The following is a 140,500-nucleotide window of genomic DNA, read 5'->3' on the forward strand; positions in this document are numbered from 1 at the left end:
TTGACGTCCGTCCCTCTCTGAGCTGGTTTCCTTATCTGTAAATCAGGCTGATGACTCCCCCAGTGGACCTGAGAGAGCCCAGCCATGGTCACGATGATCACTGAGGACATGAAGCAGCCGCGGAGGACCAGAGCCTGGGTTCTGGGCTCCAGTCCCACGATGGCCCCTCAGGCCCTGTGTGATCTCGGACAAGCAGCGCTACCTCTCGGGGCTGCCTTCCTTACCAGACTGTTCACGCGACAGAATGAGGACGCATGGGGCCTGCAGGCACCCGACCGCGGGGACAGACCGGGGGCATGACAAACACTCCACCACCGGCCGGGGTCAGACGATCTTCCTTTAATACAAAGTCGATATATCTACATACGCAGAGGTGGGAAAACCACCCGGCTGCTTCCGTTTGAATAAACAGTGTTGAAAGCAACGGCAGATCCGCTCTTGTACAAAGAGAAAAACTCACTTGCTCAGGGGTGGGGGGTGGGGAACCCATCCTTCTGCTTCTGCCCCATAGTCCCAGGGGGAAAGGGTCCCCGATCCAGGCAGAACATGGCCTCTCTCTCCCGGAAGAAGCGGGACCCCCCCCCCCCCATTTTGTTCAGTCTTCCTCCTCAGGGGCAGGAGACGGGGGAGGGGGTTCAGGCGGCAGGGGTGGGGGTCACTGCCCTCTCCTCGGTGGCAGCACCCACCCCGGTGGGTTTCTGAACCTGACGCTGGTGGGCCGAAGCCCCCTACTCCCCCCACCCCCCCCATCAGACCGGTCTTTGATATGTTTCAGAATTAAAAAAGAAAAAAAGAAGAAAAATGCAAAAAAAAAAAAAAAAAAAGGAAAAAAGGAAAAAAAGGAAGAAACCAGGAGCACAAGGGCCCCCTGTCCTTGAGCGAGGCACTCCTTCCCGAGGGCAGCGCCTATGGGAGGAGGAAGCCAGGTGCCCCGGGGGCGGGTCTTGGGGGGGTCCCCCTCCCCCACACCTACGAATGGGGTCATCACACAAAAACGTTCTCTACGGTGAAAAAATAGACTAGTCTGTGAATGGAACAGGAATAAGCAAAGTTCTTTTTAAATCTGTTGACTGGCGAGTCTTTTTTTTTCCTTTTTCTGTTTGTTTCTTCTTAAAAAAAAAAAATGAAAAAAAAATACACTATTTAAAAAAAGAAATGTCACTGGATACGGTTACACAGAGTCTGAAAAGAAAGCTGAATTTTGCACCCCCCCGGCCCGGCGGCGCCCCCAGGCTGCAGGGCAGGAGGGCCCCCCCGGCAGACCAGGGCTCCAGCGCACGGCCCCACCCGCCTCTGGGTCAGGGGAGAGCCCCTGCTTGCTCCCTGCCCCCCACCCCCCCAGGAATCTCTCGTTCGGAATCGGAAGGAAATGAGGAATGTGCCAAGTATCGGAAGGCGGCGGCCGGTGCCGGGGGGCTGCTGGGCACCGCGCGGGGGGCTGGGGCGCCACGGCACTCCTGGACCGCGCAGACACGTGGCCGCTGCTTCCTCCCGCCCTGGCCGCCGGGGGTCCAGGCCTCGGGGGCCCACCCGGCGGGGGCGGAGGCATCCAGGCCGTTGGAGTCTGGCCGGCGGCGGCCATGGCTTTAGGTTGCATAGTGGTCAAAGCTCCCGAGGTACTCCAGCGCCGCCTGGTAACAGAACTGGTACTCGTCCTGCAGGGGGAGGCGAGGGCGGGCTCGGTCAGGCCCCCAGCTGCGGCCCCCCCATTGCCCTTGGGAGTCAGCCTCCTGCGGGACAGTGTCCCACGGGGCTGGGCTCTGACCCTAGAAGGGCCTCCTTCTACCTGCCTGGAGCCCCTCCCCCTGCAGCAGGGTGCTCGGGGCTGGGGGTCCGACGCTGGGGGCTTCCGGAACTCCGGCCCGTCTGGGGTTCCCAGCTGAGCCCTGAACCTGCTGTGACTTTGGAACCGGGGCGGACACTTCTCTGCCCACTCTGCGGGCTGCGTCTCGGGTCTGGATTTCAGTCTACGCTTGTGTTATAAGGTCGGACTCCTCCCCTGCGGGCGCCCCCGGCTGTCGAGGAACTTGTGCCCACGACAATCCAGAGTGAAGACTGACTGCGCGCACCCATCTCATGGAAGAGGACACGAGGCGGGCGGAGGGGCGCTGGCCGCAGAGGCCCTGCCCGCGGTGCTCACCTCCGTCTGCACCATGGCCGGCCTCTGGGTCCGCAGCATCTTCACGGTCTGGAAGATGTCCACGACGCCCTCATACCGCATGCGCTCCAGCACGATGCTGAGCGTGATGAACACGCCGGTCCTGCCCACGCCGGCACTGGTGGGGGCGAGCACAGCCGTTCAGGGCCGGGTGCCCCCGCGGGCCCACACGCCGCTGCCCGATTCCTGGGGCCCGGAGAGAGCCCCAACCCGCGAGCCCGGGCGAGGCTCGAGGCGGCGCTTGCTGGGCCTCAGTTTCCCCGGTGGGGCGCACACGGGACGGCTCACCTGCAGTGGACGGAGATGGGACCGTCCTGGCCGAACTGTTCCTTGGTCTTGTGCACTTGGCCGATGAAGTCAATGAAGCCCTCCCCCGACTTTGGCACGCCCTGCTCCGGCCAGTCTGTGAACTGGAACTGCCGGACCGTCCGGGACTGGCCGTCCTGGAATGAGGTCAGCGACCGTGTGGCTGGCTTCCCGCCGGGCGGGCCTCCCACGCCCCATCCCGCCGCCTGCGCTGGGGGCTCGCTGTCCGACAGCATCTAAGGATGCCGACGCAGCGCTCCTCGCCATCCGCGACCCCCCGACGATGTCCTCTCCTATGTCACCGCCCGCCAATCCACAGCTCCGGTGCCATCCGCCCGGCCAAAATGGCATCCAAGGCCACCGTTGGCTGCCGCCCCCTGGTGCACCCGACACCTGCCTCCCCCAGTCCCGGCCGCCGCCTCCGTGCTCCACGGGGCATCTCCCCCGTTCGCCACCCAGCACTGCGCCACTGTCCGCCCAACACTCCCTCGCGTCTGTCCCTTAAAAAGCACCACCCGGCACCATCACCCCACCTCTCGCCACCCAGGGCTGGTAACTCCTCATCCGTGGCCTCCACCCCCCCGCCCCCCCCCCCCCCCCCGCTTCCCTGCACTTTCTCTGCCCGCCCCTCCCCCCAACTCTCCAGCAGGGCCAGCCAACACCGTCCCTCTCCGCTGGCCTCCAGCCACGGTGACCCAATGGCCCTTTTCCCGCAGGTCACCATCTGCGGGCGCCATCTTCCGCGGACCTCCTCCGCCTCTCCCTCGCCATCTGCGCTCCCGATCACGTGCTCTCCCCCAAAAGGTGCCGTCCAGCGAGACCCGACCCTGACGGCCTCCGTTCCCACCTTCCTCGGTCTTGTACCGTCAGTGGCAGAGGTGGCGTTGGTCAGCCAGCGTCCATCATTCTTTGCGACCCAACGTCGTTTTCCACGGTTTCCTCCACCCCCGCGGGACCAAGGCTTGCCCTTCTCCCAGCTTCTCTCCCTACCGCGTGGCTGAGAACAGCTCCGCCTCGGTCCACTGAGGGGACCCCGTTCTGGGACCTGCGCTCACTCTCCAACCCACCTGCCTCCCACCCAATCCTGTCCGAGCTTGTCTCCCTCCGCCACGTCCCCAGCCCCACCCGCGGGTTCTCCAGCCCCACGTCCCACCGATCCCACGGCACCGGCTCGCACCACCCAAGTGCCATGGGCCGACCACACCGGCCGCTCACTGGGCTTTACCACCCACTGGCAAGGTCGGGACCGACCCGCACCATCATCCCCCCCCCCCAAACGCGGAGGAATCCCCCGTCTCCCCACAGGGCTCCCTGCCTCTGCCAGTCTCTACCGGTCTCTACGGGCCGCCGGCAAGCCCCGCTTCCCCACGGCATTCTTACCCACCAACTCCCCCACCCGGCGCAGTGCTGAGACCCAGCCCCGCCGGTCATGACCCTCTTCCGGTCTGGGGCTCCCCGGCCCACCGCCCTGCACCGTCACGTCTCTCCCACCACGCTGGGAGCACTGCCACGCCGTCCTCCAAGGGGAGCAGCCCGCTCTCGCCCCCCTACACCATACCCTTGGGCCCTGCTCCCTGGTGAGTGGTGCTGCGCATGCTCTGAGGGAGACAATGTGGGGTCGGCACCGCAACTCGGCGCTCTCTCCTACCTGTTTGGTGCTGGGACCGACTGGTCTTCTCAGTAGCCCAACCCCCAGGGCCTGGTTCTACCCCCGGGCCTTTGCTTCTACCCTCAACTAGGGAAGCTCCCTCCAGACCTGTGCAGCAGACGGGATTCCAGCGTCTGCCAGCTATTCCTCCCCACACTCACCCGGGCATCCGTGACCTTGAACTCCCGCAGGATATACTGAGGCATGTTGTATTCAGCCATCGGGTCCACTACGAAGTACTGATAGCGGGCGGAGCGCTCGGCTGGCCAGTACTGGTGACATTTTTCCTGTGGAGGGGACGGCAGCTGTGGTCAGCCCGGCCTGAGGCCCGCCCCCAGTCCGTGGTCACCTCCCTCCCCACTCCGGTCTGTGGCTCACCCGGTCCCCCCTGCACTCCCTGTCCGTGGCTCACCCCTGGCCCCCGCCCCGCCTGCGGCTCATCCCCGCCCCCATCCGTGGCTCACCCGGCCCATCTCTCGCAGCTTGGTCAGCATCACCACGATGGTAGAGTTGTTCTCCCACAGCATGCGCCAGAAGTCTTCCGTGGTTTCTGCCAGCGGCCCCTGCGTCGCAATGTAGGCCTTCTGCTGCCTGCGGTGTGGGGCGTGTGAGACCAGGGCCAGCGGAGAGATGCAGGCCCAGGCGGGGGGGACCGGCCTGATGCCCATGCCAGCGGGTCCCACCTGCCACGCCCCTGCCTCCCCAGGAGCTGCCGGCCAGCGCCCCTCCCCCACCCCACCTCCCCAAGCCTCCCCATAACCCTGTTTTGCACCTGGGAAGCCCTCAGCCTCAGGGTAAGTTCTAGTGCCACACAGAGGCAGCAGGACGCCTGCTAACCTCTCCTGCCCCCCCCTCCACCCCCTGGAGGACCAGCCAACTCCTTCCAGGAGTCTGAATGTGCTAGGATTTCGGTCACCCTGCAGCCTCTGTGCCCGCAGGACCTTCTCCAACACCGTCCCTTAGCCAGGAATTCTCAACCTTGGCACCGACATTCAGGATCATTCTCTGGGATGGGCACTGTGGGGTGCTGAGTAGCGCCCCGGCCTACCCCCGCCCCCCCTCCTGTTATGACTAACAAAATGTCACCAGACACAGCCCCATTTCCCTTGGGTGGCAGAACTGCCCAGACCGAGAACCACCGCTGAACAAAGGACACACAGAACCACATCACAGACAGCGGCCATCCCTTAAATACACAGCTCCAGGCTTCCTCCCCCTCAGCCGCGACCCCGCGGAGGCCAGCAGGGTGTCCAGCTCCGTCTCCCACGTGGAGCTGGAGACCCCTGGGCGGAGGGGGCAGAGCGCAGGCACCTGTAGCCGTCGATGAAGCTGGCGTTGATGTAGTCGGAGCCCTCCACCCCGCGGATGGGCTGCAGACAGACCCGCGTGCTCTCGTAGGGCATGATGTTCACCAGGCGGTTCTTGAACTTGTTACAAGGCAGATTGGCACTGATGAAGCGAGACGTGTGGGCTTTGGAGTTGGCCAGGCGCTGTGGGGACGGCGGAGGGCAGGGGTCACCAGCAGCACGCTGGGGCTGCGTGTTTTCCCAGCAGCAGCGCTAGGGTGGAGTGTGGGGCGGGGACGAGACAGCCCCGCCCCTGCCGAGGCCCCGCCCCGCCCCGCCCCTCTCACCTTGAACTCGAGCTCCATGCCGGTGACGTGCTCGCCGGGCTCCACCTGCGCCAGCTTCTGGATGTAGGCGTAGAGGCTGCGGGCCGGCACCTCCGTGTTGCCGCAGCCCACGGCCTCCAGCAGGGCCTCGTGGATGAAGCTGTACTGGTCCTCCGTCTGCACCATGTAGTTGCGCTGCGAGCGCATGAGCGTCACGTGGCCGTACACGTCCACCGTCTTCTCGGGCTTGATCCGCTCCAGCATGGCGTCGATGACGATGAAGCAGCCGGTGCGGCCCACGCCGGCACTGCGGGGACGGGCACGGCGGTCAGGGCCCCCGCGGGAGGCCCCGGGGCGGGAGCGGGGGGCGGCCAGCGGTACCTGCAGTGCACGACCACGGGGCCCGCGTCCGGCGGGTTACAGGTCTTCACCCTCCGCAGGAAAGCCAGGAACGGCGTCGGGTACTCGGGCACCCCGTGGTCGGGCCATGCCGTGAACTGGAACTGACGGACCTCCCGTTTCTCGCTGGAGCCGTTCTGGGGGGGCCACAGGGACACCGCGGTCACAGCAGCCCTCCATGTGCGGACAGAGGACGCCAAATTCACACCCGGGGGGCCCAGGTGCCTCATGTACTGGTGGGGGGGAGGACCCCACCGATGTGTCCCAGCATAGCCAACATCATGCCCGACTTTCTCCCCAAATCCACCCCCATCTCAGCTGGGGGTGGCTCCATCCCACCAGGGGTTCTGGCCAGAACCCAGGAGTCCCCCTTGACTCACTGGCCCTCCCACATCCAACTGGCTAGGCCTCCCTCTGTCCCAAACCCGCCTGCTTCTCACCCACTCCGTGGCGCCCTTCCTGGTCCAGACCCCTCTGCCCTGGACCCCCTCCTCTAGCTCTTGCCCGAACAGTCCGCCCTCCCCCACAGTGGCCACCAGGGGGGCGCCGGTGAGCACCTGAAGTCACATTTGCCCCACCCCCGCAACATCCACCTGAGAACCCCACCCTGAGTTAACCCATCCACCTGAGGGTTAAAGCCCAAGTCCTCACAGAGACCCTCCCCTCCTCCTCTCTCCCCCTCATACATTCTGCTACAACCATAACACAGGCTGCCTCATTGTTTCTCCATCATGCCAGGCATGGTCCTGCCCCAGGACCTTTGTACAGGCTGAGCCTCTGCCAGAATATTCTTTCCCCGGATCTCATGGCTCCTTTCCTCATCATCTCCAGGTCCCCTGACACAGACTTTTTTTCCCCCTTTCTACATATAAGATTTGTCATTTTACATGTTACTGTCAATGCCTTGTCAACCAGACTAAGCTCTAAAAGGGCAAGACATTTTGTCTGTCTTGGTCTTTGCTGTGTCTTGGTGCCCAAATCAGGGCCTGACGCACAGTGAGTGCTTACTGTTGACAGAGGACCTGGCTGGAGTCTGGGGAACATTGTGGTGTCAGCTGTCCTCTCTGCCCCATAATAACAATGAAAAAATGTCCTCCAGATAGCAAACAGCCTCACAGTTGAGAACCAGTGAAGTAGAAGACACATGGAACCATGTAACTGACAGGAACCATCAGTTAAATGCATGTCTAAAGTTCCCTCTGCCCCAGGCCTGACTGCCTAGGCTAGCAGGGACTCTCTAGCTTTGTCTCCTACCCACCATGGGCCTTGGCTCGGTGAGGCCAGAGGGCAAGCAGGGAGGGAAGGCCTGGGGACATAACTGATGGCAAGGGGACGACAGGCTCACTGCTATGTTGGGTTCTGCTGGTTTTGTCCTCCTACTGTGGCTTGGCACAGCAAGTCCCTCCTCTGAGTCTCACCTTCCCCATCTACGCGACAGGCTTCGAAAGAATGTGGTCAGCCAGGCCCCACACGCTTGCTTTTCTCTGTCTGATGGGAGCTCCCAGGACAGAAGCTGGAGCCTTCTGACTATCTCTTCCCCACCTCCATCACCCCCTCCCAGGCACCAGGCCTAGCCTGGGCTCTACCTTGTGCAAAGAGAATGTCCGGACACAGAATGTGGCCAGCTCGATGGTGTCCAGCAGCGTGACCTGGATGAAACCGTAGGTCTCTGTGCCCCTGTTGGGCCAGTACTGATCGCATTTGATCTGCAGAAGGCGAGAGAATGGAGGTGAGCGCGGGCTCGCACTGGCCGGGGGGCGCTGGCCGGGGGCACTGGGGCTGCAGGGTCCGGGCCCCACCCGTGATTTCTCCTCTAGCCGTGTCATCATGACGATGGTCGCTGAACGCTGTTCCCACACCATACGCCAGAAGTCGCCGAAGGTCTCCGGCAGCGGCCCCTGCGTGGCGATGTACGCGTTCTGCCGCCGGTAGCCGTCCACGTAGTTGGCGTTGATGTAATCGCTGCCCACGATGCCTACAGCCGGGGCAGAAGCCAGAGATCAGAGGGGGGTCCTGCGGTCTCCTACACGGATTCCGTCTGGCCTACCACCTCCTGGGAGCCCTCCTGGACCGCCCCAAGCTGTCCCCCAAGGAACCGTGCAGCCCAAATGTGGAGGTTTCTCCACCTCCACCCTACTGTCCTGGGGGCCAGACTGTTCTCTGGGGGGGGGGACTGTCCTGTGCACGGCAGGGTCTGAGCCGCCTCTCAGACCTTTAGATGCCACTAGCTTCCTCTCCCCCGGAACGTGAACACAGAAATGTCCTCGGACCTTCCAAACGTTCCCTGGGCACTGAGAACCGCTGATGCAGAGGGACAGATGGAAACAGCTTACGGACAGCAGCCATCAGTTAAATACATTCCAAAAACTCCCAGGAGCTTCTGGCTGGAGTTGGACCAGGCCTGCGGCCAGCATCAGGCCTCAGTTTCCCTAATCTGTGCCCGTGTTCGTCCACGTGGCCACGTGGAGGCCCAGTGTCCGCGTGCTGTCCCTGACACGGGCAAGGGCGGGAGGGGGCCCGGGCTGCTACCTTCGATGGGCTGGAGGATGACGCGGGAATGGTCGTACGCGATGACGTTGGCGTAGCGGTTCTTGGGCTTGTTCACTTCCAGGTTGGAATGCTCCCACGTGAACTGCTGGCCGGGGTCGATGGACTGCAGGGGAAGGTGAGTGGGGGAGGCATCAGGGTGCGGCACTAGGGGGCCGGGTGGGGGCGGGAGGCGGGGGCGCCGGCTCACCTCGTACTCCTGGGAGAGTTTGAGGCTGTCGTTGGCCTTGAGGCGCTCCGTGTGCTCGGCCATGTCTGCGATGGGGATCGGGGGGTGGCTGAGCATGCCTGCAAGGGGGGAAAGCAGACCCCGCGGTGCGGGCCGGTCACGAGGCGGCCAGCCTCAGGGTCGGGGGGCGGGGACACTCTACAGTGTGAGTCTGTGATGGACGCGCTGTGGTTAGAGCGAGTGGCGGGGGAGGGAAGGGTTCAGGATGGCCCACGCTGGGGCCGGGAGCCCAGGCCTGCGGGGCTGTCTGCCTGCGGTTGGGGCGTTCAAGGAGCAGCTCCCAGCTGAGCCCGACAACCCAGCTGCAGATGTAGGGGAAGGGTCGCCCCAGAAGATTCCAAGCTCCTTGTGCCTCGTGGCAAGAACCGGGCAAGTGACAGAGAAATGGAGAAGCAGACGCAGCTGGCTGGGCCTCTGGAAACCTCACTCCCCAGGGCACGGGCTGGAGATGGACACCCCTGTCTGCCTCTCTGGGATCAGAATGACTGTGAGGTCTGCTGCCAGGGAGCGCTAAGGCACTGGGGAGGGGAGACGGTGTGCACTGGGCAGGGGGTCCCCATCTCTCTGTGTGCCTGCATGGGGCAGGTGCAGGGAGCCCCTGACCTCTGAGGGCTCCTTTCCCCGTCTGGTGCATGGGACGGTAGGGGGATGGGCTTGGCTCATTCTCCCCAGTGTCTGGGTCTGCAAAACTGGCCTCCGCTCCTGGGGTCTGGCGGGCTGAGCTACGTGCTGGCCCAGAGGTACAACCCAGCCAGGCCGGCTGGTAAACACCAGAATCCCCAGCCCCCCCCCCCCCCCCGGGTGCTCTCCAAAAGCCCTTCGCTGAGGAGTAAAGCTGGGGTCCTGCCGCACACCCCCACCTACACGCAGTCACGACCAGCGACCTAAGGGCCCAACAGACCAGACCCCCGACTCCCTGGAGAAGCCAGTGCAGGACAGGTGGACAGAGATCAGGAGGCGGGAGGGAGAACCAAAGATGGAAACAAACAGGGAGTGTGGGGGTGGGGCGCGAAAGGAAGCCGAGAACAGAGAGACACAGGAACTAACTTTCAAAGTGAAACCCCGGATCCCTGAGGGGGCTGCTGAGGCCCGAATCTGCAGAAACAGCAAACAATAAATAAATGAAAACACACGGGGCCCCCGCCTCCCCCATCCCCCACTGGAGGCACGCACAATGGCCGGGCCACAGACAAAGGGCAGAGCGACTTCAACAGGGGACGCACGCTGCCCGGCGCCGCCCCCCTCCCCGGCACCCAGGACCTGCGGGAGCTGCTGGGAGTCACTCCGACCAGACTGCAGCCAGTCCTGGTTCTCAGCCGGGACTTCGGAAAGATCCCAAAGCTCTCGGCCTTTTATCAACATGTCTGCCCCCAACCCCCCTGACCAACCTGGCCTTAGGTCCCCTGCTGGGGTCAGCTGAGGAGATTTCAGATAAGGTGCAGGATGGTGAGGGTGAAACTTGGGGGCGGGGGAAGGGCCTATGGGCCCATGCCATGAGCTTTAAGAAGGACAGCAACTATCAGTTAAATATGGGTGTTAAAAATCCTCACTTGGATGGAAATAGAACTGACATGACCTAGTCCAGAGACAGAAGAGAGAAAGGAGTACATGAGGGGTGCCACATGGGACCTTTTGTGATCCCTTATGGCAGACTGCAGCCATCAGTTACACTTGATCTTAGGCAGAAGGCAGAGAAGCGACAGTAGCCATCAATTAAATATAAGTGATCAAAATCCTCCTTTGAATAACAACAGAACTGATGTGAGACAGTTTAACAGCAGAAAAGAGAAAGGAGTATATTAAGAACAGCATGTGAGGTCATGCATGAGCCCTTGAGGAGGACTGCAGCCATCAGTAACACAAATGTTTAAAATCTCTGGTTTGAAACAGTTATGAGACAGAAAATAGACAGGAAGCTCAGAGACAAGAAGTAGAGACTGGGTGCAGGGGGAGGGACAGATGTAACCATGCTGTGACCTCATAAGGAGAACAGCAGCCATCAGTTAAATGGAAATCTCCTTATTTGGTTAGAAGCAGTTGGCATGAGCCCGTTAAGAGGAAAAGGATGAGAATGTGTGGGGATCACAGTACAGAGGATGATCAAGGACAAGACCCTGGTTCATTCAGTTCTCCCTCCAGGCAGGGCAGGTGACCTGAGCAGACCCGTGTGACTCCACAGGGAACTGTGGAGAGCCAGGAGAGCATGAGCATCTGTGGACGAGAGACGTGCAGGGCACACGGGAGGCACAATCTCTGTACCTCGCCAGGGGGACATCCCACAGGAGCGTGGACAAAGGCCAAGGAAAAACCCAAACGCCCACCCGAGTGTCCCTAAGACCAGAATTGGGAGCCAGAAGCAAAGCTCTTTCCGTCAGAAGAAAGGACAGTTCTTGAGCCCATTTAGTTTTTGAGGGGTCCTTTCTGCTCCCAGAGACAACCCCAACCACCAGTGGAACGCAGCTTTGCAAAAGCCACACTTGGTCATGACCGGACCCCGTCCCTGAAACCCCCAAGCCCGGATCCACTCAGGATCTGGGAAGCGGGCATCTCGCTGCGCCAAACCGCTCGGCCGGGGGCCGAAGGGGCTCCGCGGAAGGGGCTCTGCCGAGGGGTTCACTCCGTCGTCTGTCACGCTACCTCCCCCCGGCAGTGTGGATCCTGGCACCTAGCCCACGCACGTACCTGGCGTCTGGAAGTTAATGCGTCTCATTTCCACAGGGTCCTTGGGGTGGTGGGGGGCCAGGTCGGCGTTGTTCAGGAGGCATTTGGTGCGGGGCTCTGAGTCCTTGCGTTTACTTTGTGGGAGCAAGCAGAAGACTCCCTGAACACCGACCGGCACATGCCCCCAAACGCACGCGAATTCGCGGGAACGTCCGGTACCAGGAGCGTGCGACCCGGCCGGCGGGCAGGGGGCCGCGTACATGCACAGCTGGGGTCCCCAGGACAGCACGTGGACGCGCCTGCAGCCTGCCGGCACCCCCCCTCGCCTCACGGACACAGCACCACCCAGATCCCCCTCCTTGGTCTCTTGCCCAAGGCCTCCCAAGGACGGGGCTCGGTCCTTACCTGTCGGGCTTGCTGCTCCCGAAAGCAGACACGGATTGGAAGGAGGGAAAAGAAGACAGGTGAGGGCTACCAAGCACCTGTTCTGTGATGGTGGGCGGCTTTCCTAACCTCCCAGAGCCTTGGGCTCCTCTGGAACACGGGGTGCATCCTTCCTGCTTGGGGCCCCACCATGACAAGGGACGGCTCAGCCTTCCCTTTCTAAGGCGAGACACGTCCCGCGAGGCCTGGCAGGAATCAAGTCACTGGCCTGGTCTGAACCCAGGCTGTGTGACTTTGATCCAGTGCCTTAACCTCTCTGAGCCAGGGTTTTCTAGCCGTATGGCGGAGGACCTCTGTGATCACTCCGTGTGACTGGCCTTCCCCAGACCTTGCAGATTCTCCTTCCTCTTGCAGGGAGCCCTCCCTCCTGTCCAGTGGGGGAATGCAAAAGGGCTCACTTCTTGTAGAGCAGGATGGCAATGACGATGCAGATGATGAAGACCACGGCTAGCACGGGCCCGATCACCCAGATGAGCCCCTCCTCGCCGTCCACGATGGGCTGCGGGTCCGGGTTATCCAGCTGGAAGGGATCTGAGAAGGGGCTGGCCGCAAACGTCTGTGGGACCAGGGCGGGAGGGGCCTCCATCAGGGTCTGTCTTACCTGGTGGTCAGAGTGGTCTTCTTCCAACAAACCTACGTCCCTCCCCGACTCCAAACCCTCCTCCGATGCTTCCTAAGAACCCTGACCCCTGGCCTGGCCCTTTGCCAATCTCTGCTCTCCCCATCGCCTCCCTCGGCCTCAGCCACTCCGAAGTCCTTCTCATTGCTCGTGCCCCTCCAGACCTCCCTCCAACGTGTGCAAATCCTGACGACATCTTGTCTTGGTGGAACTCCTACACAGCCACCGGAGGCCTAGGTCCCAAGTCCCTTCCTCTAAAAAGCCTTCCCCTTGGAGTACCCCCAACCTCAAGTCCTTCCCTCCGCCCAGCCCTGGTTATGGGAAGCCGGAAGGGCCTGTGTCTAGGTCTGAGGTCGGGGCCCTGGGGGCTGAGGCCACGTCGGGGCCTGTGCACTCGGGGGCCGGGGCTGGAGTGGGCAGACACCGTCTGCGACTCACAGGCTCGCTCTTCTGCAGCACGGCAAGCACAAAGAGGACGTATCGGTGGCCGGGCTCCAAGCCCCTGTTGTCGAAGCCGCCGTACTGCTTCTGGTCCCCAGGGTGGAATGTGGGCGGCAGCATCGAGAAACGGGCAGCAATGTAGGGGCGCGTCGCGTCCAGCTGGCGCGAGTGCCTCAGGCTGCGCCTCTGCAGCCGCGCGATGTCCTGGATGAGCTGTGGGAACAGGGGCGTGGGGTGCTCAGAGGCCGGCCAGCAGCAACAGGGCTTCCAGAGGTCAGGACAGGCCTGGGCCTGGCAGGTCCGAGCCCCACCTCACCTCCTCCAGATCCATGTCTTCTGGGCTCCCCAGAGGGGTCAGGAACTGGCCACCACGAGACTTGCGCAGCGGCACCATCACAATGAAGTAGTTCCTGTAAGGAGACGAAGGGTCGGGGGCCAAGTCCGATGAATGCCTTCTGGCGGTGGGGGGCGGGGGGTGGGGAGTCCCTGCACTCCGAATCTTCCCTTCTGCTTCTATGCCCCTAGAACCCCAGCCACACAGGACTATATAGTTCCTCATTCAAGCCTCCAGGGTTTTGAGTATGTGGTTCCTTCTGCTTCAGGGAGTCTACCCCAATTCTAGCTCTTGAACTCCTACACATCCTTCAAAGCCCCAGCTTCCATACCCACATCTTCTCATAATCCTTAATTCTTCTCTGCTCCCCAGGCAGAGTCCTCGTCTCTCCACTGGGGACTCTCAACCCTGGTGTCTCTAACACACCATGGGTCTGAAAGTGTCTGCTTCGCAGTTCTGTCTCCCCACCAATCTGGGAAACCAGAAGCCGAAGGTCAGGCACACAGAACTATCAGGAATGATGGAGGAGAAGACATAGGCCACATGTAGCGACAGTGCTCATGAAATGCCTCTGGGCAACCACACGGGCTGGGGCTGACATGACCCACGTGTCAGGGCAGGTGGCTCGGCCCAGTCACAAAGCTGGCTAATGAGGGGGTGAGGAATCCTTGGGGGTAGTGGGCAGTTGTGATCATACTGGACAGGCACGGGGCTCTGGCCGTCGGGCAGGTACACCATGATGAAGCCATCGGAGTCGGGCTTGGGGGCCACGCTGGGCTTGGCACTGAGCAGGTTAAAGGCGGTCCAGGCCGTGACGGTCTGCTGAAGGCCACCCAGGCTGCTGCCACGGTTGGTCAACACAAAGTTGTAGAAGGTGTTGGGCTTGAGGTGCGTGATGAGCTTTTTGGTGGTGCGGCCGTCCACGTCCAGTGTGAGCCCATTGTACTGGATCTGTGGGCCAGGGCCGGCTCAGTGCGGGGGGGTCTGTGCTGAGCCCCCGGCCCTGACTGAGCCTTGATCCCAGGCTCCGCCTCAACCCCACAGATCTGTGATCCCCAAAGGAGCCCCAGCCCCGGTTCTAAGCCCAGTGTTGACTAAAACGTAATTCCAGAATAAGCCTCAACCCTAGGCTAACTCATGACCCTAAGCAGATCCTCAATCCCGGCTGAGTCCCAACTCTAACTGAGCCCTAATCACAGACTGAGTCCCAACCCGGACTGAGCTCTGACCTCAGACTGAGCCTGGATCCTAGGCTATATCGCCTGCAAGGCAGATCCTCAATCCCAGTTGAGCCCGCACCCGACTGCCAACCAACCTCGAATGAGCCCCAATCCTTATTCAGCCCTAATCGCAAACTGAGCCCTGACCCAAACTGAGCCTCAATCCCAGGTTAAGTCTTGACCACAGACTGAGTCTCAGTCTCAGCTGAGCCCTGATCCCACTCAGCCCTGAGTCCAGCTGAATCCCAACCCTGGTCAAGTCCCAGCCCTTAACCTGGCCCGCCTGCTCCCGGGGCTGGGGGCGGTGGGTGGTCTGCACCTTGTAGGGTGTGGGTGAGTTGTAGTTGTCGGGAAACTCCCAGCTGAGCAGAACGGACGTCTTCATGATCATCTTCACCTTGAAGTTCTTGGGTGAGACTGTGCCGGGCAGCGGCCGAGTGGGAGAGAGAAGAGAGGCCCCGTGAGTGCGGGCGGGAGGGCGGGGTGGGCCGGTGGGGTGGGGTGGGGGGGCGGCCCAGGCGCTCCCTGTCATCCGCTGTGCCTGTGCCCACAGCCTTACTGCCTGGCCCTGCCTGGCCCTGTCCCAAGTCCCTGCCGGGGAGGGGGGAGACGGCGCTGCTGCAGAGAGAAGACGGAGCAGGAGGGGGAGAGGGAGGGTGCGGGGGGAGGGGGTCGGTGGGGGCGGCGGTGCCACCTAGGCACGTCCCACCTTTGCCAACGCCGGAGCCTCGGGGTCCGGACTCGCCTCGAGTGTCCACAAGGAAGCAGAAAAGTGATCACTTACCTGGGTGGGGGAGAGGGAGGGGGCTGGGGTGGGGGTGGGCACGAGGCCCGGTCCGGCTCTGGTGCGGGGATCGCCGCGCGCCTACCTTGGTCCCGCAGGAACGTCCGGTAGCGGACGGGGGGGCTGTAGGGGCCGGGGCCCTGGCGCGTGTGGGCCCGCACTTGGAGGTCATACGCCGTGTCGGGCTTGAGGCCCCGCAGCGTGAGCACGTTCTCGGCGCCCGGCTCGGCCGCGGCCGGCAGCTCAGTCTCTCGGGCGGGGCCCAGGGCTCCGGCCTCCCGCACGGCCACCGTGTACTTGATTATGGTCCCGCTGCGCTCGGCGGGCACGGGCGGCAGCCAGCGGAGCAAGACAGTGCCCGTGGAGGCGTTCCCAGCTGCCTCGAGGATCTGTGGGTGGCCGCGGGGAGTGTCCTCGGGGATGCTCAGGACCTCGGCCGCCTCCTCGCCCAGGCCTCCTCGGCTCCGGGCCGCCAGCCGAAACACATATGTGGCCCCCTTATGCACACCCAACGCCGTATAGTGGTCCTCAGTGGGTGGGAACTCCAGCGTGGCCAGGGGCGAGTCCTCACGGCCGAACTGCAGGCGGTAGCCCAGCACCTGGTCCTCGGCGGTGCCGGCTGGGGGCTCCCAGTGTGCCAGCAGGCTGCCCTCGGGGGTCTGCTGCACCGACAGGGTGGGGCGGCCCAGCACTGCAGGGACGGGGAGACAGGGGGCATGTCAGGGCCATGTGGCCCGTCAGAGTCAGGAAGTCTAGAAGTCATGAAGCAAGGGGCAGGGCTGCAAGTTTTAAAAGGGGTCTCAGGGAGGCCCCACTCTGTTCCAGGCAAGGGAACGGCCTATGCAAAGGCCCTGCGGTGGCACTGAGCTGGGTTAAGTGGAAAGAACAGTGAGGCGGCCGGGGGCTCAGAACCCAACGAAGGAAAACGTCTCCAGATGCCAGAGCAGGCCCGCGTATGTTTACCTCTTCTCGTTCAAAAGTCACTCAGCTCCTGCCTCACTGATGTGCCCCCTGCCTCCCGCCAGCATATGATTAAATACTCATGGGACACAGGAACGTTTCAAAACCTTGCCCTTGCCCCATGGTTCTCACGGTCTCGGTAATAATCAATGTGCCAAGGTTCTCGTAAGTCTGGCAGGAGAGAAGGTCTACAAATAAAACCAGTCTTCTCCTCCTGCAGGACTTATCAGGACCTTTCAGACAGAACATGCAGTGGGTCTGCTTGACAAACACAGCTGTAATGCAAGATCCCTGACAGAAGACGAACAATCAGGGGAGGCTTCTTGAAGGAGGTAATGCGTATGCTGGATACCGCAGGATAGAGACTAGGCAGATGGAGGGAACAGCATGGACACGGACCGGCGGCGGCATGGGGAGGGGCTGTGTCCAGCTGGCCAGCAATGTCGGGCTCTGTGGGCTGAGGGAGGGGCCCTGGCGAAGGGGTGGGTGCAGGATGTGAGGTGGAGGGCCTGGAGCCTAGCATTCCTGAAACACAACAAACTGTTGCCTACGCCACACCTTGGCCTGGGCTGTGCCATCTGCCCACAACCTCCTCCCCTTACATTTTCACGGCAACCTCACCTTCTCCTCCTCAACGTTGGCTGGAGGAAAAAAAATAGTCCCTTGGGAGTGATGGTAGGGGCCTGGTGGGGCCAGAAAGGGAAACTGAGGCAGTGCCGCTAAGAGAAGAGGTTTCACGGTGCAGTGTGGGTGATGGCACACGACCTCCGCACAACCTACCCAGGGTGATCAGAGTTGTGATGAGGGAAGGCGGGGGCGAGGGGGGGCACCAGGATGCCCACAGGGAGCACTGGACCGAGACTGTGGGCAGGGGGCAGGCCGGGGAAGGGTCTCCAGGCGGAAGGAACAGCCCTGGTGAAGCCGGAATGGGACAGCGGCCTGGCTGTGGTTCCCACCCGGCTGCAGCTAAGCAGGCGGGGAAGCCAGTGAGGAGGAGAAGGTGGGGCTGGCCGGCCTCCTGAGTTGCCCCCGTGTCTCTGCTCTCACTGGCTCGCTGCCCAGTGCTCTCTCCCTGCGTGAGCTCAAGAACACCATGGGGTGCTCTAGGGGGCAACAGGGCCATGGTGGGGGTTGGAGGGCTCTCTCACCTGCTCCCTTGGTCACAACCACCTTGGGTTTGCTGCGAGCACCGTCGCCTTTCATGGTGTAGGCGGCTACGGTGATGGAGTAGGCGGTCTCTGGCTGCAGGTTTGTGATGACCATCTCCTGCGGGCAGGGGTGGCGGTCAGCCGCGCCACCGGGCTTGAGACCGGCCCTGCCCACCCCCCTTTCCGGGCTGGGGTCAAGCAAGGCGGATGTGGGGCCTAGTCTGCGGGTGGAGGCGTGCATCCGAGCTCATGCACAGACCCCAACACACAGCACGTCCATGCGAAATTGGGCACACGCAGCCTGATACCCCAACATCTTCCACCGGGACCAGCGCTCTCCCCACCGCCTTTGCCCCCAGGCTGTCCTCCCTGCACCAGCCACAAGAGGGCGCCTATGAGCACCACAGTCATGACCTGCCCTCCTAAGCCCATAGCCCTCCAGGGCTCCCACCTCCCATAGGGGTAAAAGCCCAAATCCTTCACTGCCTGTCCCGGCCTCCTCCCACTCCCCCCCACTCCCCCCCACTCCCCCCCAGTCCCCCTGCTCCAGCCACTGGGCGTCCTCACTCCTCCGGGATGCCAGGCTTGCGCCCACCCTAGGGCCTTTGCCTGGGCTGTGCCCGCTGCCTCCACGACACCCACTCGTGCGCTGGAGAGGCACCATCAGGCCACGAGAGCCAATTGTTACATTCTCAGGAATTTTGTAAGCCCGAATTAAACACAGCCATTATCAGAAAGTAACTTATGTACACGTACATAAGAACAAAAGTAGTGAATACTCAAAACCCACCCTCTCCTTGTCTTACTACATTTCGCTACCATCAAGGCCCTCGGGGTGATTCTGTCTCGTGTCTGCAGCAGGAAGCTACAGGTGATAAGCTACAGATCGGGACTGCCCACCCCCCAAGCCCAGAGAGTGCCATCAGTAAATCTTTGCAACCCCTCTAGACCCTGCCCCAACCGGAGCCATCACTAGACACAGACAGTTGACCTTGGACAACGTGGGGATAGGAGTGCTGACCCCCGTGCAGCATAAAATCTGCATGGCACTTCTGACTGCCCCCCGACCCCCACCCCCTGAATTCAGCTACTATTACCTTCCTGTTGCGCAGAAGCCTTATAGATAAATGTAACTGACGAAAACATCATTTGCGCATTATACGTATCAGATACCGTATTCTTACGCTAAAGCAGCTAAAGGACAAAGAGGAGGTCACACTGTACTGTGTTTCTCAAAAACAAACTGGCCGGTAAGTGGACCTCCGCAGCTCAAACCCGTTGTGTCCAAGGGCCAAGTGTATTTGTGTCTTGTTGCAGTGGGCCGTCCTCTCCCACACTGGACTGGGACCCCCAGGAGGGCGGGCTCAGGTCTGTCCTGGTCACTGCTCGGGAAATTATGGCTTGTCCTGCAAACGTTCGAGCTGCCGCCTGACCTTGCACACATACCCTCACAGTCATACGTGTGTCCACGTCCCCACGCATGCACACCCACAAACACGGTCCAGCATGCCTGGGTGTAGGGGGCGGGTGGCCCCAGGTCAGGTGCATGTGGAGGGGGACAGGGATGGATGAAGAGAGGGTCTCCCGCCCCTGGGCCTCACATTCATCCCTCCCAGGGTCTTGGTGGATGGGAGGGGCTGAGGTGGAGGCCTTGGAGGGGACTCACCCCTCCTTGGAGGGGACTCACCCCTCGGCCGGCCTAGGGGTAGGGAAGAGGCAAAGCCTCTGGGCGTGGCGGGGGGGCGGCTGGTGTCAATTTAACATGAGACCTGGGGCTTTCAGAAGACTGTGTCCTGCGGGCCTCTCCCCTCCCCACCCTGCCGGGGCCCACTGACCCTCTCACCACCCAAGGGCCGCAATGAAGCAGATGCTTTGGCCAGATAGAGAAACCCGGAGGTCAGAGAAGGCTGAGCCAGGTGACAAAAGAGTCTGGCTGGGTTGGAAACTGGCCCCCACTTTGGATCTGCCAGCCCTAGGTCCAGCAGGGGAGGCGGTGGGCTGCAGGGGTGAGGCAGGGCTGCAGAAAAAGCTTGAGCAAAGGTGTGGCGGTGAAAAACCACGGCAGGAGCAAGGCTGGGCGCTGTGCAGGAGGGGCACTGTGTGAGTCCGGTGGGTCTAGGGGCCATCCAGGTAAGAGGGCTAACGTATACCCTGAGTCCAGGACCCCAGTAGGGCTCCTAGGGCCATCTGCCTGATTGAAAATTGAGGCTACACACTCCACATTACCAGTAGGCATCTGGGGCCCAGGGGAGAAGATCCTCTTACAAAAGACGTGCAAGGGGAGTGTGTGGGGGGGTGGGGTGTCACATCACTGCACGGCCCGCGGGAGAACACTGCAATGGCTGGGCAGGGGTGCTACTTACATATTCGGCTGTGTCGTCCGTCTCCCACTGAGCGTGGGAGGAGGCGGCAGGGGAGAGAGGAGGAGGTGAGCAGGTGGCCAAAGAGAGAGAAGCAGGGAGAAGGCAGGAGCGCAGGGTCTGGGGGCCGCCCCGCCCACCCAGGCCCCGCCCACCCGAGCCCCGCCCCAGAGCCCCGCCCACCTGGGCATCAGCCAGCATGATGTCCTTGATGCGCGGTGGCCCGCGGGCCTCGGCGCCCTCCATGCGTACGTAGTGGACCTGGTAGCCGCGGATCTGGCCGTGCTGCCGGCCGGGCGCGGGCGAGCGCCACAGCACGCGGATGGCCGTGGCGTTGAGCGCCTCCGCCTCCACCTTCCGCGGCGGCGCGCTGGGCACTGGCGGGGGCAGGGGAGGGGCGGGCAGGGCCGTTACTGGGGCGCCTGGCCCTGCCCTGGGGCAGCACTGCTGCCGGATGCCAGGGTGCCAAGTGGCTGCTGGTTAACTTGGTCTGAGCGCTCACCACCAGCTGGGAGGGCATCCCTCCTTCACGGCTCCCACAGCCCGGAGGTGGGGTGGGGAGGGGGCCCAATGGTGTGCCCCACTTACAGATGGGCCACTGAGGTCCCCCAGAGCCTAAGACATCTGCCCAGGGCCACATGACAGAGTGAGCCCTGCACGCCCCGTTCCTCGGTCGTTACCCACCTGCCTCCATCCTAACAGCGTCCCTTCTGGGCAGGGGCTCTTACTCCAATTTTATAGATGGGGAAACTGGGACCCATAAGTCCGGCCCTTGACCGCAGCGTTAGTAAGAAGCAAAGGCCGGGCTGGAACCCAGGCTGTCCAGCTGCAGGCTCCCATGCACCCCAGTACGCAGCCAGCCCCAAGGATCACGGTCCTTCCTATCCAGCCACACCCCGTGGTGTGGCAGAAACAACCAACCCGTCCATCTCTTCCCCCGCTCTTCCCACCTAATGGCACGGCTGCCGACCGGACCTTTCTGGCCATGGCTCGGAAGCCCGGCCGGGTTCCCAACACCAAGGACCTGCAGCTTTATTGGAGAAGCTGCCTGCTTGCACTTCTCCCCACGCCTCAGCTTCTACCAGTGGACCCCAGACCGGAGCCTCCTCTCACTTTGCAGTCAAAACGTTCTGGCTGGAAAGTCAGCCACGGCACTCGAGAGCCTCACACTGCAGAAAACCGGCCATTGCTAGAAATCAGGCTCTGTGCCCCAGAAACTGTAACCATCCGCACCCTAGAAGCTGTTAACCAGCCTACCTACTTGCCAGATAGGACGGCTCGGACCGAGGACGCTCCAGATCCCGGCTTATCCCAGGAGTCTAAAAGCTAGGTTTCTGGGGTTACGGACGCTAAGTCTGTCGCAAGTGCTGCTGGCCGTTCCCCACACTGTTTCTGTAACTTTCCACCATCGGACCAAAAAAAACAATACAGGTCTGTCCGCTTAACCTCCCAGGCACAAGGCTCGGGAGGAAATACCACCCGGAGGGTCTAGAACGGAGCGTTCCAGGATCAAGGAGCCTAGATGCCGTGGGGAGGCTGCTTGCTTCTGGTCTCGCCCTCAAGACTGTGCCTTCTACCTTTGGACCACCAGCCAGCCCCGTTCTGCAGAGCCCGAAGGTGCCGAGGCGCGGGACGGGCTGGGGCCTGCGGGGGTCCCCGGCCGGTGCTTACCGTCCTCGTCGGTGCGGATGACCACGGGCGAGCTCTCGGGCCCTGGTCCCACCTCTGTGTGAGCGACAGTCGTGATGCGGTACTCGGTCCACTTGTCCAGCGCCTCCAGCAGGATCTGAGTGGTGGTCGGGGGGATGCCGTTCACCTCCTTGGGCTGTGGATCCTCGGAGCCCAGCGGTCGGTAGTGGACGCTATAGCTCACCAGGGCCCCGTTGTGCGTTTCCGGCGGCGGTGGGCGCCAACTTACCAAAATGGCCGTGGAGCGCGTGCTGACACATTTAACGTCTTGAGGGGGGGCGGACGGTTCTATTGGAGGGGGGGGGGAGAACGTGGGGGCGGGGAGGGGAGGCGGGATGGGCGGGGAGGGGGCGGGGAAACAAAAGATGGGAAAGAGAAAATAAAACAGAAGATGATAACAAACAAAACAGAACCAAACCAAAGGGAAGTCGAACCCAAAAGAAGCGGGTGTCAACCAAAGGTGAGATGGACAGGTGGGCATGGGGGCCGGGAGGGCTGGCCAAGAACACGGGCTCGGCGCCAGGGGCTGCACCTGCCCGGCACGCAGGGGAGTCCTGGGGAACAGCAGGAACATCCCCCTTCAGGAGAGCTATCGTGGGCTCGGCACGGTGCTAGGGGCGTCACGGACTAACGGAAGAAGCATCCGTTTGCTGAACCCCTACTATGTATGTGCCAAGCACCACGCCAGGTAATTACATGAAAAGCCCCATCTATCAGGCACCTACTGTGTGCTAGGCATGGCACTGAGCTTTATAGGATAACAGTAAATGCATTTATTTGCTGAACACCTACTGTGTGCCAGGGGAGTAGGGCTGCCAGGGTAAAAGCAGCAAAAGTCCCATTTATTGGGCACCTACTGTGTGTCAGACACAGTGTCAGAGCTTTACAGGTTGACAGCAAAAGCATCTGTGTACTCAACACCTGTTCTCTCAGGGGTCCTGGAGGCTACCCCGTGGCTTACTTCAGCTAGGACCACCCTCTCAGGCTCACCTGGGAGAAAAAATAATGTCCACGTCTTGAGCACCTACTGTGTGCCAAGGTCTTTACAGATCATTGTTCTTCCAGCACCACACCATGGCCATCACAGATTAATGGCCAAGTCTTATTTATTGAGGACCTACTATGGGCTGGGCATCGCTAGCCCTTCGAAGAGAAAAACACCAGTTGCCATTTACACAGAACCTTTCCACACTAGGCACTTTATCAGCGAACAGCAGTAGTCCCCACGGAATGAGGACCTACTACGTGCCAGGCCTTACTGAAAAAAGCCCCTACGTAATAAACACCTACCATGTGCTAGGCCCTGTGCTAAGGGCCTTGTAGCACATTAATAGTCCCCACTTCTTAAGCACCTACTGTGTGCCGAGGACTGTGCTAAGGGCCTTCTATGTAAACGGTAACAGTTTTCACTTCTTGGGCACCTACTATTTGCACACGCAGGGCCAAAGGCTTTGCAGATGACAACATCATGTTCTGAGCAAAACCTGTGTATATGAAACCACGCTAGGCCCCCTCAGACGGACAACGGCTCTTATCTGAGCACCTACTATGTGCCTAAAGCCAGGCCAACCTCCTTCAAGAAAGCACCACCTACAGAGCACTTACTGTATACCAGCTGTTCTATCAAGGGCTTCACAGAACAGCCGCAGCCCCCGTGTTCCGGGCACCAGGAAGCTTCTTATAAACAACTGATGGCTTCCGTTCATCGTGTGCCAATTACGTGCTCAGAATTAAAAGAGCATTTATGAAGCACCTACTGTGTGCCAGGCAGTGTGCTAAGTGCTTTGTTAAATAGCAGCGATAGCTCACACACATAAAGCACCTACTGTGTGTATTCGGGGCTTTATGAAAATAACATTAAGCCCCCATCTGCTCCGCACCTACTAGGAGACTGTATTAAAGCCATTCACCCTGTGCACACCCCATAACCTAGCCCTTTACACTCAGCATGTGTCCCCTCATGGTACGTCATTTAATTCTTAAGATGCATAAATGGCCAGAACTATCACCCCTCCAGCCTCACTCCACATTACCCGCGGGGAAATCAATTTCAAAGCCCAGCTGCCTGGTCTTCTATGATCATTGCTTGTAGACCTACTGGTCTACTGGTCTACTGTGTACCAAACCCCACCTACCCTGGGTGCTTTTTGCACATCACCTTCCACTTCACAGAGGAAGAAAACGGAGACCAGAAACAGCAAAGCTGCCTTGCCAAGGGCATGGGACTAGAGCCAGGATTTGAACCCAAGCTCAGCTGTTGTCCAGAGGCCGTCTTGATTTGAGAATGGGGACTTAGACCTCAGCCTCGGTCCAGCTGAGAACGGCTGGAGCCATGTGACTTCAACTGCCCGTGGCTCCTGAATTTTTCTTGCCTGCAGGGAGGCCCAGGGAGGCCACTGGCTTTGCTTCAAGGCAAGCCACACAGAACACATGTGGCCTATGTCACACATAGTGCCTATGTCAAGGCAGACAGAACCCCTACTACCATGGCAGCCCATTTGTTCAGTGAGCACATGTCTAGAGAGTACTTGTACGTGCATACTGCCTGCCAGGGCCACCAGAGGAGAAACAGAGGGTCCTATTCTATCAGAGACCTCAGACTACCAGACACCTCAGAGGCCTCTCCAATGGCTTACTTCAACTAGAATGACCCTCCGGCCTCACTTAAAGTGAAATGCCGACATCCCCTCCTCTGATACCAGACAAGTGGGGCCCTCTCTCCCATTTCTTGACCAGCCACCCCAACCAAAAGTGCCTGGGGGAATCAGGCAGGAGTGGGAAAACCAACCAAAGAATGTGCCGGAAGGAATGGATTCGCTGAGAAAGGGGGAGAAAAAATAAAATCAAAACCATAATAAAATAAGAAACAACGGTGATGGTGATGATGATGAGAAAAACCATAATAAAAGAAAGAAAGACGCCTTCCAGAAAACTCCCAGTCTGGTTACCTACCTTCCACTCTTCAACTGCTAACTTAAAAGACTTTCTTACGAGGGAGGGAGTGGCTGAGTGTTGAGCTATAAGGCCAGACCGAGCTCTGGGTGGGTCTCTGGACGCAAGCGGGCCCAAGCCCTGCTCCGGCCCCCAGCGTGGGTACGCTGCAGTTCCAGACTGGCGCCGACGAGGCGGGAAGGTGAGACGGTGTGGGGAGACCCACGGCTGAGTGGTCTGGCCTCCACCTACCCTTGAGTTCAGCCTAAGAAGCCCGCCGTCCCCAGGGGGATACGCCTGGCCCTGAGTCTTGCTGCCAGTTCTCTCGGGCCCCACCCGTCCTGGGATGAGAAGTGGGGAGTACCTTCTCCCCCACTCCCTGTCCTGGGCCGCCCCGGAGGTTCACGTGGCTGGGCCAAAGCCGCTTTCTTGACGACCGTGGAGGCCGCCTCCTTCACAATCCGGCCCAACCTGCATGACATCTTGGGGAGGTGGGGGAGGGTGACAGACCCACGGACAGGCACTGGGGGCCCACCCTGCCAGCTTCCCCACTTCTGGGCAGGCGTGGCTCTTGGCCATGGTGTAGAAAGCTTGCGGAGTGTGGGGGGGGCGTCTTGATTTGGGCTCTGGAGTCCGTGTGGCCTAGAGCTACTAGGGCACAGGCTGGTGGTGGGGGGCACGCAGGGTGAGCCGTTTTTGTGAACCTGCTTGAGACCAGCGTGTACTCACCTTCGCGGCACTTGTGCCCATCTCTCTCACGTGGCCGCCCGAGCCACAGGACACCCTCACTGATCGCCTCACGCACAAACACGCCCAGACGCCGGGGAGCTGCAGAGCGCTCCGCTTGGCACAGGGGAGTAGGGAGGAGGGAAGGGGACTGGGGGTGGCAGAGGTGCTGTGTCTCCGAGGCCCCTGATCCCAGCGGCTCAGACCCCCAGGCCCAAGCTGCCGTCACTCGCAACTGACCCGTGCCCCCCCGTGTGCACACACCGGGGGGGGGGGGGAATGTGAAGGTCTGAACACCAAGGCTGCTTCCGGAACAAGGCCTGCGCTGTGACTGACTGAGAAGGGGGAGGGGAGGCGGGGAGGGCCACGGCAGTGGAGGCCACACTGGGCTAGGCTGAGCGCAGAAGAGGGGCAGAGGGAGGAGGGGAGGCAGGGAGACAGCGGGGTCAGCGGCCTGCCTCGGCCCTGAGCGCAGAGCAGGCAAGCAGGGCAGCGTCGGGGGCCACCATGCGGCCCGGAGCCAGCTGCCGGCTGCAGTGTTCTGGCCAAAAGGTGACTTATCTGTGACAGGGAGGCAGGGTTGGCACAGCAAAGAGCTCCAGGGACTCGAGAGCCTGTCCTGGGACCTGCACCCCCTCCCCTCCTGCTCCTGCGCCTGGCAATGGCGGACCAGGGGGCCAAGCCACCTGGGGAGGCGGCGGGTCTCTGTACACCCATGAGGTCTGGGAATGACCGCGTGTGAGCTGGGACAGCCCCGAGGAGCCCTCCCGAGGCCTAGGAGTGGGCACAGCGTGGCTGTTCCATGAGCCCCAGATATAGGGCAGTAGGGGGGTGGGGGCGGGGAGGAGAGAGAAGGTGCCGTCCACACCTGGCCCCGACGTAGGGGGCGCACCTCGGCCCCCCCAGGGCTCTACGCCCTGGGAGCCCGGGTGGGGGGAGGCGGGGCCTGCGGGAACCCCCAGCGCAGCGTGGGCGGGCACGTCGGAGGCCGGGCGCCCCCCACCCGCGGCGGCGCGGCCAGGGTCAGGGTGCGCCGGGGCCCCCCCGCAGGGAAGGGCGGGGTCCGCGAGACACCTACTGGACTGCAGTGTGCGCTGCCGCACCACCGAGGTGAAGGCGCCCAGGCCCTGCACAGAGCGGGCCGCCAGGCGGAAGGCGTACTCCGTGTTGGGCTTGAGGTCGTCCACCACGAAGGCCGTGGCCGGGTCGAAGGTCCTCCCCACCTGGGGGCGGGGCGGGGCGATGGAGACAGGCAGAGGCAGAGACAGACCCACGGACAGAGACAGACAGATGGTGAAAGAGACACAACAAGAGCAGGAGAGACAAACGGAGACACGGAGACAGAGACAGCGAGAAAGGGCCGGAGACACGGGACGGATGGAGAGATGCGCAGTCCGCCGCAGGCCGGGCAGGGGGAAGAGAGACATCCGGGCACCGAGTCAGCAAGTCCGGAGGGCTGCCGCCCGGCCCCCTCCAGCCCTGCCCCCCCCCCACCCGCACCCCTGTACCGTGTTCTCCCCCAGCCCCCGGCCCCGTACCTCTCTGCCGTGGTCGCCCTCCCGGAACAGGAGCTCGTACTTAATGATGCTCTCCTGCCGCGGGGGGCTCCACGAGAGCCCGATGCTCGTCTCCGACTTGGCCTCGGCCCTGAAGTTCATGGGCTGGCCTGGTACTGTGGGGGAGGGGAGAGGAGGAGAAATGGGGATTGCCGCGGAGAGGTCCCCTCCTGGGGCGCCCAACGTGCCAGGGGTCCCCAGAGCCCCAGGAAGCTCAGCAACTGCCGTGAAGGCGAGGCTGCTCGTTCCCGAATGTTCTCCACTGTGCTTCTCTTCTTTGCCCCGGGGACCCACCGCAACTCCCCCATGCTCTCTGCTTCCCCCAAACTGAACGACAGAGAGACTGCAGGGGTGATGTCTCAAAACACGGAGTCCCCGTCCTGCGTGTCCTCTAGCAGCACAATTCTGACCCTTTCGCCCTTTATTTTGAGCAGCTGCTGAGCCTTCTCGGCTTTGAGGTTCTGAAGCCTGAGCCGGACCAGAAAAGAAGGGAAACCCACAAAGAGCCGGGGCCCCACGCACCTAAATGCCCAACCCTCCAACCCTGCCCCTCGACCTGATCAGCCAGGTGGCCAGCCCACTGCCTTTGGGCGGACACCCTTTCCCTTTATAATTTCAAAGCAGGTGGCATCCGTCTCTCGGATGGGAACAGAGTAGGGTCTCTCAACCTCAGACACAGCCGCCAGGACCCGTCTGCACGTCCCACCGTAGCCCTGTGGCCTTGCCAAATCCAGTTTCCCAAGAGAAGACAGAAATGGGAGACTTTGGGACAACTTCCTGCGTCCGAAACGCTAGCAGGAAAGTATTTCAAAGCATCCATGCAGGATGAAAAACCCACCTTGGGGCCTGTAGGCAAGATGAGCCCGCTGGAGGCTCGGAGGTACCTGACTGTCCGCCCCCGCCCCGCCCCTGCCCCGCCCCCTCCTCTCTGTTTCCACCACCGGATTCCTGCTGTCCGCCCCTGCCACGGGCACCTCACCTCCCTGCTGTGTCTTGACCTGGATGGGGTCCGAGAGGGGCCCGTCACCCACAGAGGTAAAGGCCAGCACGCGCACGGTGTACGTCTCGTCCTCCAGCAGGCTGCCCACGGTGGTCAGCAGGCTGTCGTCCACGTTGTGTTTCTGCCAGTTGCCTACGGGGTGCTCGGGCTCCATGGTGTAGTAGATGCGATAACCCCGGATCAGGCCATTGGGCTCCACGGGCTCTTCCCACTGGATGATCATGGTGGTGGCACTGAGCATGCGGGCCTGCACGTTCCGGGGGGCGCTCGCTGGGGCCTGTTCGCCTGTGCGGGTGACCACCGACTCACTGGGGGGCCCCTGGCCGATGGAGTTGACAGCGGACACCCAGATCTCGTACTCCGAGTTGGGGCTCAGGCCACCAATGCTGTAACGCGTCGTGGTGATGTCCTCCTTGATCTGGTAGGGCCCGTCTTGGCTCTTGGATTTATATTCGATGACGTAGTAGGACACCGGGTCTGGGTTGCCGGAGTCCCATGTGATGGTGATGCTGGTGGCTGTGTTCTCGGTCACCACGGGAGTCCCCGGGGCCTTGGGGAGAGCTGCGGGTGGGAAGCACGGTCACACGTCAGGGACGCGGGCTGCAGACCCCGAAGGCCGGGTGACTTTCAGCCAAACAACCAACCTCGCTGCACCTTGACTTCCTCGGCAGTGACCACAGGCCTCATGACCTGCCCATCCGATCTCCCATAGCGGGGTTTGGTGAACTCTGGCCCGAGGACAGGGCTTGGCAAACTCTGCCACAAAGGGCCCCACAGTAACTATTTTCAGCTTTGTAGACCAGGGAGTCTTTTGTTGAGACTATTCAGCTCTGCCCCTGTGGCCCCAAAGCTGCCATAGACAAGACACAGGTGAATGGGTGTGACTGTGTGCCAATAAAACTTTATTTATAAAAACAAGTGAAGGGCCAGATGCAGTCTGCAGGCTATCTGTTTGCTGCCCCTGTTCTAAAGCTAGAAGAATATTTGGGTCACCTCCCTCTGAATTTCACCATGAACCCGAGACACCAGGAGAACCTACAGACCTCCAGCCCAGCCCCACCTCTCTGAGTCAGCACAGTCCATTTCCTTCCCTTAGAAGCATTCTCCATCTTCTCTGGCTTGTTCCTACTCAACTCTAGATCTTTCTCTGACCAACTTTCCTGGGAGCTGAGACCTTTACTCTAGGGGTCTGAACAGTGCCACGGGATCCCCGTCACAAGCCCAGGGAGGCTCCATCACATCTGCCTGGCTACGTGGCCGTCTCCCACACTGGACTCTACGCTCAGCAGAACGAGACCGTGCCTCGCTCCAAAGGGCTGGGCCCAGAAAAACACCCAACCAACAAATATCTGTTCACGAGACAACGGTCCCCTCCACAGCCACGAATGACCACGCGGGAACTCAGAGCTTTCCCACCTGTTCCGCCCAACCCCACGGGCCCCACTTACATTTCACTGTGATCTGAGCCACGGCCTCAATGACGCCCAGGCTGGACATGGCCACGCACGTGTAGTTGGCGGAGTCCTTGACGTCCGTGAGCTCCAGCACGTTCCGACCCACGGGCATGTCGTCCTCGGGTGTCAGGTCTTCGGCCCCCTGCATCCACTTGACGTACGGCATGGGTGAGCCCACGGCCACGCAGGTGATGTTCACGTTGCCACCTGGCATGATCTCGTGGCTCATGGGCAAGATGGAGAATCGTGGAGCCACGCGACGGACTGGGGGTGGGCGGCGGCGGGGAGGGGGGAGGGGTGTAGGGGGGGGTCGGGGAGACAGGATGCAGAGAGGACAAAGAAAGAGAACAGGAAGGAAGAAAGAAAGAAAGGAAGGAAAGAAAGAACAAAAGGAAAAAAAAAGTGGAAAACAATTTAAATATAAACAGGGCTGTTTCCTTCCCCCCAGCTGAAATTTTTTTTCTTCCAAATGAAAAGGAAACAAAAAAACCAAATTAAAAAATCAAATTCCAACACAAAGAAACCAAAACTTCAAAGGAAGGTACTTCACAAACAATATATAGAGAGATATATCGATATATAATAAAAAGAGACATGAAGCATTATTTCATAGCAACAGGGTTTCAGAGACCAGAGTGGCTGGTCACAGCACAGTTACGAACACAAAAATTTATCAGCTGTTTCTCATCTTTGCTGACAGACGTGGCCTCGGGGAGCAGCCCCTCCGCCCGCTCTCCCAAGTGGGGAGCTTCGGAAGATTCTGGCTGCCAGTGTCTGGGGTGGGGGGCGCTGGGGGGGGGGTGCTCTGGGGAAGCTGGACGGGGAGCATCCCGGAATCCGACGGCGCCGGGAGGCAGAGGGGGCCGGGACCTCGGCCCCCCAACCTTGTCCCCTCTGGGGACTCAGGGGGCCCTGCCCACTTCCCGGGGGCCCTCGAGGAAAAGATGAGAAACTCTAATGAAATTTTTGTGGTTTTGGGGTTTAGAAACCCTTCTAAAAGCTTCTGTCGGATCTGACAAGTTTCCATTGATAGATGCAGCTCTCAGAATCACAAACAGCATGCAAGAGTGGTTGGTTGAGAAAGAGAGCGAGGCAGAAGGAGGGAGAGAGAGAGAGAGAGAGAGAGGGAGGGAGAGAGAGAGAGGTAATGCAAGGGAAGAGGCCTGGGTTTCAGGAGCCTTCAGTGCGCCCTCGTGGGAGCCAGAGAAGAGAGAGGAGCCACAGGAGAGACAGAACAGGAAGACAGGCCCAGAGAGAGGAGGGAGCAGAGACAGAGGAGGAGGGAGGAGGGGCCCACTTCAGTGCTGCATATTAATTCTAGCGGATGTGACCCAATGTGACACATCACATTGTCACATCACAGCCCTGGCAGAATCATAAATAGGATATCAATTAATAATAACAATAATAATAATAATAATAATAAAACGAGGGAATGAGCTTGAACGTTGAGAAAACAGGGACATGTTCTGTGCGTTTCTCAGCGGGGAAGCGGGTGCAGCCTTCTGTCCCAATCTCGCAGACCGTGAAGGCGGCAGGAGGCATTTCGGGGGCTCCCTTTTCGGAAGCTGGATGGGTTTCGGGGTCGGGGGAAGGGGCGGACGCTAACGGCACCTGAACTCCCACAAGGCACGGCTGCCCACTGATGTTTAACTGCAGCAGGAGGGAATTGGGGGGACCTAGTAGATCCTTTGAGCCCGAAAGAGGGTGTCCCTGGCTAAAACCTTGGGGGCCATGAGAAGTCACGTGGGTGGGTCCCCAGCTTTGGGCGGGTCGGGGAGTCTTGTCTCGAACTACAGAGATGAGACTGGAGATTGAACAAGGCTCAAGAGGGCCACAAAATGGCTTGTGGCACCCTGACCTGCCTCGGATTCCACACGGTATGGGTTGGGGGGGGCGTGGCTGTCGGGGGTCTGGCTTGCCTTACAGAGTGGGGGCTCCAGGGGTCAAAGAGAAGCAGCCTGGCTCCTGAGCTAGAAATCCCAACCCCTGCTCCCTGAATCCGGATGGCTGGAGGCAAAGAGGAGGGGGCAGGACCGTGGGGGTTGGGGGGCGCAGGGCAAAGCAGCGGCAGCCCTTCGGAAAAGGAAGCCCCACGAAAAGTCCAGTGTCACGTTGGAGACGGGATGGAGGAAGTGGAAGGTATCGCTGAAGGGGAGGAGTGGGGGTGCGGGGTGGGGGAGACAGAGGGGCCATGCAGACAGACTGGGGGTGAGGGGCAGGGCACCGGGATGGGGGGCGGCTCTCTGGCAGGGCTGGGTGGAGGGTGGGGGGAGTTGGGGGAGAATGGGGTCTGGCCAGCCAGCGGACACGGTCCAGGCCAGCCGCCGGCATCCACAGCGAGGCAGGAGTGGGATGCCCGACGCTGCGTTGTCATGGAAACAGAACACGATGGGGATGAGCGTGGGGGAGCTAATTAATCAAGGACAGAAAACGGCATCGACGTCCAAAACAAAACCAGGAGGAACAAATGAAAAAACAAAGTGGAAAAAAAGAGGAAAAATCCGAAAAAAAAAAAAACAAACCCCAACCAAACAAAAACCCCCTCTGTAACTCAACACCCAAAAGCAAAAAAAGGGGAAAAAAACCAAAAAAACAAAAACAAAAAAAAACGAAAAAAACCAAAACAAAACAAGAAGACATGGAATGTGTGGGGCTGAAAATCGGGGTCTGAAAGGGAGGAGGGCTGTGACTTCCCCAGGGAGGTGCCCCCCCGCCCACGGCAGAACACAGGGTCCAGCCTCCTTGCCCAGCACTCCAGAACCCAGGCTGCGGGTTCGAGGTGGCCATGGAGGGGAGATCCTCAAAGAAGAACCTTCGGGACAAACCAGCCCAGTCCTCGTCTCAGACAAGCTGAGCACACAGCCCGGCAATTCTTCCCAACCTCAGAGTCTCACAGAAAACCTCTCCAGGCAGAGGTGGGTGAGCTGATGTAGTTGAATAAGCCCGATGGGCCTTGGGGAGGTCCTTCGGGTGCCTCGATTTCTTCATCTGTGAAATGGAGCTAACTGGAGACATGCTCAGAAGGCCATTAAGTCAACTGAGGAAAAGCCCAGCACACAGAAGGTACTCAGCCTGGGCATGGGGCCAGCAACATTTCCTTCTGGCCTTCCAGGGTTGGGCAGAGAGGGAAGATCAGCTAGATTCTCTACCTTAAGGGAGTCTGGGATGAATTCGTTAAAAAGGAAGCAGAATTCCTGTAGACTCCCCATGTCTCTTTATCCCTTCCGACGTGGTGTGGCAGGAATCTCTAGTGCCCATTTCGTGGATGAGGCAGGGGAGGCTCAGAGAAGTGATAGAGCCGGCTGGCAGACACCAAGAAACTGGTGGGGCCAGAGCTCAAAGCCAGGACTGCCCGGTCCCTGAGTCTTCTCTCGCCATGGCAAGTAGCAAGAATTATAGCCAAGTGTCTCTTCTTGGCACCTGGCTCTTGCAAATTCATGTGTCTTTACCTTCTGGGGACAGCAAAGAGTGCAAAAGTACCCCATCATCTATATATAACTATCAACTGAATAATAACCAGGGACCACCAGTTGAATACTATCCAGCGGTCATTACAACAAATGTCCAGAAGCCATTAGTAAGATACTCAGACAGAAAGGGATTATTGGAATATCAAAAAGAGTAAGGGCTAGCTTTAGGATTTGAAGGTTAACGATGAGCCAAATTTATCCCCGTGTAATAAGGCTCAACATCTTGGCCCACAGATCCCAGTCACATCTGAACTTATCTTAAAATATCTGGAATATACCTCTAGCTTTTTTCAGAAGCAGGGACAAGCATCTATCTTGAACACATAAAAGACCTGAGGTATAGGATTGCTAATTCTAAGTCTACTAAATGTGGAAGGGCATTTATCAACAACCGTCATTTTAGTGCTCACAATCCTGAACATGGCCAGCAGCCACCAGTTAAATGGATCTGTCAATAGGATGTAAAAGCTGACAAACTCTGCCTACGGCTTTCTCATTCACCTTATTTGCTTTGAAGGGTAGACTGTAGGAGGAGGGCTGGTTTGCCACAAGTTTGGGGGGATCACGTCCATCGGCACTAGGTGGCTCAGAACCCCCTTGGGGGTTGTATTAAGCCTCCGGGCAACCTTCCAGGCAGCAAGGGTGGGTGGCTGACCGCTGTGTTCTGCCCAGTTTGGTGCTGACACCCACCCACGACATCTTTCCACCCCTGGCTGCAAGCTTGAGGTGCGGGTTAGAAAGTAAGGTGGGCACAGAGCCCACAGGACGGAGTGGCCCCACGGGACCCCCGCCCCCAATTACCGACCTGAATGGAGGGTCCAGGCAGGTTATAAGGGGACCACACCAGCCTTGGTCCTCAGCACGCTCCAGCTGGCTCTCGTTTCCAGCTCTTCTCGTCACCGAGTAGCCGGGGGTCCCAGCGGGGAGGACCCGCATGGGTGAGGGGGTCAGGAGGGTGGGCGGTGGGGGGGTGGCAGGTTGGGGGGGGGCGGGTCGCTTCAAACCCCGATTCACATGGAAAAACAACTCAAAAACCGTCAAAGCAACCGGGAGACGACCCCTCCCCCAGGCAGGAAGAGGCAGAAACTCAAAAACCAAAGGGGGTGGGGTTCGGGGGAGACAGGTTGGGGAGGGTGAGGGAAAACTCAAAAGTGAGGTGGTCTGGTGGAAGCACTAGGTAGGGAACCCGACAGTGTCAGACATCTCAACGATTCGGCAAGCCGCAGCTCCAGGGAGGGAGGGGGAGCTCTGCCTGGCATTTTGGGGTGAGGGGAGTTGCGGGTACCCCTCCAAACCCCAAAATGAGGATGCGGGTTGGGGGGGGGGAGATGCCAAGAAGTTCCGCAGCCCCCACAGGCTCACCGAAGCTTAGATTACACCGGTCCTGGGAAGGGAGGGGGTCCGGGCCTGATTCCGAAGCCCGGTTCTCAGCCCCTCTGTCGAACCCCAGCCTGTGGCCCGGGGGGCGGGGCGGGGGGGCGAGTACAGCCCCATGGCCTGCCTTGGGCATCTTCCTGCTCCTGCCCCCTTTCCGCCATCCTGCCGCCTCCTCCCTCCCACGGCCAGCTCCCTCCGCCGTCAAGATAGCGTGCAAGGCCTGGAGGGACCTGGCTGGAGCCGGGCCCACGGGCTGACCAGCAGCCTCGGCAAGCTGTTCGCATTTTTAGCTGGACGTTTTGCTACCACTGTCGACACTGATTTTATTTTCCTTTTTTTTGGTACCCTCTCCCTTGCCCCACTTTTTTGGGGGGGAGGGTTCTAGCAGAAGAATGGGATTGACATCTCGCCAATTGAATGACTTTCTCACGCCCCCCTCCCCTTCACTGCGGCCGCCAGAGACGTGGGGCTTTCCAAATGACAAGGTGTAATCTAATGTTCCCCTCACTCCCCCCCAGAACACAGGAAAGAGCAATGCAAAGGGTGTGAGGCAGGCAGCAGGCGAGAGGGTCTAGAGCTCAGTGTTCCTGCAGAACGCCCCCTCCCGGCCGCCCCACCCTGGAGCCCCCTCTCCCCTTGGGATGACGGCGGGATGAGGAGAAGGGCTGGGTCCTATCAGGGTCCTGTCCGGGGTCTTGGGGGCGGGCAGGGGGAGGCGCGGCCAGGCGTGATCAGCAGGAACTGGGGAGCTCACCAACATACCCCAGTGCAAGCCTTTCTGGAGCTACGGGAGGCGGGGGGGGGGGGGGGGGGGCGTGGCCGGAAGTCAGGAAAACACCTAGAGGTCCTACCCACCCGTCTGCCATGGCTCCGGGGCCAGAGGTTTAATTTTCAAAACCACCTGTCCTGGGGTGTCTGGGTGGCTCAGTTGTTAAGCGTCTGCTTTCGGCTCAGGTCATGATCCCAAGGTGCTGGGATCGAGGCCCCACATCGGGCTCCCTGCTCAGCGGGGAGCCTGTTTCTCCCTGTCCCTCTGCCTGCTGCTCTGCCTACTTGTGCTCTCTCTCTCTCTCTCTCTCTCTCTGTCAAATAAATAAATAAATAAAATCTTAAAAAAAAAAAAAAGGACGGGTCACAGAGAGAGCTCCGGGGACTACCCGGAAATTGGGGCAGGCTAAACCCACTGGGCATTCAGTCTGGTTCCTGGGCTCAGAAGTCAAGACCTGTCACTGAAATGTCCCAGCCCCACCTGACCTCCTCCCAAATCCTAAAGGTATCCTGAGTCCCTGGAAGGCGGACCGCTCTTCCCCATGCCCCCAGCTCGCTGCAAGTTCTCCAGGCCGGCTCTCACGCCGTCAGGCTCACCAGTTAACTGGGTCCCGTGCGCCATGGTTCAACGACGCTACGTCGCTAGACCAAGGGGTAAAGACACCACCTTTGGCCACTAAAGTGAGATCCTAAAGCTTTACAATGTTGAAGAGACAAACAAGAAAATTAACAGCCAGGGAGAATGAAAGTGCACCCCCTTCCCACCTTGTCAAAAGCCTGAGCTGCATCTTCCCCAGGGGAGTTCTGGAAGTAGAATGAAAAATGGGGCTCGGTTTGGACATCGTGGTGGGCCTTTGCATCACAGAGATCCGTTTCCAGAGGGGAAGGGCCCCATCTGAACATCCTGCCCCTGGAACCAGCCAGCAGGATCAGCAGAAGTGAAGCTGGGTGACGGGGAGTTAGAGTTCAGCTGGGGGCAGGGACTCCCGGCAGCCCCCACTGCGGCTCAGGCTGCCCTAGCAACTATGCAAACGCTTGTAGCTTTCAGGGCGGAACAGGGCAGGTGGCCCCCCTCTTCCGGCAGGGCTGGTGCTTCTTAACAAGGTAGCTCAGCACCTGAACTGGGCCTGGTTTTTTTTTTTTCTTTTTTTTTTGGCCTCTTGGACTCTCTGGCCACCGAACTCTCTGGCAGAGTGACAGGGGGCTCTTGGATGGCCACTGATCTCACAGAAATTGGGTTGGAACCAGGAGAAAATGAAGTCACAGTATGGGTTCAGAAAAAAGCACCAGCAAAAAATGAGATCTGAGCACATGAATTCGCTTCGGCCCTACAATTCTTTTCAGAGCGGTTTGCCGTAGCCGTCTTACTCCAACAGCGGATCTGCAAGGTACAGCATGGGCCAGATGAAGTCCCCAAAGGAGGGAAGGGACTGCTTGACCTCTTCCCCTCTCTGCTCTCCAATAATCCCAGCAGCGATCTGTTAGGCGTCGTGCACTACACAGGGCACTTGAGCGTTAATTAGCTCAACAGAATCCTCCCAACTCCCCTATGAGCTAGTGCAGGGATGACCCTTCTTGAGCAGATGAGAAAACGGGACCCCGAGGTATCTGGTGTCTAGCCCAAGGTCACACGGTCCAGGGAGGGGCAGAGGCGGGGTCTGAATCCAGGCGGGCCAGAGCCCAAGACCCTCGGTAAGCTCTCAGCTCTAATTCTCTGGGACCAAGCTTTGCCGGAGGGGCTCAGAGACCCTCTCCTCTATTTTTTGGAGCTCTTCTGTGGGCTGGCCTGGCAGCTCTCATCCTGGGTTCAAAAGGAGACAGGAGAAATCAATCTCTTCTTACTGCATCTAAGTCCTCTTGCCCTGGACTCCCCAGTAAGTGGGAGAGATTAGGGAAGGAAGGTGAACAACAAGAGGGTCCCGGGAAACGGTGGCCCCAGTAGCCTGGCCTCGTCTCTCAACTCTCACCTATGTTGGTTAGTCAGCTGAGGGGTCAGGGGCTAGAAGTTTAAATTTTTTTTCTTTTTTTAATTTGGGGTTGGAGTGGTTATGCTCGAGGGCTCGCCTTTCTTCAGGGAGGGAGAAGATGGGAGTCAGCATCTCCGAATCTCCAAAGGTTTGCAGGACAGAGATGCTCTGGTAGGGGTGAGGAAGGGAGGGTGGAGACAGAGAGAGACAGAGAGAGGGAGAGAAAGAGAGAGTGAAAGCGAGGGAGAGGCAGGCAGTTGGAGAGCTGGGGAGGCAGAGAGAGAAGGGGGAGAGGCTAGGTCCAAAGTTCCCCTGGGTTTTCTCCAGAATTCCACAGTTCTGATGCTCGGGTACTCAGAAAGTGACCGCGCTGTGTTGCTGGACAAGACTCCCGTGATTGGGGCCGAAGCCCGTGAGGAGGTGGAGGGAGCGGCCAACGTCGCCTGCGAGGCGAAGGCATAGCACTGACGGCGGGATAACAGCCTGTGCCTTTCTCCCGAAGTTGGTCATGCTACATTTCCTGACAGATGGTTCTGGGTTTGTGCCCACGCCAGCTGCCATCTTGAGTGCGGCCGATGAGCCAAGCATGCATTGTTATGAGAGGATGACCCAATGTCAGGCAGCCACTTCCCATGTCTGGACTGCCGCTCTGGTGAACAGGGACTCGAAACGCTGGTTGCCCACTTAGCTGCGCTTCAAAGGCCTGTTTTCTGGGTCGTTTGGGAGAGAGGGAGGCAATCTCAAGCCGAGGCGGAAAGGCGGGAACGTGTCTGCTTCAGCCCCCTTCCAACATGGCTACCCTGGGAGGCTGAGGTGTCGGCTCTGGGGCAAAGGGGCCTGGCCAGCGAGGCCGGGCAAATGGGGCTGCTCTCCCCACACACCCCACCATCTGTCTACGTCACCTGCCTTGTGCCCTTGAGCCCAGGCGGTCACTTTCTGCCCCAGCATCCCAGCTGTGGGACCCCTACCGCCCCCCCCCCCCGGATGGTAGCTGGGACAGGAACACTGGCTTTTAAGTCACAATGCGTTTGGAGAACAACCACAGAACAGCTCAGCCCAAGGAACGGAAACCAAATAGCACGTAAACACGAGACAGAACCAAAGACGAAACGCTCTGGGGGAGAAGGGGACCAGGGTGAACGGGGATGGGAGGGGGAAAAAAAACGAACGGATCGGTTTTTCCCCCCCAAAAACAAAACAAAACAAAACAAAAAACCAAAAAGAATCGTAATAATAATTAAATGAAAGAAAGAAATACGAAGGAAACCAAAGGAGAAAAACGGAACAGGAGACGAGAAAACACTCCAACAGAAGGCGCTGGGAATTCACCAAACCAAACCGACAAGAGTGGCATGCAGAGAAATTGTTACATTCTCCCGGCATGCATCAGGCCCAAGTTACCATGACGACGAGGAGTGCAAAAAACTTAGCAACAACATTACCAACGGATGCATAGAGGCGACCACAATGCAAGCATCGCATGTGTGCGGCCGGCCCTAGGCCGGGCTGGGCGCGGCTGAAATTTTCGTGTCTTTCTGGGTTTTTGCTCTCGCTTGGCGGTTTTTTGTTTTGTTTTGTTTTGTTTTGTCCGCTTCGTGCTTACTACTCGTATTCCGTCATTTACTGACTTGTTAGCTCTCTGGCTCTTGTTTTCCGTGTGCGTGTCGGCGTGCGTGCGCGCGTGTGCGTGTCTGTGTGCGTGTCGTGTGTGTGCGTGTCACTTTCAGAATGTAAAAATGTGGGTAAAGAAAGTAAAAAAGAAAAAAACACACCAACCTTCTCGAAGCTCTGAGGGAGGTTATGGGGGTTGGATGCAGAACACAATGACATGGGGAGAAGAGAAAAAATAGGGGAGATACAGAGAGTAAAAAGAGGACTTCCCAAGGCTAAAAGCTGCAATAGTTTGTAGTTTTTTCTTTAAACCAAAAAAAAAAATTAAAATTAAAAAATAAAAAAGAACAGCAATGACCTTTTTTTTCTTTTCTTGACATATTACATTCGTCTTCCACGATTTTTTTTTTTTTTTTTAAAATTCATTTCTGGAGCGTCTGAGACCCAGGCAAAGATTGGGAGGCTGGACCCCCCAAAAGATCAGGGGCTCATGCTGGGGGACCCCACCTCCAGGGGAATGAGGACATGGGGGGTCCCCCTCCCTTGCTGCACCCTCGCTAGAGGCCTCCCCCCCACCCCATGCCTGCTGTCCACGCGCTCTCCTCGAACCCTGCCAGACTTACACACCCCCATCCCAGGTGTTTGCAGAGAAATAAGCAGGTTAGACGAAGACCAGTCAGCGGGAGCCGTGGACGCGCTAAAACTCACCAGCGGTGCCACAGCAGTGGGTCGGTGTCTGCCCCCTGCCCACCCCTGCGCCCACACCCCCGTCCCCTCCCCGCCACGAGGCCTCCTCCTCAGAGACAGATGGGGACCAAGCGGGGAGAGTCTGTAGTGGGGGATGGGGAGGAGCTTCCCGCCTCCCAGCTGGAGAATGGCGGGGGGCTTGGTGCCTCGTGTGGGGGAAACTGAGGCCCGGAGACGTGTGGGTGCGGTCAAGGACACAGGGCCCATCAGGGCAGTCCCGGGGCTCGAAGGGGGGCCCTGTTTCCTGGCAGCAGAAGCTGTTTCTGCCACGGATCTGATCAGAAACAGCCACGGGGAGGCGGGAGAGGGAGGAAAGCAAAGGGAGGAGGAGGAGGCAGGTCACAGTTTCTGGAAGACCCGAAGAGAACCAACACAGGGCTAAGAGGGGTTGACCCAGGCCTCTGGGGACAAGGGGAGGCTCCCCCCGCCTCCGGCGCCTCTGAAGGGACACCAAGGGTCTGAGAAGGAAGTCCGTGTAGACGCTCCCCAGGGCCGCCTTGGGGGATGGGGGTGGGGCGCTAGGACAAGGACCCGGTCTCCCGGGCATGACGAGAGCGACCAGCCTCGCTGGCGTGCCGTGCCGGCTGCGGCCTGACGGGGTGCCGAGCCCCAGGCCCGCGTGCCTGCCGTGGCCCCGGCCTCGCTCGGGCCGACACGAGTCCTTTCCTGAGGGCGACCAGGAGACAAAGAGCACCGGGCTCTGGGACAGCCGAAGGTGCAGGGGCCGGCGAGGGGCGGCCTCAGAGACCCCCCCCCCAGCTCCCGGATTGAGGGCGCTGGGGGGGGGGGTGAAGCGGGGAGCTACGAGAGGCCACGGAGTCTGGAGAAGCAAAGCAAGCACACAGCAAAGGGGGGGCACGGCACGACACACCACAGAAGCCGACTCGGATGGGCGGGCGGGGGCGGGGTGGGGCGGAGGCCTGCAGGCTCCCCCAGCCCTGTGGGCCCCAGACTGACCCCCTTGGCCCTGCCCCGTTCCCTCCTGCCTCCCCGCCAAGTCCTACAGCCCCTGGGGTGTCCGTCCCAGGCACGGGGGTGGTGGGGGTAAGCAGCCCCCATTGTAGAGGTCAAGAAACTGAGGCCCAGAGACGGACGCCGCCTCACCCAAGGTCCTGCTGGGACCAGGGGGTGGGGGGGGGCCCTCCTGCTCGGGTCTGCAGGGAACAGGGGAGCCCGGAGGCTGTGAGCCCAAGGAGGGAGGGGGGAACGGGACAGGACGGGTCCCTGCCTTCGACCTGGACACGGCGTTCCCTACCTCGTACGTAGAGGTTGGCGGGGGAGGAGTAGCGCACGCCGGCGCTGTTGGTCGCCACGCACTCATATTTGCCTTGGTCCGTCTCCTCGCTGCTCTCGATCTGCAGGGCCCCTGGGGGGAGAGGGGAGAAAGCCTGGCCAGTCAGGGAGGGCCTGGGCCGGGCAGGCTGTCCCAGAGCCCCGCGCCACCTGTCTCTTGTTCAGTCTGGGCCAGAGAGAGGCAGATGAAAGAGATGAGTCAGCCTGGAACCCCCGGCTGGGCTGCGGGTCCCCTGGCTCGTCTCCCCACCGCCCCACACTCCAAGCCTCGCCCAGCACCAGCCTAAACGCACTGCAGTGTCCCGCCAAGCCCTCCGTGCTCACTGGGAAACCAGGCGGAGCGCCCGGCTGGTGTTTTAGAAATGACCGCCAGGTTTAACTGCGGAGCTGGCGAGGCACGTGGGCCCTCCAGGCAAAGGGGACTGAGTCGGCCTTCATAAGCCTCAGCAGTCATCCGCGAGACCCTGGGGCCTCGGGGTGGCCCCAAGAGACGTGCAAGTTCAGGAAGCTGGGGGTTGTCCCCCTGGTTTCAGCCGGTGCCCATGTGTAAATGAACACGGCCTGGGCTCCTCGAGTGCTTGTGCAATGACAGATCTCAAAGCCGGCAGCGCCCATAAAGAGATGAGGTTGCCTTTCTTTAAGCCTAACTGAAACGTCAGGACTGGGCTCCCTCTCACGTTAGCTAAGGTGAAGGATGTTGAGATGACACACATCAGGTGTGTTTGAAATCAAAAACTTGGACTAAAGCCTCCTGCCCCTGAAACAGATTGAAGAGGAACTTAAATTTCCCCCTGGATTCCCCCAATGTCATCTAAGCAAGTCCGAATCCACCCACCTGCGCTAGAACCACAGGCCTGGATTCAGGATCCTGGTGCTGAGGAGTAATCAAATGAACTTCCTCGAGAGTGTTTGCGACTACGGTCCTACACCCAGGGCCATGGCACTCCCGGGTTAATGGGGGAGACTCTGCGAGTGTTTGAAACCAGCGATCTGAATGAAAACCTCGAATACCCAACAAGCCAGGATCAAAGAATCCGATGGTCGTGAGCAAATAAAACTTTAAAGAAGAAGCCAATTGCCTCAAGTACCCTTAAAGTCACGGGCCCCAATCAAAGGTCTTAATGCCTCTGAGTATATGAAATTAGGGCTGATTTCCCCTCTCTCTGTTTGAAACCACAGGCCCAGATCAAATAGGTTCCTTCCCACGAACACAGAAAAAGGAACGACCCTTCTCCAGACTGTGTGAAGGCACGGGCCTTGAGCAAACATCGCCGTGCCCATGAGTCAATGAGAAGGAAGCTAACATTTCCCCAGGGATTTCGGAGACCACACGTCTGGAACAAATACTCATTTTCACAAGTAAATGAAGCGTACTGAACCTCCTTAAGGATATTTAAAATCACAGACCTCAGAAAAGACTCGAACACCCACGAGTAAGTAAATATGAGGCCAATGCTTCCGCAAGTATGTTTGAAATCAAAGGCCTGGGTCACGGTTCTCGTTTTCATAACCAAGGAAAACGGAATCTGAATCCCAGGTATCAGAGTTCCCGGCACCAGGAGTCCGAAAATCCAGTCCAGGCTCCCAAGAAGTCCCCCTTCCCAGCTGTTCGTGGCCGTCCCACGGCAATGACGTGGACCCACAAACGAGGGTCCTGGATCAGGTTCTTCGGGGACTATGAGGCAGGCTCCTCCCCCACTCCCCCACGCTTCTTCCTTTCCCTCCACCTCAAGGCTCTGAGGAGCAGCAGGCAGCCATTACTGTGACGGCCCAGAGAGGGCCGGGAGCCTGCTCTAGGTCACACAGCATTCCATGGCAAAGCCAGGACTAGACACGGACTCTTCCCTAGGGCTCCCACCCAGGCCTACTCCAGTCTATTTTTCAGCACAGGTGGGGTTGGCCTTTGAGACTGCCTGTCTCTGCTCCATCGGGCTGGACCCTCAGATCTGCAGCATGGGAAGACTGAGGCTGGAGAGAAACAAGTCTGTGCACAGAGCAGCAATCAGCGTCTGGCCCCCAGAGCTCTGGGGGGACATGGGACGTACAGCCCCTCCCCTGAGGCCAGGTGGCCGGCAGGGCAGCCATGGTCACACTCGGCCCTTCGGCCACACACAGCGACAGAGACACAGAACTGGACAGACACTGGGCAGGGTGGCAAGGGGGAACTACGTGGTGCAGCCCCCCGTGGAGCCTGGGGGGGGGGCCGGGGGGGGCAGCGAGAGAGAACGTGTGTGGGCAGGAGGGTGAGGAGAGAGCCTCTTACCTCGGATCGGAGTGCTTTCTGTAAGGGAAGCAGAGAGAGTCAGGTGAATTTCAGAAGGCAGTCCTGGGGGGCCGGGGGGCCCCAGGAAGGCCAGGCTGGGCCTCAAGCCAGGCCTGTCCACTCTGCCCCCAGGGGTGGGGGCCTGAGCCAGCCCTGAGGGCTTGTCAGTCAGGAAGACTTCCCCCAGGAGGCGGCAGTCTCCTGGGGAAGGAGGGACTGAGTCCAGAAGGCCGTCTAGGCTGGACTTAGGGCTGTCCCTACGGCCCAGGGAGGTCTATGGCCTGGTCCGGCCCAGCCGGCTGCCTTCCTTCTGGGCTGAGCGAAGGAGGTCGCGGACCTCCCTTTCTTCTTTCCTTCTTGGAAGGGACAGGGAGCCAGGGAGGTCTCGGGAGTCTTGTTAGAGACGTGGGGGGAGAGGGGTTAGTGCCCCAGGGCTGGGCATTCATAAAGCAGAGGGAAGGCGTTACAGAGGGACAGGGGAGAGCAGCGAGAGGGGAGCAAGGGCGGGGGCGGGGGCCTCCCGTCTCCGGAACCTCCAAAAGGAAAAGAGGAAAAGACAGTCTGCAGGTGAACCTGGGCACTGGGGCCGGGCACACCTCCAGACACACAAAGAAGGCGGTCCTGGCTTGGAGATCGTACGCCCAGCTCACCATCCTGGGAGAGATCCGGCCCCTCTCTCTCTGCTGATGGACAGCGGAGAACCCCGCCCACAACAAGTGGAGCGCAGGGACCCAGAGGCCAGGGCAGAGCCGGAGAGAACACAGCTCCTTCCGCCCGGGGCAGGCAAACTGACGGGCGAACGGGTGCCCGGAGGGGCCAGCAAACTGTCACGCTGTGAGTCAGAGGCAGGGGTGGGCTGTGAGCCCAGCTCTCCGGCCTCCCATACTTCTCTATTACCTCTTCGGGAATCTGCAACCCAACAACCCAACGAGACCCCTTTCTCCTCTTTACTTGGGAGGAAATGGGAATTTGCCTAAGGTGGCAAAGACTAGGTGGGGCAGGAATCCAGAGGCCACAGAACAGGACCTCCCAAGATGGCCAAACAGCCCAAGGCCACCATACTGAGAGGAGAGGATATACCTCTGGGGTATTAAAAGTGGTTCTGCTGCTTAACCTGCGGAAGAGAAGGAACTTTCATGGGACTAGAGCAGTCACTCTCACTCTAGTAAGAATTAGCCCAGCATTCAGTCTCAGGGCATCAGGCTGGATGTAGACAAAAGAGGAAGTGCCCCATGCCAGCCCAGCTGGGAAGTCCTCTCTCCCCCTCAGACCCAGCTCCCAAACTTCTGTAAGTTCCCCATTTTCCAGCAGTGTCAAGGCTGGGGGATTGTTAGGTGCAAAACTTCACTAGCCCGAGGATTCCACTCATTTTTCCTTAGTCCCCATTCTGGGGTCTGACTGGCCTCTTGTGGCCTTGTGTTTTTTCCTCTTTTCCCTTTGGTCTCTTCTCTCTGCAGCCCCCTGGTGCCTGACGGGGGAAGGCCACGGGTGGCTGGTGGGGGAGGGGGTCGTTAGTAAACATGCCACGTGGAGTGGGTCACCGTTACTGTCACAGTGGCTGTTAGTCTGGGGGGAGGGGGCGGGGGAGGAAGGGAAGAAAGAGGGGAACGTTAGTTGTTGACGTGGCGAACAAATGAGACTTACCAAAGGTTTCTGAACGTTTACAACAGAGGGACAAGAAAAGAGAACAGGATCGTTAACGGGCGTTGTGCAAAAGCCTGTATCCTCACCGGGACGGGGGCAGGGAGGGGAGGGGAGGGTAATCATCAGATGTTTTATGATCAATAAAGCAGCGGACGTTCGTTGAGCACCTAGTCTGTGCCAGGCATCTGGTCACCAGCCCCAGCGAGGAGGCGCATCTCAAGGCCGCGAGACCCAGAGAAAGAGACCTGCTCTAGGACACAGCGGATGCTGGCTCAGGAGCTGGGCCCCGGGGTCCGTGCTCTTCCCTCTACTGGGGGCCCTGAGGGCAGAAGCCAGCAGCGAAACAACCGGATCCTCAGGCTGCCATCAGCCCGCAGCTGAACCCCTCAAGCTGCAAGTATCCTCAAACAGATGGGAGGGGGGAAGGCTGTCTACCCCCACCCCCCCGCACCCAGGGCAAGGCCCAGGTCTCTCCAGGGAAGAAACCCTACGCTTAACATCTTCCCCTTCTCAGAGCTTGGGGAGAATCAGAAAGCAGAGGACGGGCAGATGGACCCTCGGCGGATGCTGATGGGACCCGGCAATAAACGGGGGTGCGAAGAACCACCGGGAGGCCTTCAGGCAGGGCTGGCTCCAGGGCAAGGGGTTGTCCTCAGAGGAAGGGTGGGGAGGAGAAAGCAAAGTGGTATACCCCAACATGTGTAATCACAGCGGACGGAAACACCCAGGAGGGCATGCGGGCACATCCCTATCACGTGTCTGCACACGTGGGGACGGGGGGCATGGCTGGGAGGGACAGTAACGTGGGTGCGAGTGCAGGAGGGAGAAGGCGAACCCACAGGCAGGTGGCAGGGCCTGCATGGGCCTCCCGCGGGAAGGTCAGGCTGCCGGCACCGGGAGCCCAGACACAGACACGTGGACTCGTCACGAGGTAGTGCGACAACTGACACCACAATACACACACAGCACCCGCCCCCCGACGGACGGACTCACAGAAGGGGCACGCGGGCATTACACTGAGACACAACCATGAAAGCACCCATCCCAAAGGTGACCAAGGCCTTGTGCTCTTCCGACCCGACCGGGACCTGGACATACAAGCTGGACTGCCTCCCTGTGCCCGACAGTCTCAGAGACACTCTCGCCCTGCAGCTCTCTATGGCTCCCCGCTACCTTACCTAAGGCCTCCCGCCACCTCTGGAGATTCTCACTGCAAATTCTCTCTTGCCTTTGCCTTAGACATCTCTCCTCTCCCCTGGCCTGTCAGGGCCCCACCACATCCTCACTGGACAGGCCCACGGCTCAGGAGAGAAGACACTCTCCCTCTGCAACCCTCCATGCCTCCCCACTATCTTGCCTGTCTGTGTCCCATCACATACCCAGTGGTTAGGCTCCCTCGCCACTCCCCACGGCGCCCCTCGCCTCTGCCTGTCTGGACCACACCGTGTCCCCACTGCTGGGGCTTTCCATCACTTGGAACATCTGTGCCTCCTTAGGACTGTGCTGCTTGGGGACTGAAGACACACTGCCCCTGTGGTGTCTGTAGCTCCCTATCACTGTGCACACTGGGGTCGGTTATCACCCTACTCGGGCACGGACACACTCCCCTCCTATTATCTGCTGTAGCTCCCCATTCCCCCTGCCTGTCCATGCTCCATTATATCCCTGCTGGCTCAGCTCTGAAGACAATCTCCCCACCCTAACCCCCTCCTCGTGGCTACACGTCTCCTCTGCCTTTCTGTCTCCCCTTAGGCCGCCGCCCTCCCGCTCCGCCCCCGAGGCCGCACCCTCCCAGCCCCCTGCGCTCACCTGATCGCAGCTGCTTTATGCGCCCGTTGCTGGCACTGGGGTCCACAGGCAGGAAGTCCTTGAACCAGGTGATCTCGGGGTCGGGGTTGCCGCTGGCGGCACAGAGCATGGTAGCCGTGCGCGTCCGCTCCACCACCTTCAGCTGGGGGCCCATGTCGATGTTGGGGAATCCAGGGGGCAGTTGGTCCTCTGAGGGTGGAGACGGGGGAAGAACAGGGCAGGGGGCCGGTTGCCACGTGGCCGACACTGCCAGGGGGCAGGGGACCCAAGTTCAGCCCCTGCCTCGATGGGGCAGCTTCTGTAGCCGCTTGCCACGTGGGGGATGGGTCCCCTGGGAGGGAGTGCCAGGGGCAATGGGGGAGGGGGGCAGGGGACAGAGTGCACAGGGCCAGTCTGCAGCTTCTGGCTCGGGGCCACTCCGCCACCAAGGGGATGACTGGAGAGGTCTGGGGTGCGGGGGATTCTGAAGGTCACACTTGGGGTGGGGCCCTAGAATGTCACTCCACACCCCATAATGTCCAGGACACCCCCCTACCCAAGAGTGATCCAGCCCGTGTCAGCAGTGACACAGGAAAGACTTGCCCAGCAGAGAAGATGCTGGGTCCTTTAGAGCATCCAGAGCTCGTTTTAAAAACATAAACTCAGGCGCCGGGGAGGGGGGCGGGGCCAAGTCAGTGAAGAGTCCACCTCCCGATATCGGCTCAAGTCATGATCTCAGGGCTGTGGGATCAAGCCCCTTGTGGGGCGTCTGCTTGAGATTCTCGCTCTCCCGCGCCCACTGCCCCTCACCCCATTTTAAAAAAACAAGAAGCAAATACAGACATCCGTAAACGGAAGCCCACTACGCTTGCGTCGTATGCCTTTCCGGTACGGTCCTCACCTCCTGGGGGGACCCAGATCCTGGCCCACACTGCCCCACCAGCCTCGGCGGCCCCGTTCCGAGCCACCTTCACACTCTCTCTGTCCAGCCACACACACCTCACTGCTCCTCAGAGAGGTCAAACTCCCTCCTGCATCCCCCTCGGCCTCGATCTCTGCACCCAGGTGCCCTCAGGCTGGCATACAGCAGAGCCACACACCTCCCGGACCCCAGCATATCTGAGGCCAACTCTATCCTGTTGTGCCTATGTCACCCCCACACCCCCACGGCCCAACGCCGGGCCTGGCATACAGTAGGCGCTCAATAAATGCATGAAAAGCTCAGTTCCGGTTGCTGTTAACCCACCAGAGTCCCCACGCCTCCAGGCCTCAGTGCCCCCAGGCGCTGGCCAGGGTCTGGCTTCCCTCCGTGGTAAAGGGGGTGGGAGGACCACCAGAAGGAGAAAATGCCCCTTGTGTCTGGTGCCCGGCAGGAACGTGGTCACTGGCATGCCTGAGAACCTCACCAGACTCCATGACCTAATTGAGCTGGCGTCACGCCAGGGAAGGGAAGCAGCTCAGGGGGCCACCTGCTCCCCCACCCCCACACTCTCCCTCCAGCACCTGACTCCGGGTGCCTTGTGTTCTGATCCGGAACACCCCTAGGTCCACTGTGGCCCCGGGACGAGGCTCCTTGGTGCGGATGTAAACACCCACTGGCTCCATCACAGGCCGAAAGGAGCCCCCCCTCCCCCAGCAAATTCACACTGAAGCCTGAACCCCAGGACCTCACGGACTTTAAAGGGGGTGATTAAATTACAATGAGGCCACTGGGGTGGGTCCTAATCCAATCTGACGGGTGTCCTTGCAAGGAGGGGAGATGGGGACACAGACGTGCCGAGGGACAAGCACATGAGGACAGGGGGAGAAGACAGCTGCCCGCATGCCTAGGAGAGAGGCCCCAGGAGGGACTGGCCCAGCCAACACCCCAGCCTCAGACTTCCAGCCCCCCAGGACCAGGAGAGAATATGTCATTTAAGCTGCCAGATGGCTGGACTCGGTTACAGCAGCCCTGGCAAACCCATGTGATTCCCACCCCGATCCTGATGGCCAAGTGACAGCAAAACTGATCACGGGTGCGGGCTGGTGAAACTGAAGGTGAACACACAGGAACGCGGCGGGTACAAAGCCTATGAGGCGGGGTGCCCCGTGGCCACCCTCCAGAGACCCCTGACCCTCAGCTCCGCATCTATGGTTTCCATGCACCATGCCCTAGAGGAGGAATGTGGAGTGGCTCAGAGCAGCATGGGGCTGGCGCCAACTTAACCAGCTATCAACAGGGCCACATCATCTACACGCTGGGCCACCCACGGGAACCAAAACAAAGTCCAGACACACTGCTACGTGCACAGGTTGAGAGTGAAAGACGGTATAGATGAAAGGTCAAAAACTACTGTCCCGAGGCCAAACCCGGCCCTTGGCTTGTTTTTGTCAATAAAGTTTTACTGGCACATGGCCACGTCCCTGTGTCCACGTCATCTACAGCAGCTTTCCGGCTACAACGGCAGAGCTGAGAAGCTGGGACAGAGACTCGGCTGCGGAGTCAAACACATTTCCTCCCTGGTGTTTTACAGAAAAAGCTGGCTGTCTTCTGGACCAGACGACGCTTACCCGTGTGCAGGGAAACGACACACAGAGGTCCAGAAGGAGCAGGGGTCTTGGTGGGTGCTCTGGGGCACGGGACTGGGGGACTGACGAAGAGGTGGGCGAGAGACCACCATGCGAGAGAGATCGGAACTCCGGGCACACCATTGGGGGAGGAGTGCTTGGAGGGCCAAGTCCCGGTCCCAAGTCCTGAGCACTTTGTACCAAGCACTCTACAGGCAAGTTGCCATGCCCTCCTCCAAGATGGGACCTGTTTCAGAGGGGGAAACTGAGGCTCAGTTTCAGCGGCTCTAGCGCATACAGCCAGACACCGACAGGCTGTGATTCATACCCAGGCCTGGCTAAGCCCAGAGGAAGCTGGGCCGGACCAGCTTGGGCAGTTCCCACCCCCAATCTGGGGACTGAACCTACTCAAGTCTGAGGAGGAGGGGCTGGACCCTGTCCCAGGTGGGTCAGGCCCTGATTGTCCTTCCTGGGCCTGAGGCCTGAAGCCCACAGGTGGTTCTGATTGGCTACCCATGACGTCACTGGAGGTTAAGGCCAGAACAACCGGGCCTGGCTTCTCCGCGCTCCAGGCCTGCATGTGCGCGCCTGCTCACCCCAGAACGCGGCCACGCCCCACGCGAGTTCACACGTGAGCACTTACCCTGTGTGCCTGCGGCCCCGGGGGGCCCCACCACTGCGCGCGTGGGTGGCAGCCAGCGGTGGGGGAGGGGGGCGCGCTGGGTACCGAGAGCTCCTAATTAAACAAAAATGTTCATCGCGTACCACATTGTGCCCGATTCCTCGGAGTTTAATTAAAACAACAGCAAGGGAGGCGTGAGCAGGGTCCACAATCAGAGGGCGGGGGAGGGAGGCAGGCAGAGCTGGGCCCAGTGCTGGGCCAACGGTACGGAGAGCCCTGGGACTCAGGGCCGCGGGAGGACAGGCGCTCCTGGGTCAAAGGCCCGGGGCTGGGCATCTAGCCCAAGCACCATGTCCTCCAGGCGGCCAGAGAACAGAGCAAAGCCAAGGAGGCCTTGATGGGGGCGGGGGTGGGGGGGGGGTTGCAGGGAGCACAGACAGCTCTTTCCCAGACTCCCAGCCACTGGGCGGTTAATAGATTCACAGCATGTCCTTTTAACTCTCTGAGCGCTCACAATGGAGGCTGGCACGGGGGAGCGGGAGGCAGGCTGTTCCGTAAGTGCCCGGGAAAGGTCAGGGCAAGCCTATCTGCTGGGAAGAGGCAAGGCAAGGCGAGGCGGGGCGGGCCAGGCCCGGGGCGAGCAAGCTCCCTGCCCCTCTCCTCCCCGCAGCCGGACAGGCTCCAGGACCCACGCGGAGGAAACTATGGGGCCTCTTGTTAAGCAGCCTGGATGCGCAGAGCGCTCAGAGGGAGGGACCCCGCACAGGCTGCACCCCAGGTCCAAGAAGAAGTGCCCTGGGGGCCAAGGTTCCACCCACCCAGGCTGTGTTGCCCTGGAGAGGCTTTAGCATGCCAGCGGGGGTGCCCCAGAAGGGCTGGTGGCAGCCGCCCCCATAAACTTGGAGTATGGACAGTGACGCTTGGGGAGCTGGAGTCAGCCAAGAGCTGGGTCCCTGCGGGAGGGCGGGGTGTGTGGGGGGGGTGCAGCCTCTCCCGGGCATGCGCCACCTCCCCGGACCACGTGGCGCCCCCTCGCGGTGAGCCTCATTATTCCCCACCCTGGAGGTCAGGGAGGTGAGGGGCCGCAGCTCCCAGGGGCTTCTTAACTTGCCCAGGGTCCCAGAGCTAGAGAGGCTCACACCCCCTTGTCACAGAGCAGGCCGGAGGAAGCAGCGGTGGGGGGGTGGCGGGGGCTGTGGCGAGGCTGTCTGAAGGGTGCAGTTTTACAAGGAGAACGCAATTTCCTGATGCCCCCCACCCCCAGGGCTAGCCAGCAGCCCAGCAGTGTTCCCAAAGGATCTGGGTGAATGCATGGGAGGTGGTGGGCAGCTGTCTGTGCCTGTCCAACATCTATTCCTCCTTTGTCCCTTTGGCAGACCAGCCCCTTGCTGATCCTGTCCCTGTGGGCTGACACACCCCTGACTCCAGGAAGGACTCTGCCAATGGGAGCATTTGTTCCTTCGGCCACAGTAACTGGCTCATGGATGGCTATCTAACCCAGCTCAGGCAAGGAGCCATCGTCCCAGGCCACCTGGTCCTCTCTTTGGGGTAGGGGCCTGGGAGCCTGGAGCTACTGGGGTCATCCCACTGAGGACAGTCACTTACAGAAGAAAACAAACCCAGAGGCAGAGAGACGGTGAGACCTAAGAACACTGCGTGAGTTCCTGGATCTAGCCGAACCTGAAGCTGCTGCCTCCACAGGCAGTCTCATTACAGAGATCAATGAATTTTCTTTCTTATGTGAACCAGTTTGAGGTGGATCAGTCTCTTGGAATCAGAGCAGCATGATTAAGATGATAAATGGGAATGACACTAGTCACTCAACACCGCTCTTTCCTGTAAAAGCTCAACAAATCCCCACTGGCAGGCTCTGGGCCACACTGGGCGTAACAGGCTGGGGAAGCGAGATCAAGGTTCCCCAAGGAGAAAATCCAACATTTTCAATGATTCAAAAGCCCAGGGCCTGGTTCCTCCCCCACCCATCTGAAGGAGCCCAGTACCTCGGAGGACAGTGAGCTTGGCGTGGACCGTGACCTCCCCGACGGAGTTCTGGGCCACGCACTCATACACATTCTCATCCCGGGGTGTCCGTAGTGGCTGGATCCTCAGCACGGCCCCCGCGCTCTGGTCGAACTCGATGGTCTGTCATGGGCAGGGGAGAGGGAACAAGAGGAGGCTGAGGTCTCCGGGGAGGCGGGCAGAGGAGCTGGGGGCTGGACCGTCCCTGCGCACAGGGACGTTCCTGCAAACCGGAACCCGGGCCCGGGTCTACGCAAGCAGAAGGGCCTGCGTGTACGTGGGTATGTGAGGAGCACAGGCCGGTGGGTGTGGCAGGCGGGGTGAGGCCTGTCGGCTGCAGAAGCGTGTGCGTCTGATTGTGTGTGTGTTACAGGGTGGTGCGTGAGGCTCCGTGTGCGAGATGGGAAAGAGAGAGCGTAGCCTTGCTCAAGGCCACACAGTACTCAGCCGGCAACAGAAGCCAGCCTGGCCGGACCCTCACTCAGCAGGCAGACGGGGGCCTGGCCGGGAAGCGGGGAGCGCTGCCGGAGGCCACAGAGGGTGGCTGCCCGGCCTGGCTGCCCGTGTTACATCTGGGAGATGTATCTGGGACACCCGTGTCTGAGCATGGCTGAGCCGCCGCCTTGGGAGAGGGCGCCGGCTCCAGACTGTCCCTCCTCAGCCCCGACTCACCTCAAAGCGCTGGGAATTGACCTTCTTGCCTTTCTTGTTCCAGGTCACCCGTGGCTTGGGGTCGCCCGTGGCCTGACACACGAAGGAGGCCACACCCCCTGACACACCAATCTGGTCCTTGGGTTCTTTGATGAACCTGGGGGGCTCTGGAGACAGAGGAGGAGGAGGAAAGGTCTGGTGGGCCCAGGCATGAGCCCAGGAGCCCACGGGGCCATGCAAACCCGCCCTCCCTCCTCACGCGCACCCCAGAGCCCACAGCCACACACGCTCACATTTACTTCCAACCTCACGTGGGCCACAGAGGATGGTGGAGGGGGAGCCCTCCCCCAAGACTCTGGGGTCCTCAGATTTAGCACCTGGAAGTCCTGTGTGGGGTGCCCAGCCAACCCTGGAGGATCCCTGGCCTGAAAAAGACTTGCAAGGAGATAATCCCCTGGTGGGGCACGTGGGGAAACTGAGGCATCAAACGGGGAAGCAAGGGATGACCAAGGGATGTGAGGACACAGCTGGCACTGGAACCCAGGGCTCCAGCCTCTCAATCCGTGGGAGGCGTCCAGACACCGGCCAGCACTAGAAGCAGGAGCTCAGAAAGGCTGATCCGGTTTCCGAGGCATAAGATGCTAACAACCAGGAGAGCAAGTGCTTGCTGAGCGCCTAGTGTATGCAGCGGTGTAGTTCAGTAAGACCTAGCTTCGAGGACGATGAGCAAAGCCTTCGCTTGGACACACACAGCCACCACCAGCGCAGCAGGGATTTGAACCCGGCTGGCTCCGTAGACCACATTCCTGGCCCCTCCAGGAGATCTGATGTATGAACTCTCTCCTGGCGAGTCTCCAGTGGGGCCTGCGGGGTCTTTAACCCCCAGCAGCCTCCACGCCGCGCGTGGACAGGCCACTGCATCCTGTGAAAGTACTTCCCGTCGCATTCTCCGTTCTGACTCTGCACGGTAACCGCGGGACGGCCCAAGGCGATCCTGCCTCGCCACTTGCTGTTGGCATTGCTACAGCGGAGCGCAGGAAGGGAACTCAGCGACTCCTGAGGTTTTTTGAGCGACAGATTCAAGGGCTGCGGTGGGTTGGCGAGGCCCTCCGGGAAGCCACCTCGCTATCGGACAAAAGGGGACGGACTACGTGTCCTCGGGGCCGCCCCGAAGTGGGACGCTGGGCAGCACCAAGGGGCGAGGGGGCTTTCCTAACTCCTAGGGCAGAACAGCAAGACCGCAACAGCGAGGGTCTGAGAGTGCAGCGGATGTTACTATTTGCACTAAAAGAAAACTCAAGAGGGTGGGCAGAAAACCTGGGGGGGGCGGGGCGGGAGTGCGCGCGCGCGCATGCGCACTCGTGAAGGCTGCCCCAGGAGAGAAACCAGGTGGCTAGACACCGGGAGGGGGAGAGAGGCTTCCTGCTTGGTACCTTTTTGAGATTTACAGCTGTTTAAAGATAAACGGAAATTATTTCTTCAAATCATTCTTTGAACAAAACGGGGTGCCCATCCCGGCGGCCTGGGCGGCCTCCCCTCCCTTCCTTGAGGCTGCGCTCCCACTGATGCGACCGCGCGCGGCTTTACGGGCGATCCCTGTCTTCCAAAATCCACAGGCCCTGCGCGCAGCATGTGCGGCCTCAGACAGCTCCTCGGCACCCCTGCGAAGCCGTGGTGGTGAACCACGCGCGGACTCCAGGTGGAGAAGCTTGCGTGAGGCCACCCTGCCCAGGGGGACAGCGCCCGCATTTGGACCTGGGTCTTTCTGTCCACGGGCGCGAGTCTTGGGTTCCCATCGCCTCCAGGGCTCCAGCCTGATCAGGATGTTTTGCTGAGCCCTGGGCTCTGCCTGCCCTGGTGGCTCCTCCTCCAAGCCTCAGGAATGGTGACTGGGGCCCTGCGTGTCCCCAGCTGAAGTCACAGAGGAAAGTCACTGTGGCCGGGTCAGGAATCTTACTTGGGGGAAATCCTCTCTTGGGAGCCCCTGGAAGGAAGGGCAGAAGTGAGCTCCAGGAGGCATCCAGCTGCCTGTTTATGACTCCGAGCTGGGACACACCCCCAGCAGCCTGGGGGGGGGGGGTAGAGGGGGGACAAGAGCAGGGAGCCCCTGCTGTTCTTTCTCCGATGGAGTCCCTCCTCCCTTCATCTGGCAGCTTCTACCTCAGCTAGGCCAGCACCTCCCCCAGGGAGCCTTCTCAGATTACCGCAGGCTGGGTCAGGAGCTCCTCTGCTCCCACCTGTGCCTGGACATCCCCCATCACAGCCTTGGGCATGGTGTGCCAAAATTGCTTGTTATCCCTGGTGGGCATGGGGTGGGCATGGGGTCTCTGGGACGCCACTGATCCGGTGGTCACCTCTCTGGTGACCCGTGACGGCCACTGAACACTGGACCCCATGTAACAGCCCACTCGCTCCCCCCTCTCAGCCCATCTCCAGGAGGCTCTGGGGTCACAGAGAGCCTAGAAGAGCCCTATCCGCTCACTGCACCCCGATTAGAAAATTTCCTATAGACGCTTGGATTCTCTCCGTTGGACGAACCCTCCCCTCCTCTTTTTGGCAAAGGGGCCCTGACACAAGACAGATATGCCCTGGGGTATGGCAGCCACAGTGGGGTCCTGGGCCAGGTGGCACTCAGCGCTGGTCTTGTACCCGGGACACAGAGAAGCAAAACTGGGGATCAGGGAAGATGAGAGACGTGCACAGGGTCACTCAGTTCGTGGTGGACGGGAGCTGGGATTAGTCCACCGGGGGTCTAAACCAGGGACCTACCCCAGCAAGGACACGTTTGATAAATAGGGTTGTGGGTCCTCATCCTTGGCAGCATATCCCAGGTGTCCCCCTGTCTTCCCTCAGAGCGGTGACACCCCCAGCACAGAGGCTGGGAGAGAGCCCAACCAAACTCTGTTTTCCACTCCGGACTCTAGAGAGGAGAATCCCAAGCCGGCGCGGAAGACCCACCCACCCGCCTGTCCCCTACAACCCTGCCTGGGCCAGCCCCACAGCATCCTGGGAAGGCCCCATGGGACCTGAGGCCCTTTCTAGAGCAGCAGTCGCTCCTCTTGGCGCTGGCTGCTGGTTTCGGCTGCCCACGTGGGCTCTCTGTGGCCTGACGGCCCCTACCCTCCGTGGCTCCCCAGGGGCCTGGGCCATTCCCTGAAGCTGGCTGCGCAAACCACGGTGGGTCCCAGAGGACGGAGCTCCTGTGACACAGACCCGCCCCTGGAGGCAAGATGCCTCGGCCTTGGAGACGCAGACCTGGGCTTGAGTGTAGGGCAGTACAGGACACCTAAAGTAACACAGTAACAATGCCTGGGCTGAGGGGACACCCACCGGACCTGCTTCCGATGCACAGCAGGTGCTAATATCCTGGGTCACCTCCCTCTCACTGCTTGCCTGAACCAGTGTCTTCACCTCCCGCCCTGCTCCCCCAGCTCAGGCCCTCAACCCCCTGGCAGTACCACCACCAAGCCACAACTGACAATGCTCCTCACAATGACCACCAGAGGGCGCTGGTGAGCAGGTAAATCTCCGTTCTACCCTCCTTGGCCTACTGCCCCACTAGGGCTCCCACCTCTGGGGAATAGAAGCCCAAGCCTCCTCTGAAGCCCCCAGGCCCTGCAAGACCTGCTCTGGCCCCTCCCTAACCCTTCCTCCTCCCTCTCTCCCCCTCATCCTCTCTGCTCCAGCCACATGGGCCCCCTGGCTGTTCTTCCAACACCCCGGGTCCTGCCCCAGGCCCTTTGCACATACTGCTCTCTCTGCTTGGAAGTTTCCCCCACACATGCATAGGGTGCACTTCTCAGCTCCTTTAGGTCTCTGCTCAGAGGCCACCTCACTGAGACCTTCCTTCATGTTCTCCTGCGCCGTTAAGATGCAGCCCCCAACCCTCACCTCACACCCACATCCCCAGCATGTCCGCCATCCAACACACTTAGTGCTTCTCCCTTGCAAGATTATGAGCTCCGTAAAGGGGTGGGATGTCTGCTTCGTCTCCAGTGGCTAAACCAGCGCCTGGCACACAGTAGGTCCTTATTAAAGACACACTGAATGAATGTGACCACAGGTCGCATGGTCACACAACAGAGCCAGGATTTAAACCCAGGCCAGGGCAGTCTCCAAATCCTGCAGCCTCCCTCAACCACAGTGGGCTTCTGGCTCTGGCAGCCTCAGTTTCTCCAAGGCCAGTAATTATCCCTGGAGCAAGCATCAAAGAAGTAAACTTATTATTTGTTCAACCAGTGTAAGTTAAACCAGTGATTTTCACCCAGGGCGGTGGAGGCGGGGATGGATAGTGAGACACTGCCTACAGACGTCTGTGGTCACGGTCGTCAGGACTGGGGGTGTTCCTGGCATGGAATGGGGGGGTCAGGAATGCTGCTTGACGCCCCCCAACACACAGTGCCTGGGATGCCTTGCCCCCAGGAACAACCTGACCCTGCCTTAAATGAATGAACAAAATGCTAAAATGCTTGTGGTCTTCGACTTGCTGTTCCCACTGTGGGGAACAGAGCCCAGGAACGCACGGGCCCTACAAAGTGACCAGACAGTTCCCAGCCCAGCTGCGGCTTGTGGCTACTTCCTGGCTGTCATGAAACCTCGCCATGGCTCAATTTCCCCATCTGTACAATGGGAACGATGAGACCCGTATTTATCCCATCAGGCTGATCTGAATGTGTTAGGCATCCACTAAAAAAACAACACGAGAACAGGAAAAGGCACATATCGCTGAGGCAAGTGTGCAAGTCTCTGGTGTTCTTGTCCAGTGGTCGAAATTATTGGGCTCGTGGGAGCATGGGATTGTGCGCCTACTACGCGCCAGGCCACATTCTCATGTGTCTTTGCCACGGGAATGCTGAGGTGTGGATCTGTTCTGAGTCTCATTCAGTCAAGGCGGAAATGGCAGCTGAGAGAGGTTGAGTCACTAGCTCAAGGTCACACATCAGGTTGAAGGCAGAGCCAGGATTCAAACCCAGACTAACTACAGATGCCACTTTCTTTCCTGCTGGCCTGACCTTGTGTGTCCCCATGGGCCTGAGTGATACCACCTCCAGGCCCCCCGTGGTAAGTTTGTTCTTGGTGTCGGGACCAGGATGAGGGAAGGGACCCTCATCCTTTCCATGCTACATTCAGAAACAAAGCCTTGCCCACCCCAAACTACACTAAGCCCTTTCTTCACCTCCAGGACTTTCTGTGGGCTACCACCTTCTCCGGTAATGCCCTTTCCGCCAGCAAACTCCTACACAGCCACAAAGCCCCAGCTCCAATGCCCTCTTTCCCAAGAAGCCTCTCCTGGCTCCATCTGGGAAGGTTTGGTTGCCTGTGTATCTGCCACCTGCAGGCCTGGTGTTTCTATGTGGGGCAAGGGAAGGTGAACCCTGTGGCTTCAAGTAAGTCCCCCTGAGCCTCAGTTTCTTTCACTGCAAAATGGGGGGGGGGATGGAACCATCTGGCTGGAGGGAGGTGAAAGAGGTCAAGTCTGTACTTGGCCATGCCTGTGGTACGGAGCTAACGCTGGGGAAATGGCTATCATCGTCTTTACCATTACTGCTTTTAATACCATCATGATTATTGGCCTCTGAGCCTCGCAGGACCGGCGCCCAGCAGGCACTTCGCTCAGCCTCCTTCATGGGGCACACAGGCGCTGCGTGGCCACACTTGGGGCCCTGGGGAGGAGGTGGGACACAGGCACTCACACGCCCAGACACGGACTTGGACGCCCACACGTCCCGCACCACCAGACTCTTACCTTCCGCTGCGCAGCCTCCGACCAGCAGGACCACGAGGAGGCCCACGGGACCAACCACAGATGCCACGCCGGGGCCCCAGGCAGGCGCCATGCTTGGTAGCTACCTGCAGCCTCCGGCCTCCGCCCTAGAGGGGGACGGTGCCCCCCCCCCCGTCCCTCACAAAGAGGCCTCGAGCCAAGCCGAGCGTCAGACGGGGCAGCGTCTGCAGAGACAACGGAGGCACAGTGAGAGGGGAAAGAGGAGAAGCAATCCAGGGGGCCTTCATGGAGGCAGCAGCGGGAGGATCAGAGAGGGACGGGGTGGGGGGAAAGGGTTGCAGGACAATGAGGGGGGTTCGCAGGGCGATGATGGGGCAGAAGGAAAGGGCTGAGCTCGGGCTGAAGGTCTGTGTCCCCCACATCCCTGCAGTGAGCCCCACCCTCCCTGGGACAGTGCCAGGAGCCTGGGCCTTCGGGAGGGGATTCGGCTACAAGGGTGCGACCCTCAGGAATGGGCGCAGTGACTTGTGAAAGAGACGCCTCGGGGCTCCCTTACCCCCTCTGCCTCACGAACACAGGGCGACAAGAGGGCCGGCTGGGAAGCAGGGAGCGGCCCTCACCAGACCCCAGCTCTTCGGGCACCTTGATCTTGGACTTCCGCCTCCAGCCCCCGAGAGACAGCCACGTCTGCTCTCGGGAAGCCACCCCTATGGTATTTCGGTCAGCAGCCCCAGTGGACGGAGACAGCCCCCAGCCACCCGCTGACGGCTGACTGCAGGTAAGCCTCCGCTCTGAGGGAGTCGGGACCTCAGACCCCCACCGAGTGCCCAACCAGGACTGGGCACCAGTTCCGGGGTCCTGAGTACCTGCTGCCACCCTCCCGAGCTGGGCCTCTGGAAGGACAAGGCTCCAGCGACCGCTGCCGGCTGTCTCTGCACCCCACCTCGGCCCCTGCTCAGCCCACGGACGGATCTGCCCCCCGACACACCTGTCAGGCCCTGCCCCCTGCCCTGTTCCAAAGCCTCTGTGGCTCCCGCTGCCCCCAGAGGAAGCCACTCCTGCTGATCTCACTTCCTCCTCTCCTGGAGGGGTAGCTGGGCAGCCTGAGCTCAGTCCTGCCTGCCGGCCTCTGCCCCTGCTGGGCCTTCTGCCGGGACTGCTGTGCCCCCACCACCTGTGATGGCTCTCAGTTGTCACTTCCTCCGGTAGTGCTCCCGCCCCCCACCCCCGCGCCCCAGTCCGCATCCCACAGCCTCAGTCATGAGTAAGGCCATCATCCTCCCCACTTTAGCCCAGTTTGCAAATTACATGCGAATGTTAATCACTCTGCGTCTGCTTCTCTCACCAGCATCTAAACTCTTGTGGGATAGAAGACTCCCTCCTCACCGGGGCCAAAGCCCCTCCCCGGCCTCCACTGTGGCCAGAGCCGGGTAGAGACGCGGCCTCCACGGCCCCGGTCAGCCCCACACCCATCCCAGGCCGTGCCCCGGGCGGGCCCCGGCCACGACCACAGGGATGGGTGCCATATAATGATGGGGCGGCCCCTGTGATTCTGGCTCCCAAAATACCCAGCTGCGGTCACCTCGCCCAGCCCCAGAGAGGCCCCAGGAGGAGGCTGGGCTGCTGGCGGCCTGGTCATGGCTCGGGGATGGGGGTGGGGAGGCCGGGAAGGGAGAGAGAGGGTTACAGCAGGGGCAGGACTCAACCTGCACATAGTCAGACCACAAGCACAGGCAGATCAGAGAACACGTGGGTCCACGCAGAGGCCACGGGTAAACAGCATGACCAGATACGTGCACAGGGTCACGGTCGGGCAGACGACACACACATCCGGTTGGGCTACAGGCAAACAGAACCACGGAGGCCAATCAGAGGTCTGTGGTGTGCAGACGCGTAACCAGGACTCACGGACCTCAGACTCAGATGTGTGTACGCAGCCAGGCCACGGGGACCGTGGCCGTGGAGGCGGCACGGAGCCAGGCCATGGAAATGGGCCGTGGAGGCTGCACGCGTGGCTTGCGTGAGCCAGACTGTAAACAGAGGGGCTCAAGCCAGACCCCTTGTCTAAGGACAACAGCCCACAAGTTGCAATCCTGGACACACTTAGACGTAACCAGCTGGGAACCAGGCAGGTGGAAAAGAGAAGCCTAGGGCACAGCCGCTTCACTCCATCAACCGTGCCCCAAGAGGAAGGTGGAGGCCCCAGATGGGAAAAAGAGCCCACAGGCCATTGGCGCCAGGGTGACCACGGCAGCTGGCCCCACCCACGGACACACGTCTGGGGGGGCACATCAGAGCAGTGGGCTTTGGCCCAGACCACTTGGGTCAGCTGGGCTGGCCCTCAGAGGGCCTCCGGGGAAACTGAGGCCACAAAGGAAGCCCGCAGCTCAGGGGAGCTCACACTCAGGACCGCTAGGCCCACCATGGACCCCCAAGAAGGGGACCTCCTGCTCGACTTCATTGTCCTCCCACAGAATGCGGGCCTCGGAAGGGGCCACCTGCACAGAGGTGACCTCCTGCTCCAGCCACAGCCCCCCCGCTCCCCACACCCCAAGAGAGCTGGGGCAGCTGCCTTCAGAACAGAGCAGCCCTGAATTACCCTGGGGCTCAGAGCCCCCGCCTCGCAGGGCCCACGCCTTCTGGATGTCTGGGCAGGACGGGGCTGATCCGGGCGTGGGCTTCTCCAAATCTGCCACGCCAGCCTGCTGCAGGAGGGGGGCCCTGCGCTGGGGGCTGCCGGGGCCTGGACCATCCCATGGGAACGGTGGGGGCAGACTGGCGGAGGAGAGGGCCGTGCACCGCACGGAAGAGAAAAAGTGCCGAGGTCTCTCAGGACCCTGTCCTCCCCAAGGAACTGGCCATGCTGGCGGCAGTGCTCCCCTCCACCCCATCCTCTTGTCCCTCCCTCTCCCTGGAGGACTCTGGGTGGCGTCTCCCACCCAGGGCCAAGGCAAGTGGTCTCAGCTCTGCCCGGATTCGTCCCATTTCCCGCCCCTTCTTCCACCTCCACCTGGGTGCAGCCCCGCCGTTGCCCATCCGGACCAATGCACCATCGCCTGCAATCGCCCCCACGATCTGTCCTCCCCCTGAAGGCAGAAGGTGTCTGAGTCAGGTCCCGCCCTCCTCTGCCCACAGCCCTCCAGGGCTCCCACCTCCCTGGGGTAAAAGCCCACGTCCTCCCCTGACCCCCTAGACCCTGCACAATCTTCCCCATTCCCTCCCTGCCTTTCCCTCCCTCCCTCTGCTCCAACCACACAACCCTCACTCTTCCTGCCCCAGGGCCTTTGCACGTGCTATGCCCATTGCCCAGATTTGATATTATTTAGCTGGGAACGAAAGGGTGAATGGGAACAGGAAGGGTGTCCCCACACAAGGAGCAGCATGAAGAAAGGCAAGAAGCAGAACCCAGAGACCCTAGAAGAGAGATCAGGGCAGAGAGGTAGATACGGGCTGGACCCACACGGCGTCAAGGAGCCCCTGGCAGCTCTGGGCTGGGAGGGACGTGCCCGGGTTGGCCCTGGCCAAGCCCCCTCCCTGCCCCTACTTGCAGCAAAGCAGCCTGGGCCACTACCACTACCCCTGCCACTGCCAAGAAAAGGAAACTGAGGCAGGTGCCTTGGGGCCACATGATGCCTCAATCCCTGAGTTCCTAGACGATGGTGTGGCTGCTGACAGGGGAGCAGTCCCCTGTGGGAGTCACAGAGAATAACCTGGGTGGTAAATGAGTCTGGGCTTCAGGGAGGGTGGAAAATGGCCCGTGGGCCTGGAACTGAGGGCCAGGGAGGGACTTCGCCCCTCGCCCCCGCCCCCTACCTGGCCACCGGTGACCCAGCTTCCTCTGGGGCCGGTGCAGAACTATCCGTCTGCTCTTGGCAGCCGGCCGGAGGCAGGTGCTCCCTTTCACAGAGCGCAACACTGAGGCTCACAGAAGAGCCCCCAGGCCCCGACTGGGTGGGACCCTGGGCCCAGAGCCCACTTTTCATCCCATGGCCGTGTCCTTCCCCAGCCTCTGTGTGACCTCAGCAAAGTGGACGACCCTTTCTGAGCCCAATACAGACTGCTGGGCAGCCTCTGGGGGCTCGGAGCCTTGGTAACAAGGGGTGGAAAGATACCCATGCTTGCTGGTCGCCAGGGCGTGGGTCACGAGATCCTGGAGCCAGCCTTGTGTACCCACGCGGAGCAGGGAGCATAAAGGGGCAATTATGACCCAGGACGGGGAGGCAAATAGGTTCTGTGTCACCCGCACGAGATGCAGTCTCCTGAGGCTCGAGGACACCCCAGTGCCTCTCCCTGACTGCACCTCAGAGTCTGTCCTATCCTGGAGGGGGGTACCCAAGGGTTCCTATGCACAACCCAATCCTCAGCGGGCTGGCACGGCCCCAGGCCGGGGAAGGTGACCCTGGCAGTGGGGCATGGTGGGGGAGCACCCCCAACCCCGATCCTGCATGACCCCCCCCCCCCCGCACTCCCTCCCTTCTGGGCCTGCAGACTGGCCTGCTGCCTGGAATGGCTTTTCCGAGGCAGACCCTCAAGGGTAGGACCCGGGCTTCCAGCCTTCCTGGATCACTGTGTCCCCAAAGTGTCCAGGAGGGTCTGACCTTCAGCTCTGTGGTCACTGGTGGGCTCCAAGTGGCTCCAGCCAAGCCCCCCTCCCTCTCGGGGCCTCAGTGTCCCCTCCCCCACCCCCCAAACAGGAAAAGGGCTCAGGGTGGGGCCGGGCGGGGCCAGCCCTGCCAACCTTCCGAGAATGGGCTAACATCGGCCAAGGGATCCGCCTTTCATTAACCATAGATTTGGATCGGGTGCTGTCCCCAAGGGTCACTGCAGCCAGGAAGGTGTGGATGAGAAAGGAGCCAGGCCCAGTCCCAGAGGGAGGAAACGGTCACGCCAGCCAGGTGCCCCCGCCACGTGCTAAGCCCTCTTCTCTGCTCCCCACGCATCCCTCCACTAGACAGATGAGGACTTGAGCTTGAAGAGGGGTAACCGCCTGGTGAGGGGCAGGCAGCACGGGGAGATGGGGCTAGGCTGAGATTCGAGGCCAGAGACCAGCTCTCAGTCAACCTCCCAGGTGCCTGGGCCACCAGGCTTGCCCCTGGCCCTGTGTCCGCCCCACCAGCTCCTTACAGAAGCCCAAGCTGCTAAGATCTGCACCTGCCTGCCCCACTCATTCCCACCAGGGCTCCCAGCTCCTGTGCTCTCGGCGTTCTGGACCCTGAAGGATGTAACCTGGGCCCACCCGCTGCCTCTTCCCATAGGTTCTTGCGGTTCCCAAGATGCACTGGGCTGCTTCTGCCCTCTGGGCCTTTCTTTCTTTCTTTCCTTTTTTTTTTTTTTTTAAAGATTTTATTTATTTATTTGACAGAGAGAGATCACAAGTAGGCAGGCAGAGAGAGAGGAGGAAGCAGGCTCCCCGCCGAGCAGAAAGCCTGATGCAGGGCTCGATCCCAGGACTCTGGGATCATGACCTGAGCAGAAGGCAGAGGCTATAACCCACTGAGCCACCCAGGCGCCCCTTCTGGGCCTTTCTTAACATGGGTGCGCAGACCAGGTACATCCATCCTCTGCTGGCCGCCCTGTGGCTTCCTCCTCCAACACACGGCAACAGATCTCCCCACCCTAGACTGAATCTTGACCCTTCCTGACTCCATCTCAGGACCCTGCCTTCACCCAGCCCTGACCTGCCACTCTGGGGCCGGGAGTGGCCGCGTGACTCTGTCCCTCCTCTGCTCTCAAACATTCCGTAGCTCCCACCAACATCGTTAAAATCCAGATTCCTAACCTCAGCCTTCGGAACTGCTGACCCCACCAGGGTGCAGCCCCAGCGCCTGTGCTGCCCTGTGGGTGCCCCCACTCACGGCCCTCGGGCTCACAAAGGGGTATGGGAACACGCTATCCCTTCTACCCAGCCCTCCCTTCCTCCTTCCCCACGAAACTTCGGCCTTCACACTCCTCCGCAGGTCTCTTCCGAGCTGTTATCTCTTCCAAGAAGCACCCCTGAGGCCTCAGGCTGCATCAGGGCCCCCCTCTGTGGCTACCCCCACACCCCGTGTGTCTCCCACCATAGGCCTGTCATCCTTCAAGATGGTAGCTTCCTCCCCACCCTGGGAACATGGCAAGGCCCCACCGACCATGCCCAGCCCCACTTGACCCTTTACCCACATCATTCTGGGGGTCACATTTATTGCAGAGGGGGAAACTGAGGCCAGAGGGAGAGACACCACGGGCCGGGGAGGCCAGCAAGGGCACAACCTCGAGCTGGGACTTACGTAGGCTCTGAGGGGCTGCTGGAGCCTTTAAGGGATGGAGATGAGGCTCAGGACCGAGCAGGGGGACTTGGAGGGCTGGGACCCCATGCTGGGAAGTCACAGGAAGACCCTCTGTGTTGTTGCCCGAGACTCTGAGAAGGAATCCTGGGAAGCAGGACTCTGAAGGCAGCAGCAGGGGGTGCTCAGGTATGGGTCTGGTGGGCAAGGATGGGGGACAGAGGCGTGGAGCTTAAGGACAGGAACAGGAAGTGGAAAGGGGGGGCTGATACACTTGTCCTGACACCCTCCCCGCCCCCCGTTTATTAAACCTCCAACAAGGTACAGCACTAACCTGGAGTCCACAGACCTGAGGGGTACAAGAATAAAGAGGGGAACGTTCTCTGAGTTTGGGGGGAGGGGTGGCTAAGAATAGGAATCCCAACCCCAACCCCGCAGTCGGGGTTCCCAGCCGAAGGATCCGGAGCCCCCTATCAGAGCGCCCCTGGGTTGGCAGAAGGCTGCCCGGAGCCTGGCTCCGCCCCCGGGAGGTGGGGGAGGAGGGCGGGCTGGGGGCCAGGCGGGGGAGGGGACCCCGCAGAGCATAACGGTCCGGAGTTTTCCCAAGTTCCAGCGACCGATCTGAATGGCTCTGAATGGCGTGTGGGAGGCGGGGGCGCGGACGCCAGGCAGAAGCGGGCTGGAGCTGTCCCTGGAGGGTGGCTGGACTGGCCCGAGAGGAGCGCGGGTGGGGGAGAACGCAGGGGTCCCCCCCTCCACGGGGGCCTCGAGGGGGGCAAGGAGGGGGACAAAACCCAGGGTACCCCGGGCCTCGGGGCAGAAGGGGATCCGGACGCACTCGCACTCACCCCGCGGATCTCAGCTTGGAGATCGGGCCCGGGCCCCTCAGGCCGGGCCCGCTGCTGCCCGTCCCTCGGTCCGCCTGGAGCGCGGCGCGCAGCGAGGACTCGGGAGAGGCCAAGGCCCAGCGAGCTCGGCCTGGGGGCGGGGCCGGAGGCGGGGCCTATGGGCGGGGCAGCCAGGGGGCGGGCCGGGGAGGGGGCTCCGAAGCGGGGCGGGGTCCTGGCCGGAAGTCGGGCGGAGGGGGGGCAGACCAGGGGGAGCTCCATGGGGGTACTGGAAGCCCACATGGGGGTCCAGTAGGGGGAGGCCTCCAAGGGGGTGGCTGTGTTCCCCCAATTGCACACACATGAGGGGGTACCCCAAGAGACAGAGCCCAAGACTCCCCCCCTTTGTAAGCCTGAACCCAGAGGGAGCCCCCACCCCACTCCCCTTTCTCTTCCACGAGCTGATCGTGGCCATGGCAACGGATGAAGGGGCTGGATGCCGGACACGGAGGCAGAGAGCTCCCCAAACACACCCAAATACAGGAGGTCGGAGAAGGGGCAGCAAGATTCCCTCCCGGTCCGGGCTGGATGACAGAGGCCGCGCCCCCTACACACAGCCCCCGAGGTGGGGGCGGGGTGCAGGCACAAAGAAGCTTCCCTCCCGCTGCGAGTCCGGTAGGGGTCTGGGAGGATGAATGGGAGACACCAAGGCCGAGGCCCCCACGATAGCCACAACCCTGAGGAGGGGGCGGAGAGCACACACAGGGCCAGATTGGAAACAGATGGGGCCACCGTGCCAGGTCCCAGACACCCCGGGGGGGTTGGGGGGAAGGCTGGAGAGGAACGCGAGAAGGAGGGGCAGCCCCACGCAGGCAGCCAATCCCGGCCAGCGCTGCGGCCCCGAGCGGGTTTGAAAACTCCGGAGAGGCAGGGAAGGCGGAGGCCCAGCGGGTCCCCGGAGCTCGGGGAAGCGGTCAAGGAGGGCCAGGGACCCTGATGGAGGCCCGGGAGCCGCCGCAGGGGGCCCGGCTTCCCCATCTGCTCCTATCCTGGGTGAAAATGGTTCCAGTTCTCCCATGAGGGCTTAGGATGAATCCCACAGCCCATACGGAGTGGGCTCTTATGCACATCACGCGCCAAACGTCCCGGAGCCCCCACCATGAGCCCCCACTTAAAGTTAGAAGAGGAAGAAGAGAGAAAAAGCACTTGCTCAAGGTCAGAAAGAACAGAGATTCGAACCAAGGTTTGGGTCCAGAGGCTGAGCCCTTACCCACAATGCTGCAGGAGGCCTGGAGCCCAAAAATAACAAACCACTACAATTTTAAGCCCCTGGGGATAAGGCCCGTGCAGGAGAGACAGGCCCCGCCCCGGAGAAGCTCCCTGCCCAGTGGAGTGAAGGGGATGGGCTCAGAGGAGGGACACAGGGCCAGCTGGAGGGGCCCAGGCAGGACCTACACGTGCACTCCCCACCCCTCTCCCCTGCGTCCTTGCTTTCCAAGTTCTGTGCCTCAGTTACTCCCGCCACAGAATGGAGCACAGAATCCCACCCCTCTGGTATTGGGGAGGCCTGCACTGGAGCCCCCAAAGTACTGGGCACCCAGTAGGTGCTTTGTGAACTGAGACACCTGGCACCCCAGCATGTCATGGGACACACAGGAGACAGGGGTCATGCAGACCTTGGTTTGAATCTAGGCACTTCCCAGGTGATCTCAAGCAAGAACCTGCCCCTCTCCGGGCCTCAGTTTCCCCATCTGTAACACAAGTTGCACATCAGGCACTCGATGAATCCAGTGTCAGGACGCCCAGGGCTGTGTGACCTGGGGCAAAAGTGCCTGAGGACGGGCCACCCTCCTCCCCAACTGGCCCTGCCCCATCTGGGCCTCTTGCCCGTGTCTCCCTGGAGACAACCTCTTGCCTCCAGGCCATGGTGGTGATCACAGCCGCCCCCCCAACCATGGCCGGGGTGGGGAGACCTGGGGCAGGAGGGAGGCCCGTCTCTTGCCCCTCCCAGCTGAGTGGCCCATTTGCACAGAGTCCTATAAATCCCACATAACCTGGTCACCTCACCTGCTACCTGCCTGGTCACGGGGCCGCCCCTCCCACCAGATTGGGACCTCAGGGGGCAGGGCTGGAACTGGCCCAGTCTGGAGCAGAGCCCACTTTGGGCACCAGGCCTGATAGCACATGGTAAGTTCTCAGCAAACGTTTACATAAATAGCCAGGACCCTCCTCACCCAGGACAGCCCTCTCCAACCTTACTCTCCTCCAAAGGCCACACTGTGGAGCATGGCACTCTTGTGACCCAGCAATTTCCACCCACTTTTTTTTTAAACGTTTGTGAACACCTACTGTGTGCCGGGCCCGGTTGAGGCGGGGGGGACAAAGCAGCAACGAACTGACAAAAGATCCCTGCGCTTACGGAGCCGACACTCCGGTGCAGGCAACAGACAGGAAACAAATGAAACAAAACTCACTGTGGGTCAGTTGCTGGTAAGTGCTACAAAGACGAACCAAATATGTGTGGACATGTTCATTGACGTGGGATGGAGTATTTAAAACAGGGTGTGGGGGGGTGAGGAGGTGACATTTGAGCTGAAACTTGAAAGGGCCAAAAGAATACAAAGCAGGTATGGATGGCTAGGAGGAACAGTCCAGGCAGAATGAACAGCCAGTGCAAAGGTCCTGAGGCAGGACTGTGTCTGGGATGATGGAGAAACAGTGAGGAGGCCTGTGTGGCTGGAGCAGAATGAACGAGGAGGATAGAGGGAGGAGGGGAGGGCAGAGAGAGAGAGAGAGAGAGAGAAGCCAGGGCAGGTGAAGCAGGACCTAGGGGGGACGGCAGGGGAGGTAGGAGCCCTGGAGGGTTGTGGGCAGAAGACAGGCCCTGACCCTGGTGCTCACAGGCACCCTCTGGTGGCTACTGCAAGGACAGACGGGGGGAGGGGAGGGCAGGAGCTGGGGACCAGAGAGAGGAGGAGGTGACTGCACTGGCTCAGCCCAGGAGGAAGCAGAAAAACAGAGCAAGGATGACTCCAGAGTTTTTAGCCTGGTCACCTTGAAGGTCGGAGCAGCCAACTCCTAGAATCTTCCCCCACCCTGCACCCTTGAGGGCTAACTCTGGAAGCCCCCCAGTGCTCAGTGGATGTGTCCTCTGTATACACCCAGAAGGCAGCTGCCCTTGGGGAGGAGCGTGGGGCTAGATCACGTCAGCTCCCACAGCTGGGACATTTGGGGGTAATTTTTTTCAAAATAACTTTTTTTCTAATTATAAAATAGGCGCGTGCAGCAGAAAATTAGGGAAAATCAGCATAAAGAAGAAAATAAAAATTGCCCACAATCCACCCCTCGCCTGGAGAGAGACCGTCAGCATGTGGTCATTTTCATTCACTCAGTCTACGAGCACTTATTGAGCACCTACTGTGTGCTGGGTTGAAGGCACAGCGGTGGGCATGACAGAGACAGCTCGCCTACCCTCACGGGGCTCACAGACAAGTGGGGGAGACGGACACCCAAAGGGAAACAAACATTGCCAATAACATAATGCCAGGCAGCTATAAAAGACATCGAAAAGAAAATAAGATTCCCTGTAAGGCTCTGAAAGCCTGGAGAGGTCTGCGGGGATCTCTCAGATGGTCTGGATGAAGTAAGCAAATGAGACAAACACCTACGGGAACAGAGCTGCAGGCAGGAGGAAGAGCAAGTACAAAGGTTCTGAGGTTGATTGTCCTATGTGTGAGCAAGTGGGCACTTTCCTTTTTTTCCTTTGATTATTTATTCATTTATTTGAGAGAGGGAGAGGGAGAGCATGAGAGGGGAGAAGGTCAGAGGGAGAAGCAGACTCCCCGTGGAGCTGGGAGCCCGATGCGGGACTCGATCCCAGGACTCCGGATCATGACCTGAGCCGAAGGCAGTCGCTGAACCAACTGAGCCACCCAGGTGCCCAGCACTTTCCTTTTTCAAGTGGGGATCAATAGTATGAGGCCTTTTGCCCACCGGGTTTCTTCAGTCCCAGCTTGATCTCCTTTATAAACAACAAGGAGAGGGGACATCCTCAGATGGTGCTGGGGCGGGGCGGGCTCATCGTTTCCTGCCCATGACCCTGTCGAGAGGTTCTCAAGCCTCTGAAACACGCCCTGATACGGATGCAGATACTGCACCCTGGACAAGTCTCCCCAGTCCCAGCCCCCGCCCCCCCCACGCCGTCCCACTTTCCTCACATTTGTTAAATCTGCCAAAATTCCGAAAAGTTTCATTTAGGGGCAATCACCAAGCGCCACATCCTTCGCTTCCAGGGCAAGAGAGAAACTGGTTGGGCAGCTTTCTCCTTTCTCTAAGCCCCAGGACTCCTCTGCCACAGCCCCCCCACCCCAACACTGCCCAACAGCTCCTCCCACCCAGCCTGGCATTCATGACCCGGGGCAACGAGCATGTGCCGACCAGCCAGAAGCCCGCCTCACCCACACTCACATCACGCTCCTGGCGCCGAGTTTGCTGCTGACTAAACCGCAGCCAGAGGGCTGCCCGCCCTGGCTCCTCCTCTGCCTTTTTCACCTGCTGGTCCCCCTGGGCTTATACTTTCCTTCCCTTCTGGACAAATCTGGGACGCCTTCAGGTGTGGCTGGATCCAGCAAATCTGCTTTCCTATGTCCTTTCCTTATCAGCTGATGACAGCTCCATCCTTCCATGGGCTTCCGCTAGAAGCCTTACGTTGGAAGCCTTGACTGTCCTTCTTCCCTCACCCCCACATACTGCCACTCTGGAAACACTCCCAAGTTCCCCTCCTAAATTTCTTGTGTACTTGTCCACCTTTCTCTGCACCCTTCCCACCCTGCCCCCATTACTGCCCTCCTGGACCCTCGGGGCAGTGACCTGTATCCTGATCCCCCAGCTCCCACCTTCACTCCCCACAACATTCACCAGAGGGCGCTCATGAACACCTGTGTCCTAATTGGGTTCAAAAGCACCCCCTCCAACACTCCAGGCCCAGTCCTACCACAGGGCCTTTGCACATGTCCATGCCATCTGAAACACCTTCCCCAGGTTTTCACGGCTGTTTATTTCTCACCATTGAGGTCTCCCACAAACATCACCTCCTCAGAGCCACGCCCTGGCTAATCACACCAGCTCTGGGGTACCCCTGTCATCCTTGATCACACATTCCTCTATTTTCTCTCTCCTTTTTTGGCTTATTTTCATCTGAAAGTATCACTTGTTTACTGTCTGTATCTCCGCTCTCTAACATGGGAACCACTACCCAAATGTGACTTGTTAAACTGAAATGAAATGCAGTTAAAACTCTGAATTCAGCTCCTTGGTCACACTGGTGACCACTGGTCACACTTGGTCACACTGGCTCACAGCCACGGTACCAAGGTGTGCAAACAGCACACCGGTCTATCACCGCAGGAGGTTCTGCAGGGCTCTGCAGGGGACCGTAGGGGTGGGGAAACCAGCACTGGGTCAGTTCTGTTCGCTGCTGGGTCCTGGTGCTGGGCACACAGTAGACGCTCAATAAATGCTTTCTAAATGAGTGACTGAACTAATGAATGGTTGAAGAGGCTCCATGAGGCCCGGAGGGGCTGGTTGGCAGGGTAGGGCAGAGGTCAGCCGACACCATCTATAGCCCAACAAGCCCACACAACTTTGCTTTGAACTTGGGTCTTCTTGGCTCACAAGCTAGGCACCAGCTAAGGGCCGCTGCTCCACCCCAGAGGGCAGAAACGTGTGGAAAGCGGCCCCAACCGCAGCTAGCCTCCACTCCATGTTGGGGCGCCAGGGTGCTGACTCAGCTAGAAGGCTGCAGAAGGAGTGGGCACCCCGCGCCCCGCCCCCCGCCAGCCCATGCCTCCTGGCTGCCCCCACCCCACCCCCCACCAGGCACGCTATCTCCCACCTTAAACCCTCTGGGACTACCTCAACGGATCTGGCCGCATCTTCTCTGTGAGATGCCTCCCCACTCACCAGGTCCCCCGTGAGGACGTGCCTGGTGTTTCCCCCCCAAATCCTCCCTCCTTGTTCATTTCTGCCACATCCCCAAATCCCTCATTAAATCTTTCATTCAACTGGCTCATGCCTTTCCCTTAAACTAATTTACTTTAGAAACTAACTCTCTAATGCAGGGCTCTAACTGCCAAGCCTTGAAAGTCGCCAGAAAAAAAAAATGTTACAATGAAAATATGTACCCTGTTCTTCCATTTTCCCTGGATACTGTTGCTAAAGCCAGCAGCCCATCGGTTATAAAGAGACCGGCAGGTGTTGGTGTTAAAGATCACCCCGCACCCAGCTGAGCTTTTCTCCTTGAACTGTTACGAAATGAAAGGGGAGTCAATGCTGGTCTGTGATGCTGGATGCCTCCTCCATAACCGCCCCCCCTCCCAACACAGCCTCCCCCTCAGGGTGTGTGCCTGGAGTTCTATGTGGTCCTGAACAAGTCCTTGGCATTCTCTGGGCCTCAGTTTTCCCACCTGTGCAAGGCACACAACCTCCCAGGATTTTCTTCTTGGGAGGGAAGAGTGATAAAAGGCAGCCATGCCAAGATGGGAGTAAAGAGGAAGTTCTGGGCAGCGGGCACAGCATGTGCAAAGGCCCTGAGGTAGAAGGGAATGCACTAAGCTCTAGGGAAAGAGGGGGCTGGTACAGCTGGGAGACAGAGTCTTCGGGGCACGGGGTGGGGCATGTCATGTAAAGACTGAACACACTAGAGGAGAGAACAATCATCACAGTCCAGTAACAACCATCCTTTTACACACACACCTGCACTTAGAGAGGACTTCCTCTATACCCGGCTCCAGGCAGAGCACTAGGGAGGGGCCACAGGGGGACCCAGGCAGCCCCTGCCCAAACTCAGGGAGTTCACCTGTGGAGGAGGCAGGCTTCAGGGAGGAGGTGGCACCTGGAGGTGCTGGCAAGAGGAGGAGGAGATGGCAAGGAAGAGGAAAAACCAGGAGAGGAAGCGTAAGCAGTACTGAATGGAACAGAAGAGGCGAGGTGGGAAGAGAAACTCTGGGTCAAGTCCCAGCCCACAGGGGAGAAGCGGGAAGGACCAGGCACCTGGGGATGGGGAGGCAGGGCTGGCTCTCTGCTGGGGGACTTCAAGGGCTCGCACAACCTTTCTGGGCAGCTCCTGAAGTTCTCACCTGCTGGGTTACCAGGAGAAGGGGACATCTTTGGACAGGGGTTGGATTTGGACCCAACCCCATCTCCCCCAAGACCTACAAATGCTCGGTAAGCACTTAGTACATGCGAAGCCCTCAGGGCTGAGTCAGGCACAGAGTAGATACCCGATGAGCTCACTGCCCACTACTCCTGGCTTCTGCTACAGGCCGAGCATACACAGCTCCTTGAATTCCCTCAAAGACTGGTTTTATTATTCTCCCGCTTTTCAGTTGGGGAAACTGAGGCACAGGAGTGGGGCCCAAATTCTCACTGCCAGCGACTGGCAGAGCTGGGACTTGAACCCGGTCTGGTTCTCAACTTCTCCCGCCACCCATCGGGGTGTCAGGTTCCCCTCCCCAGCCCTTGCTCTCCTGCCCCAGCTAGAAGTCACACAGTGCTGGGATCCACGGCACGTCTAGCGGGGCCCATCTGTGACTGAGCCGCCACCACATGGGCAGGGGCTGGCTGTCACTTGGAGGCATAAGGACAGACCACTGTATTAGTATTAGTATTATTAGTTATTAATTATTCCCCAGCCACTGTCTCTGGCAAGCAGTGCTCATGGGGAGCGGTGACGGTGAGGACACGGGCCTGGGGACGGACGGCGGCCTGGACTCAGCAAGTGCCTAGGGAGGTCTCACCGCTTGGCCTTTTCGTTCTCTGACCACCCACCGGAATGCTCTTCGCCCAGAAACCTCCCTGGCTTCCTCCCTCCCCACCTCTGTTCAAACAAGGACTTCCCAGCCCCTTATTTAAAATCCTGCCCCACTCTGGCGCTCCCCCATTCCCTTTTTCTGAATTTTTTTTTTTTTCCTAGAGCATCACAACACCCCCTGACATCTGATGTGGGTTTTTTGGTTTTTTTTTTTTTTTTTCCTTTCTGTGCTTTGTTTATTCTCTTCATGTCCCCAACGGGAGTGCTAGCTCCAAGAGGGCAGGAAATTTGTTTTTTCAGAATTCTTCCTGCCTGGAACAGAGAGCAGCTGGCACACCGTAGACACATTTGTGGAAGGGAGGGAGAGTCCCTCTTCTCTGCCCCTAGAAGCCACCCCTTGTTTTGTGCCAGTCTCGGCCACAAAGTCACAGACCAGAGGTAACTCTCGAATGGGGTCAAACTCTACTAGCCTGTCTGGGTCACGGTCCCAGTAGACGCCTCTTCCACAGGGCACTGTTATCTCCTAAGCCCACACATCCCCAGACTCTTTTTTTTTTTCCTCCACCTGCTGCATTACCTTCCCTCACAAGGCTGCGTCCCATTATCCCCATCCCCTGGTGATGGACACTTAGGTTGGCTCAGTGGTGAATCCATGCCAATGACTCCCAAGCCCTCAGGGGCGCCTGTCTCTTTCTCGATGCTGAGGGGGACGTTGAGAATCGGGATGGGGTTGTGCATGCCCTCTGGGCCTGCCAACACGGCCTCCAGGAATTGATCTGATATTTACAACCCCTTGTCACCATCACTCATCAGTAGGGATCAGTTAACTATGTATCAGTTCAAGGACCCAAAGAGGATATACAAGTTCCGTATCCCTCAGTCGTAGGACATTAGTACAGCAGCTGTGAAACGGAACGGGGAAGCCAGATGTACAATTATGAAATTACTTCGAAGATGCTATATTTTTAAGTGGCGGGGTGGGGGTAGGGCAGAGAAAACACACACACCCAAGGTACAGAAGAACCTCGTGTAAAACATGCTCCCGTTTGGTTAGACAAAAGGATCTGAATCTCCCCGCCCACAAAAGGCTCCCAGATCTCCGGCACTGTCCATAACGGTAGCCATCAGCTGCCTGTGACTGCTCACATTTAAATGGAATAAAATGTAAAATTCCTGTCCTCTGTTACACAAGCCACATTTTATCTGCTCACATTTCAATAGCCACAGGGCTTAGTGGCTCTTTCATTAGAAAATGCAGGCAGGGAACATTGCTATCATCCCACAAGGTCTACTGGACGGTGCCGGGGCTGAGGAGGGGAGGGGGCAACCTACGGCCCCGGCAGGCTACATGGGGCCCTCCAGCTGTTTGTATAAATAAAGCTTTATTGGCACACAGCCACGCCTATTCATTCACCTGTTGAGTCTGGCTGCCTTCTGGCTACAAAAGCAGGGCTGAGTAGTACCAACAGAGAGAGACCTCCAACCCCCAGAGCTCAGATGATTTACTATGTGGCCCTTTGCAAAACCTCCACCTACCAACCCCTGTCCTCAAAGGAAGCAGGTGGCTGCTTCCAGGGAAGGAAGCTGAGGGGAACTGAGAGCCTGGGGGAAGGGGTACAGAGACTCCCCACTGTGCATTCTTCCCGCAAGTTCCTCAATGGTGTCCCCCATGTAGGCGCTATCTGGCCAGAAAAATAAATTAAAAATAAAAGACGTTTCAAAACGGTGATGCTTCTGCATTCTCCTGCTGGTGGCAGGAGGACACATGCCCAGAGGGCACGGTCGCTCTGGTCCCTCGGCTGTTGCCGCTCTGCGTATCACAAAACCTTCGGACGTCTTTGCCACGTGAATGAACAAGAAAGGGCGAATCTTCAAAATGAGGGTAAGTGCGTGTCCACTCGTCAGCTGTGAGCCCCCAGACTCTGAAAGAGTAGCGTTCACTTCAGAACCCCCCCTGGACATCCCTGCCACCACAGCACCCGTGTGCGGCCACGCAAACAGTGGGAGCCCAATAAAGAACTGAGGGAACTACGCCCAGGGCCACAAAGCATCACAAGGCCTGGGTCACTGGGGATGGCGGTGGGCATCGAATGCCGAGTCAAGCTACCCGGAGGCAGTGTTGTCCATGGACGCGTGCCCCACGGACAGCCTTGGGAGAGGGCAAGGGTCCTGCAGCCACAGTGGAGGGGGAGACTGCGGGCTCCAGGCCCAGGAGAAGGATTATATATTCATCAGAACCTTAAACAAAAGCCCCGCAGCCGCCTGTCAGCCAGGCTCTAGCTTTTATGGTAATCGGCGATGAATTACCCACAATGCCCGGCCAAGCGCAAGTGGTTCTTGGCCCAGATCCTAAACTAATTTTTATATGTTCGTGTGTATATAATTTTGCTTGCTCCCTCCCATTCCTCGTCCATCATTAGCAAGAGCGTGGGGGGAGGGGTGGGGGCAGGGGCAGAGGAAACCCTGGGTAGAAAAGGGAGGAGGGTGCTCCCCAAGACCCCTGTCCCGCGCCCGCCTGGCGCCGGGCCCCAAGTGCGTGGAGGCAGGAGGTGAGTGCCAAGCTGAGGCCTGGGGGAGCCTGGAAACCACCAAGAACTGAAGCTGGCAGCCCCTGGGGATGGAATACACATGAAGGGAAAGGGGAAGAGAAAGGAGCAAGCCGAGAGGGGCGCGGGCCCACCAGTGGGGTCCTGCCTCTGCCATGTGCTCTGGGCACCCTCAAGCAAGCACCTCAACTTCTCTGGGCTCTAGCCTCCTGCTCTGCAGCGCAGGCCCCCTTCAGATCCTCCCCCGACAGGCCTCCAGCACATTTCAAAATGCCCCCCATGCGTCGTGGGCCCCTGTGCTAAGCGCTCTGTGCCAAAAGGTGGAACAGAACATGGGCCTTCCCGAGCAGGGAGCCACCACCTCCAGGAGGCCCGCTAGAGCGCCTCCAGGAAGAGGCAGCCCTGTTGCCTTCTGTGAACTTTGCTGGTGTTGGGTAACGTAGGGGTCCCACGCTGGTCCCTCCTGTCCCCGTGGGTGTTCCGGTGGGAAAACGAGCCATCGCCTTGGCTTTCGCTCAATCCCACCCAGCAGCCAAGGCATGGCCAGGTCCACGGGTTCTTCTAAAAACCCTTCCAAGAATCCGCCCACCCTTCCACCCTCCTCTCCGTCTGGGTCTGGTCCGGGGCCCATGGCCGCTCACCCGGACAAACGCCGCCACCCTTCCCCCCACAGCCACCACCAGAGGGCTCCCGTGGGCTCCGGAGTCAGGGCCAGCCTCTGCCCACAGCCCTCCAGGGCTCCCACCTCCCTCTCCCCAAGCTCGCTCTGCTCCAACCACAAGGACCCCCTTGCTGCTCCTCCAAAGAATCAGGCCTGATTCGGTCCCAGGGCCTTTGCAAAGGCTGTTCCCCCTACCAGGAACACTTTTCCCCCAGAACTCCACACAGCTCACTCCCTTACTTCCTGCTGGTTTTACTGAAATGTCACACCTTTTCTGAGAGGCCTGCCTTGGTTCCACGTTAAAACAACCCCTACGTATCAACTCTGGCTCCATTTTCCTAAGTTTTTCTTTGCTTTCTTGAAAGCACGGCACCCAGAGAAATGTCCTAATTAAATCCTTTATCCATCACTTGTTTCTTGTCCTTCACGTGCTGTAGTCCAACAAGGGCGGGGCTCTGAGCTCCAGCTTCCCCACCACTCTGTGCCCAGCACATGGATCAGGGCCCAGCATACAGAAGGTGCTCAATCGATATCCACCGTCAAATGTCCTAGGGAGATCCTATGATTGTTCTCAACGCTCGAAAGCTCTTCTTGTGGGCCCGGAAGAAAGTTTCAGATTGGAAGCCAGCCCCTAGGCACCACTGGCTCCATGGGAAAAGCCAAAGAGAGAGCCCCCCCCCATTCCTGTCCCACAAAGCCATTAAGGGGAAGCCTGCGTGCCAGACACCATTCAATATGCTTCACGCACACGACCTGGCCTCACTCCCTCATTCTCTCGAACTTACGGGGGAGGAAACTGAGTCGCAGAGAGGTCGGCCCCCTGCTCAAGGTCACAGGCTGGAGGTGGCAGAGGCAGAGGACGGATGACAAAGTCGGCTAGTAGCCAAGCCTAACACCTGGTACACAGTAGGCGCCCAATAAACGCCCTGAAAATGTCCAAGGACAAAGCCAGGAGAGGCAGGGCTGTGCCCAGGTGGAGATGGCGGGAGGTACCGAGCAGTCAGGCGGCCGACTGTGGGGGAGAAGGGGCAAGGGCTTGAACAATCAGCGCCGACATGGAGGAAATTGGGCACCGGGGAGCGAGGCGGCTGGCTTGGAGAACAATTGGCTGCCAATCTCATTTCCTCCTGTGACAGAGCTGGGCAGGCCTGGCCGGGGCCCACGGCTGGCGCGGAGCCAGGGTCGGGAAGGACCTCCCCACCTGTCACCCATGACGTGTTCATCAAGAGCAAGGAGAACGTCATGACCATCCGGGTGGCTGGCGGGAGGGATGTGAGTGGGCGCTTCTTGGGTGGGGAGGGGAGAGCTGGCCTAAGGTCGGTGGGGTCTCTGGCAAACCTGTTCTCCTTCTCTGCCTGTCCAACCCACCACTCAGCTTGTGTTTAAGGAGAACCATGTGATGTACGGTCCAAGACCAAGCTCTGCTCCTTGCTTACTTCAGCAAGTCATTTCCCTTCTGTGAACCTCAGTTTTCCCATCTGGGAAATGGGAATCGTCACCCTCTAGCGTGGGACAACCTTCCCAAGCCAAGGACTTTAGATTCACAGCAACGTGAGTCTGAACTGTGCCTTAACCTCCTCCTAGCTGTGTGGTCTCAGGCAAGGGGTTTAAGCCACCTGGGTCTGCTTTTTTCATCGGTTAAAGATGGCTGGTGGGAGCCTCTGGATCAAGCCATGCCTGAAGCTGTTCTAACATCAGCCTTCTCGGTAATGAGAGCCAGTCAGTTCATCTGCTTTTTTAATAACGTGCTTGACTTGAGTTTCTCCTCCTTTCAAGCTACAAGACCACTGTGCCCCCAACGATGCAGCCTCATCAGGAATGGGGCAGGAAGCTGAGGACCAGAAACCTTGAAGTTTATTCCTGCACAGCAGAAATTGGGACCTCTGGGAGCCAGGTCTTCCAGAATGCAGTCACCACAAAGTGACACCCGCATGGCATCATCCAGACTGGAGACTGTGGGCAGTGCCTGTTTGCTGAGCACCTATCATGGGAGCCATCGACTAAATGCCTATGACGGACCTATTACCCTAACATCTACCATGATCTATTCAGCGAGCACCTACTGGGCTAGGCCCAGTGCGAGGCACAAGCTGAAACTACTTACTTCACCTTAAAGGCTCACGGAAACTTTTCAACTCTGCCTGGAACATTCCTCCCTCCCTTCTACCCAGTTAACCCCTACTCGGCCTCCACGTCTTAGATCTGCCACCACTTCCTCCAGGAAGCCTTCCCTGATCTCCCCTCCCATCATTCGCTCTCAGACCCTCCTGTCCTCTCTTCCCCTCCCCTGTCCCAGCACCTGATCTGGTGATTTCTGTATTCCACCAAGTTTAAGATGCTTCGTTATTTTGCTATCCATGCAGGAAGAACATGGCACCCGCTGAACCGGAAATACCTTATCTTTTTTTTTTTTTTTTTAAGATTTTATTTATTTATTTGACAGACAAGTAGGCAGAGAGGCAGGCAGAGAGAGAGAGGAGGAAGCAGGCTCCCCGCCGAGCAGAGCCCAATGTGGGGCTCGATCCCAGGACCCTGGGATCACAACCCAAGCGGAAGGCAGAGGATTTAACTCACTGAGCCACCTAGGCGCCTCTGGAAATACCTTTTTAATCACAGAGAAGTAGCTGATGGCAACTGAAAGAGCTTTTCTGTTTTTTCATTCTGAAAAGAATTTCTAAGAGCTTTCTAAACTTCATTAGACATAGACTTCGATGATATTTTTTTCTCCCAAACTAGGTACATAAGTGGTAAGTGTCAGTAAAATAAAAGGTTTAACTTGAAACTCCTCTGTGTCCCAAGTCCAGCTCTTCTGAGTTGTTTTGCTCCCCGGACCTGTCCGGTTGGGGTTTTGCACACAGCACTGGTCTCTGGGCTTCCAAGCCCAGAACCCAGCATCTTGCACGGGCGAGCCTTGGAGCAGCCGATGCCCCCTCAGTGCCCTCCTACCCGGCCTTGTGTAGCTCGAACCCTGTGCTTTGTCGCCTGACACCTTGGGGGTTACAGGGGTCAAGCAAGGCAGGAAGAACTGCTCTAAAACCGCCTGGCAGATGGCAGGCACGCACCAGGCATTACTGGTGAGCTGAGTCTGCTTTCACAAGAAACGAGTGATCAGAGAGGTCAGGTAACAACCACAAGGTCACACAGCTCGGTAAGAGGGGAGCGCGGATTCTGAACCCAGATCTATAGCTAACAGAACCCCCAGTTTCCCAGAGGTTCTCACAACTGACAGCCCTGACAAAGTATTTGCCCAAAAGGGGTGGGACAGGGACCCCCCCACTCCACCCCCTAATAGCTCAACTGCAAGAACTCAAACTCACACCAGCCTTTAAACGCCTGTGAACAAATCTATAAATTAGGGAAAAGTGATGGCCAGTCAGTGCCTGGGGAAAAGGCTGCATCTCAGCCAGGCCCCAGCATGGAGTCAACCCAGCAAACACACAGCTGGGCGACACTGGGGAGGTGCCTTGATGTCTCTGGGCCTCAATGTCCCCACCTGTCAAATGGCTATCGGAGTGCCTCGCAGAGCTACCGTAAAGATGAAACCTACAAAGTCTGCCTTCAAACTCTATCCCAAATCTGTCTATGCCTCCCCCCTCCTCTGTCTCTACCTGGTTCAGTCCCAGGATCTCCCTGCCTGGGCCAAGTCAACCACCACCCCTCCCAGTCCGGCCTCCCATAGCAGCCACCAGAGGGCGCCTTGAGCACCTGAGTCAGATGGTCTCTCCCTCCTTGGCCCCACAGCCCCCCAGGACTAGAGCCTCACTGGGATAAGAGCCCAAGTCTTTCAAGGGGTCCCCAAGGCCCTCCTTTCCTTCCTCTCTCCCCAGCGCTCACGGGCTCCAGCCACATGGGCCCTCTTGCTGCTCCTCCAGTGAACGAGGACTAGTCCTGCCCCAGGGCCTTTGCATGGTAACCCCCTTCTCTCCTTGCTTTCTCTTATCACCCTCTAGTGTGACAATTATTTTATTTTGCTTCTCGCGTCTCCCCATCAGACCCTGAGTCCCACAAAGGCATGCAGTTCTTCCCATGCCAGGTCGGGAGAGAGAGCGGGACCCAGGAGGAGTTCAGGAAACCAGCCCAGAGGACAGAGGGCAGAAACACAAGGTAGGCAGCCGCTAGAGCTGGGCCAGCAGCAGCGGAAGCTTCCACGCCTCCTCCCAGGGGGCCCTTCCTGTCCCCATCTCTGAGCCATCGCTGGACGCTGCCCCCCTGCCCTTTCCTGAGCCGCCAGTCCCAGTCTGTGCCATCCGGCAGCCCGACACCTGCTGAGCAAAAGCAGGAAGCAGAGGCGGCCCCCGCACTGCCCATGGCCTGGGACACACACGTCCCTCCGGGCCATATAATCCCGGCCCCGGTGGACGGAGGGGGTGGACCCAGGGGTGGAGCCAGGACCTCAAAGCCAGACACACAAACAGATGGACTAGAGCAACGTCCCTCTCCCAGCCCCCAGCCGGAGCCAGCACGTGGAAGGGGCCTGATGTTTAGTGGGTAAAGGCTGTACTACCCTCCCCTGCCCCGGGCCTTCACCCTCACAGACCCATCGGGGGCTCCATAGGGCCCTGGGAGGATACGGCCATCCGCTCCCCACTTTACAGAGCAGGACACTGAGGCTGGGAGAGGCCAAGTCACAGCAAGTGCAAAACAGCTGGGCCTTGAACCCAGGCCGTCTGGTCCCAGAGTCTGGTTCTCAACCACAGGCTCCGTGGTCTCCATCGGTGACAAGAATAAACATGGCAGGAGAGCGTCTGTGACGTCTCCAGGGCGTCTGCCGGGTACTGAGCCAGGAGGGGAAACCGTGGAGGCGGCTCCTCTCCCGGCGGCCTCCTGGCAGACATGCTGGTGAAATGGGCCCATTTTCCAGATAAGGAAAACCAAGTCCCTGGGGGAAGGAAGTGGTTTCCTGAAGGTTGCCGGAAGTGGCAGGCCCAGAGCCGGCACTAAATTCACTACATCCTGCCCTCAGAGGGATGGTGGAGGTCCTCCCAGAGGGACCGAATGATGGAATGAGGTTGGCTCTCATCTTGAGAAAACCCAGGGGGCCAGGCCCCGGGGAGAAACCCTCAAGTGTTTCATTTGCAGATGGATAAACAGAGACTCAGAGAAATTCGGCCATCTGCCTAAGCCCCGAGACGTCCCCATGTCCCAGACAGGTAAACTGAGGCTCAGACAAGTTCTACCCTTTTTTTTTTTTAATGATTTTATTTATTTAACAGAGAGAGCAATCACAAGTAGGTAGGGGCAGGCAGAGAGAGAGAAGGGGAAACAGTTAGTTCCCCGCTGAGCAGAGAGCCAGATGTGGGACTCGACCCCAGGACCCTGAGATCACGACCTGAGCCAAAGGCAGAGGCTTTAACCCACTGAGCCACCCAGGCGCCCCAAATTCCACCCTTCTGACCAAACCCCAGATATGTCCCTTTTCCAAAAAAAGTAAACTGAGGCTCAGAGAAGTTCTACCACTTGCCTGGGGTCACACAGCCAGCAAGAGGTGGTGCTGGGACTCCAGGCCGGGGCTCTCCGGCCACACTGGGAACGGCAGTCCACACAGGGCCGCCGGGGCCAGCCGGCATCAGTCTGCAGGGGAAGCCCCCAGCTGCCCAAACCAGACACCCCCAGGAGCCGAGGCTCAAGGGAGCATGGCCGGTGACTCGCAGCACAAACCCCGAAAGGGCGGGTGCTGGGGATAGGGAAAGCGACCTGAGGATGCCTGGGCTTCTTCAGGCATAAAATGGGGGAGGAGAAACACCTAACACCAGCTATATTTTTAAAAATCCCACAGCAATAAGGAGGCCGGCCCGTCAGCACAGCGTCACGACCGTGGGCAGGCAGAGGCCCGGGAACGCAAGGACGCGGCTATTTTAAAGGGGCTATTTCTGGAGGCGAGGTGAGAACACGGGGGCGAGAGGAAGGACCAGGAGCAGCCGCTGGGACAGACTTGCCGGGGAACTGACCGACTCTGGGGGGCGGGGATGAAAGGGGAGAGAGCCGGGGAGCCACCAGCCAGCTGGAGAACCTCGGGGTGTCGCGGAGCCTCATGTCTCCTGCTGGGAACAGAGACCTGTTTAGGCAAAACACGGGCACCGAGCCCTACTGGGCACGCACAGGTGCTTGGTGCTGCTGTGGGCACAGCAGAGGAGGCCGGCCAAAAACGCCTCCCTGGGGAGTCCCAGGCAGAACGGGAGGCCTAGGATAAGTAAAGATGCCTACAACATGAAGCCGGGGACAGGTGCTTCACCTAAAATCAGAGCAGGGACAGGGACAGATGGGGAGTGGGGGAGAGGCGAATTTTGCCAAGTGATCATTTTACTGATTATTTTGCAAATAGTGATTTTGCAAATCTGAGTAATAGAGAGGTCAGGAAAGCCTCCCCACCCAATGAGCAGAGACCAGAAGGACAGGGTATGTCAGGAAGCATGCGTACTACCGTTGTTAGGACCAAGGCGGGCTTCAGGTACCAAAAAACTCACAGGAGAGGCGTCTGAAACTCCCAGGTTGGTCTTTCAGGTCTATTTGGCCCACCTCACAGTCCTTGGGACCCAGGGGCCTTCATCTTTTTGTTCCCCCATTCTTAGCCACGATACCTGCCTCGTGGTCCAAAAGAGCTGCCTGAGTGCCTACTATCACCTCCATATTCCAGCTTCAAAGGCATTTCCAGGAAATTCTGTCATCTACCCCACTGGACAGAACTGGATCGTGGAACTCAGATGGCAGCAAGACGTACCTTAGGTTTCAAACCAGTGCATCCGAGAGGTTTTGGCCTGGGTGGACAAGAGGGAGGTCACGGGAGCCAGCGCCCTGTGTCCACAAGCAGCACGGTTTTCGCTCATCCCGGAGTCTGCCTCCCCAAAGACTCCAAGGGCAGAAACAGTGGCCAGAACCTGCATTCCATGGCTCCCCAGAAGCAGGACCCCACCCGTGGCCTGCGCTCCCCAAGCGCCAGGGCCCGAGGCACCCGGCCTCCCCCACCCCTGCCTCGTGCCTGCCTGGTGAGGCCACCTGTCCAATCCATCTCCTTCTCCTCAGTAAACAACTGTCAGGGAAAATAAATAGTTTTTAATAGGCTCATTAATTGAATTCAGGGAGAAATAACCTTCTCCCCGGGCCGCTGGGAAAGAAAACTCCGATGCCGTGGGCAAGTCCAAGCACCTTGGTTGGAAGGCGGGATGCGACCCGGCGCGGCCAGGAGACCCCCCCCAACGCCTCCCCGCGCGCGGGGACGCCGATGCCACCAGCAAGGGGGCCGCCCCGTCCTCCGTTCCCTCCAGCCTTCGGAAGGTTGGAAGTCTCCGGTGGTGCTAAGGCAGCTTTCATGCCTCGACACCCCCTGGCCTCAGTTTAAGCCTCTGGCGGCAGCACCATAATTTAGTGTTTAATGTCAGGTTGCGCGTGTGCGCGCGTGTGTGTGTTTTACTCTCATCCCACTTATTTTTAAGGTTCCACCTACTTACGTCAAGGACATACCAGGTCCCCCATTCATGAGAGTAAGACCAAGTTCTCTCTTTGAAGTTTAAAAGAGATCGGTTGAAAAGGAAACCATCATCAGGGGGACTGGGCAGCTGGGGCTAAAGGTACACCTCACAGTGGGTGGCTGGAATTCAGGGGGTGCCGGGTGGAGCACTGGAGGCCTCCATGCAGCCCCACAGGATGACCGAAACACAGGCCTACAAGGTCCGCACTGATCCCCCCGCCCCGGCCAAGGACTCCGGCCACGCTGGCGTGATGGGTTTGCCCCGACACGGCTCAGGGGGGCCTGGGGCAACGTCCTGCCCACATCAATCACGTCTGCCCAGGGCTCAACCCCGGCTCCCGCCAGCCTGATCTTGGCACCAGAGCGGGGAGGCTCCAGGCCTGGCTGGACACCCTTGGGAGAAGCCAGACATGGGCCCAACCACCTTCCAGCAGCCCCAAAGCCTTCGTCCTCCGAGTTCTGTATGTAACTGACGCCCCCAACTTCCTCCCAGAAGGGGTTAATCACCATGGAATATTCGGTGATGTTTAGCCAAGTATGGGGGGAGGGGGGCTTCGACACACCAGCACTTGCCAAGCACATTCAGTAGGGACCCTTTCGACCGCCCAAGAAACCGCTCACACCCATTTCACAGACAAGGAGACAGAGCCTCTGGCAGGTGAATCCACAGACCCAGAAACACACGGCTCATGAGGCCAAACCAAGACCTGACTGTGGGTTCCAAAACTCCAAATATGAGCCTCAAAAGAAAGCCCGGCCTGCTCCTGGTGGCTCCTCAGCAACGTCTCTACGCCAGAAACACAGATACCAAATGAACATCAGGGCCCGCTGAACCCGAAAGCCCCCAGCCCAGCTGTTATTCAGTTTTGGGGGTCCCCGGCCTTTGGACTTCTTTTCTCCCCAAAAGACAGGAAACCTCACAGACTATTTCAGGGTCCCTTGCCCTCCGGACACCCATGCTCAGGACCCCTGGCTCTCAACACCCTCTCGTCACTGCTTCTGTGCCGGACATCTCAGACATGCAGAGACTCAGAGAAGGCAAGCAAGTGGCCAAGGTCACACAGCATCTCCACGAGGGAGCTGCTCTCCTGGCCTCTCTGCCCAGGGAGGTGCAGACGCAGGGCTCTCCCTGTCGGTGAAAAAACGCCGAGACACGCCGATGCTCGTGGGGGACAGCGGAGGCTCCCAGAAGCCAGACAGGCCTGTCCAGGAAAAGCCCGGTAGAACTCGCATTCTGGGAAGGGGCAGCAGATGGGGCAGACAACAGCAACTGAGAAAAGTGTAAAACAGGCATGCTGGGGACACGAGCCAACTAGCCGGCCTGGCCAGAAGCGAAGCTCCCGTCAGAGGGGCCGGCCAGCACGGAGGCCTGGAGCAGAGGGCGAGGAGGTCCCCGCGGCTGGTGCGGAAGGAGTGCGGGGGACAGAAGCAGGAGGGGGCACAGGAGCCTGGAGGGGCTTGGCTGGCAAGAAGAGGGTCTGGGGTGCCACCCAGAGAAGTGAAGCAACTTTCCTCAAGTCACACAGCTCCTGAGAGGCCAGCACGGATCAGGAACCCAGACCGGCCAGCAGCAATGTCCCTTCCTCTGCCTCCGATCCTCAGTTTCCGTATCTGCAAGATGGGGGCAGCGGCTGGCACTGTGGGAGCTATTCTCAGGGTGCGCGGAGGAAAGGGGGCTGGAGGGCCAGGCGTGAGGCTGGGCGCCGTGATGGGGGACTTAATGCCTGTTTGGGCAATGTCCCCTCTGCGGCAGCCATCTGGGAAATTAGAGGTTGGGGGTCCTCCCCTCTCTCCAATTCCTCATGAGGATGACCCGTGGGGAGGGTACAGTCATTCAGCCCCTACGTGTGCAACCTAGCTGCCCCGGGGGGGGGGGGGGCGTAGTCAACATGACACGGGTGAAAACTCACGACACAGCAGGCAGGATGTGTCCCCATTTGACGGATGAGAAACCAAGGCTCTCAATGGGGGGAGAATAACAGGGTCGCCTCACGCGGCCGGGGGTGGGGGGGCCTGTGCCAGGATTCCCACTTCGGGTGCTCAGGCCTCCCTAAGCCCTTCCCGGTGAGGACAGAGTCCAGGCTCCCAGGGCCAGGAGGAACAGCAAGAAAAAGGTCTACACCGCAGGCAGTCCCTCCACACTCCAGACCCAGCACCGAGTTAGCAGCCCCAGCCGGCCACCCTTTCCAGAGGCCGCACTTCAGGGGCAATTACCTACTTCTGAAAATCAATTGGGCAGCGGGGGCCGGGACAGGTGTGTGACAGGGACCCATCCGTTAGCCCTGCATCCGCGTCCCGCACTGCCGTGTAGAGCGCGGGAGGCTCCCGGTCACGGGCAAGCCAACAGCTGTCCTGCCGCGTTTCTCTCGCGGCCGCGTTTCTCTCGCGGCCACAGGTCTGGAGCGTGTGTTGGGGTTTCTAACACTCAGCACTACTGACATTTGGAGCTGGATCGTTTTGGGGGGGCATCCTGGGCGCCCATCCCTGACCCACCCACCCGGTGCCAGGAGCACCCCCAGTCCTGACGACCGCAGACGTCCCCGAACATGGTCCCGTGTCCCGGGGAGAGCCCAACTGCCCCTGGTTACAGAACCGCTGGGACAAACTCTATGGATAAGGTCCGGCCCAAGACCCAAGAGCTGTGTTCTGGAGAAGACGAGAGAGCCTGAGGGACAGGTCCTGCAGCCAGAATATAATTCATAGCCCTGCCCCTCGGGACCAGCAGGCTCCCTTCTGTGCTGCATTTCATCTAAGTCAAGTTTATCATTATGACCAATATTAATATAATCAGAGCCAGCGTTTATCGAGTGTGGACGCTGGCCCGGACTGTCCTCAGCCCTCCCCGTGAGTTATCTTGCCCAGGCCCTCTGAGTAACTCATCGGGCCAGTGAGTCTCAAACCCATGGGACAGCCCGGGAAACTGAGGCTCAGGGAGGGGCCCAGGAAGGGCTGAGGTCACACCTGGCAAAGGCAGGTGTTTTCAGGAAAAGAATGCTCCCAGGACGTAAAATGGGGCAATTTTGTGTAAAATTGGGGTTTTCTGCTTTTGCTCAGATGGGGGCTGTGGAGCCATTGGGAGCTGGCCGGCAGGATGGGTGGTGGGGGCCTAGCTGGGGCACATCACCCACAGGCATTATCAGCCCAGCCTGGATGGGCACTGAGGTTGGAGAAGGACATTCTGCCACATCCTCCTGCCTCAGTTTCCTGCCCTGAGCCGGCGGGACTGGCAGTCGGGCGTAGCTGTGTGGTCTCGGGCTGGTTCCTCTCCCTCTCTGTGCGTTGGCCTGATGGCTGTTCCAAGTGATGTTTCCCCATCGCCCTACAGGGGTCTCTGTTTGCAACGATATTCACACCCAAGCGCGGGGCGGCGTGCTGAGGGGGTCTTCCAGCAAACTCTGGCCACATGATAAACCTTAAAGGAACAGCTCAGTGTCAGGGCCCCTGTGGTCAGCCCGCCTCACCCTGCCCCCAGAGGTCCCTCCCAGCTTTGCGCTGCTGTCCCCAGTGCCTGCATGTCTCAACACCGAGGTCAGCCCCTCAGAAAGTCCCCCGTGTCCCCACCCCCACCCATAGAACAACTACGGTGTCCTGCCAGGTCCTGCCCGCATTTCCGGTCTCGGCAGAACCCGACTGACCGTAGGCGACCCTACTTGTTTATCTATGCACTCACTGCCTCTCCCAATAACCTGCAGGGTCCAAGGAACATGGGACTGAGCCTGCCTTGTTTACCGCTGTATCCCCAGAATTTAATTCCAATTCGCTTTTATTGAAAACAAAAAACAAAAAGGAAAAAGAACATACACAGAGCTTTCCACCAGGCAGATCTGAGCTCCTAGAGCCGTCACGATACCCCTACCCAGCGCGGAGCAGTGCCGAAGCCCCCAGGTTCTAGATGAGGAAACCGAGGCTAGGGTCGGTTACAGAACTAGCCCGAGACCTCACAGCCAGTGAGCCGCAGAGCTGGATACAATTCGAACCCAGAGTGCGGCTTCCATGGTCTCTGGGGGCCCGTCATCCACAGACGCTGGCTGACTGAAGGAATGAATTGGTGAATGAATGAATGAATGGCCCAGCCCCAAGCTTGCACACGGAGCTCTTTCCGGGGCGCCTCTCTGCGGGGCTGCCGTCAAAGTGGAGACCTCCCCCTGGGAAGGGGGGGACGCTGGCTCAGACCCACCCGGAGCCTTGGAAGCCGGGGAGCCAACCCCCCGGGGGTCTTGGGGGTGCCCGAGTCTCGCGCAGCAGCTGCCTGCCCTCCCCGTCCGCCTCGCCGGGCCTCCCGTGGCTCCGATCCTGCCGCAGAAGTGGGGCGGCCTTGATTAGGCAGCCAGTGACGGGGAACGCCCCAGTTTGCAGCGGCTGAGTCATCCTGACATCCCTCCCAGGCTGGACCCCACTGGGGGGCTGCTGGGGAGCCCCTGCTGGGTGGGTCCAGCCAATGTGTCAGTGCGGCGCTCTCCCCCCAACAATGCCGTCCGAGGGGTACCACGATTCTCCATTCTGTAGACGAGAACATGGGAAGACAGAAGTGGAGCCCCTCGCCCCCATCACACAGCCGGAGTGGGGATGTGGGCCCCAGGCAGCCCAGTCCAGTGTCCACGCTCTCCCCCTCCGAGGAAGGCAGCTGGGAACCCCAGCATCCACGCAGGGGCCCTCAGGAACCCCAGCGGGTGGACCAGCATCCAAACGACTTCTCGGACAACTGGACAGAGAGCCAGGCCCGTCCCCAGGAGTTAAGACCTCAGGTCTAGCATCCACTGCCCCCCAGGGAGGGAGACTCCTTGCTCTGTCACCTATCTGTGTGCCCTCGTGCCAGAGAAGACGGTTCCTGGGCCTCAGTCTCCCCATCTGCAAAATGGGGCTGCACGCATGACCGCCACATGGACGGTGGGGGGCAGGGCGTGAAGGTTAAACGCGACGGGAATGCTCCCTGCACAGGGCCTGGCACGGGCGCCAAGTCCAAATAAGGCGGAGTGGCTCTTCCATCTCCCCCCCACACCCCCTCATTTGCAGATCACAGGATTAATTACAAGCGGCATTAAATTATACACACACAGACGCATCGACCTCGCCTCCCCAGAACCCCTGAATTTCCACCCACGCAACAGCATGACAATAGAGCAACTTCCCAGCCCCTGTGCACCCGGCCTGCCTCCCTCCGTCCCCGGTTCCCTGGCCTCTAAGCCTCTGGGGCTGCGGCTGGCGGGCCACGTCGGGTCTGGGTGTCGCAGGGCGCGGGCTGCCAACAGCAGTCGCATCCGACACCCGAGGGAGGTCCTGCACCAGAAGCATATCCTGTCCTGGCTGGCTGTGAACCAGTCCTGATCTCAGAGACGAAGAAACAGAGAGGCCAACCAACCTGAGAGTTTACACAGCTCTGGCAGAGTAGGGGTGCAGAAGTCAGGACCCCGAAGCCGGAGGCATGAAAACCTTGTTTCGCAGGCAAGGAGGCTCCCACACAGAGAGGGTAAGGGGCAGAGGTGAGGCCCCGCCCAGGGAGAGAGACAGAAAGGAGAAAACCTGGTGGGGGGAGGGGAGCTGGGATCTGCAGTTCTCGCAGGAGGACAGGACCCTCCTGACCTTCCTAAAAAGGGCTAAGAGCAAAGATTTTAAAAACCAAATATAAAACTCAAAAGCCGCAGACACCTCCCAGGGAGTTCGCGACAATTCTGCCCCTTCAAAAAAAAAAAAAAAAGAAAGAAAGAAAGAAAAAGAAAAAGAAAAAAAAACTGCGATCAAGCCCCAGTTAAAGCATTTTCATGGGCGGAGGTCACTGCAATCCGGAACCCCAAGCTCCGAGACGCCCACCCCCACCCCCGCCCCTGGGGGGGGGGGGAATCCGCGGGAGTGATCAGAGAAACACAAAAGCCAGGCAAGACCCCGGGTGTATTTTCAGGTACAGAATCCCTCTGGCCTCCGCAGGACCCAGGACACCTGGCTCCCGGGGACAGAAGAGGGGGATTCCTGGGAGCTCAGAAGAGCACCCCTACCCCCCAACATCCGGCCTGGCCAGGCCCCCAGGAGGGGCAGGGGCCCCACCATCTCCCCTCGGAGGAGGGCAGGGAAAGGAAAGACAAAAATGAGGCAGTGTGAGAAAAGTCGGGGCCCTGTCCATGAGTCACTCCCGCCCGCTCGTTAATTTTCGCCTTTGCAGAAGTGTAAGCCGATTGATTTTTCATTTTCCCCACGCACAAGCCCCCCCCCACGCTTCTGAAATATCAGCCAGAGACAAGACAGAAATGGTACGTCGGGGTTTTTTTTTTTTTTTTTTTTTCCCTGAGTGTCTTTTCTTTCTTTAAAGAAAAAAAAAAACCCCACATAGTACACCCCATACCTGGAGCTTCTAGAAGGCTAGGAGGGTGACCTTCCCCCCCCCCCCCCCCCCCCCCGGCCCGCAGGCTTGAGAGACCCTGGTGCCAGGACCTCCCGTGCATCTCGGAGCTAGGATGGGCGGGTCTCTGGGCTGTCCCTCCTCCCTGGAACAGGGTGACAAGCCCGGGGACCTCCATGCAGGCCAAGCCCCAGCTTTCTGGTTCCAGACCGCCGCCAGGTGAGGGGACAAAATTTTAAGAACATCTCCTTCCCCCACCCCACCCCCGTATGGGCCACAGTGTGACTCTGTCCACGGACCCATGGCAGGTTTCCCGTGGGATCAGCCTGTGGATCCCAGCCAGGCACGGTCTCGTCCCCTCCTGTCCCCACCAGAGGCTGAGCCACCCTGCCCAGCAGGCAGCTGGGGTCTCCCCAAATACCCCACCCAGGCATCTTTTGCTGTGGAGAAGGACAGAGCAAGGGCAATGTGTGGCCGCTTCGCTGGAGAGGGAGAGGGGCGGCTTCCTTCTCGCCAGTTCTGGGAAACGGGATTGGCCCCCCGCTCACCATGGGAGGAGATGCCAGGAGGCTGTGTTGGGAAGTTGGGGCCCCAGGCACCTCAGCACCCCTGCCTGGGCCCCCTGCCTCCCTCCAGAAGCACAAGACCTCTGGAGGGGGACCACAGCCCGCAACTCGCCCACGGAGCCCACGACACTTCAAGAACCTTCCGCTGGCACCGAATGACTTCACAAATGGAACTAATGCAGCCGGCGCGAGGGGGGGTGGGGGAACCGCTCTCAGTTGAAAACATTAAGCTTTGTCAATTATCCCCCAAACCCGTTGGGTTTATAAATATCCACCTTTATTTTTAGGGTTTTCCTCCTGATCCCCAACTCTCTACACGCCCAGCTCTCTCCCCCCTACGCACGGCGGCTGTACTAAAGTCACGGGCGGCAGGTGAACGCCGCGGGACACCTGGGTGGAAAAGTCACACTGTGCCTTGGAGCGTCAGAAACACCGCCCATCCCTCGTCCCTGGTCCCTCCCGGGCCACCTCGCTGACCATCGTTCTGGCCATTCGGCTGCTGGAGCAATCGGCAGAGCCACAGGTCTCCTGGCACCCCGCTCCAGGACACAGTAGTCCAAGGGGAGCGCTGCACTCCAACCCCTGTGATGCGCTTCTCAGTGCTGACCCGGAAGGCAGGAGGGGAAACTGAGTCACGCCCCGGAAAGTTGAGAAGCGGAAGCCAATCCATCTCCGTCACCGGCCCCGGGTCCGGGGAGCCCCAGGCAGAGCCCCAAGCTCTGTGTGACCCAAAGAAGAAGCAAAGGGGTGAATGGTGGTGGTTCCAGAACCGTCCACGGAGACGCCACAACTAAGTCCCTCACGTCCGGGGAGCTCCTCCCCCGCCCCATACTGGCTCCTCTCACCGTCGTCCACAGCTACATTCCAGTGTTGGGAGAAAAAAGTCTCAAGTCTCCAAGGGTGGCCCAGGGACCTGTGGAGACACCCGGAATCCCGGGGAAAGCAGGCAGAGAAGGGGCTCGGACTCCCGCTGGAGGGGACAGAAACAGAACTACTGGTCCCCAGGCGATGACCTATGTGGACCGCAGGCAGGTGCCTGGCTCTCGGTACCCCTCTCCCTGCAGCCAGCATCTGCCCACCTTAGGGGCCTGGAAGGGATCCTGGGGGGAGGATGGATCCCCCAGGGAGCCCAGCGACCACCCTGGGCAGTGTCCTCCAAGCCCATCCCGGGCCATACCAGAATGCCCCATCCCATCTCCTGCAGGGGGTGGGCAGTGGACCAGGCCATTGCCTCTCCTCTCAGGACAGCCACTGGCAAGACAGCACCAGCCCCCATCACCCCCCGGGGGGCCGATGTCATCGGCTGTGGCGGCGGGAACAGGAAAGCGCATGAGCTCACCAGGCAGGCCGGGTCTCCCGCGACGTTTTGTTTGCCTGAGCCCAATTATACCAAGTCTCAGGGCGATTGAGTATGGCGGGTGGCAACCCCCAGGGGGCTGTGGGGGGCCCAGGCCCCAAGCAGAAGTGCACCGTCATGGTGAAGGTGCCCCCAGGCCCAGGGGATGGGGCAGGACGAAGCTTTCTGGAGAAGAATGGAGACACACGCAGACCGCAGGCAGCAAGAAGCGCTGCGCGGAGGGCATTGTCGGGGGCAGGGGGCTGCCGCCGGAGACTCAGGTCCAAGTCGGTGGGCTCTGGGATGTGGGGGTGGGAAGCAGCCGCCCCAGCCCCAGCTGTCTGCCTTCCGCAGCCAAAGTATCAGCTGGCAGAGGAAGAAGAGAGCTGAGGGACAGAAGGCGGGCAAGATTGGCAGGAGGAGGGGGCACAAAGGAAGGGACCCTGGGAGGGGGAGGGGAGCTATGCAAATGGCAGAATCGACCGAATCCCTCGGCCATTAATAAAAGCTCCAGCAGCAGCAGCGGGAGTAGAGGCGCGGACTGGCTCTCTCTTCTCAAGGGAGGCGGGAGGCAGCTCTGAGGGGGAAGCGGGGTGCCCCAAACAAAAGGAGCCCTTGCCCCCCGCACCCCAGGAACAGTACTGATGGGGGGACATGGAGGGAAAGCTAGGATCCCAGCAGCCAAAGTCTGGGTGGAGGCCACTGGGGGCTCAGAGCAGGTGGGTCCCTGTCCCTGGGACTCCCGGGGACCCTCCAGCTTTGTCCGAGCTTCTTGGAGTGCTAATACACACCCTGGACACCCAGACACCATCCCCCTCTCTTTGCTAGCTCTGTCGGCCAGGCTGGTTTTTCAGGGGTTGGGCCAGTGACAGAAGGGCCCCACGCTCAGAACAGGGACTCCCCCAGACTGAGATGGGGGAACAGGGGAATCCCAGTGGAGCCTTAGAAAGGGGAGGGGAGGTGTCCCCCAGTTGGAGGCGCTGGGGAGGTTTCTTAATTTGGGAGTTGAGGTCCTTAGGGGGTTACTAAATTTGAGGAAGGGACATTCTCAAAAGCTGCCCATTTACAGGGCTACCCGAGGAGAATCTGAGATGGGGGAAGGGTCACTGAGGAGGAGGTTCTAGATGAGGGTGGGTGGGTAGTGCGGACCGAGGCTGAAAAAAAAATCCCAGTTTGCAGAAGGGCTCCCTGATTTGAGAATTCTGGAGAAAAGCAGCTGAAGGGGAGTTCTCCGATTTAGGAGGTTTCGCGGAGGGAAGTGTCCAGGACTTGAGGGGGTGTTAAGGGGGATCCTAAATTTGGGAGAAATTTCCATAAGGAGCAGTGAACTTGGCCGCAACCCGGCCGAAACCCATGCGTCCAGGGCTCCCTAACTCCGGGGGGCTCTCCTCAGGGCACGCCCCCCCCAGCGCCCCCTTCACCGGGTTCCGACGGCTCCGCCCCCCTGGATGACGTCACCTCCCCTCCCCCCCGCCCCTAAGGGGGCTCCCGGGGCGCGCAAAACCCCCGGGGCTGCTGGCTCAAGGGGCGGCTTCCCCTCTCCCGGGATCCCCAAGGGGCCCCCAGCGCCGAGGAGAGGTCGGGTGCCCGGTGCGCGCGTCCGTCTGTCCGCCGGAGTCCCTGGGGCTGGGGGTTGAGCCTCGCCCCGCCTGGGGGGCTGGGAGGGGGCGCCGGGGCCGCAGAAGGGTGGGGCAAGGCCAGGGTGCCGGAGCTGCGGCCCCTTTCCCCAGGGATGGACGAGGCCGGGAGGGCGCTAGGGCGAGACACCGTTGAGCCGGAGGTCTCGGGGGGAAGACAACTGGAGAGCGAAGGCGGCGGGCAGAGCAGCCGCCCTGGGCGCACCGGCCGGTCTGCCCTCGCTCCCACCTGGAGCCACCGGTCCCGGGCTGGTCTCCACTCCGGGGCGCCCGCGAGCCCCCCTCCCCCAGCACAGCGCCCCCTGCCTCCAGGACCCGCCCGGGGAGCCTGGCCGGGAGCCGCCGGGGCCAGCAGCCCCTCCGCACACACGCGCGTCCCCCCTCCGCGCTTCTGCCCCGCCCGCAGCCCCGGGTGGTGCAGCCGGCGGCGCTGGGCAGCTTCCAACGCCGCGCTCCGGGCGATTCCAGCCCAGCCCCCTCCCCCCCGCCGCGGCGAAGCCCCCCCCAGCCCCGCCCGCAGAGCCCTCCCCGCAGCCCCTGCCCGCCCCGGCCCAGCCCCTCGGGGCATTGTTCGGACGCCGCTAGCCAGGCGCCGCGGCTGGGCGTGCAGCCGGCTGCAGCCGGGCACCCTCCGAGCACAATGGCCGTGCAGGCTTTCCCGGCACAAAGCCGGCGCGCTGCCCACTCCGCTGCCTCCGAGACCCCCACTGGAGCGCCTGCAATTTTATTTTAATCGAATTCACGGTTCCCCCCCGCCCTTTACCTGGAGGCTGGCTGGGCTGGGCTCCCCCGGCTCTGCCCCGCTTCACATCCTGGCTGTTGCATGGGATTCGAGCGGAGCCCGAGCGCCAGCGGCTCGCGGCGTGCGCGCGCCGGCCGGGCTGCCGGGCGGGCGGCGCGAGGACACTCACTGCGGCTCGCGCTCCCCTCGCGCCGGATCGCGCGCCCCCCCAGCCGGTGACGTCATCCCTTCCGCCAGCGCCGCCGCCGCCGCCGCCGCCGGCCGGGGGCGGGGCCGGGGCGGGGCCGGCCCGCGCGCGTCACTGCGCAGCCGCGCGGCAGCCACGCCCCCCCCGGCCAATGAGACGGCGCGGGTTGGTCAGGTGGCCCCGGGGCGTTTAAAGGGCCGCGAGAGCACGTGGGGCGCGGGGCTCTGGGCTACGCGGGACGCGTGGGCGGTGGCGTCAGCGCGAGGGACTCCTCCGGCCTCGCTTGCGGGACCCGGGACGCTCGGCGCCTAGGGCGTGGTGCCCGCCGGGCCCTGCATTCGGTCCTGCTCCAGCTCCCCCGGCGCCCTTCGAATGCGTCCATGTTCGCACCCACTGCTGGCCCGCGGGTGCCCACGCCGCACCCGGCCGGCTCGTGACGGTGCCGCCGCCCGCCCCTCCTCACCCGGGGCCCTCGGCTCTGCCCGTCCTTCGCCTGGAATAATGCTCCCCCGGGATCTTTCCCTTGTCCCTAAGATTCCTGCTCCAGCCGCAGCTTCTGGGGAAATCGCTCCCGGCCCCCGCCGCCAGCCGCCCTCCAACCCGTCGTGCGGTTTTTATCCGGGTCCCCCCAGCTGTGTGTGACTCCCGACGGCCCGGGGTCCCCGTGTGGGGAGCGAACGGATGAGGAAGCATTTCCCTCCGAGCGAGCACTCTGCAGACGCCCCACCTCATTGCCGATACCGCTGGCTGGAGTCCGGGCGCATCACCCCAGGAACCCCAGCTCAGGCGCTGACGCGCGGGGCAGGACCCTGAGCCTCAGTTTCCCCACCTGCAAAAGGGGCTTGCCCCTTGGGGGCTCAGTGTCCTGTCTGTGAAAGGGAGCAAGATAAAGAGTGTAAGGGTGTCCTGTTGAGGATACGCTAGCCTGTCGTTGGTGCTTGAAAACGAGAAGAGAAGAAAGAAATGAAGGGGAGGCTTGCCATAGGAGGTCGGAGGGCGCAAAGACCCCGCAAGACCGCACACTTCCGGATGAGTTCTGAACACGCTGGAGGTGTTTTATTTCTCCAAGGTATGTGTTTGGAGACGGCCTTGTGCCCACAAAAGGACACAAGTTTAGAATTTGGGGTTTTTCCTCCAAAATCGTTGATTCATTCATTCCAGGCCAAAGATGCAGATATAAACAAAAGGCATTAACCCCGGGAACAAAATGAGAAGGCGGAAGTCATAAATAGGAGAAGAGAGAGGAAAGAATGAATAATTAAACAAGGAACCTAAATTAAGCTCTGAGTTTCCCAGCGGCCAGTGCAGCGGCCAGGTTCGAGGAGCCTGTTTGGTTCTCCTTCCTAGCTGCATGACCCTGACCTAACCATTGACAGTCTGGCCTTCGTTGTCTCATCCATGCAATGAAGACCCAACCCCATCTTGGTGATGGTTTCTCATACACAGTGGGTACTCCAGCCCTGTGTGCCTGATGAAGGCGGAACGAAATGTGGTTGCCAGTTCTGGAAGGTTAGATATGGCAGGAGCCCCAGCGTTGCCACCTATTAGGGAAGGGACTTTGAACAAGCCACTTGGCCCCTCTGTTGTCATCTGCAAAAGGGGCAACCACATTTACCTCTGAGAGTTCTTGCAACCAACAGAGGCAAGGGCATAAGAGCCAGAGCAGCCTATGCCCAGGAAACCCATCCATTCGGCCCTTCCTTCTGTGTGCGGTGCTAAGCGATGAAGATACAGAAGTGGACAAAACAGGTTAGGAAAATGTTCATGCCTTCCAAGAGTTAACAATCCAGTGAAGGAGATAGATAATATCTCACTTGGGGGGCAAAAAACCCAAGTTCTCCCCGCAGTCTACAAGGTCCTTAATGGCCTGCCCCATCACCTCCCTGTCCTCACCTCCGCCTGTTCCCCTCGCTCACTCTAGTCCGCCCACACCACCTTTTCACTGTTCTTTGCAAATGGCACAGTCCAGCCTCAAGGCCTTTGCACTGGCTGTTCCCTCTGCCTAGGACACTGTTCCTCCACCTCTTCCCAAGGTTGGATCCCCTCATCTTTCAATTCTCCTAGAGACCCTCCCCGCCCCCTGCTCAAGTTCATCATCGTCAGGGTACCAGGTGATTTATTAAAGTTTGGACTGACTTTACATTTTAGTCAGCTTGCTTATCTTTTTCTGTCTCCCCATGTGACCTGTGCCTCCAATTGGCCATCTGTAAATGGGGGACAGGAGTAGCCTCCACCTCCTAGGGTCATTAGGAGGGAAAAATTAGTTACAGCGTGTCAAACACCCGGCACCTTATCTCGAAGAGGGTTTCTTGATAAACGGGGCCATTGTAGATGGGGAAACCAGGGTAGCTAGTTAGATGTCCAGAAAAATCAATAGACCAGGCGAACAGAACACTCTAGTCTGATTCTGTCCCAGCTTTCTGGCAGCTGCAGGAGCTTGACAAGTGTCAGGAAGGTGTTAAGGATTCAGTAACACCAAACCAAGACTTCCCATAAGCCAAAGCTCCAAGAGAACCAGGAGGGAATATTCTCCCCAGCGGCACAGCTTAAGTCTCAAAGCTCCACACTGTGGAAAGCAGTGGGATCGGAGGTGGGGCCTGGCAGGCCCTGGGTCTCTTTCGTGTCTGCGGACCCCAGCACCTGGCATGCTGTGGGTGTGACTCATTGGGTGAAAAGTTCAGCCCATGAGCACTTCCATCTTCTGCCAGCCCACCCTCCGCCCCAGCGTCTCCCAGAACCTGGTAATTAGCTCCACCATGTTTTTGTCGAGGCAACTGTAAGAGAACCGTCAGCTGTCCGTTACTGTAGATAAACAGGACTCTTGGTGCCAAAATCAGGATTGTCTGCACAGAACCCTGCCTCAAACCCCTGCAAGACAGGTCCAAAACATCTCCCCAGCAATGTCGCCCCTATGCCAACAATTTCACCATGATGATACAACTCCTCCAATTAAACACTGTGCACATGTATGCCCCGCCCCCCTCTCTCTCTCTTTCTCTGTAGATTTACTTCAAGTGCCAGAGAGAAAAAGGGGCAGATGGAGACACCCTATTTGCTGACCACCTGCTCTTCACTGGGCTCCATGTGGGGCTCCTTTGGGGGTCCACGAATTTAGTATATCAGGTAAACACAGGCGCTCTGGATTCAGAGAAACATAGCTTCGAATCCTGGCTGTGGCATTTGACAAAATTCAGCATCTCTGCGTGATAAAAAACACTCAAGGCATAGAAGGCACTTCCTCAGCCTGACAAAGCGTCTCTTAGCTAACATCATGACTCAATGGCAAAGGCAGGATCTCTTCCCCCCAAGATCAAGAACAAGGCGAGGACGCCTGCTCTCACCATTCCCACCAAGCATGTTACTGGAGGTGAGGACCTGGCGATCAAGCAAGAAACTGAAATCAGACGCACCCGGATTAGAAAGGAAGGAGTAAAACTAGCTCTATGGCACGTTGTATTTAGAAAATCTTAAGGAATCCACTAAGAAAGTATTAAAACTGGTAAACCCATTCCTTGGGGCTGCAGGACATCGGATCAATACACGAAAATCCATTGTACTTCCTACGCATTAGCAATGAACAAACAAAATGTAGTTAAGAAACCGATTCCGTTTACAACTGATCAAAAAGAATAGAATACGTAAGAATACATTTACCAAAAGAGATGCAAAACTTATACTCTAAAAACAATGAAAGGTTGCTGAAAGAAATTAAAGGGGACCTAAATAAATGAAAGACAGCTCATTTGTGGATGGGACTTAATATTGGGAAAATGGCAATATTCCTCAAATTGAACTTGGATCTCATCCCTATCAAAATCCCAGCTGGCCTCTTTGCAGAAATTGACAAGGTGATCCTAAAATTCATATGAGGAATTCAAAGGACCCAGAATAACCAAAACAATCTTGAAAAAGAACAAAAGTAGGGGCTCACACACCCCAGTCTCCCAATGGTATTACAAAGCAGCAGTCACTGGGGGCTCCTGGGTGGTTCAATCAGTTGGGCATCTGAGTCCATCTTGGCTTAGGTCCTAATCTCAGGGTCATGAGTCCAAGCCCCGTGTTGGACTCCACAGTGGGCATGAAGCCTACTTAACAAACAGAAAACAAATCTACAGTCCTCAAGACATTATGATCCCAGCATAAGAATAGACAAGCAGGTCAATGAAATAGAATTGAGAGCTCAGAATAAACATGTAGGGTCAACTGATTTTCTTTTTCTTTGTTTTTTAGAGGTTTATTTATTTCCTTGAGAGGGAGTGATGGGGGAAAGGCAGAGGCAGAGGGAGAGGGAATCCCAAGCAGAGTCCCCGCTGAGCTGGGAGACTGACCCTGAGATAATGACAAGAGCCAAACTCAAGAATCAGTCATTTAACCACTGAACCACCCAAGTGCCCCAGGGCCAATTGATTTTCAATGAGGCTGTCAACTTAGTGAGGGACAGAATGGTCTTTTCAGCAAGTGGTCCTGGGAAAGTAGAATATCTCCTCACAGAAGAATGAATTTGGACCCCTCCCTCACACCATATATAAAAATACACTCAGAATGGATCATAGACCTAAATATTAGAGCTAAAACTCTTGGGTGAAAACATAGGCATAGATCTTTATGATCTTTGTTGGACAATGAGTTCTTTCCGAGTTTCTTTTGGGGTGATGAAAATATTCTAAAATTAGATTGTGAGTGGTTGGTGATGATGATGGTTTGTTAATATACTGAAAATGATCAAACTAATACACTTCAAATGGGTGAATGATTTGGTGGGTAAATTATATCTTTATGAAACTGTCATGAAAATTCTTGGCTGTGCCACTTTTGTGTCATATGACCCTGAACAAATGACATGTTTCTCCCCTTTTAGCCTCAGTTTCTTGGCCTTAAAATTAGGTATAATTGAAGGGATCTTGCTTGGTCTTTTTGCGAAGATCCCCAGAGCTGTGACACGGGATTATTTTGGGAAGTGTAAAGAAATAATTGAACCTAAATATCCTAGAGGAGAGAACAGGCAGAATTAACCAGGTACAACCACATGGTGGAGTAGTATACAGCTGTGAAAAGGGGTTGAGCGCATAGACCCATGGGGAAGACTCTCCAGGATACTTTGTTAGTGAAAGATGCAAGTGGAGAGTTTTGACAATCATGTTCTACCTTTTATCGAAGTTGTCAGCTTATTTTTTATTATTTTAATGGGAGCAAATGCATATATTTACATGTTAATAAACCCAGGTCAGTACCACTATCTGCACTGAACAAGGGGTAGAACTGATGGGTCCTTCAAGCAATTCTTTCTTAAAATGGCATCTCTCTGTCTTTGCGGTGACACAGTTGTGGATCTCCATGATGGTCACGGTCGCGTGAAGCTGACCATGCGATGAAATGGTAAAGATTGACACGCACGCACACACGCACGCACAGACGCACACACGCATGCACGCACACATGCAGACGGCGCACACATGCAGACGGCCACCTTCTCCTCCCTGGACCACTCATACCACTTTCCTCTGTGCCTGTCCCTCTCCGTGTCCGGATTCCCACTTTCCATGAGAACACCATACTGGATTCGGGCTCACGCACACGACTGCATTTTAATTTAATGATTTCCTGAAAAGAAATGATTTCCCAATAAGATCACATTCTGAAGCCCCAGGGGTGAGGGGTGGAGGGGGTTAGGACTCCAGTGTATTTCTTTCAGGGGGGGACAATTCAACCTGTAACGGAAACTTGCCCAGAAGGTGACCCAGCTGAAACTCATCCAGCACTTTGCTACTCCTGGATAATTAAGGGGGTTGGCATCCCCAAGTCACACTACTTGGAGACGCCAGACCCCGGACCATAAATCACCAGCACCTAACGCCGTGAGATCCAGGATTTGGGGCTTGGGGGGAGGCTGGGGTACCCCCTACCTGCCGGGCACATGGAGAGACCGAGGGGCTTTAGGGCACCACCTCCCTGGGGACCCAAAGACTGTCTTCAAAACTGGCCTCAGTCCTGTCCTACCAGCTACAGGAGCAGACGGGCGTCCTGTCTCTCCTCTTTTCCACGGGGTGGGGTGTGGTGGGCAGCTGCTGCCCTAGGTGTTGCCACCAGGGTCCAAGGGACACACCTGGACTTGCCATCCAGGCGCCAAGCCAGGGCCCCCACCCCCACTTCTATCACAGGTCCCATGCTTGGCACCTGAACCTCAGGGTGATGTAGGTGAGTCACACGGAGCGTGGAAAACCGCGAAATCACTGACTGCCAGGGCTAATCCCTTGTATTTTCCTTCCAGGAGGAAGTCTTAGACCAGTGCGAGGAGGGTCCTGAATGCTTACCAGCTAATGTTTGCTCAATACTTTTCCCAAGAAGGAGAGCACCGTCCCGGGAATCTCTCTGCAGGAGAACACAGGAAGCTGCTCCAATCTGATAATTTCTTTTTTTTTTTTCCAATCTGATAATTTCTTTTCTTTTTTCTTTTTTTTTAAAGATATTTATTTATTTATTTGACAGACAGAGATCACAAGCAGGCAGAGAGGCAGGCAGAGAGAGAGGGAGAAGCAGACTTCCCACGGAGCAGAGAGCCCGATGCGGGGCTCGATCCCAGGACCCTGAGATCATGACCTGAGCTGAAGGCAGAGGCTTTAACCCACTGAGCCACACAGGCGCCCAGATCTGATAATTTCTACCTGAACGTTTGTTAATTTCCCGGCTGGGCCCCTCATTGTTTGTCTCTGTAAACTGTAGCCTGACTCCTTTAACTTGTTATTTTTACTTGCCTTGGTGTATCCCTTCCCTAGGGAGAGGTGTGACCTCATAGTTTCTTTTTAAGAAAGAAGTTTACTTATGGGGAAGCAGGTGGATTTAGGAAAATACTAAGTAACCAGTGGTCAAGCACTACCCAGAGACTGCTTTTTTATTTTTTTAAGATTTTATTTATTTATTTGACAGAGAGAGAGATCATAAGCAGGCAGAGAGAGAGGGAAACGGGCTCCCTGCCAAGCAGAGAGCCCGACGCAGGGCTCAACCCCAGGATCCCGAGATCATGACTTGAGCCGGAAGGCAGAGGCCCAACCCACTGAGCCACCCAGGCGCCTGGAGACTGCTGTTTGAGGAGCGCTGAAGTCCAAATACAGCTTGAATTATCTTGTGGAAACTTGGTGATGCCCAGGCAGGATGGACCTTCCTGAGACCCATTTTACAGATAAGGAAACTGAGGCTTCAGGAGGTGACATCATGGGCTCAGGGACACAATTGGAACAAAGACCACCCTGACTGCAGAAACCATAACCTTTTCTTCCCTGATGGTCCTGCCTCTGGATGTTTTGCCTCCTGTACCTGCTGCCAGGTTAGCCCTCCTGACCCTTCCAGCCGTAGCCACGTCACTGTGAAAGCTGGGTGGGGGGTTGGGGGGGCTCATCTATCCATCCCACAGAGCCAAGCACACCATGGGGGTAGCTTAACACCTGCCTGAGTGTGTGGGACCTCCTCTTTGTGTGAAAGGGTTAACTCACTTCATTTGCATACCATGCCCAGGTGCATCTTGGGAATAGACCGCAGCCCGGCTGCAGTGGGATAGGGGCTAGCCTTGGGGCACCCCGACAGGTAGATGAAGGAGAAAGGGTGTTTTTCTGACCAGAGAGACAAGGCTCTGAGCTGGGGCATGTGGCAGGTTGAGTCACAGATCACCCTTACTACTGGGGGGTCGGTCAGGGTGACATCCCTTGTCATCCCACAAGAAGCCAATCAAAGAGCCCTTAGAAGTCTATTTTTCCCCCTGAAGACTATGAAGCTATCCTCAGTCTGCAGTTTGGGTACGAGCACTGTCCTTCCAGAAGTTGGGTGGCAAGGGACTCAGCCCATCCTGTGTAGACAGGTGGGTGGTCCACACTGTGCTTGTCACTGGGTTAGTTTAGTCACCTGTCACTAGGTTGGCTTAATCATGTGCATTTTAGGGCAGTGCTTGGCACAAAGTAGGCATTTGTACTGTTGTCTCACACCTCCAAAGGAAATCTTCTTTGGGGAGAAGGGATGTGGCTTGGCCAGGACATGCAGTGGTTAGGGGATGTCTCGGCAGGGGCTGGGCGTCCCTCCCCTGCCACCCTCTCAAGTTCCCACCCGACCATGCGGCTGCGAGTGGGATCGTCCTGGCAGCGGAGATGTCGCGCAAGATAAAACGGGAAGTGCTAAATAAATCCGCTCGCCTGGCGTCCCAGTTCCCCGGCGGCTCCTCTCCTGGTGCCTGGCACTCTGGGGCCCTTGAGGGGGGCGCTTTTCCTGTGCCCGAGAGACTCAGGGCTGAGACATTTCAGACACTGCACAGAGGCCCCCAGCCTATGGCCGCTATCCTCACCCCCCCAATATGGTCATGACTTCCCTTAGAACAGGGAAAAACTGAAATATTGGGACCTTCCTGAGCTGGGAGCAGGTGGCCCAGGGAAAGGGGAAGGTCATGACAATAGAAACTTTCATCTGATGAGCACCTGGCTGGCGGACTGATGACTTCTGTCCCCTTTAAAAGCACAGCAAACCGAGACTCAAAACAGAGGGGAGGCCCTGACACATGGCTTGGGAGGGTCAGGGCTGGGCTTTGGGCCCCAGATCTGACATTGCTCCTTCCTTGATTTATCCATGCTTCTGACAGATACTTACTGGGCACCTACTGCATGCCAGGCCCTGGGGACACAACAGGGAACAAAACAGGCAACAATTTCTGGCTGACTTGTTAATAGAGACAGACAGGAAATCAGACACATAAATCTATGGTGGGAAGTGCTAGGGCAGAAAATGAAGCAGGAAAGGGGAAAGGCTGGGGGTGTGCTTTTAAAATAGGGTGGTTAGGAAAGGCCTCACTATGATGTGTGAACAAAAGGCCTGAAGTGGATGGACAACATCCCAGGTGGTGGGTGCCGCATGCAAAGGTCCTGGGGCAGGGCGGGGTCTAGCATGTTGGAGGAGAAGGCCCCTGTCTGTCGCCAAGTGAGGGATGGGAAGAGGAGGAGGAGGGGAGGGCAGGGAGGGAACAGGGAGAGTCCCACAGGACCTTGTGGGGTTTTACTCCATACTTTCACCCCAGAGAGGAGGGACCCTTGGAGGGCACAGGGCCAGGGAGGGCGGCTCCTGATTCAGGTGCTCCCAGGCGCCCTCTGGCTGCTGAGGCGAGGATGACGGGGCGGAGGAGGGAGAGTGGGAGCTGATCCAGATGGAGGAGGGCAGAGGTCCAGGGGCTAGGAGTCAAGGTTGAGGTGTGTGAGCCCCCCCACTCCAGGCAGGACCCCATGAGCCCCATGACTCCGTGAAGGGGCGCCCAGTGCACACTGGGCATTGGAGCAGGGGTCCCCAGAGGGCTGAGCTGGAGACACAGATGTCATCACTCCTAGTGACCTGACAGACGCTGCCGGGTGCTCCCAGTGTGTGCCAGGCCCCGCCACGGCCCCAGTGACAACCACAGCCCCACTGATGCTGAGTTAGAGACCTCACCAGAAGTTACCTCTCCTGAGGGCACTCTCTGTTCCAGACACTGTTCCTGGTGCTTCCAGAGGACTCTCTGCTGCCCTGGGAGGTCCAGACTGCTACGACCCCCTTTTGCAGGTGATGCACAGACAGGTTGAGGACCAGCCCAGGCCCGCACAGCAGAGCCGGAATTGGAAACTGAGTCTTGGTGACACTGAGTAGAGGGAAGCCGAGGTTGCTTGTTGGGGCCCATCTGCCTTCCCATCACAGGTTCCCAGAGAGTGAAGGGGTCCTAGGAGGGCAGTGGATTTCCCAGAGCAGAAATCCCTCTCTGACACAGGCTGACCTTGCACACCTCCAGGGATGGAACCCTCACTCCCCATCTGGGAGAGCCACCTTTGTTTGGGGCATGGCTAAGAGCTATTTTCCTTTAATCTGGCTGGTCTACATGTTCTCCCCACCCCTGGTCCTGCTGCCCGGAGGGTGCTCAGAAAGTCTCCCTCCTTCCCTAATTCCTCTTTTCCTCTCCCCTCCTCCCTCCTCTTCCTTTCTCTCCTCCTCCAGGCAGCCTTCCAGGTCTTTTTCCAAGGAGCAGGATTGGAGACCGGATGAATCCCAGGGTTTGGAGTCACACACCTGCCACTTGGCAGCTCTGTGGCCCCGCGCAATCCATGTCATCTCTCTGAGCCTCAATTTCCCCATCTGTTAAAAAGAGGAAATATTCCCTGTCCTGGTTGCCCCTGGGACCTCTGCACCCAGCTGGCACAACAGATGCTCAGTCTGTGTTTGTCAAATGTTTTCCCTTTCAAGTGTTGGTCCATTGATTATTTCTCATATACGTCACACCTGACCCTTCTCAAGAGCATCCCAGGGCTCCACGGGTGACTCTCCATCCCCCGGACCCACGGACCCTTTCAAGTGTTGGTCCATTGATTATTTCTCGTATGCGCCACACCTGACCCTTCTCAAGAGCATCCCAGGGCTCCACGGGTGATTCTCCATCCCCCGGACCCACGGGGCCCAGCCGACCTCTCTGCTCTGACTTCTCCTTCTCCACCGTGAGCTCCTTCCTGGCTCACAACCTTTGCACATGCTGTTCCCTCTGCTAGGAATGCTCTTCCCAGGCACTGGGTCCGCCGACCCTTTATCCGGTAGCTAAGAAGTCAGACGCTGTCTTCCTCCCTGGCTCCGGCCTCCTGCAGCAGTCTGTGTTTAAATCATGAACTGTGATGGTTAATTGTGTAATTAACTGAGTAACATCTGTCTTCGCACACATTCTGTGTGCCACGAGGGCAGGGTTTTTTATCTGCTTGTTCCCACTTGTATCCCCGGCACCTCGGACTGCACCTGACACAAATTAAGTGCTCAGTAAATGCTCGCGAATGGAAAAATGAAAGACACGTGTTATATACCCAATTCCTCCCGCTTCTTCCCGATGCGCCAGTTTATTGGAGTTTTCTGAATTAAATACACTCCTCCTCATGAGGTTCTAAGCAGAGAACGTGGCACAATCACCTCCCTACTTTTACACGCTATACTCCTGTTAATACAATCAAATTGTTTTCACTCTCCACCCTGCACCCCCCTTTTCCTGCCTTTCTCATTCAGCAGAGGAAAACGTTAAAATGTGTTGATGTAGTCAGAAGTGTTTTAAGCCTTCAGACAATTCAGACTTGAGAATCAAGTGATGGCGGAAGAGCTAAAAAAAAAAAATACATTCTCGTTTATTAGGAGGAGAAAGAAAATGCCATTTCAATGAGACCGAGGCTCAGTTAATGCCGGAATATAAAGATAGACACTTCCTGTCCTCCACACGCAAACTTCACCCGCAGCTGCGGGTGCCAGGCCCTGGAGGGAGGCTGGGACAGGGCAACCACAAAGAGAATGTAATTGCTCCGGAGTTAAAGCCCTACGTGTTCGTGTTCGCGGAGCCATGCCAAGACTGAATGAAGGTCACAGAGGATGTGAGACGCTGTGGGGAGGGAATCGTCCTTGGGAGGAAGAGAGGAAGGGCAGGGCCACACCCCTCAGGAGAAGGGATTCTTGTGTCCTGTAACCAGTCGTGTGTGGGGTCTTGTGTCTGTCTGGTCTTGTGCGGTTGTTTATCCTCCTGGGGAGGGAGGTTTCTAGTGAAAACTGAAGTACTTACCGTGTGAGCCTGGGCACACTGCATTCCTTCCCTGTGCCTCAGTTTCCCCACCTGCCACATGTGGCTAATACTTAATATTAAAATTTTAACATTAGCTACAATTACTCACCATTATCATTTGCTCTACTTACTGTTTATTATGTAAAGATTTTATTTATTTATTTATTTGACAGAGAGAGAGATCACAAGCAGGCAGAGAGGCAGAGAGAGAGAGGGGGAAAGCAGGCTCCCCACTGAGCAGAGAGCCCGATGTGGAGCTCGATCCCAGGACCCTGGGACCACGACCCGAGCCGAAGGCAGAGGCTTTAACCCACTAGCCACCCAGGCACCCCTACTTACTGTTTTATTGCTGCTTTTATAACACCTTTTCTGGGGTGTCTGCCCAGCGCATGGGCTTTTCCTAAGAATTGCCGGTGACCCTCTGCCCCATTAACACAGTGCTCCCGGCCTCGAGCACAGTGTGACCCCACCCTCCTGTCTTAACAGATGGGACCAGGGCCACAGGTTGAACCAACCAGATTATTTGCTCTGGGGGTTTAGAGAGAGGACCCCAAAGTGCCAAATGCACATTCCAGAGCCCGCACACCACACCCTGCCTCGTAGGAGGGACAAGCAAATGGAAGAACAAAGATGATAATTGCAGATCACAACGATTGTTCCAAAGAAACAAAAGCATGGTAGCACAAGGAGTGGGAGGTGTTGGGGAGCCATTAGCCTGGGCGTGGTTGGAGGCAGAAGATCTCCCTGAATAGCTAAGAGATGCCTCAGTGGGCAGAGCAAAGAGCAATGGCAAAGGGAGGGCCAGGAGTTTGGATTTCATCCTTGGGGCAACAAAAAGAAACCGAAGGGCTTTTTTCACAGGGAAAGGAGTACATTTGTGACTTAAAAATGTCATTCTGGAAGATGGAGGAGCAGAGTTTCCTGAAAAGAGAAGTCAGCCTGTGTTTACCCCACAACTCCAACTGCACACCTGCTCATTGATGGGAAGTGGCTGCTTGGGGGCTGTGTTGAGAAAGATGCTGAGCCTGTGTCCCAGTTCTGGCTTGAAAAGAGATGCTGCAATCCATTAGTGATGCCTGGATCCTGTCTCCTGGGAAAGAGTTCTGTTGTTGATTAGTGATGCCTGTCATGAACAGCGGAATAGACTGTCTGGGTCTGTATGTTGCATGTGTGCCATTCCAGAGTGAAGGGGTGCTTCTGCCCATAGAAAATCCTCCACAGGGGTGCCTGGGTGGCTCAGTGGGTTAAGCCCCTGCCTTCGGCTTGGGTCATGATCTCAGGGTCCTGGGATGGAGTCCCGCATCGGGCTCTCTGCTCGGCAGGGAGCCTGCTTCCCTTCCTTTCTCTCTCTGCCTGGCTCTCTGTCTACTTGTGATCTCTCTCTGTCAAATAAATAAATAAATAAATATAAAAATTTAAAAAAAAAAAAAAAGAAAGAAAGAAAATCCTCCACATCCGTCCAGCAATGACAACAGGACAGATCCTGGACTCGACAGATCAGATTTCAAATCTTGGCTGGACTGCTTCTTCCTTGTGTTGACTTTAGTTAAGTTGCTGCCTGCCACAGAGCATTCCCTCCTCTGCAAAGAAGGAACAGAAATCTTGCCCTCGAGGAGTTCTTCTGTGGACGGTGTGACGTGGTATGTGTCACCTGCCCAGCGTGCAGTAGGGCTCGGCCGTGGTGGATGTCGGCCTCCCCGGACCCTCCTTGCTGCACCCCAGGGTCTGAGACCAAATTGGTTTTATCTCTAGACCCAGCTCCAGGGTTGGTTCCAACTCTGCCCTCCAGACCTGGCAGATCCCCTCGGCTGTATCTTGCACCTGGGTTCTGTCCCCAGAACTGCCAGAGCCTTGGCATCCACCATCTACCATCATGCCCCCACCTGGTGGTGGTGTAGATAGAACAAAGTGGACACAGGGACAGATGGGCCTTGGACTCTACTGAGTGTGTGTGTGTGTGTGTGTGTGTGTGTGCGCGCGCGTGTGTGTGCGCGTGTGTGCGCGCGCGTGCATTGGGGGGATGTCTCACACCTGGCCTTCACTCGCTTCCCCCTACCTGGGCCTGCCAAGGAGGGTGCTCCTTGCCAACCCGAGTGGGGACTGTCCCTCTGCCCGACCGCCCACCTGCTCTTGGCCTGCCGTGCCATCATCAATGTTGATGTCTGCAGGTGGCCGGGCCCCGTCGCCTCCTCTGTTATTTGGCATGGACCGCAGGGATCTTGGAGGCCTGTGAAGAGGCGACATCTTGTTGGTGTCTGACCCAGGGGCGACTTTGGAAAGCATTGCGTGTGGAGGACGGCACAGAGCTGAAGCAGTCTGGGGACCAGAAGGCAGAGGTGGCCTCTCCCAGCTTCCCCAGGTCCTGCCCGGCCCTTCGACTCCCACTCTCACCTCCCACGTCGACACCCTATCCTCCATTCAGCAGCCACGGGGAAAATTTCAAAGCACAAAGGCTATTCTGTCCCTAGGCTGCCTGGTTCCATCTGTGGCCACTCTTGTCCCCAGGCTAAATCCAGGATTTCACGCTGCCTAAGGGGCACCCCCGGTCCCTGAGCCATCCCCTTCCTCCTCCTTCCACTGCCCCACCCTGCCTGGCCCTCTTTCTGCCCTGAGCTCCAGACTCCGCACACCCACTTCATGTGCTCACATGGGCCATCTTGGATCTCCCCTCCAGACCTTTGCATATGCTGTTCCTTCTGCTCCAATGCTCTTCCTTCCCCCTCCCACCTGGCCGACACTTCAACTTTCAGGTCTCAGCCCTGATGTCACCTCTCCAAGGAAGCCCTGCTGGTACCATCCCCCCTCCCTCGGGTGAGTCCAGTGCCCTTGCCCCGGGCTCCTACCACTGCCTTGTGGCTGCCATCTAAGCTCTCACTGCCTGTTGTGGTCCCCGCTCACGTGCGTCTCTGCAATGACATTCCTGTCACACTAAGCAATTGCTTTCCTGGGGGGGGGGGGGTCCCCATGATTCAGATGCAGACCTGGGGCTGAAGGAAGCTGCTAGGATGCAGGTCTGCCTGCCAGGCCTGGGTTCAAATCCTGACTGGGCCAGCCGCATGCCGCTTGACTTTGGATCTGGGGTTCCAGCTCTCTCGGATTGTTTCCTTGTCTGTAGATGGGGGCTACACGCGAGGCTTGTTCAGCGAATGACTGCAGAGTGAATGGGCGAATGAATGAATGAACAAATGTCAGCCCGTTTTGCACATGGAAGCCAGAGTTTCTTTAAAACTTGGCTCAGGGGGTGCCTGGGTGGCTCAGTGGGTTAAAGCCTCTGCCTTCGGCTCGGGTCGTAATCTCAGGGTCCTGGGATTGAGCCCTGCGTCGGGCTCTCTGCTCGGTGGGGAGCCTGCTTCCTTCTCTCTCTCTCTGCCTCTCTGCCTACTTGTGATCTCTGTCAAACAAATAAATAAAATATTTAAAAAAAAAAAAAAAAACTTGGCTCAGTTGATTAAGTCGCTACTGAACCAAACTTTTTCATAGGTCTCTGGTGCTCTCAATCAAATCTGCATTCCTCCCTGCCCGCCCACACGGCCCTGCACGACCTGCCTTGTCCCTTTCCTGACCTCACCTCCTACCTCTCTCCCCTTGCCCACTGTTCCAGCTACTCAAGCCTCCTCACTGCTTCTGCAACATAACAGGCATGGTCGTGCCCCAGGACCTTTGCATGTGCTGTGTCAGGCTGACACAGTTTCCCAAAGTCTTGGCTGAAGTCCCAGCTTTCCCTTTATCACTGAGCCCTAAGCCTAAATGTCACCTCCCCTAGAAGACTTCCCTGATCACCCGGAGAACTTGTCCGATTGTTCTCTGTCCCTTTTCATTTCCTTCTTAGCTCCAAACGCCCTTTTTGGTAAAAATCCCTGCATTTGCCATGGATTATTTACCTCTTCGATCTCCATCTCTCCTGCTAGAGCTGTGTCACCTGCCCTCCTTTGAACCTCAGTTTGTTGATTGGTCAAGATGGGGAGGGTATGAGCCACCAGACGCTGAGCCCACAATTGGCCCCCTTGTTTTGTGCTGTGTCCCAGAACCTAGAACAGCGTCTGTCACACAGTAGCCGCCCAGCACATGAAAGGATAAATGAACAAGCAGACCAACCGGGCGGCCCAGTTTCATCCTGCTGGGCTCCTCTGGCGCATCTCCGAGCTCTGTCTCCCTGGGGCTGAGCAAGGGGGCACAGGGGAAAGGCTGTGGCATCTGTGCCCCCCATGTGTGTCCTTGCTCCTGCCTGTGAGCAGAGGTAGGTGGATCCCATGATGTCTGGGGACTCCCTGCATGCACACATGCCTTGCCCACCCATCCGAGGGCACACGTGGGAGCAGATGGGACTGGTCCCTCCAGTGTGCCGGTGACTGGGTTGCCCCCCCCCCCCCAGCACCACATGCAGTCAGCCAGCGGACAGACCCTCTGGACCTGCGTGGAAAAGTGAGGCTCATCTGAGCCTCCCAGGAGGAGGAGCATTAATTAAGCATTTACTGTATACTGAGCCCTGTTCGAAGCCCTTTATTCTTGTCTCCACATTTAATTCTCCCACCGTCCTATAGGACGGGAAGTGTTATGAACCCCACATGCCAGGTGGGGAAACCGAGAACTGAGAGGGGGAACGTCTCACCCGAGGCGCAGAACTGGGAAGGCTGTGTACAGAGGTGTTGTCTGCCGCAGCAGAACGAATATGCAAACAACCTAAATGTCCCTCCCTGGGGACTGGTTCCAACAGTCCGCTTTAATACCCCCAAAGAACTGCAAACAGGTTTTCCAACAAAGACCTGTAGACGCATATTCCTGCCAGCGGGACCCACAGTAGCTAAAAGATAGAAGCAGCCCAAGGTCCACTGAGAGATGAACGGGTACACACGGCGGAATCCGTCCCCACGCTGGAGCACTAGTCAGCCTTGAAAAGGATGACTGACACCTGCCACGATGCGGCTGGGCCACCAGAATATTACGGTAAGTAAAATAAGCCTGACCCAGAAGCAGTCATCCAGCAAGATCCGGAGGAGTCCCGTCCACACAGACAGAGAGGAGATGGTGGGAGCCGAGGCTGGGGCGGGGGTGGGGAGTCCCTGCTTCATGGGGACAGAGTCTCTGTTTGGGGAGATGGAGCGTTCTGGAGACGGACGGTGGGGGCAGCTGCAGGATGGGGTGAGGGTGCTTCACGCCACGGAGCTGTGCACTTAGAGACGGTTAAGATGGTGAATTATATGCTATGTGTATTTTACCACAATGAAAGAAAAAGCCCTGGTTTAGTCTCCCAGAGGAGGGGCAGGTGGCTGTAGAAAAAAAGGGAGTCCGTGGACCAATGAGACATTCTCTCCAAGGCGTATCACTGAATGATAGCAAGGAAAGTTCAGGACAGCATGTGAGTACACACACACGTGCTTGAGGAAAGCAGGTCCGGACAGGAAACGCACAGGTGCTTATGTGCGCACCTTATCTGGTCCTTGGAACGAACATAGGGCTCTGTAGTGGTGGCTTCCTCTGGGGACAGGTGCCGAGTGACTGGGGCCAGCGTGGGGAGGAGGATTTCTTTTTTGCCCTGTTTATAGTCTGAAAGGAAGAAAAACATGATAGTAAAAAGCCCAGCTCTGCCTCTGACCAGCTGTGTGACTTTGGGTAAGTCACTTAAACTCTCTGTGTCTCAGTATCCTCACCTACAAACCAGGAATGGTGAGACCCACCCCAGAGGGCTGTTCAGATGAGGATATTATGAATTAACACTGGTTGCGTGCTGAAAATAGGGTTTGGCATAAGGTGGGGGCCATCTAAGCATTGCTCTTGACTCGTATATCCTGTTCCATCCTGACCAATCCAAACAAAGAAATCTCTAAGACTAAATTTTCTTCAACACTGAATGAATGGTGCGTGGAGAGTGCTTCGTGCCTGGCAGCTAGCCCATAGCTGGCATCTTCAATCCCCCAGCTGGTGAGCTCACCTCTTCTCCCGGCTCCCACCCTCGCCCTCCAGGGACCCAGGCTTAGAGCAAGTGACGCAACCTGGGGAAACCGAGTCCCTCTGGCCACAGGAGCTCCTGCTGCACCTTGCCTACATAGGGGATGAGGAAAGGGAGGGCCCTCCTGGCATTTGGTCCTCAGGGGAGGGTTTAGGGTGGGAATCGGTTCCTATTTGCCTTAATTAGAATCTTGAAGGAGCTGGTTGCCATGACTTCAGGAGGAAGTCGTGGTCTCAGGTGGAGCCGGGCCTGGGGTGCCCCAGGAGGAACCCGATTCCCCCTTCCACTAGCGGCCTGGCCTGGCCACTCAGCCTCCGCACTCAGCCTGATCTGGGTTCCCATCCAGACTTTCTTCTCGCCACGGGCCTCTTTCCTCTTCCGTGAATTAGGACTAATAAAACCATCTACCTTCTAGCGCTGTTGGGAGTTACTGTGGCTGTGATTAATCATTCACTGGGAGACAGTGGTTTTAAATACGACCTCACTTGTGATCCCCAAACTATTTCCATGTGCAGAAGAACGTGTGAGGAACACACACTTACCAAGTCAGTACTGGTCCCCTCTAGCAGCTGCAATATAGATAGTAAGTCTTATTAATGTTTTACAATAATTGTTATAAATTTAAATAACACTTGTAACTAATTATATCATAATAATTTGATAATAATATTTATTAAGCAACTACTAAGTGCTCCATGCTTTAGGTGCAGAACTCATTTAGTCTTGAGATGCGGGTAGTGGTGACCCCATTGTACAGACAAGGAAACTGAGGCCCAGAGAGGGGACACGTCTGAAGGTCGCACAGCATGATGGGGCAGAGCTGGGATGAGATGCCTCTGCGAGGTGTTCCGCTTCCCCCACCTGTCCAATCCTGCCCACTTTCCAAGGGACGAGAGCCACAGAAATAAGACACAGTTCAGATGAGGAAATGTTTGGTGCAGGTGGCAAGGGCCCTTCTGATCACGGAGAAGAGCGCCGAGCAGAGTTTGGGGCACAAGAGGAGGTTGGCTTTGCCAACCTTGCTCCAGGGCCAGAAAAGCCCCCCTGAAGGGATTTTTTTTTTTTTGGCTGATGTGAATGTCTTGGGCCCCAAGACTTGAACCCCGGAGCCGATCCTTCACAGGAGGGCTCCGTTGGACAGAGCTCTGCCCACCCCTGAGCATGGAGCAAGAAGGTGCAGCTTGGCTGGCTCTGGTCCATTCAACAAACTCGGGTTGATCATGGTGAGCAAGGCTGGTAAGGAAGGGAACCATGGAGGCGAACCTTAGCATCCCTCTGAGGATCTCAGGAGAATAACCAGAGCGGCAGGGGGTGGAGCAGGACAGGCCTGGAGGAGAAGCAGAGCATAGGACCTGGCATGTGCAGACACTGAAGGGAGGGGTGAATGGGCGGGTGGATGTGTAGATGGATGAGTGTGTGGGTGGAAGAGGTGGTTGGGTGGACGGACAGGTAGCACTCTTACCTGGATCGACAACAGCCAATGGTATCCCCTGGCTGTGCCTTACCAAGCATAGCACGTGCTGAGCACATGAGCTCTCCACATCCGCAGGCTGATGCTTTCACTCCAGAGTTGGGGGCATCTGGGGATCAGAGAGTTAGAGGCTTTCCCTAAAATCTCTGGGGTGAGCCCTTCCTGCTGCTGTCCTGAGACTGCCCTCGTCAAGGTGACCTCCCAGCATCCAAATCCAGCAGCCACGCCTCAGCCCCTGTCCTGCACTCTCTCCCAGCGGCATCTCACCTGGCCAGTCCCTCCTCCTGGGAACTCTGTCCTCACGGGGCCCCTGGAGGCTACACCTCTCCTGGCTCCACCCTGTCCTCTCTGTGGGACCCCGCCAATCTCTCTGCCAGCTTTCCCCCCTTTTCTGCTCAGTTTCCAAACACAGGACAGCCCTTGGGCATCTTCTTTTCCTCCCCGCCCCCCTGGTCTATCCCCGTGGATTCAAATAGCTTCTTCTATCAGGGACCACTAGATTTATGTCTTCAGAGGGCATCTCTCCCCTGAACTCCAGACTCTAATGTCCAAGCGGCCCCTTGGCATTTCTATCGGGGTGCCCCAAAACAAACCCAGACCAAACCTCAAGTCTCACCCCGCCCCCACCAGCCCGCCCCGCCCCCATCCTCCCTACCCTGGCTGATGGCAACTGCACCCTTCCAGGGGCCCGGGGCAGACACCCTGGCATCGCCCTCGGCTCTCCTCCTTTCCCTACACCCCACGACCAGTTCCGTAAAAAATTCCATTGACTCTGCCTTCACAGTCTGTCCAGAAGGGGCCCCTCCTCCTCGCTGGTCTACATCATCTGGTGCAGTTCCCGCACCTCAGCCTGGACCCACGCAGTCCCATCCATCCTAGTCCCGGGCTAGTCCCCCTCCCCGCATCGGCCACCAGAGGGCGCCGGTGAGCACCTCAGTCAGGTCCTGCCCTCCTCTGCCAGCAGCCCTCCGGGATTCCCATCTCCCTGGGGGAAAAGCCCAAATCCTCCCTGCGGTCCCCAAGGTCCTGCAGGATCTGCCCTGTGCCCTCCCTCCCCTCCCCTCCTCCCCATCTTCCCCTCCATCTCTCTGCTCCAGACACATGGACCTCTTCACTGTTCCTCCAACAAACCAGGCACAGTGCTGCCCCAGGGCCTTTGCACCGGCTGTGCCCTCTGCCCCCCCCCCCCCCGCCCACCTCCTTTGGTCTCTATTCAAATGCCATCTTCTCTCTAGGGCCTCCCCTGACCACCCTGTTTAAGATTTACTCTGTTATAAATCTCAGCGTTGAGCCCTTCCCCGCAAATCTTAATCCTCCTTTGCTGCTAGAATTTCCCCCTTAGCCCTCACCACCATCTGACCCGCTGTCTGTTTCACTTGTTGACTTTTTAGCGTACAACGTCAGCTCTTGAAAACGGAGATTTTCATTCTGTTCTGTTTACCATTTCTTCCCAGCACCTAGGACAGCGTCTGACACACAGTTAATATTTGTTGAATAATTAAGTACTTAAGGGAAGTCCCAACGCATTGAATAAGCATCCACTATTACCAGACCCTGGAATATGTGTCCAGGAAAAGAGAAAACACAATTGGAGACAAGAGGGTAAGCCCACGACCAGTGCAGGCCAGACTTGCCTGACCTCAGCCCCCAGATGTGGCGGCAGGAGGGACTCCCTGCCCTCCCCGCTTCCCGAGAGGGCTGAGGAGTGAGACGAACCTCCCTTTCCATGGACTTGGACCTCCATCCTTGGCCTCTGAAGCCCCCCTCACACCCCTCAGGTTTCTGACTTTGAGGAAATTTCTCTTTTGAGAATATTCACGGAAGACTTTTCACCCTGGGCCAGCAGCACGTGAGCCTGGGAAAAACACGTAAAGGTCAATGTCTATAATTGAATTTTCCCTGAGATAAAAATAGCATCTTTGTAATCGTTTAAATGGTTCTGAGGGAAGGAGGGAGAGAGAGAACGAGAGAGAGCTACATGTGCTGAAAATGTACAGGCTCTGGTCTCAGCCAACCAGAGTGCCAACTACCCCTGGCTGAGTGACCTTGGGCATGTCACCCGTCCAAGCTTCCTGGGCCAGTCTCTCCCCATGCAAACTGGGGTGTGTGTGTGTGTGTGTGTGTGTGTGTGTGTGTGTGTGATTGTCCTAACAAATAGCTCAACTAAAATGGTAACTATGTGCGAAATTGGAGACGGGGCTCATTCAGGTCAGGGTTTCTGGCTGGACATGGGGGCTTGTTCCGGGTCACAGGCTTGACCTGAATGAATGGGCACCACAGGGAGCTCCCTGTGGATGGCACCAGGAGGGTGAGGTGAGTCTGTGCCTGCTGCCCTGTGCCTCAGTTTCCCCTCCCTACACTAAGGTATGGGACTCTATTTTTTCTCTGCCCTCCTAGCGAAAACATTCCACACTTGGGTGAATCTGGGCTCCCTATTCTGTGGCCTCTTCCCAGATCCCCCCGCCCCAGCCTGCGAGGGTCCCAGGGGACGGAGTGAGGCAGAAGGGGAGCAGCCACACACCCCTGAGATAAAATTTCTCCCTATTAATTTTGGATGCAGGAAGATTTATTGACATCCACCCTCGCTTCTCCGGGATGGGGACCGTGAGTAAGAGAACCTCCCTCCCGGCCAGGTGGGCCCTCGGTCCTCTCACCTGGAGCCCCTCCCTCTGCTCCGCCCTCCAGATCGCGGTTTCTCTGCTTGGGCATATCACTCCCCTAAACCAAGACTCAGTTTCTCCCTCTGTCCAATGGGCTTCCTGGGCTCTTGGACGACCACCAAGACCATGTGTGGGAGTGTTCACTCCTGGACTTGGCACAGAGTCAGTCCCCAGACAATGGGGCTCTTCCTGAATTTGTTTACCTTCTTCTAGACCCTGCACTCATGATCCTTTGCATGAGCTGTGTTTCCTACCTGCTCACCCTCTCTTTCTTATCCCGCTTTGGATGAATCCTTTCCCCGCCGGGACCCGGGACGCGTTTCCCTGCTCTGTGAAATGCCTATGTGCAAACAGCGCTGACCTTCCAATGACGTGAGAGTTCAAAGAGGGAATGCATGTGAGCCACAGTGTCTGGTATGCAGTAGGTGCTCAATAAATGCTCCACCAACAATATTATCATGAGACTCTCTTCTTACTTCCCTGTGTCCCTTTAGGCAAGACATCTCCCCCTGCTCGGTCTCTGTTTCGCCAACTGTAATGGGGAGGGGTAGACTGGATAGCCCTGGAGGGATTCGGGTGACATCTTGACTTCCCACCAAGCCCTGGGTGCCAGGCTGCTCTAGGCACAAGGGCACACCACGGTGACCAAGACAGACCAAAACCCTTGCCCTCATTCTGGCAATTCGTCGAATTCCATTTGTAGTGAGGACAAACACCAAGCAGGTGCAGAGAGAACCACTGGGCATTGGAAGAAGACCGGGAAGGAAACATGTGCAAAAGGAGTGGCCGGGACCTAAGGCCAGCAGGAGGCGGGGGGGAGGCTCGCGGGTAGGGCAGTTGGATGTCCACAAGGAGTAGGGAATAGGAGCCAGAAGCATACACCCCAAACCCAGCATCCGCTATGGGAATTTCAGCTCAATAAAAGTAAAAACAGTGACCGCGGGCTAGAGGAGCCCTGGCGGCCAGCGGTGACGGTGAGATTGATGCCTAGATCAGGATCGCAGACGACGAGCTTTCAGAGGAGGAGACCCTGCATAAATACTGTCAGAACCCAGCATTTCTAAGTGAAAACAGGACTTCCGAGCACAAAAAGCGAGTAGGGTGGCCTCATTCAGTGGGTCACCCACACGAAGGACCTAATCCTGAGGTATTTTGCATCAAGAACATGGCCCGTCCCACTTTGCTAAAAGGAACTATCCCCCATTCTCCCATTTTTTGTTTGTTTGTTTTGGGGTGTGAAAATTCACTGGACACCAAGAGGTGCATATAAAAATTTCCAATAAAGGGGGTGCCTGGGTGGCTCAGTGGGTTAGGCCTCTGCCTTCGGCTCAGGTCATGATCTCAGGGTCCTGGGATCGAGCCCCACATCGGGCTCTCTGCTCAGCGGGGAGCCTGCTTCTCCCTCTCCCTCTGCCTGCCTCTCTGCCTGCTTGTGATCTCTGTCTGTCAGATAAATAAATAAAATCTTTAAAAAAATTTCCAAAAAAGTAGTTTTCAATTAATGAAGGAGAAGGAGGAGCAGGAGACAGCGCGTCATTATAATCACGTCTGCCTCTAAGAAATCATTGCCGGACACTTTCCCCCCAGAAATATCTGCAGAGGGGGACACGGAGGAAGCCGCAAGGTGTTATTTCCTCTGGTCCATAATAGCAACACGTCAAATACAATGTAAATGCTTAATAGAGGATCAATTTCAAAACCAGTATGTGACTCTTCAATAAATTGCAACGTGTCTAAGCACACTGAAAACAGACCTACGGGGCGCTGGCCGAGATGCTGGTACTCTGGGGGAGAGATGACAGCCGAGTTCTATCCCTTCGCTCTAGTTCGTGGCGCTCTTCCTAAATTTTTGGCTTCAAGTGGCATTCCATCTGTGGTCAGAACAGGGATAGATGACATCGGTAAAGCCTTGCTCTTAACAAACAGAAGGAAGAGGGGAAAAGGGAAACCCGAGTAAAGTCGGGGACAAGTTGGGGGCATGGTCCTAACTCCTCTGTTACTAACTGCAGCACAACTGGGAAGTGACCTTGGTTTTCTCACCTGTATAAGGGGCCTGCATGGGTTTCCGCTAAGGATCTGCCAAGCCGTGTAGGGCACGACACATCCGATCTCTTCTCTACAGACCACCCAGCCTCCTCCGGCCTCCTGGCGCCCCCCGCCGTCTTGGTGCCTGGCAGACCAAGAGAGTTTTTAAAAAGAAGTCACGGATACGGGTGTCTGGGTGGCTCAGGAGGTTAAAGCGTCTGCCTTCAGCTTGGGTCATGATCCCAGGGTCCTGAGATCGAGCCGTGCGTCAGGCTCCCTGATCAGTGGATATGTTTTCATTCTATGAAGCGGATACTGTGGCATCAGCTCCACTTGGCAAACGAGGAAACTGAGGCACAGGGGTGCTAAGCCCCTGTCTGAGCCTTTCTGGGTCTGGGTCCCCATGTTACCCAGTTACGGAGGAGCCCATCTGGATTTGAACTCCTGATGGAACCAGTACTCAAGGTCCAACCATGACACCATGTGTTGTGCCCTACACGGCTTGTCCCTGTCCCTCCCTGACCTCCTCTCTACCTCTCTCCCCCTCGCTCACTCTGTTCCAGCCACACGGGCCTCTTCCCTCTTCCTCTAACATGACAGGCATGGTCCTGCCCCAGGGCCTTTGCACTGGCGATTTGTCTGCCTAGAGTGCTTCCTCTTCCAGAGACTCTACTGGGTCTCTCTCATCCTGCTGCATTTTTCTTCACTGCTCTTTCCAAACCATTATTACTTTCCCCACACTGATTATCGCCCGTGTCCCCATCAGGCTTTTACCAACTCGACAGTAATTTCCTCTGTTTTACTCACTGCTGCAAACTGCAAAGCCTAGAACAGGACTTTGCACACAGCAGGCGCTCCATAAAAGCTTGTAGCATGGATAAGTGAAAGAATGAATGAATCCTGGGAGAGACGAGGCTGTTGGTCTCCCCCCATGCAGAGGCGGGACATAGCCCATCCCGGATCCCGGGCGGTCAGGAGCAAAGTTGGGCCTGAAGCCCCACTGGCCAGTCTCATTTCTTCCTCCTCCCTCCTGCTCCCCTCTGAGGGTGTCTGGGGGAGCTGCTGAGCTGCCCAACTCTTCCCCCCAACAAGCAGTCCCCCAAGGCTGCTCAAGAAGTGCGTGTCCTGATGTCAGTGGAACACACAGTGATCGCTGGCCCCGGCAGCTCAGAGCCCCCAGCAGACACACACTCGCTCCAGTTCCCCCCCGCACCCCCCAACCTACCCCCTCATCCCCAGGCTGAGCTGGCCTTGCTGGTGGGCAGTGCTGGGGCCGTTGTGCGTGTCTGTGGGTGGCGGCGGCCACGGGGCTGGGCACGTCCATTCTACCAAGAGAAGGGCGGGGGTGGAGGGGTCGGGGGATGTCGTTGTGGTCAAGGAAATGGGAAATCGAACCAGAACAAGATCTTGCTTTGCACTGACCAGATTGGCAGAAAATTGGGAGGCAAGGTGGATAAAATCAAGGATTGATGAGGGGGAGGAAGGGGAGGGGGGGAACGACTCACAGCTGGTGCCCAGCCCGGCCACATCCGGTTAAACCGCAGCGTAGTGGTCCTGTCCTCGATCGCACACCCCGAGAAGCAGCTACACGTGCGTGCAAACAGGTGTGCCTGGGGAGTCGTTGGGGACACGGTAATAAAACCTGGGGATGTGTGTCTGCAGCCATTAAGAAATCTGAGGAGGTCTCTGAGACCTCCGTGTGAGTAGGACATGTCTTTCCTAGTAACTGTAGCTTAGTAGGGCTGACGGCTGATGCCGTGTGTGGTCTGTTCTATGGATTATCTCATCAGACGGTCCCATTTTACAGATGTGGAGGTGGAGACCCAGAGAGGTTAAGTCACAGGCCCAAGGTCACACAGCCAGCACATGGCAGACTTGGGAATTAAACAGGGCCTCTCTGGTGTTCACAACTGTGTTCTTACCTTCTCTGCCCCTTGTGTTCACTTACTCATTCAACAAACATGCGATGACCACTATGTACCAGCTCTGCTGTAGATGCCGGAGAATCCAGCGAGGAACAGAAGAGAGGATATTTCCCCGCCTTCCTGGAGCTCTTGGGAGCTGGAGAGAGAAAATATCCAAGTTAACAAATGAACAAAAATGGTCATTTCAGACACTGATAAGTAGTGGTAGGCAGAATTGAAGCAGGTGATGCAGGAAAAAGGGACGGGGTCAGGGGATGCAACTTTAGTCGGGACGGTCAGGGAGGGCCCCGCAGGGAGGAGGGACATCTGAGCTGAGACCTGAGTAATGAGAAGGAGACAGGCCTGGGGACATGTGGAGGAAGGGGGTCCTAAGCCGGAGGAATAGCCTGTGCAAAGGTCCTGGGGCAGGACTGTGCCTGGCGTGTTGGAGGAACAGTGAGGAGGCCTGTGTGGCTCAAGCAGATTGGCGGGGGGGTGGGGGAAGGAGAGGGGAGGGGACCGGGCAGATCAGGCAGGGCCTTGGGGGCTTTTCTCCTGAGGGAGGTGGGAGTCCTGGAGGGCTGTAGGCAGAGGAGGGCAGGACCGGACTCGGGCGCCCATTGTGGGAAGGACAGACTGCTTGGGGGAGGGCAGCAAAGGTGGGAGCTAGGCAGCCACCTTAGAGGCAAATGGTGCCGTCTTGGTGGGCAATGTTAGCACTGGACCCAGGAGCGGGAAGAAGTTACAAGCATTCCAGGATCACCCCTCACTGCTCTGAGCGGCTTATCCTCAGGGCAGGGGCACTCCTCTCTCTCTTTCCCAGCAATACCGGCTGGAGAACCACCATCAGCAGCAGCAGCCGCCAAACCCTCCAAGCTGGTGGGGCCTTGGGAGACCCAGAGATGCCCAGCTTGCTCCCCAGGTCACACAGCAAATGCACAGCCAGACCTCGGGGCCCCTTGTGCCACCTCCCTGCTAGTTTCTCTGTGCTCTGCCTCCTCTTCTGGGGACAAAGATTAGAAGCTGTTTACTGATATGATTTGTATTGATTTTTGAACAAGTGTTCAGCCAAAAAAAAAAAAAAGTCACTTGGCCCAGCTGTTCCCGTGATGTCTAAATGGGCCCTTTATGAGGTCCTGGGCGTGTGGGCGACGGGGTGTGAAGCGCCTGTGGTTTGATCTTTTAGATTTTTCTTTAAGGCTGTCACGTAGCGGTACTCACTCCTGCGTTGTCCAGAGTTTTGGCACCCAGGCCCCGTGTCCTGGGGACATCGCCAGTGGTCGAGCGTCTTACCTGCAGGGGAAAACCGCAGGAGGTGCACGCACCCGGGGGGCAGGTGGGACCAGAGTCCTCACTCGGTGGGGGGCCAGGGGGAGAGAGCAGTTCTCACCTCAGAAGGTTATGTGACGGGTAATCGCGACCATACACAGCCTGGTGTCGTTGGCAGTCTGCAACGAGGTGTCGCACGCAGGCGTCATCGGACCTCACGTTTCGATCTGAGCTTCCCAAGGGCAAAGAGGGAAAGAATTTTTTTTTTTTTTTTTAAGCTGGAAAAAAAAGTCCTGTGTATAGCAAGCCCTCGGTAAATGCTGGCTTTCACAGCGTGGGCAAAGGACCGGGGGCCTCTGATAAAGGCACCTGTTTGGGGGAGAGGGACCTTCAAGCTCCTTCCAAACTGTATTAAAGCAAAGAAGAGGGGTACCTGGGTGGCTCAGTGGGTTAAGCCATTGCCTTTGGCTCAGGTCATGATCTCAGGGTCCTGGGATCGAGTCCCGCATCGGGCTCTCTGCTCAGCAGGGAGACTGCTTCCCCCTCTCTCTCTCTCTTTCTCTGCCTGCCTCTCTGTCTACTTGTGATCTCTCTCTCTGTCAAATAAATAAATAAAATCTTTGGGGCGCCTGGGTGGCTCAGTGGGTTAAGCCGCTGCCTTCGGCTCGGGTCATGATCTCAGGGTCCTGGGATCGAGTCCCGCATCGGGCTCTCTGCTCAGCGGGGAGCCTGCTTCCTCCTCTCTCTCTCTCTCTGCCTGCCTCTCTGCCTACTTGTGATCTCTCTCTGTCAAATAAATAAATAAAATCTAAAAAAAAAAAAAAAAAAGCAAAGAAGACCTCAGATATTCCCGCCCAGGATGGAGGAAGGAAGCTCACAGCAAGCCCCGGGCGGGTCTTCTGGATGTCACATGCAGTTCTTCTACTGTTCTACAACCTTCCTTGGCTCCCGCTGCCCTCTGGAGTCGGTTCTAACGCCTCCCCTCCAGATCATGATGCCCTGTGTGACTTAGTCCCACCACTCCTGAATCGCCCTCAGTATCCATCTTTGTTCCAACTTCCAGATCTTTGAACACACAGTTTTCTCTGCCCACAACACCGGCCTTTGCTCATCTGGAGAACTCCTGCTTAGGGCCCAGGGGCAGCCCTTGACTGACGGGGATCTGTTTGAGTTCCTGCTTTCAATTATCTAAGGGAATATATCCTCACTGTTCTTTAAACATGCCGAGTACGATGCTGCCTCAGGGCCTTTGCACTGGCCAGCGTCAATAGCTCCCCAATCCGCGTCTGCTCCGTGGGTTCCAGGGAACATAATTAAGGGCAGATCCACGTGTGACAGATTATAAGGGCTGGGCTGGGGTGTCCCACCAGACTCCTCTGTATTGTTTGTAGTAACTCCCACCTCATTAGATTGGCCCAGCCTGTGTGTGTCCATCATTCAATTACCTCTTCATCCTCTCCGCTGGCGCATGCTGGGTCATTGGGATCTTGCGCCACCCAGAACTTGGCAATGAGCGCCTCCTGGCAGGCCTTCCTGCTGCCGTTTGTAATGATACAGGTGGTGCCAGCCGGGCTTTGTGCTGTGGTCTCTAACGGGGCAGGCGCCGCAGACAGCCCCATTTCACAGATGAGAAGAATGAGGCTCAGAGAGGGCCGACCTCTTGGCTGAGGTCCCACAGCAAGAAGGATCCGAGCCCACGCAGCCAGACTCCAGTCCCCACGGCGGCACCACCTGGCTCTGTGCCTGGCTGCCTGGTTGGCATTTTGCTTTATTATTTCCCGGGCGCCCTGTTAATTGTCCAAACCGAGCGATTAGCACATTCTTTATATACGGCCCGATGTCTAATTGTCCAGACTGTGGAACTGGTGACTCAAAGCCTCCCTTTCTAATTGTCTTCTCTGCACAATTAGTACCTCGTTATATATGGCTCCGTGGTTGCTTGCACTTCTATAGGCTGTCGGCCTCGCTTCTAATTGTCGGGACTCTGTAATTAATGCCTGTACCAGGATGTCCTCCTCTCCGCTCTGGGCGGTGAGAGGCACGCTCGTTCCTGGGGTGGGGGCCGGCAGAGCTCAGAGGAAGAAAAGGCAACAAGCCTTGCCTACAGGGAGGTCATTGTCTAGTTAGGAAGGCAGCACGTAGAAGCAGGATTCACGTTGTGTTTGCGGGAGCCCCAAATCCTGGGGTTGTAGAGTGGGGCGCAGGACGAGGGTGCCCTCTGCTGGCGGAGGGGCACTGGAGGCTGGGTCATGCAGGATGCGCAGGAGTTTGTGAGGTAGAAGGGAATTCCAGGCGGAGGGAAGAGGGTGGGCGAAGGTTTGATATTGAAAAGAGCCAGGCGTTCGGGTGGGGAGGGTCAGGATTAGTGAGACAGTCTGGTGGAGTGTGGAATTACAGCAGGGGGAAATTTAGGGAGAAAGACAGATTTAATGGGATTTCCACATGAGAACACTGAAGACTAGGTTGAGAATCCACAAGAGGGTTCGGGCAGGAGGGAGATGCAATCGGGTTAAGTCTTCTTAAAAGAAGTAATCCCTCTCGTTACGGTCAAGAGAGGACATTGGAAATGGGGGAGCACGGAGGCCCAGAGACCAGGAAGGAGGTAAGATTCGGTACGTGGAATGGATCACAGGCTGTGGCGTTGGAGAGCAGGCAATGGGCTGTCATCGGCAGGATGTGGAGGTGACGGGTGATGGGCCAGGGGGTGGGACGAGGGGCCGTGGGTGCCTGGGTCTTTGATCAAGGGGACGAGCTAGGGGATGGGGCCGTGGCCAACAAGAGGAACATGTGGGTTTGTAGTGACGATTCTTGAACCCGACTGAGTCCTGCCTGACATGCTCACTAGCCTGGTCTAGAGCAGAGAAAACAGTTCGAGGTTGGGATCAGACTTGGCAGGAAACTCCGCAGCTGCAGGAGTGGGTGGGCTCATGGAGAGAGAGAGCGGAGACCTGGGAGCAAGAAGCCGGCGTTGGCTGGTACGCGCCGCCGAGCCTCCGAGCTGCAGGGCTGGTTTGTTCCGTGGCATTATCGCAGCCTTAGCAGACTGCTACAAGACCCTGTAAACAGGCTCTGATCCCTCCGAGGTCAGGCTCCCGTGGACAGCGGTGAAAGCGGAGCTCCCTGCACCCCAGACGTACGTCCCATCTGGAGGCGCTCCACGCGCCTGTGTCGCAAACCTCCGACTAGACAGGAGCCGGCCTCCTACAGCTGCTCCCTGAATTAAGAAACCCAAGGGGTTCCAATAGGTTCTGTGGTAAATTAGCCATGAAAGTACCAGGAAAAACCTAGCTCGGGGGGGTGAAGATCTGCAGTGATATATCTACAGGAAAAAAAAAAAAAAAAGATTTGGGAGCTCAGCAGCAGAATGTTCTATAAGAACCTTTTAAAAGCAAACACAGGAGACTTGAGCAGTTTTTAAAATGACAGACAATACAATGGAAGATAATATATTTAAAACCCATATCAGTTGTTAACAGACCATAAAAATACAGCTACATTAATCTGAGCTGTCTGTCACGGGCCCTCAGAGCAGCTGTGTGATTTTATAGTTTCGCTCCTGGAGGCTTCCTTGACACTTTCACAAATACATCTCAATTTATTTGGATAAGGACAATAGAAATATTGCTCTTTCTCCCCCCACTTCTCCCTCTTCTTCCTCTGCCATCTCCACCCTCCCCCCGCCTACCCCCCTGCCAAACAGCTGGGAGAGCTTGTGCAGCTGGCCGCGTGATTTTTTTTTCTTTTCTCGGAGAAAACTTGTATTGGGTTTGGGGCCTCTGAATCTCAGCGCTGGGGAGGAAAGCCAGGTTGGTGCCATCCATCGCTGTGTATCTGCAGGCAAATGCCTCACGGTTCCAACCACTCAAGTCTCCTCGATCTTCTGCCAGGCACAGTCCTGCCTCAGGACCTTTGCACTTGCTGTTCCCTCTCTCTCTAGAACGTCCTTCCCCCACTCCTTCCCCCAACTGGCTCTTCTTCCTGTTTCAGCTCTAGCTCCCATGCCACCTCCTCTGAAAAGCCCTCCCTGACTACCCCCAGCTGAAGATGGTTCCCGGGCCTTCCTTTCACCTCACGACGTGTTCTGTTTCCTTCCCAGCACTTAAGGTCATTGAAAATATTTTATTTACCCATTGGTTAATTCGTTGCCTGTCTCACAGTAGACTGATCCCACCGAGGTCAGAGATTTTTTGTTTTTTTTGGGGGGGTTGCGTATTTTGGTCTACTTTGGTCACTGCTGTCTTCCTGGTGCCTGGGACAGTGCTTGGCCCATAGTAGGTGCCCAATCCATGCTTGTGGAGGACATGAATAAAAGGAGAAGATCACCCTGACCAGGGAGGGTGGGGGAGGGGATGGTGGGAGCAAAGGCTGGGAGGTAGGGCTTTGTGGTCAGAAATTTTTCTGAAATTTTTAATAAAAATTTTTTAATTAAATTTTTAATTAAAAAAAAAAAAATCGTGACCCCGAGCAGCTGTGTCGGATCCCCCCCGCTTTCTCCTCTTCTGGGAAGGGTTCGCTTCTGATGATTCAAGCGGCACATGCCCGTCTCCAGCTCGTCATGAGGCACTCTGGGCACCCACGTACCCCCTCCCTGGGAGAGCCAGTGACAGCTTCCTGGCCAAGAGCAAGGGGCCCCTCTTAGCCCCAGCCCCGCCCTGCTGCCTCCCCGCTCCGAGGCATCCAGATGTCGCCGCAGCGCGCACTTGAAACCTGCCTGATGCTGGGGAAGGCCCGGCGCAGATGTCCCCGGGATGCAACATCTGGGCCGCATGTTGCTGGCAGCTGGTGGGAGCTGTGACGCTGTGAAGTGCGTTGACATCTCCAGGAGGTTGGGGTGGCCCTGAGTCACCACCCCGTTCCACCACCTGTCTGCGGCCAAAACTTGCCTGACGATTTCTCTGGGCCCGGGAGGAAAGGGCTCCAGATCTGACTGTCATCCTGATTTCTTCCAGCTCCCTCCTTCGGCAAGACCTGTACTTCATCTCTGCCTCGTACTCTGAATCCAGGCACTGGGCTCCCTCCACTCCCACTGCTGCTGCTCCAGCTGGACTCCTCCAGCGCTTGCCTAGACTGGTGCAGTAGCACCTCTTGGGTCTGGCCCCAACGACCTTCCTGCCTTCACTTCCTCCGACCCCCTCACTCACTCTGCTCCTGCCATACCGGCTTCTCTGCTGCTCTTTGAACACTCTGGGCACAGTCTCGCCCCAGGGCCTTTGCCCACGCTGTTCCCACTGCCTGGAAGGCTCTTCGCCCCCCAGCTCCCCCTCTTCCAAGTCTCTGTTCAAATGTCACCTCCTCCAAGAAGCCCTCTTGCCATCCCTTGCAGAGTCAACCTCTGTCTTAGTTTATTTGGGCTGTTATGACAGTATTCCACTGCCTGGGGGGCTGATAAACAACAGACTTCAGTCTCTCACAGTTTTGAGGGCTGGAAGTCCAAGGTCAAGGTGCCGACAGATTCTGTGTCAGCTGAGGACGCGCTCCTGGTTTCTGGAGGCAGCTGTGTCCTCGCCGAGCCCGTGCATGGAGGAAGGGGTGAGGGAGCTCTCTGGCGTCTCTTTTGTGGGGGCTCCCGGAGACCCCACCTCCTCACCGCATCGCACTGGGGAGTAGACTTCAACCTATGAAAGGGATGGTGGGGAGGGAGTTCACGTCTAGAGTTCATGTCTTCCCTGACCCCACGTCACCCCGTTGCTCCCTCTGCTCTTGCCACATGGTTTGCCTTGCAGCTTGCTGTCCGGCCACAGGGCCTTTGCTCTAGCCGTTCCTTCCCTCTCTTCTCTGGGGCCCACCCCATTCCTGCTCTCCTCCCATCCCCCTCTTCAGCGTCCCGCCTTCGCCTCTTCCCTCCTACCTGGCCTCCCAATATCCCTTCTCCGGATCCCCCTGACGCCAAGGACCTGGGACATGTTTCTGTCCAGCCGTCTCTCTGTCTGTCTTCCTGGGGCCCCTCGGGGAGCGCCCAGCCTGCGGCTGGCCACACCCACGCGGCTTTTCAGAAAACACGTGCTGCTCTGCCTGAATTCCCTTTTCCTTCCCAGCCTGCGTTTCCTTCCAAAATTTCCACGGATCAGAGGCGTGGCTAGTAGCGTCTGTTCAGAAGAAGTTGGAGCAGCGGCGGTCGGAGGGGGCCACCACCTCAAAGCCAGGTTTGTGCCGTGTGTTCACATCTTACAGGATGACTGTCCTTGCGTCCTTTTGGAGATTTTAGAAGCATCTGAAATCCCCAACCCATCCCTTGGCAGCGTCTGTCTCTCCCTCTGGCTCCCCAGGGTCCCCCCCTCTCCTGAAAGCTCCCTCCCCGTCCTGGGCCCCTCCCCCCATTTTCGATGGCAGATGTCACCTAGGGACATCTGATCACATGACCATGATCGAATCCGAGACTGCCACTTGCCTGGCGAGTGTGTGGGATCTTGGGCAAAGCATTTGACCGCTCTGGGCCTCACTTCCCCCATCTCTAAAATGGGCATACAGTCCCTTTCACCTCATTCTAAGGGCTTGAGGACTTTCTCTGCGCTTGGATCTACACCAGGCCCCAGCCAGCGTCAGCCGCGGCTGCTTCTCTTTTCAATCCCCCAGGGCCCAAGCCCAGCCTGTTCTCCCCCGCCTCTGAGTACAGGGTCCTGGCCCCCAGACCCTGCTCTGTGGCAGCTACCACTGTTGGGAGAAGGTTCTAAAAGAAGATGGAGAGGCTGCCTAGCGGTTCCTCTCGGCACCACATTTACAGACTGAGCCGGTGCGGTGCATTTAACTTGGAAGAGAGGCTTTGGTGGGGGGGGGGGCTTTTGGGAGTTTGGGGATTAGTCCCACCCAGGGGGCTTCAGAGACACTCAGTAGCCCCAGGAGTTAAAATCAAGATTCCACAACAGACATCCCACTCCACGTACTTGGGGGCCCGGAAGAAACCCAGCTCCTGCTCCTTGAGGTGACCCCAGGGGTGACCTTTGCCCGCTGGCTGCAGGTGCCTGGAAACCGTTTCCATGACACCCAGGAGCCTCAGTCCCTGGAAGGGCCAGGTCCGAGGGTGAGGGGTTGGTGGGGGCTGGGGTGGGGGGAAGAGAAAGCTTGCTTGGTAACCATGGCAACGCCAGCAGCCGAGGAAGGCAAGCCCAGCTGGCATGGAGGCGCCTGCTCCACCCCACCCCGGAGATCCCAGCGCTGCCACCACCCCTGGAGCCCTCCTCCTGGTGCAGCCGGTGAGACCGTGGCCTGGCGACACGGGTCATCTGCTCCAGGTCACTCTTCGGAGAGGGAAATGTCAACATACGGGGGGGTTGGGGGCGGCTAATGGGAAAGGGCAGGGCCTTAGGAACCAAAGCAGAGACCTCCAAGGCTTGGCCAGGGCAATCCAGAAGGGCTTCCTGAAAGAGGCGAACGTTTCCCAAACTTCATCCTGAAAGGTGGCGCCCCACCTGTTCTACAATTTATTTAGTATTTGCCTCCAGCTGACTCATGTCTTCTCAAGTCAGTGTATTTAAAAACAGAGTCTCTGCTTCCCTCCTGGAAATGGAGAGCTGCTTACACCTGTCACAAATAGAAGTGGGCGACAAAACACACAGGATGGAAACAAAACACGGTGGTTCCGCCCAAGGCTCAGAGCCACTGCCTGCTGTCGCTTTGCTTTCAAGAGGATGAGGGGGAGACGGGAAAGGGTTAAGAGCACCTCAGCCCCCAGCATCATCGGAGGGAGTCAAAGAAGACTGGAAACGGACTCATTTCTCATCACGAGAATTATGCTGTTTATTTAATAATCCAGAATCGCTCTGGGCTCCAGCATCCAGGGGAATCCTGACCCACAGGAGGATTTGGTTAGCTGGAGAGGAAAGGCAGCCAGGCGGGGCACACAGCATAAGCAAAGGCACAGGAGAGGACTGCAAGGGAGCGGCTAGGAGAGGTATTTCCCCTGGGCAAGGACGCACAGGGCCTCCGAGTGTTTCTAGTGTTTTCCAACATGGGAGGAGAAAAAAGCAAAGGAACAAGATGTCCAAGTGAGAAGGGCCTTGGGGCCGAGTTCTGAAGGACTACCGTGCAGAGCTTTCAGGGAGGAGAAAGTGTTATCTGGAAGACGATTCCAGGGAGCAGCAGAAAGTGAGGGTAAACAAAGACTAGCACAGTAAGGAGCCAACGGGGGGGGCAGTGATGAGTAGGTAACTCTTGTGGCTATCTGGGACTCACATTTAGGAAACCTACTGTAAACTGTGTAGAGCAAGCCTCAGAGTGGGCCCGCTAAAGGCTCTGACAAGTTCTGCAGAAGAGAGAGCCTGTTGAACAACTTCCTGGATGAGCATGAACTTAAACTCTTTATCCACAGCAGTTTCCTGCCCCCTCTCGGTCTCCTCTTGTATCTAGACTGCAACATGAGACAGAGAAACGTTAACAAAGCTCACAATGAAATAAAAATTAATGAAAATTCCCCCAATGGGATATTTCCTGGCTTATGTATCTGGAAAGTCCAAAATATCTGCTTTCAGGCATGGCTGGATCCAGGAGCTGAAATGATGATATTGATACACTTTGAAAGACCTAGGCCTTCATTGAGGCGTACTTGAGAGGTAAAGATGCAAAAGTGTATAATTTGATAGGTTTTGATGCATGCGTATTTCCAGGAAACCATCACCGCAATCGGGAGGAAGAATATATCATCCCCCAAACTTTCCTTGTGCCCCCTTATAAGAGCTGCCCAGCACATGAAGAAACCATAACAGGACATGCACTTTGAGAGTGTGAAACCCAGCGCCCTGGTCATGGCTCTGGTTGGTTGAGAACAATGGAACTTAAACAGGTCTGGGCAAAATGAACCAGAGGTTCCAGCAACGGCCAAGTCCCAGGTTCCCAGTTTCTGGCACAGCTTGGATCCAGGAGCTGAGATGATGTTACAGGAAGTCTTTCTGTATCTCAGCTTGACTTTCCTCTGAGTGGGCTTCCTTCACACTCAGCCGTCCCATCCGAGGAATAAAGAGACCCCAACCTTGCTTCGGTCTTCCCAGTCTGCAACCCAAGCTGAAACGGAAACCCTCCTGCCTCCTGGTCCCAGCCAGGCTTTTCTGACTGGCTTGACTCGGGTCACGTGGCTACCACTGAACCAGTCACTTTGGCCCAGGGGTGTGATCCCCACCCCCATCCCGCTAAGCAGCTTAGGGTCCCCCTAGAGTCCAAAGTATGTGGGGGTGGAGGTCAGGCTAAGAGTGGAGGAGCAGGGGTCTCCCCAAAGGGAGAGCCCATATTGGTCACCCCGAGGCATCTGGACGGGCCCAGACAGCTAGGGCCCACAGCGTAGACTCACCATGACAGGCTGTGTGACATTGGGAAAACGGCCTGACTTCTCTGAAGTCTGTTTCTCCGCCCACAAAAAGAGAGCTATGGGGAGCTGGGATTGGGTCCCCGGACCACGGAGCTGCGCGGTGTCTGGAACGCCCAGGAACCTGGGGAGGACACTGCCTCCCTCCTGCCTCTGTCCCATGACCCCATGAACCACAGGCCCAGATTCCTGAGTTTTTATTATACGCCAGGCCTCGTCACACAGATACGCAACAGGGGCCGCGGCGGGGCTGCGAGTCTCAGCCCGTTCTGGAGTAAAATTCATAGACAACATAACCAACCTACACATGCAATTTCCAAAAACATAACTTGCTGCTTAGAATATAAGGGAGAAATAAAAAGAATATTCTTCATTGTAAAAGTCTATGTATTTCAATATGTAAATGCTCCGGCACGACCATGATAAAAGACGCTGCAAGGCCAGCAGAGGCAGCCTCTGGCCCGCTGACCCTCATTATTTCTTCCCTGGACCCACGCAGATCCTGGGCCAAGGTCCGTCCCCTCGCCTGTCGTCCCCACAGGCTGTCATTCCCGCAGCATCCACCAGAGGGCGCGCGGGAGCACCCGAGTCAGAGCTGCCCTCCTCAGCCCACAACACAGAAGGGCACCCACGTCCCCGGAGAAAAGCTCAAGTCCTCGACCAACCGCGGTCCCCTAGGTCCTGCACAACCTACCCTACCCCCCTCTGCCCTCCTCTCCTCCCTCCCATCCCGGCGCTCACTCCACTCCAGCCACATGTGCCTCCTCTCTGTTCTTCCATCTCGCCAGGCGCAGTCCTGCCCCAGGGCCTTTGCACAGCCATGCCCCCTCGACTGGTTTCATCTCTTCCCTCAAGTCTCAGTTCAAATGTCACTGCTCCCCCCTTCATTCCCTCTGACATTATCCTACTTTCTTGTCTTGCCTGCACCGCGCCTTCTGATTTTTCTCCTCTGTTGTCTGACTCTCCCCCATGGCCAAGGAGCCCGGAACGAACTAGAACAATGCCCCGCACGTGACAGACATACACGAAGTGCTCCTTTCATGAACACGTACATGAGTCCTTCTTGTGCCCACTTTCTGGATGGGGAAGCGGAGGCACAGAGACTAGCTTGCCGGGCATGGGGCTCTCTAGGGCGGAGGGTTAACTCTCATGTCAGCACCCTGCTTCCTGAGGGACCCAGACTGTGAGGCCGAGAGGAGGGGACAGCAGGAGCAAAGGAGTTAAACCCCCGCCCCGACGCCACTGAATCACCAGGCCTGGGTCACTTTGTGCTGAATTCACGCATCCACACACAGTTTCTGCCTCCCTTGGTTCACCCGCTTCCCCCCAACCCCAGGGGGAAAGCATATTCGTTCCCATGGCAACCGTGTTGTCTCCAGTCTGACTGGGGCTGAGTGACAGCCACTGGGGCCAGATGAAGTCGCTCACCACCCACGCAGGAGAGAGGGGAGCCAGTCCAGAAGTGCCAACAGCAGGGACGGACTCCGGGGTTTGCTTCAGCCCCCAGCAGGCAGGAGCTGGGTGGGGGGAATCCTGCCTGCCACCTGCCGTTCCCCCATTACAGCTCCATGCCTGGCTGTCGGAATGATTTCGCTGGTTTGGGGGCTTCCAGGAGAGCTCAGATCTCGGCAGCGGCAGCCTGAGTGTTCTGAAGGAGAGACTGCCTCGGATCCATGTTTATCACGGTTACTCCCAGTGCTGGGCCTGGCATGCAGGAGGCGCTCAATACATGTTCCAGAAGGAAACGAGAGAAAGGGAGGGAGAAAGGAATTCTTGGCCAAAGCGTGGTAGTTCTTACCCAAGGCTAGTTATCTTCCAACGTTTTACTTATCAGCCAGGGCATCCCTTATCAGTTAACCTTTCAGCTATCAGCTTCTGCTTCTCACACCTAGTCATCAGCACACACTGTAGCTATCAGCTCACCGTTCAGCTATCATCTTTGTCAGAAACTCTCCAGGAAGGCTGGAGAGCGGGGGAACTGCACCTCAGAATGCAGGGTTCTGACCCTCAGATCCCTTCCTCCCCATCTCTCTGGCCCCAGAGGCCAAGGGAGTTGTTTGGCTGTGGCCGACATGAGTGGGAAGCAGGTGAGGGGCAGTTCTGAGACCAAAGGGAACTGCAAGATGAAAAATGTGGTTTTGGTTCGTAAGGAAGGGTTGTGGCTACAGACTGATCCAAAACCTGAATGGTCTGCCTTAGGTTGTAATGAGCTCCCCGTCACGGGAGGTAACCAAGGAAAGCTATTGAACCATCCCCATGAGGCTTGGAGTGGGAACTGGAGCAGGAAGGGAGTGGAGGGAATTGGAGAGGGAAGAGTCCAAAACTTCTTTCTTTCTGGATCTAAGTAAGATTTGGTGACAATTTTAAGATTCTATGCCTGGGATGCAGCAGCTTCTTCCATGCTAGAGGTCTAGGCAGCCATTCTGAGATCTTCTGACTAGTCATATGATTCATCGATTGCAAAAACATTTATTCACCAAGTGCTGTGAGCTAGGTCCTGTTCTAGAAGCCGGGGATACAGCAGGGACCAAGACTACAGTACTTGCCCGGTGGGACTGACAGTGTGGGGTGGAGACAGGCAGGAAACAGTTAAAGCAGTGGGTGGTGATCTACCTGGCAGGGACACTGGCAAGGGGGAACAGAGGAGGGAGGAGGGGCTCAGGGAGGGACTGCAGGAGGGACAATCTAGCCAATAAGGTGCCACTTGTCTTGAGATCTGAGAAGATGAAGGAAGGAACCACTTATGCGAAGGGTGTTCCAGGCAGAGGAAACTGCCAGGGCAAAGGCCCTGAGGCAGGAACGTGCCTGGTGTGTTTGAAGAACAGCAAAGAGATGATAGAGGAGGGTTGAAGGTGAGGTGCATTGAAGAGCTTCCTGCTGAGAACCTGTCATCTGAGCTGAGAAAGCAGACACACAAGAGCCAGGGCTTTCAAGGCAGTGAGAGAAGCACATTCAAGGGTCCTGGGGTGGGGATGAGTTTGGGGAGAGAGGCAGAGACACACACATAGAGCCTCAGACAGACGATGAGACAAAGAGAGAGACAGAGAAATCAACAGAGAGAGAGAGACAAGAATCTTTCATTGGTGGGTGCTGTGGGTTGAACTGTGTGTCCCCCAAGTTCATATGTTGAAGTCCTAACCCCAAGACTTTAGAATGTGCCCTTATTCAGAAATAGGGTCGTTGCAGATGTAATCAGTTAAAGTGAGGTCATACTGGAGAAGGAAGGGTGCTTAATCACATATGATTGGGGGATTATTCCCATAAACGGGGGGAATTCAGACACAGGCACGCATATGGGGACAATGCCCGTGACCATGTAGAGGGTCATCTACAAGCCCAAGGAGAGAGGCACGGAATAAATCCTTCCCTCGCAGTCCTTGCAAGCAACTGACCCTGCCAACACCTTAATCTTGGACTCACAGCTTCCAGAACAGCGAGACAATAACTTTCTGCTGTGTAAGCCATCCTGTTTGCGGGAACTTGTCACGGCAGCCACTGGAAACTAATATGGGGACAAGCCAATGAGTTAACAAATGATGGCATTTGAGAAGTCAGAATGCTTTTTGCAAAGCTCAGTGTCTGTCAGTGTTGCCTCTGATCGGAGCAAGAGGCTAACTGGGAATCCCCAATTCAGATAACCCAAACCATCTCCAGAGGAAAGAGCTGAGGATGACCCTCGATGCCCAGAACCCTCTTATGCCCCACTGTACAGTATCCTCCCCGTCACCTCCCCCTGCAGAGCAGGGACTCACTGTCCTTTTTCCCCATGAGGATACTAAGGCTCAGAGAGACCATTGCGGTAGACCGCCCTGCAAAGAGGTCCCATGGGTCTCTGTTCCCTGGTCTGCCTGCCCTGGGTCCCCCATCCGTCTCCTGCCTCTGAGGAGGAGAATGCAGCAGGCACACTGGGGTCAGCGCTCGTTGATGACCACCAGAGGGCTTGGGAGCCATCCTGCCCCAGTCGCAACTTCAGATGAGACCTCGTCTCTGGCTGACGCCGTTTTACAGCCCCAAGCACAAGATCACGCTGAGCCATGCCCAGATGTCTGATGCACAGAAACCAAGATACTGAATGTCACTTTAAGCCACGGCGTCTGCGGGTAATTTTTACACAATGATAGCAAACCAGTAAGGCGATCATGCACCCAGGTCACGCGGTTGGATGTAACTATTGCAACTTGAACCTAGGACTCCACAGAGACTTGCCCAATCCTGTGCTCTCAATGATGGCCCGCTGAACCCTTATCCTGACTTGTTGCAAGGGGAGCATTTTGGATCACATCCGCCCCCCTAAAATGCATGGTTGCAGAGTGCCCTTCTTGTTAAAGTTTTACTTAAATTCCTGTTAGTTAACATACAATGTAATATTAGTTGCAGGTGTACAAGATAGCGATTCAGCACCTCCGTACGTCACTGGGTGCCCATCAAAAGTGCGCTCCTTCATCCCCTCCCCTACTTTTCCCACCCCCCCACCTCCCCTCTGGTGATGGCCAGTTTGTCCTCTGTAGTGAAGAGTGTTCCTTGGTTTGCCTCACGCTCTCTCTCTCATTTTGCTGGTTTAAGACCCACTTGTTTGAAAATGGCCTTACATTCCATTGGCTTTCTCTCTGTTTCTTGAATTCACCCAGGTTTCTCCAACCTCAGGGCCTTTGCACTTGCTCTGTCCCCTTCCTGGAGCACCCTCCCCAAGGCTTGTCCCCCTGCCTGCTGGAATGTCACCTCCCCAGAAAGACCCTCCCGATCCCCTTTTGCTAACTAAAGTCACACACGCCCAGCATGTCATCCCATTTTGTTTTCTTTGCAGTCTTGATCAGAAAGAATGCATTTCAGGAATTTTCTCTTTCCAATAGTTTTATTGGTTGTCCGCTCCACAAAGGTAGGAACTTTCATTATTTCAGTCACTGCTGTGCTCCAACACTCATCACAGGGTCAGGCACATGGGAAATGCACCAGAAATCCCCCACAGCTTTCTCCAAAGCAAGAGACCCCGCTTTCTCCAGCCACCGGAATGTAGGGGACCGAGGGAAGACCCTTGACTCTCCCCCTGCCCGCTTGTCAGGCAGTATAGACAAAAGTGCATAGGGGCGCCTGGGTGGCTCAGTGGGTTAAACCTCTGCTTTTGGCTCAGGTCATGATCTCAGGGTCCTGGGATCGAGCCCCGCATCGGGCTCTCTGCTCGGCGGGGAGCCTGCTCCCTCCTCTCTCTCTGCCTGCCTCTCTGCCTACTTGTGATCTCTCTCTCTCTGTGTCAAATAAATAAATAAAATCTTTTAAAAAAAAAGTGCATAAATGGTCACCACGTCCTGCCCTCCTTCCGCCTCTGCCTCCCCATATCCCTGTGCCTCAGTGTCCCCATCTATACAGGGACATGACTGGTAGATGGTTTTTCAGCCCCTCCCTGATCTCTGAGGGCCCCTCCAGCTGCCTGCTTAAGGAAAAAAAAAAAAAGAAAAAGAAAAAGAAACTCATTAGTCCCCAAACACCTGGAAGCCGTACATGAGGTGTGTGAATAATTTATTTTGTGAGTCATTTTAATATTTTATAATAATTGTGATGAGCTGTTTGGTTTTAAGGAGCTGTTTGGGTGTCATTAAGATAGAGCCCGGGATGGGTCCTGTCACTGCAGCATCTCTGGATTCGCCAAGGTGACATGTCCCCAAGGAGGGACCCAACCCCGGCAGGAGTGGGGGAGGAGGCGGGGGGAAACAGGGTGTCTCAAGGGATATTGAGGGGGTCAGATGGCATTCGTGGTCCATGGGCTCCGAGCGGACCGAGGCCGCGGCTACGGCTTGCCGTCCCTCTGCTTCTACCCACTCATTCGTTCACCGAAGCATTTATTCACCTGCCCATTCAAACTGTCTGTTGTGACCCAATATTGATGCCTCCTCCACTCCCCCCGCCAGATTCCTATGTGGAAGCCCTAAGGCCCAGTGTGTTGGTACTTGGTGGTGGGGCCTTGGGGGTAGGGTGCGTAATTAGGGTTAGGTGAGATCTCGAGAGCAGAGCCCCAATGATGGGGATTCGTGCTCTTGTAAGCAGGACAGCGTGCCTTCCCTCCTCCAGGTGAGGACACAGCAAGAAGGAAACCCATTTGCAAGCCAGGAAGAAGGTCCTTACTGGGAACCAAATCTGCTGGCTCGTTGCTCTTGGACCTCCTAGCCTCGAAGACTGTGAGAAATAAATGTGTGTTGTTTAGGGCTCCCACTCTGTGGTGTTTGGTTAGGACAGCCTGAGCAAACTATGAGACTCTCAAAGGGCCCTTCAATGCACTTAAAACCGATGGTCTAAAAGCGCCCACCCCCCCCCCCAAAATCCAGCCCCTCTGTGACCTTCCTGCTCTCACTTTTCCCACTGCCCTCCACTCTGCTCTGACTGCCCCGGCCTCCCTGCCTCCCTGTCATTCCTCCAGCCCACAAGCACATTCCGACCTCAGGGCCTTTGCACTTGCAATGCTCTCCTCCTGGCATGCTCCACCCCAGCTCTTCCTTCTCCTCCTTCAAGCCTCAGATCATATGTTGCCCCTGGATCTCACGGTGGTAGGATTTGGAGGGGGGTGTGCAGTGGGAGGCTGTGCTGCGCTTGGCAGGGAGCTCTGTGTGGGCAAAGACTTGGTGCCAAGAGAGTTGAGACTGAATCAGCTGAAAGTAAGGATGTGCAGGTGGAGAGGTGGGTGGGTTGGGGAGAACCAGGGTGGGGGAAAAGATGCCGGAAAGAAAGGCTAAGCGCTGGGGGCTGGAGATGGTGTTGGGGATCAAGATCAATAATGAGGGCTTTATCTTGGAAGAAAACATGGCAGCCCAATCCTAGCCACAGTTGACCAGGCCGCTCTGATTTGGCCAGTCCCACGCCTTGCAGGGAGCCCCAGCCCATCCCAAAGCAAGAGATGCAGAAGCCCACGCTTAGCCTCAGCTGTGACCCAGTCAGACTCTATGGGAAACTCAAATAACAGACCTCACGAAGGCTGGAGCCCTGGGCTTGTGTTGGAAATTCTCCATTTGCCCATCCCCCTTTGCGGATCTAGTCTGAAATCCGGTCCCATCTCTGCCTGTGGCCTGGGAGAGAGGCTCATCGGCATAGACAGAACCCACAGTCTCCGACCACTGGCCAAATCCTGTTGTGTTCCACCAATGCGAGGCAGCATTAGGGGATCAGATAAGGAGAGAAGAAAGAGATGGATGTCTTTATTCTCCAGATTCCTCTGGGGCCCTATGGCTGAGCAGCTGAGCCCCTCCAGGTCTGGCTCCCACTGCGCTGTGCGGATCACACCCCCGTCCCCTGCACCCACACAGACCTCCCCGTGGTTGCAGCCTCCAGGTGCTGCACTGCACCCCTAGGGTGTCCCATTACCTGCCCACACCTCTATTAAGAAAGTCCTTTATTCAATGTTCCCTAATGACCCTGTTTTTTTTTTTTTTTTTTTTTTTTTTTTTTTTTTTTAAAGATTTTATTTATTTATTTGACAGAGAGAAATCACAAGTAGATGGAGAGGCAGGCAGAGAGAGAGAGAGGGAAGCAGGCTCCCTGCTGAGCAGAGAGCCCGATGCGGGACTCGATCCCAGGACCCTGAGATCATGACCTGAGCCGAAGGCAGCGGCTCAACCCACTGAGCCACCCAGGCGCCCCCTAATGACCCTGTTTGAGCGACGGTCCATTTTCTTAGGGACTGTGAATGATTCAGGTACAGAACCGTAAGGGTCCTGGCTTTTTTCTGTAAGGTGAGAGCATTGTATGACAAGCCATAGAGTTATTAGACATTATTACACAATGCTCTTCCTGCCCCCCAGGACGATGGAAATCTTGGGACACCACCCCCAAAAAGTTCCAGACAGTGGAATTTCCAGTGGTGTTAGAAGCCTGGATATTAAACCACAAAGTTTCGGATGATAGGCCCCCAGTGGTGAGGGACTTTGAGAGATTTTTGACCGTAACATTCTCAGGTAATGCGCGGCTTGGCAGAGAGGATCCGGCATCCACCAAAAATCCCATAGAGTGGAGATCCCCTGGGGAAGAGGTTGCCCAGAGGTTATGGACTACATTTCCCAGACTCCTTAGCTGTGGTGTGGTCCCGTGACATGTTCTGGCCAATAGGACACGAGCGGAAGTGGTACACCCTATTCCTGAGTGGGTCTCGGTTTTCCTATTGCTACTGTAGCAGAGGACCACAAACCTCGTGGCTTAAAATGGACACAAATTACTATCTTGGAATTCTGACAGTTAGAAATACAAAATGCATCTGAAGGGCTGCATTCTTTCTGCAGGCTCTAGGGGAGAATCTGTTTCCTTGATTTTCCAACTTCACGTTCCTGGCTCAGAGTCCTGCCTCAATCCAACCTCTGCTTCTGACTTGCCTCTGACCTTCCAGCTTCTCTCTTATGAAGACCCTTATGATGACATCAGACACACCCAGATCATCTCTACATCTCAAGAGCCTTAATTTAATCACACCTGCAGAATCGCTTTGCCATCTAACATAACATATTCACAGGCTCAGGGGATTAGCATAGGGAGACCCTTGAGGGACCACTGTTTACCCTGCAACAGTATCTTTAAGAAGTATCTATGGGTTGGGCGCCTGGGTGGCTCAGTGGGTTAAGCCGCTGCCTTCGGCTCACGTCATGATCTCAGGGTCCTGGGATCGAGTCCTGCATCGGGCTCTCTGCTCAGCAGGGAGCCTGCTTCCTCCTCTCTCTCTCTCTCTCTGCCTGCCTCTCTGCCTACTTGTGATCTCTCTCTGTCAAATAAATAAATAAAATCTTAAAAAAAAAAAAAAAAAGAAGTATCTATGGGCTGCAACAGATGACCTCTGAAGTTCAGGAGAAGGTCGACTCAGGAGACAGATTCAGGAGAAGGTCGACTCATGAGACAGAAATTCATACATCTCACCAGCGGTACATGGGAATTTCAGTTTCTCCACATCCTCACCAACACTTGTTAGTGTCTTCTTCACTTCTTCTAGCCACGCATGCTACTGAGTGTGGAGTGCTTTCTTGTTGTGCTTTTGATTTTTAATTCTCTGATGCCTAGTGTGCCTTCTTGGAATGGCCTATTCAGCCAGAGTGATTCCATCTGGTTAAACAGTGATTTTGTTGTTTATGCAGTAAAACTTAAATTGAGCCTGCCCCGCCCCCCTCCAGGGGACTTACTTAAAAGCAAGTCCAGGAAACTAGTAAAATATGGTCAACTGGTCCCAGGTAAGAGAGCCCAAATAGGCCAGGTGGAGACATCCAATCAAAGGGGTGCGCATACTGTCTCCCTAGCTACCAAGGAGTGTGGACCCTGCCTTTTGGGCGCCAATTCTGACCAAGGTGATAGGCTAGTTCAAATATCTACTATACGGAAAATTGTGATTCAATTGGTCACTCGTGTGTGACCTAGCATGACTGTGCAGCTTTCTCTGTGTGTTGCAATCTCATTGGCCACCTGTGTGTGGCCAGGCTCAACCACATGGCCTTTGCCCTTTAAAAGTTAGTCGGTAAGGAAGGGAAGAGTCGCCCTCTCTGTAAGAGGCGGCCCCGAACGGTCGGCTTCATTTTTGATGCTTGGCGCCAAATAAAGCTTTGCTTGACCTTCACTTTGTATCAGTCTTGCTCCTTCGGGATTACGGACCTAACATTCTCTGGAGAAAGGTCTATTCAGACCCCTTGGCCATTTTTTAAGTTGGATTGCCTTGTTATTGAGTTATAAGTCCCTGTAGAATCTAGATACAAGTCCCTCATCCCATTCTGCAAAGGCATCCTTTAAAGCAGAAAAATACTTAATTTTGATGAAGTCCAATTCGCCTAACTTTTGTTTGATTGTCTGTGTTTTTGTGTTGTATCTAAATTACCACCACCAGACCCAAGATCATGAAGATTTATCCCTATGTTTCTATAGCTTTAGCTTTCACATTTAGGCCTATGATCTATTTTGAGTTAATTTTTGTGTGTGGTGTGAGGTAGGGGTCCAACAGCATTCTTTTGCTACATGCGGATGTCCAATTGTTTCAACTTCATTTGCTGAAAAGATTATTCTTTTCTCCACTGAATTGTTTTTGGTCCTTGTTGACAATCAATTGACCATAAATGTGAGGGTTTATTCCCAGTTTGTTACCATTGACTTGTATATCTATCCTTACACAGATACCAGACCATCTTTATGGCTCCTGATTTGCTGTAAGTTTTGTAACCAGGAAGTGTGATTTTCACATGAATTTTGGGATTCCTTTATCAATTTCTTTTTTAATTTTACTTACTTATTCGACAGACAGAGATCACAAGTAGGCAGAG

The 140,500-nt window shown here is 57.5% G+C and overlaps 1 protein-coding gene across 13 annotated transcripts; it reads right to left on the bottom strand.

Moving 5' to 3' along the window:
* Positions 1 to 319: 319 nt before the first annotated feature.
* PTPRS (protein tyrosine phosphatase receptor type S) lies at positions 320 to 94,094 on the bottom strand. 13 transcript variants are annotated; one of them, XM_059159586.1, is made up of 37 exons: positions 93,927 to 94,094; positions 57,743 to 57,945; positions 52,018 to 52,163; positions 51,327 to 51,468; positions 46,179 to 46,367; positions 44,370 to 44,378; positions 42,726 to 42,743; positions 40,425 to 40,535; positions 29,221 to 29,490; positions 27,752 to 28,333; positions 26,755 to 26,888; positions 26,295 to 26,439; positions 21,542 to 21,847; positions 20,054 to 20,247; positions 19,874 to 19,900; positions 17,511 to 17,628; positions 15,488 to 16,093; positions 14,938 to 15,035; positions 14,096 to 14,349; positions 13,381 to 13,474; positions 13,062 to 13,277; positions 12,403 to 12,560; positions 11,966 to 11,977; positions 11,582 to 11,694; positions 9,947 to 9,994; positions 8,861 to 8,958; positions 8,653 to 8,776; positions 7,923 to 8,098; positions 7,710 to 7,829; positions 6,106 to 6,260; positions 5,746 to 6,031; positions 5,424 to 5,602; positions 4,577 to 4,703; positions 4,274 to 4,399; positions 2,447 to 2,601; positions 2,141 to 2,276; positions 320 to 1,655 (listed from the first exon to the last, which is right to left on the bottom strand). In XM_059159586.1, the coding sequence occupies exons 2-37, from the start codon at positions 57,831 to 57,833 to the stop codon at positions 1,587 to 1,589; spliced, it is 5,832 nt and encodes a 1,943-aa protein (XP_059015569.1). In that variant the 5' UTR covers positions 57,834 to 57,945; positions 93,927 to 94,094; the 3' UTR covers positions 320 to 1,586. The 13 variants fall into 13 exon arrangements, with proteins under 13 accessions (XP_059015569.1, XP_059015557.1, XP_059015558.1 ...); XM_059159574.1 differs by lacking the exons at positions 42,726 to 42,743; positions 44,370 to 44,378 and having other exon boundaries at positions 93,927 to 94,093; XM_059159575.1 differs by lacking the exons at positions 42,726 to 42,743; positions 44,370 to 44,378; positions 93,927 to 94,094 and adding an exon at positions 64,833 to 64,973.
* Positions 94,095 to 140,500: the final 46,406 nt, after the last annotated feature.

The sequence above is a fragment of the Mustela lutreola genome, chromosome 2, assembly GCF_030435805.1.
Source record: "Mustela lutreola isolate mMusLut2 chromosome 2, mMusLut2.pri, whole genome shotgun sequence".
NCBI classification, from domain to species: domain Eukaryota; kingdom Metazoa; phylum Chordata; class Mammalia; order Carnivora; family Mustelidae; genus Mustela; species Mustela lutreola.

Bases quoted from the DNA above. Each gene is read 5' to 3' on its own strand.
- PTPRS (XM_059159586.1), bottom strand. From the start codon at position 57,833: ATGGCGCCTGCCTGGGGCCCCGGCGTGGCATCTGTGGTTGGTCCCGTG. The intron at 21,848-26,294 runs GTAGGTGTCTCG...CCCCTCCAATAG, and splicing joins GCAGCGCACACTGCAGTCCA to AACCGTCCGCCCCCCCTCAA. The intron at 8,099-8,652 runs GTAGCAGCCCGG...CCCCGGCTGTAG, and splicing joins CATCCTCCAGCCCATCGAAG to GCATCGTGGGCAGCGATTAC.